This window comes from Poecilia mexicana, unplaced genomic scaffold (genome assembly GCF_051168715.1).
Source record: "Poecilia mexicana isolate PSO_F unplaced genomic scaffold, ASM5116871v1 scaffold_17, whole genome shotgun sequence".
In the NCBI taxonomy this organism is placed as follows: Eukaryota; Metazoa; Chordata; class Actinopteri; order Cyprinodontiformes; family Poeciliidae; genus Poecilia; species Poecilia mexicana.
Window position 1 is genome coordinate 7,724,718 of NW_028263386.1, and position 144,179 is coordinate 7,868,896.

Consider the following 144,179-nt stretch of genomic DNA (forward strand, 5'->3'; position numbering starts at 1 on the left):
AATATTGTGGAAAAACTTACAGGCTTTTCAAGCAAACTTGTAACATTTGAAACTGTTTTCTCTATAAAATTTCTGAAATTAATCCCAAAATTTCAGACTTTATTTATTTATTTATTTCTTCAAATTTTCGACTTTTTGAACTTACAAATTTCCAAGTTTGGAAACTTTTTAGTTTTTTTTGGTGATTTTTTTCCCTTTCTAGTAAACAACAACCACATAAAACGATGTTAAAAATGTCTAATCTTGTGACCAAAACTAGTTTTTATAGTTTCTAAATGATAACAAAATCATTAATACTGTAATCCAATATCCCTGCTTACCGACAAGAAGTTCAGACATTTCACTTGGCAGAACATCATATCCTGGAACAATCTTGACGTCATTTCCTGTCATTTGAATAAACTAATTGAAAAACTTTGTGCTCAAATAACAGAAAACATTAATCTCTGGTTCCGTTTTATGAAAGAATGATATTATCTTCATATTATGATTGTTTAAATGTAATAATCTTGGAAGGAAACGTTAAATGTTCAATTAGACGTCTGTATTTTTATTGGCTCAAACATGGCGGATCTCGTGATGTTAGACAGCGACATGTTCGGGAGGAAGCAATGACTTGGACGACTCAGGACTGATTACTGTGTAAGTAAACTCTTTAATAGATGAGAATGTCAAGTTTGCAGCGTTTTATGAGTTTATAAAATCTCCGGTTTCAAGCAGTATGCGAATGACGTCTTTCAGGTGAAACCAGATGACTTCGTTGTGTTAAAAAATTCATTTATTTCAGCAATTGTTCTCAAAAAGTTAATTTCAAGGTTGGTAGGTTTATTGCACAATGTGAAATATTTCGATAACTATAGTTTCCTGCTGATAAAAACACAAAATGTTTTTATCAGCAATGTGAAAGAGCGCTGACTGTTTTATTTAATAACTAAAGGACTTTAAAAAAAAAAGCTTTTCAACAAAAGCCATATTTAAAAAAAACTTGAACAAAAAAAATAATCTTGCCAATTTAAGACTTGATGTAAAGTTGTCTTTAATCAAGTTAAATACATTAGTTTATTCTTTGATATTTGAGTAAAAAAATAGACGAATTTGAGTTGTTACTGATTTGGCACAGAGGCTTCCTGGTTTGAATTGAAAGTTTAGTGGAAGGAAACACTGGTAGAAAAAGCAGCTTGTTGAATCTGAACCAAACCTCTAAGCTGAAACAGAGAGAGCCTCCTGGTTCATCCTGGTTGTTGTTAGAACATCTTGAGCGTTAAATCTAGTGGTGGTAGCTTTGCTAATGTATTTAGCTCAAGCTAACGCTAAAGCGCTAACTTCAATTAAAATAATATCTGCCCTTGAAAGACTACAATCCTTCAGCACCAATTTAATTTAAACGTTATAAATTTATCTGACGTATTTTGTTTACATTTTGTTGCATTATGTTTTTCTTGTTTAAACTAAAGTTGCTGAGAAAAAAAAGGAGAGGAAACGGAACTGTTGCATAAGTAGTTTTCACTCCTTTCAAAATAAGAGAAAATATTAAACTACTTGAAAAATTCCTAACAGTAAAAAAAAACTAAAAGTTAACATAAATTCCAAACTTTATTCAACTTAAAGTTTATAAAACAGCCATGTAAATCAGAAAATTTAGCTGGAAAAATAAATTTCGTGGAAGTTTAAAGAGTTAGCAAAAATTATCTCTGGTGTTAGCAGTTTAGTGGAAGCGTGACCACCACTGGTTAGTTTTCCAGCTCCTTTACTGGTTAAGTAAAAGTTTAAATTGAAATATATATTTTGAAAAAGCCTGGTTATATGTAACTCTAACCCCACCTTTCTGAGAAATGGTTCAAAAATAAGTTTTACTTTTTGAATAAAATTGCTAAACCAATTAACATTATATATCCTTATCTAACAACCTGTGAAAATGCTGCGACTCACTTTTATGTTTTATTTTTTTACAGTCAACAGAGAATCTATTGAGGTTTTTCTCCTGAACACATGAAAATGTTTGCACTCATCAGCCTCTGCTTTTTGCTGTAGAAACCCACAATGTGACGGGTGCTGGATTAAAAACGATTCAGAAAACAAACATAATCTCAGTTCTGTAGGAATAAAGAGACTTTTTATCTAGTTGTGAATCCACAGTGGATTCACTCTAAAGTGCAGTTCCTGCGGAGCAGCGTCAAGTCTTTGGTAGCTGGAGAGGAGTTCAGTTCTCACCCTCTTGATCCAAACAAAACATTTATTATGCTTCCTTGAACAGGTTAAGAAAAGTCTGTGGCCTATTCAAAACATGTTAATTACATTTTTCTTCCCAAAATCATTCTATTATGAGCTGCTTTTGGGCCTCTTCCCACTTTAAATCCAAATAAGCTGCTGCTGGCCACGCCCCCAACTCAACGTTTACAGTCACATGTCAAAGTGGCTATAAACTTATGCGCAGTTATACTACATTAGATCTTTGAAAAGCATTAGTAGAGCCTCCTGCACAACCAAAAAAAATGCAGCAAGCGGTTTCTGGACGGTAAGTCAACAACAAAACACTTGTCTTGTGCAGCAGCCATTGCCCAGTGGTAAAACCAGCTGATCAGATGGGCTGGAATTGCACTGGGGTTGCTAGGTGACAGGCGGAACTCCATTGGGGTTGCTAGGTAACAAACGGAACTCCACTGGGGTTGCTGGGTAACGTGTCTGTGATTTGTGACGTTACATTCCGGAGGTTTTTGAAACGGCTCATTTTCCAGACACCAAAAAGCATAAACTTATTGTCAAAAAACATCTGGTTGAGTTTTTTTTTTTAGCCGCTTTGGGTTGTTTTTAGAAGCAGTTTAGACCCAAATGGAAATACAAAAACCTGCAAAAATGTGAATTTTGCATAACACGTCCCTACAAAGTACATGAGTTTTTGCTGTTAAGTCCCACTGTTTGTATAGAAAGAAAAAGCCTTTACTGCCGACTAACAAAGTCGCAGCAGAGCAGTGACCAGCAGCACGGCGACGCATCCGCTGCGGCCGGCGTGCCGCCCCGAGCCGCCATTGTGGCGGTGCTGAGTCTGCTCGGTGTCATCGTCTCCCCGGCTGCGGTCGGACCGCTGGCTGCTGGACGAGCACTGGACCAAGGGCATCTGGTAGGAGCTGGCTCTCTTCTCGGGGCGGTCCGGGCTGGTGCCGTCGCTGGGGCGCTGGCCGTTGTAGAGCAGGTAGCGGCCGTGGCCGTCCTGCTCCATGCGGAAAAGCTCGTACTCCGTATGGGGTAGCCGGATGCCGAGCGCCACGCAGCCGTTGGTGACGGTGACGTCCTGCTCCACCCCGACCTGCCACGAGCCCTGAACGCCGCACTCGTCGCCGTTGAAGACGTTGAGGAGGGAGGTGGTGGCCAGATCCATGGGCGTCACTCTCATGTGGTTCACTAGAGGACGGAGACACAGGAGGAATCAGCTCTCTGCAGAGTTTATCAAGGCTAAAACTGAAGTATTTGGAAAAATGCAACCTTTATTTGTCTGTGATTATTGTTGCCTGAATGTTGTACCAGGTAACAATACTGAAAAAACTAAATCTAATCTAGTTTCTAGTGCAAATAGTTTAGTAAACTACATTAAGACAAAACTCACTTTGAATTAACTTTTCTGCAATATATATAAATAGACCTGAGACGATTAATCAGATTAATTATGATTAATCATTTGCTGAAATAATCTAATAATAAAGCTGCCAGTTTTTACAAACTCTAAAGCAGCCTTTTTCTGTAAGAACAAACTAGTCTGACAAAAACAAAAATAACACAACTAACTTTTTAACAATATAAATAATTAGCCCTGGAACAATTAATCGTGATTAATCAGTAATTGAAACAACTGTTAGCTAATTTAGTAATTGGATAATCGTTAACAGGAGTAGAGAGACAATGGCCATTTGGTGAATAAACCACATTCTTAGGGCAGTAATTTTAATTATGTGATTTTTTTCTGACAATTAATTGGATGCAAAAATTGGCACATTCTGTAGATTTTTTAACCACTTAAACATCTGCACGTCATTAGAAATAAATTTGAAGTTTTGAAGCAATTATTTCCTATCCAATTATTAATCAGTTAATCCAAAAACAATCAACATATTAACCCTACACTGTGCTGATGTTAGCAGAAATGGTTTTCATGTTGATGCTGGAAGTATTTTTTAGCTGTAGCTTCATCTACAGCTAATATTTATCCATAGTGGTTTATGTTGACTTCCCAAACTCAAAAACTAATTTCCAGACATCATACTCTCTACGAATCCCAACAGTTTGGATCTTCTAAACGTAAAGATGCATCACATAGGAGCATCTTTACTCCAGCTGTGTCTTGTGTAAGATTTTGGTTGGGAAATACGACGCCAACCAGTCGAACGCTTTCCTTCTCTTAATTACAAACTAAAGTAAGAAGAAAAGTTTGAAAACCTTTGAAGACAAAGTCGGTGCCTCCCATGACGCGGGTGGAGGCTTGGCCTCGGCTATAGCGGCCCTGGGCGTAGATGGTGAAGGTGGGGTGTTTGCAGGTGGGGTCGGAGTAGTGGTAGTAGTGGCCCTCCCAGGTGTGGTTGCTGTCGTGGAAGACGAAGTGGCGGGTGAGGAAGAGGACCTCGGGCCGCACTTCGCAGCGCTGGCTGACCCACTGGCCGTAGAGGCCCACGGTGAGGTCGGCCCGCGGCGGCAGGATGGGCGGGTGGAACTCGTCCGAGCGGTAGATGATCCGACAGACGATGCAGCCGTGGTCGTGGTTCTGGAAACAAAGCCATGATGGGCTCAGTTAGTCCAGATGGAAGATAGTTATTTTGATCCAACAAGGAGGCGAGTTATGTTAGTGACAGATGAAAAATGCTTTATGTATTCCAAACTTTTACTTTTTAAACTTTAATATTAAACAAATACATACATAGACTATTAAAAAATGTTGTTCTGGTAGAAAGTTGGTGCGGTTCTCTTTCACACTGTGTCAAACAAACCAAACTAATTAAAAAAGCTGTTCCCCTCCTCACCTGTGGGGGGCGCTGCACCAATAACTCCTGAAGGAAACAACATAAAAACCCCTGAAGAAGACATTGAGCATAACTTCTTTCTTTGCAAAATGTAAACAAAAATAGAGTAACGTCAGATTTTAGTGGTTATTTTAATAAAAGACAACGAGCCATTTCCAGCGCTAGTGTTAGACTTACACTTTTGTTTTGGTTGTATTTACCCAGAATGCCTTGTGCTTTAGTCTGCTTCCTGCTTAAGGATCGGTTTCTAACCAAACTGAGACGTTGGAGAGTTTGTGATCCGATTACACATTCACACCTCTTCAAACAAACCAGACTTTCAAGGAAACATAAAGAAATTAGGATTAAAATATTAAATATTGTTGTTATTATTATCATCATTAGCTATCTCTGGAACATATATTGATTTACTTGCATGCAAAACACCAACATTTATTTGTTTTACCCTATTTGAATTTAACTGAAAAACAAATTTTTACATCCCAACCTTGAACAGTGTGAGAAGTTGGCTGAGTTTTTCCTTTTGTTCTCTTCTTACTTTTCTCATATTAGTTCATCAAAGACAGCACATATGTCAGCTTTATTTTTGTATTTATGGTGTTTTTATAAATCAGTCAATTTCCTAAAACACCTCTGGCTGAAATAACTCCAGGGATTCGCTTCTTCTAGCCTCCTTGCGGTCTCTGGCTTCGGTCCGGGAAAAATTTGACACACTCTTCGCTTTCGACTCTGACAAGTTTGAGAGGTTTCTAATATGTCCAGCCTGTTTCTCATCAGGATGAGATCAAGATCCAGGCAAGGAACAGAAACGTGTTTTAAAAGTGTTTCCTGTTGTGAAAGTCCAGATGTAAAGGTGCAATTCGTTCCTGATCTCATCTGCGCTTTAATCTGGACCTTGAGACAAATAAGAGCATTTACTCAACAGACCTCTGAGATCTAAAAACAAATGATAAAACCTTCAAATCAAATCTAAAGCTAACCACCAGCCAGCGCCGCTCTCTCCACTCCAGTAAGTAACACCTTCAGGATAATAGTTATGTGGTTTATATATTAATTTATTGATCAAATCAAAGCAGGTTTTACTGTTTGCCAAATTACAATCAGTCCTCCAGTTTTTTAGCAATTCTGCGATTGTGGAAATTCACACATAAACAGCATTTTTTTTTTATTAATCTAAACATTTCTGAGTTTTTTCAACAAATTGTCAACTTTTCAAACTCAGAAATTTATTTATTTATTTTTTTTAGCAAATCTCTGAGATTAATATCAACATTTCCGATTTTTTTCAAGCAAATGTTCACCTATTCAAACTGAAATTTACTTCTTTTCTTTTAGTCATTTTTTTTAATTCTCAAAATTAAAACATTTTTAACTTTTCAATCTCAGGAATTTACTTGTATTTTTCTAGTAAATTTCTAAGACCAATAAAAAAATTTCGGAGTTTTTTTATAGCAAGTTTTGGACAAGTATAGTTTGTTTTCGACTTTCAAACAAAATGTGCTGTTTTTTTCTAGAAATTTTCTATGACTGTGCTCAAAATTTATGAGATTTTTCCACCAAGTTTTTGACTTTTGGAGACCAGAAATTTGCCTATTTTTTTCTAGCAAGTTTTCAACTTTTCAATCTCGGGAATTTGCTTGACTTCTCTAGAAAATTTCTAAGATTATTCTCAAAATTTCTGAGGATTTTCAAGCAATATTTTTTTACTTTTAGAGTTCTGAAATGTTATTGTTTTTCTAGAAATTTTACATGACTATTCTGAAATTTTAAGATTTTTCTAGTGCAAGTTTCTGACTTTTCAAGCTCAGAAATTTGTTTTTTTCTAGTAATTTTTTTTTTATCTCAAAATTTCCTACCTTTGTCTAGAAATTGTTTGACTTTTGGAGTATAAAAATTTCTTTGTTTTTTTGTGGGGGTTTTTTTATTCTGAGATTATTCTCAAAATTTGGGAAATTTTTCTAGCACGTTTTTGATTTTTGGAGTTCATAAATGTACTTGTTTAGTTTACTTGTTTATTTGTGAGATTAATCTAAAAATTTCAGAGATTTTTCTAGCAAACCTTTGACTTTTGGAGTTCAGAAATTTACTTATTTTTTATATAAAATTCCTGAGTTCTTGAGCGGAAATGTATTCGTTTTCTCTAATATTGCCCTACTGGCATCATAGGACGTGACAACAGAAAAGTGGGGAGCATAACAGAAAAAAACTTCAACATGATGGTAAAAAACTTGCATCTTGGGATAAATAAATCCATCATCAGCGTGCCAGAGTTGAAAGAAGAAAACTCGGATAAAGATTCAGCTTGGCCTCAGTGATCGCATCCTGTCCAGATGTCTGGATAAAACAGCGAAGCCTCAACACCACGAGCGAAACCGAAGGTCGTCGTGATGCAACATCATCAACATGAACATACTGTTCAGATAAAATCACGTCTGCTGCACAGACCGGACAGCTGCAGCTTTCCAACTGCAGAACAACTGGAAGCTTTCAAGCGCTACTCAAGAAAATCTCTTCCAAAGACCGAACTCCCATGAGGCTGGTTTGACTCCATCATTGCAGGGTGGGTAAGGTTTAATACCCAACCTCCTAAACTCAGTCACTGTTTTCCCAGACAACCTGTCTGCGATGGGGCTTCAGGAAGAACAAATGAAAAGAAGGAAAATAGAGGAGAGAAATCTGCAGATGAGATATTCCCAGTGCAGCTCCATAAACGCCTCGGAGTGAGAGGTTAATGAGATGACTGGGATTAAAACCTTCTGGATATTTGTATTTTTTTAAAATATCTGTACCACCATCATAGATGTACATGTGAGCAAGAGTTGATACAGAACTACAGGAAATCAAAGAACAAAACAAACGTTTGTTCTAGTTGCATTGTAGTCCTGTCGGCAGATGATAAAGAATAAAACTGGACTGTTTGTGGTTGCATTTCCCTGAAGACTTGGTGGAAATATTTTTTTTATTACTAAATAAAATAATTCAGTGAAGTGTTAAATCCAGCTGGGAGGAACTTGGACAAGTTTTCCAGATTGCAAATAAAAATGTTACAGGCACAGTGACACGGTTTCAAATGAGCCGGTTTGTTTTCTTTAGCTTTTGTGAGGATTCTTCTTCGTTGGTTCCAAGTTTATTCTTCCACTGAGAACATCTGGACGAAACCCGAGCAGAAGGCATGATGGGAAAAAGACAGACCAATAACACCATGCAAAATGTAAAAACGAATGATGCTTTTTGTTAGCACAACGTTGAAAGAGGAAATTATTTCCTTATAAAATTCTGGTTTGTAAAGTTCTGGTTTGAGGTTTGTCGTGATAAACGTCTGGTCATGATAAGATTTTGATTTGTCATTTTCACAATAAATACAAATTAATGATGCTTGAAAATATACACAGCTGTTCATATTGTTGTGATTGTTATTTCTACTCTCCCCACTTTTGTTCAATAAAGGTGAATCAATAAATACCAATAATTAAAAATATATATGATTAAAAGCAATTAAATGCATTTTAGTGAAACAAATCACACTTCTTTATGTGACTGGTGTCCTAAAGAAACAACATTACAAATGGGAATATTTTTCTAAAGCAGTATTTTAAAGAAAGTTACCTAAAAAAGAAGTATTGTCACGTTTATTGCTATCACAATAGTCCATATCGCCCACCCCTAGCTCTTATGTTTTTACTCGTGTTTATAATTTGAGATTAACTTCTTTTTCCCCCAATTTAGCGATCATTTCAGTGTATTTACTCCAGTATTTCTCATACTGGTGGTCTTAGGGCGCCATCTAGTGGTCTGCGATGTACTGCATGTAAACGACCGTTTATTTGCCGTGACGTCAGATCAAAGTGCGACGCTACAGCTAGCTAGCTTACCAAACGATTCCGTTTAAATGTAATAATGGATAAGTGGCTTAAAAAGAAAAGCTGGAGATACCGGTGTAAAGTTTTTAAACATTATTAAAGATACATAACATGCCACAGGAATGCAGATATTGGTCTTAATATATGCGGCCTTTCTTTGTGTTATTCCCGGGGCAATTTCTAGTTAGGTGGTCCGTTAGTGAAACGATCACACTTCTTTATGTCACAGGTGTCCTAAGGAAACATATTACAAATGGGAATGTTTTTCTAGAGCAGTACTTTTTAAAAATTTACCTAAGAAAATCAGTAAACACCTGTTTACAGCTAACGGCCAAATTTAATTTAAAATGGTTTAAATCTCTTAGGAAAGAGAAGTGAACCCGATTATTCGGCGTTTATTTGTGCCTCTTTCTTGGACAGAGTCATTAACTGAATTATTGTTGCCAATATAACTCTGGACTTTGTTTTCATTTCCAACAGAAAGTACCTCCAGCGCTACTGCGTTCAGCTGTGTTGCTGCCAAGACCAACTAATTAAGGGCGATATCGTCTTGTTTATGTTTGCCTGAGTCTGTTTTCCACATGGAACAGTAGGTGGCGCTATTGCCAACAATAACTGTGTTTCTACTGGTCAAACTTTTCTGCTTTGTTGCATCTTTATTGAAAAGTAAAGCTACTAATTGGGATTTTTCTTTCCCATATAAAATACTTGAATGTTTGTGGTTTTTCCCATCATGTAAACTAAAAAAACATAAGTTTAAAAAAAAAAAATCAAATACATCCATCAAGAAGAAAACGCATAATGACTAACATTAGGAATGTAGGTGGTTAAAGTAGTTAACGTAATATCGTGTATGCAGCATAAGACAAAACATTCTGAGTACAATTAGTGGTTTGACCAAAACATTAAAACAACGTTTTTTCATTTATTTGCTTAATTACTTTTTTTTAAACTTCCAAGTTTTTTGAAAACTGTGACCTTGAGGTGATGAAACTGAGGCGGTATTAACTATATTGTTTGTATTTAATTGTGTCTGTAAGATCTTAATTTAACAAGAATATAATTTTAAAATTTCCACTTATGGAAACAATTTAAAAATTTCCAGTTTACACCCCAAAATGCAAGAAAATAAAAACACTAAAACTGATTTTAAAGTTAATTAATCATAATCGATTCTGTCACAATAAATCTGCTCAATAATTCTGCATTCTGACGATTAATGTTTTTTGAACTGCAATTTTGTCAGCAGAGATTTTGTAAAACATTTAAGTTATGGTTTTGGTTGAGTGTGGTTTTAATTTCTGTTTTATTTATCGTTTTTAGTCGCCTTGTTAATTTATTTTTTGGGATATTTAACATATCTTAGTACATAAAATTAAAGTTTATTACTTGAAAATGTTCTCAAAACAACATTATTGATTATTGCAATAATTTCTGCAACTTATCATCCAGTAAAATTTGTTATAATGACAGGCCTACTTATTGTTGTTACCTTTTGTTTAAAAACCTTTTCAAAAAAATCTTAAATAAAAATGTATACATTTTTGAACAGTTTCTCCTTAATTATTTTGTTCTTTCATCAAATAGCAGTTTTTACACTCCTGTTGACGATTAATCAATTAATCGATTCCTAAATTAGTTGACGATTATTTTACCATTATTAATCATGATTAATCATTTCAGCCCCAACTGTAAACCCTCTTGTTTTCTCTGTTGCAGTTTATCATAAATTAAATTAAGGAAATATCTATGAATTATACTGTTTTAATAATATTTTATAAAATGTACTTTACATGCTACAAAATGACAATAAAAGCAATAACCAACATAATAATAATAAAAACTTATTTAAACATCATAAGATTTAATTTATTAAACAAGCTTTATAAGATATAAACTAAAAACAGCAAACAAGCTTAATGAATAGAATAAAAACTACAATAAAAAATAATTTTTTTATTAAGTAATGCAGAAATAAAGGGAATGTCTAACCAGGGCAACTACGTACTTTCTGAGGTGCATGCAAACATGTTATCGGCGTCCCCCCTAGCCCCCGGATGACATAAACTTGTTCAACTCATATTTAACTAAAGTATCAATTATAATAAATATACATATATGTGAATAAATTGCTGCCTACAGACCAATTAAAAACAAACAAAAATCAGGCCAATATTTCATCATTTAACATGTAAGTGAGCCAAGGAGCCACTTCTGTTGGCCTGTGTCTAGAGCCGCCTAGGGGCTGCAGGTCTGGGGCATTTTGTTAGCAAGTTTTCTATCATTCCTATAGCTTCACAGGAAGCCTGATCCAAACTGGCAACCCACATTAATAAAATGGTGAAATAATATTGACCACAAAACACTGAATTTATAAAAGATATCAACATTTTTCCTACACAATCCTAACAAACGTTTTTAATGTTGAAAAAATAAACGGTTTATTTTCACAATATTTATTTATTTACTATTAATCTATTTGTATGATTTGTTCTTTAAATTGCCATTTATTATTTTTCGGTCTCAGGAAATGATTGAGGGATGAAGAGACTGATGTCTGATTCTGTAGGTTCTGGTGGGTCTGCGCTGTTCTCCTGACCCGTTCTGTCTGACGTCAAACAAGTCAAACCAGAGTGAACCCACACCTGCAGTGCACTGCATACCCACTTTTTGCGCCACTGTTTCTAACCCTAATTCCGCAGGTCCTTAGAAACATTATTTTTTAAAATATAAATGATTTCCAGTGAAATTTCTGAATGTAAGTGACAAAATAAAGGCAGCGGCTGCGACCCAGAATAGATGGTTACAGAGCAGTCGTTGGTCTCCCTCGGTGACGTAGCGCTGCAGCCGGGCGAGAGAAAATGAAACAAATTTCTCTCTTGCATCACCGCCGAGTTCCACCCAGTAACCACAAATTAACATGCTGGCACCAGTAAGGATTCTGGGCTGGGACCAGTTATGGGTACAGCAGCTTAAAATTAATGGATTGGATAGTCACTAAAACCCCCTGAGTAAAAAATGAAAAATGTTTAAAGAGGTGGGTGAGCCGAGCAGCAGAGCCTTTTTAATCACAGAGAAACAAGACAATTAGAAACAAATTTACTGTTTGTTAACATGATTAAGCAGTACTTTCTTTATACAAATAAAGATTAATAGGATTTTAAGAAAACATGGATTAGTTCATGCATTTTGAGTTTAAAAAAATAACTGGATAACATATTCCAGATAGGTTTGTTGACAAATTAAAATGTTAGCTTAACGTCATGAGATAAATCTAACTCCATTCATCACTCTTTTTTTAAGAGCCAGTATTATGCGTTTTCATAGTGTTATTTTACAGTTAAGTCACTGGGCCTGTCACAATAACAATGTTTCAATTTTCGAAGAAGTTACTGCAATAAACAATAATATTGTTGTTTGAGTCCATTTTCAATAAACATAATGGTAATGGAATAATAACGCAAGAGCACATCCTCAAAGATGAATAAACTTTAACTCTGGAACTAGAAGACATTTTATATATTCAAAATGAATAGATCAACAGAAACAACAAATAAAAGTAATCATAAAGTCTCTGTAAACAAAATTGTCCTTCAAAAAAAAAGGGCTAGTTGAGACCAAAACACTAAAGACTTTCATCATCCAGTTTTTGGTAGAAAGAGAAAAGAGAAAATTTTTAAAACGATTAATTAATTTATGACAGGTCTACAAGTTATGTTACTTTCAGTCATTAAAAAATGTTATATATATCAAATATGACTTAAGAGAAATTTTACTTCCTTGAAATTGGGCCTCTGTCTCTTTAAGAAGCTCCTGCTCTTTCTGACTCCGCCTTCAGGAAATCATTACAACATGGCTCCTCTATTAACCCTCTAACAACGTTTTTTGTTGTTTTTTTAAATCAACGTTTCATGAAGAAGTAGCTCGTATAATGAGCTCAGCAGATGTTCCACCAGGTGTTTGCTAACTGCTGCTGGATAATCTGAAGGAGCTGAAGGACGGAGTGGTTCTGTAAGGCAGAAGTTTCATGGGAGGAGCTGCACCTTGGAGGCGGAGCTTGGTCCACCCAGGCGTTTTCCACAGCTGAATGGTTGCCATGGAGATTAAAGGATTTCTCAACACTCCAGGTGTGTTTTTGATGAGTGGATAACATTATAAAGCTCAAAAAAGTCAATTTTACATATTACTGCTCCTTTCACTTCAAGGCTAATTAACTTCCTCTGGGTGTTCATGACTGAACCGAGTCTAAACCAGGTTCAGGTTTGGAAACACTCGAGCCTGAAAAGCGCCTGAAACCAGACCCAGTTTTCTGGAGTATTTAACGCGACTCCAGATTCTACGAATGCGGCATGTTTTAATTGGTCCCAGAGAAATTCCCCAGCTTCACACTGCGCCTCTTCAGGTCAAAGGAGTGTCAGTATGGCTGTGGTCTTTTCGGCTCAACAGGGGAGACCGTGTGATCCTTCTACGCTCTGTTTACGGTCTGATCTGCAACACCGAAGCCCATTATCCCGGTGGAAAGGGGTATTTATTTAGATAGCCGACTCCAGCAGGATTTCATTGTAATCTTAGCGGACTGTGACAGTGAAAACATCATTCAGGAGTTTGTAGCCAGCAGGGAAACTCCTGTTCAGCAACGTAAACAGAGAAATTACATCCTGTCAGCACAGCAGAGGTCTTGGATTTGAGATGAAATCAACAGTTTCTGCTTAGCTTATATTAACATACACTCTGACGAGAAGGCAGAGGTGGGGAGGAACTAGTTACATTTATTTAGTTACATTTACTGGATGTAAATGGTGAAATTTGAAATAACTTCCCTAATTTTGCAGAAAAGTTTTTACGGTCACTAATGCGGTACTTCAAAAATGTGCTTAAAAAGTGGTGATGATACAGCTGTTCTTTTTCTTTAGCTGCGTTTCACACACAAGTTGCTACTCTGCTGAACGAGACGGAAAACAGGCACAAGAGGAGGAGGACAGCAGAGACAGACACAACAGTCACCACGCACTCACCTCTGAGGAGAGTGACTGCAATTCCTTTGCAGGAGGAAAAGTTGGTGGTGAAAAGTGAGAGTCTGCTGACGTTTAATGACACCAGGGAGAGCCTTCCTCATTTTATTTGAACTACATATTAAAGGTATTCAACAAATAAGTTCTTGAACACTTTAATTTTAATCCTTAAAGATACAGTATGTAACTAATATAAAATGTTTTTTACTTATTTGTTAAAGTTGTCATGACAGTTTAGTATGGCATTAAATTTGTGATAAGATTTAACTCATCTGCCGTATGCCATTGCTAACTAGAAACAACCAATAAGAGTGGGTGTTAGCGCTGTCAATCATGCTTGTGTAGATGCACCTCACATCCTCCCCATTCCCTCTGCTAGGCTACAGCTTCTTCCAGTCTGTCTTGAATGTTCAAGCCTGTTGGCTTGATTATTCATGCTAACTTTTAGCGAAGACTAAATTCAAGTTAGTATGAACTAACTTGAATTAGTGTGAACTAACTTCACACTAAGTTAGCATTTAAGCTAACTTGAATGCTCACTTCAATGCTAGTTTATGGATAAACAGTGTCATTATTTATCTACAAATAAACAATATTTTTGGTTATCTACCAATGAAAACAATAACCGTCCATGATTTTAATCTTTTAGTGAAGACTACATTCAAGTTAGCTTCGTAGCTTCAATATTAGTTTGCTTCAAAACTGGTTTGTATTGAAGCTAACTAGGTTCAATGCTAACTAGTTTTCAACCCAGCTTGCTTCAGTGCAAACCAACATGGGTTGAAAGCTAGTTATCATTCACCTAGCTAACTAGCCTGAATGCTAGTTAGCTTGAACTAACATTCAAGACAGTTACTTCAGTTATGAATAAATAGCGTCATTGTTTATCTACTAATGACGTAGCAAAAACATTTTCCTGGAACAGTAAGTTGTTTCTGTGCCATTAGATTTACCCCAACACCACCTTCCAGGCCCAGATGATTGTCGTACCTGAGCATGATTGACAGCGCTAAGAGATGACAGAGGTCAATCTTTCCACAGATTACTCATATTATTCTGTCATGGCATAATGACAGTTTTAACAAATACCTTTATAAAGGTTACATGCCCCAGTTTTAAATATGGAAATGCAGGTAAATTCGTCCTCAATTAACAGGATATAATCAAATTTTTAAAAAATATCCAAATAAAGACCCAAAACAACACAGGTCACCCTTTTTTTGTTATTTTTTTTTAAAAGAACCAACCTTGGCGTTCTGCAGGGGGATCTGGTAGCTGGACGGTTTGTAGTAGAGCCTCTGCGACGGCTCGGTGTGGATGTCCCCCAGAAACAGCTCCTCCACCAGGTGGTCCAGGTTGTGGTGCAGGTACTGCTTCTCCACTCGCAGCAGCTGCAGTTCGTGCATGGTGAAGTTCAGCTCTTTGGAGCAGTCAAAGCCTCCCTCTTCGTTCCACAGCTCGTACATCACGCCGGACTGCCAGGGGCCCCTCGTCGCCCCCCTGCAGCTGCGGCCGAGCCGCTCGCTCAGCTCTTTGGCCTTAGCGGTGGTGTGAGGCACAGTCTGGACCAGGTGGAGTTGGTAATCTGCCTCTGTGCCGCCCCGGACTATCCAGGAGGCCTGGCGCAGGCGCAGGCGGCCGCTGATGACCAGCGTGTAGGTGGGTTTGGTGCAGTGGTTGTCTTCGTAGTAGAACTGGTGGGCCTGGAAGGTGTTGTTGGGGTAAAACCTGTAGGATCGGGTCAGAAACCCCGGGCCAGGTCTCACCTCACAGCTGCAACAAACACACAGAAGGTCACATGAAACTCATGAAAGTTCATGTTCAAAGTTACATTACATTCCACATTTTTACCCAGGGCATGATTTAAAACTAGGCATGAAAGGATTAATCTGTTTAATTGTGATTAATTGATTATTGAAATAATGATCAACTTAGTAAATCGATTAATTGTTAACTGGAGTATACATACATTTTACCCAAAACTCCTCAAGTTGGAGAGTTTTAGCTTTGTCTGGTTGAAGCTAAAACTAGCTTCAGTTTGGAAGCTAGCTAACCCTTCCAAAAATTAGCATTTGGAGCTAGCTAAATGCTAGTTTGGAAGATAGCTGTAATTCAGCATTTCACTGGCTAAAATGAAGCATTTTAGGCATTTATATAGCCTAAAATGCTACATTGCTGCATTTTAGGCAACAAAATGTTTATTTTCTTATTTTAAAAGGAAATGAATTACTTGTCTATTTGAATCTTTTAACATATTTCTTATACAAAGGCTCAAGTGGTTAAATAAAAAATTGTAGAATGTGCCATTTTTTAAAAATCTACTGAATCGATTGTCAGAATAATTGATAGATTAATAAATTGCTAAAATAATCAGTACTTGCAGGCCCAGTTCAGACCTTTGTGTAAAATAGCTAGCAGGAAAAGCAGCTGACCTGGTGGACACCCAGTGGCCCTCCACGTTGGGAGGCATCTGCACGGTGATTCGGGCTCCGTTGTGGAGATGCTTCAGCATGTGGTTGCACAGCGAGTCTCTGGACGAAGGACTGAAGGTTTTCTTCAGAGAGCGATGACTGGAGTGAGGCAGAGAGGAGCCTTCAGCCCAAACTGAGGGAAAAACAACACAATTACATTTACAGGATAATCCTGGGGTAGAGCTGAACGAAATGGCTTAGAAATAAAATATCTGGGTATCAATCATCCCTTCTGTGAGTTACACAACTAAGCGTCAGGGAAACGCTACAAGAATTTTTGTTTAATTATGAGAAGTCATGTTGGCAGGAAAAAAATGCAATGTTATCAGAAAAAAATATCTTAAAATTTGCTTTCATGAGAAAAAACCTTCAAAATAACACAGTTGTTTGCATAATTGTCCTGCTACTAATAATAATTATTGTTGATGTGCTAAAAGATTAACTATTTCTGTTAAGTATGAAGTATTAGCTGTAAAACTTAAACCAAAGTATAACTTCATAACATGATCCGTGTTATTTAAATTTTTTGTGTAGTTCTCATAAACTTACTACTTTATTATGGAAATAAAATAAAAAATCATGTTTTACATCCAAATAGATAGTAAAACATGATTGTCAAACAAGATGGCTGCCGTTGGCATGCTGACATTACGATGAACTATGGAAGCACCAGGAGTAAATTGGTGAAAAAGCTCCCTGATTTTCCAAAAATTAAATCTTCAAACACAGAAAACTCAATTAATCAATAAAATTGACTTATCGTCCAGTGCTCAAAGCAACTCTGGGGTTTTATAATCTACTAAATTAACTGTGCAGGACTCATAAAAGGTAAATTAGAGCGAGATCAAAAAATGAAAGTGGTTTAAAGCTTTACTCGTGGTTTTAATTGACTGAGCTGCTTTGAACTTCTTTTGAATTCTTAATTTAATCATCTTAAACCAAGCAGACACATCAGTGACGCCTCTTCTAAATGGAAAATATGTCTGATCATGATGAATAAACAGTTTAAAGGTGGGACGCTTCATTTCTGAGTTCTGCTGGCCCGCTTTCCGTCCAACCAAACAGAAAACAATAACCTCAGCGCTGGAATGAGCCTGTCAGGATAAAATGTCGGAAATGAAAGCATTTCAAAGCCCACAGACAAAGACCGGCCCTGAGGCGCACATTCCTCTGAGGTTTTATTCCATGTAATACCCCATATCATAAAAATCTACCTTGAAATATGAAGACTTGGCTCTAAACTCTTTCTATCAGTCCTAACTCACTTGGAAGTATCATCCAATGCCCTGGAATGCCACCGCAGGCAGCTCTGTGTTTTTAATTTGAGACGAATGAGACAAGAACGTGAAAAAAACCATTTCATTAAAAGAAACCAAAAGCCCAGAGAAAGCCAAAGCTGCCTCCAGCTGTTTGACACCAAATTGGCCTGAAAAATGTAAAAAACAAAACACAATATGGTTTTAAGAAGCTGCACTCTGTGTTGTTCACGCCTGCAAACCATTTCAGAAAACACAAATAATGACAATGTTAATCTAAACTAAGTGTTTTCACACCTCATAATCCGGTAAATTTGGTTCAATTGGGGACCAAAGTTGTAACATTTGTGACATTTTCAGCCACTGTGGTTCTCTTTCACACTGCAGTGAGTCAAACAAACCAAACCCTTTGAAAAGCCTGTTCCCCTCCTCGCCTCTGGAGGCGCTGCACCAAGAACCATTGAGGGAAATGACAGGAAAACCTCTGAAGAAGACACAACTTTCTTCCTTTCCTTTTTCACAAAATGTAAACAAACATGAACTCGTGTGAGATTTCTTTTTTGTCTTTGGTCAAAGAGCCATTTCTTCCTGTAGCGCTAGATTTGTGAGTTGTATTTACTCATAATGCCCTGAACTAGTCCACTTCCACAAAGACTGTTAATCTCCAGTTATGATAACATTTAATTTCCTTTAGGGACAAAGAAAGTAACTGAATTGTGTTCATCATGGTAATAAAGCTGACTGAAATCTGATAAACTGAACTGTAAGTGACTGAGAGAAAATATAAAATATTAAAGTGGGCAAATTAAAACACAGTATGGAAGTCAAACTGGGAGCTTCTGGTACCAGAGCCAATCAGATGCAAACATGGTATCGTCAAAATGTTTCACGATTATTGACTGTATATTGATTTTATGACTTCTTCTTCTTCTTCTTCTTCTGTTTTTATGATGTAAAGCACTTTGAACTGCCTTGTTGCTCAAAATGCTATAAAAATAAACGTGACTGACATCAGCAATGCAACAGAAATCAGAAAATATCGATAATCGATTACAATTATTTTAGTAGTTTTCATTAAAACAGTTATTTAAGTTGATTATTCTGTTGATTGCTCTGATGATTAATCTGTTTTTTAAAAAATGGCACGTTCCGCAGATTTTCCATTTAGCCACTTTTTTTTTTTTTTACATAAAATATGCATCAATACATTAGTAATTTAGTGTTTTATCATTTGTAGGAAATGCTAAACTCTACTAATAACATCAACAAAAGCTTAGCTCTTTCTGCCTGATTTATTAATACAGTGTATGGATGATTATTGACTATTTTTGAGATTATCTGATTAACAATTGAATTGAAAAGGTTCTTAATAGCATTTTTTTTCTGATGAAGCTGAAGCTATGTTGGTTGAGGAGTTTTAGGTGGAGCATAATTTAAGACAAAGGTTGTTTTTATGCAAAATTCATACATTTTCTGTACAGTTTTTTATTTAATTACCGCTCTGAGTATGTTGTTATTCTACCAAATTGATTTTTTTAGGCTGCATACTCTAATGATTAATCAATTACTAAATTAGTTGACAATTATTATAGTAATCGATTCATCACATTAAATCATTTCAGCCATAAAGGTAAAGGTAATTTTATTTATATAGGACATTTTCAGCAATCAGGCAATACAAAGTGCTTTACAGGAATTAAAAGGAAATACAAACAAAAGAACAAACCAAAGGAAAGAGCAAAAGAAGAAAAAGCTAATAATGTTGATCCAAAGTAAATAATCTACATACTCCAATTCAGGGTTGGTAGATAAGTATAAGTAAGTACCTTCAAGAAAATTCCCTATTTTTTACTTCCCTGTCATCTGAAGCATCTAATCTTATTTCCTGGCAAACAAGTGAGGTATTTTGCCTAATTTATCTCCTTGAGCTGCGATCTAAACTTAGCAGCACCGTCCAAACCTACTAAAAATCTCAGCATCATAATGAGATGTGAACTAGTTTTAAATCAGAGTAACAAATCTTTTTACGTTAAAGCCAAATGTGAACCAGCTCCCAAATGGGAACCAGACCGACTGGGAGATGAATGAGGAAATGATTATAAGGAGCCGATATGTTCCCCGTTTGAAGTCTCATGCGTCTTCCTCAGGTGACGGCTGCACCGGAGAACGGAGCGCCATCTTTTTTAACCTCTCCCTTCATTAAGGCAATAATCATAACAACTGAGACGTTTCTCTGCTGCTGCTTTCCCAAGCTGCTGCACTGTACCTCGAATCAAAGTGACCACAAAACTCCCAGAGCCCTAAACCACAGTGAACATTTCCAGTTGGCCTGATCCCACTGGTGAGGTAAGAGCACTGGGAGCTCTGACAGCAGCCGAGTCAAAAAAAAAAATCCAAAGAGCTGGAGTGGGAGCCACACAAAGGACTTTTGTTTGTTTTATCTGAGAGCAGAGAGAAAGTAAGACCAACTTCAAAATATTTAATTTATTGGCGATATTTAGACTCTACTGGAGTTCAACTGACTTTCTTTAAAGGGGACCTGATGTGTAAAATCCACATTTTTCATGTTTTTGTATTTTCCATTTGGGTCTCAACTGCTTCTAAAAACAGCTCTAGCACTTAAAAAAAAATCCGCACAGCCGTTTCTTGGCAATAAGTTCATGTTTTCTGGTGTCTGGAAAATGAGCCGTTCCCAATTATTGAGTCACAATGTTACCTAGCAACTCCAGCCCGTTACCTAGCAACCCAAGCTGAGCTCCAGTACACTTGGTCAACTGGTCTGTTTTGTTGTTGATTTCCCATTCAGAAACCACTTGCTGCATTCTTGTTGGTTGTGCAGGAGGCTCCACTTTTGCTTTTCAAAGCTGTACTGTTGTATAATTGTGTGAACATTGATTTGTGGGCGTGGCTAACAGCAGCTTATTCGGATTTAAAGTGACAGGAGGCCCTAAAACATCTCATTCTGAAAGGAGGCCTTAAAACTGACCAGACTAAAATATCATCAATATCATTTTAAAAATATTAGTAAATGTTGCCAGAGGTCAACAAAGGTCAACCAGCAAGTCCACGTTTACAAAATCAAACAAAATACAGAGCAAATCAACTGTGCAACATTTGTGCAGCAAAAAAAGTTTTGTGTCGTTATAATTTCTAACATCTAAATAAAAAAAAAAAAAAAAAAAAAAAGGTTCCCGGGGTCACCAGAAGCCTACATGCCATTTTCTTTAAATAAAAAATTTACTCTAAATTTTTATGAAGTCAGTTTTTTTTTTTTTTTTTTTTTTTTACCATATTTTACTTGATTTGAGTGTTTTTTTGTTTTCAGACATTTTTTGCTTCCTGGTGTTTTTTAATCAACATTTTTATAGCAATAATTATCTGAAAAGTGCCACAATATAATCTGTGAATTTAGCTGCAAATGTCAATTAAAATTTGAATATGTATTTGCACTTACTACAGAACAAAACATGCAGATGTTTGTCTGGTTTTTATTATTTTGATGCAAATCATAAGCATGAATGAGTTTACCTTTTACGCCAAAGCAGCTGGAATATTAAAATTTCTGTTCTGGATTAAAATGAACACATACACACAAAAACGTGACTTTAACAACAGAAGTAAGACATAAAAGCTAGAAATCTAATTTTACAACATTAATGTCAATACGAGGCTCATGCTGGGATAAAACCCTCCTCTCCCATCTTTAACATGTGTTTGCACTGAAACAGATGCTTCTCTGGCTGCTGGGTGTTTGGTCTCAGAAAACCACTTCAGCTGAAACTTCTCTGCTTTTATGAAATCTGACAGGTTAAGCCCCATTTAGACTCAAATTCAGTTAGTGCGGACTAAAATAACATTGTCTAAAAAGATTAATTTGGGCTCAAATGACTGATTTCAGCCTCTCGGCGTTCCTATCAAATATGCAGCATCAGATTTCTTTTTTTAAATTTTTTTACCAAATCAAGGTACTTTAAAACAACTAAAGTAATAAAAGGTCAAATGTTTGGTGTTTTCATTATACAACATAAAGGATAGATTACAGCAATATTTTTTATATTTCTTCGTTGGATAGTTTTGCTTTTTGAAGATTTCATTCTTGGAAAATTGTGGAATTTTGCGTCACTAATGTGTTTCCATCATTCAGAGTGATGTCATCGCACCCAGGGCGGCCATCTTGTTTTCACAAACATGTTTTACGGCGATTTATTTATTTATTTGGAATTTGAATTTAAATCAAGAATAGGACAAAATATAAGCATCAGACAAAGGTTTTTTTTTTTAAACAAAAATAAAGTCAAAATGTGACAAGAATAAAGTTATGTGACAATAAAGTCCAAATATTATTAGAATTAATGAAATTTTATGAAAACTCCTTAAAAAAATAACAAAAAATTATTATCTGTGCCTTTTTCCATTAAACAACTTTTTTCTTGTAATTTTAATACATTCTCTTGGTAAAATTGCATCTTTATTCTGCTATTATGGCTGTCTTCCTGAAATTCAACAAAAAATAATATTCCCTGGCCCTAATACTACATTGAACGACTCACAGAAAGAAAGAAAAGATTGAAAGAAAAGCCACTTTTCAAAAATATTTTCTGTCATTTCGTTTTTGGAAAAAACAACAAGAAAATGGATTAAAATTGGGAATTGGATCGATTATTCTTAAGTCATATTATCCAGCCCTATTTAAAGGTTCATGAAAATATGATTTCACAGTCTGTTAATCTTCCATTTCTGTTTTTATAAACACTCTGCATGTGAGCTCTGAGGTTTTTCTCCTCCAATAAATTTCCAGCACACTGTAATCCACACTGACAGAGCATTTTTGTTGCCACAATAAAAATGCTCTAACCTGCAATAACACACCACTTAATTGAGACTTTAAGACACTTAAACACACTTAAGAATAAGTGGAACGCCAAGGCGTCCTTTTTATCTCCAGCAGTTCTTTAAGTTTGCTGCCAAAACGCTGCTTTGTACTGTCATCTGCAGCAGATGGAGCGGGTCAACGGCGGGCCCATAATCCAGCGCCGCTCAGACACGGGTTTTTACCAGGAACGGATGTTTAAAGTGGCTCTTAACCCGCAGAGCTTTCATCTGCAGAACAGCTCGAGGGAGGCCTGGTGATGCCCTCTGACCTTCCAACATAACTCACTGAGGAGGCGTTATTATTCAAACCTGCTGATAAACAGGTGCAACAATCGCTGGTTTACTGCTGTAGCTCAATTCAAAGGTTAAATCACACACAAACTGACATATTCCAGCCAATTTTTTGTGGTTAATTAAGTTTTTTAGAAGATTTTAATCTTACATATTACTAATAAAAGAGATTTTGAGTACAAATATGTCAGCTTGGTGGAAAAAAATGCCTATGTAACTGCACTAAATGCTGAGTCAGGGGGCTCGTTTTACATGAATTACTGCGCTCCACTCAGTGAAACAAACATATTTGGTAACCATGGAGACCGCGGAGCCGTTGGTAGCCGTGGAAACGCCAGACTCTTGGCTAGAAGCTGATTAAAAGCGTTTGAGTTGAGCAGTTGAGCAGGAAGCATTTGGGGCTGCGGGACAGATGCCAGTGACCATGAACCTTCATCAAAAAGGCATTGTAGGGAGTTCCAGAAGTGCAAAAAAAAAAAAAAAAAGTATGGATTTGAGGGGCTTTCTTTTTTCCCCACAAAAAAGTGAGAAGATTTGTTTTACTTTTTACACCGAATTTCCAAAAACTACACTTGAATTGGAGTCAAATAATAATCTTACTGTTCAATTATGATTTGAGTTTTTTTTAAAGCAATTTTAGACATGTAAATATAAGTTTAGTAAGTAAAAACACAGGAAATCCCCACTTTGTAGATGGTGTCAATGGCAAAACGCCATTTGGTTTTTGTTTTTTTTTTTAAACTGAAACTTCTGTAAATTTGCTTTATTTTACCTCCATTTTATCAATCTTTGCACAGGTAATGTGGATCTATGGTTTACAAATGTCCGTAGCCTTATTAGTGATATTTCTAAAAGGTTTATATACTGTATAATGCAGAAAACTTTTCGAGTGGCAAAAGTATCCAAATTATTTTATGTTCTATCCTTATTTTCTCTGAAACTATAGCAGCTGCTGTAATTTTGATACCAAGATTATTGGAATAGAGAGTTTTGAATTGTACACTGTTATTTTAAACACATACTTCAGAAAATCTTATGGGGCTTTGTATTGTTGGATTTGGAGTCTCGTCTTGCTCTTGACACACACACACACACACACACACACACACACACATATATATATATATATATATATATATATATATATATATATATAGAGAGAGAGAGAGAGAGAGAGAGAGAGATACATGATCTATAATACAAAATAAAACAACTACATTGAATCACTGAGATTAGGATTATTTGCCCAAATAATATATGAAACAGGTGCTTGACAGCCAAGGGACGTTAAACAAAGTGGAGATGAAGTAGGACTAGTTCATTTTCAGCTTCATTTATTATGTAAACATGAATTAACCAGCATTTCAGGGCATCAAAATTTAAGTCCCAATGAAGTTTGAACAATAATGGCTAACAATTTGTCACTGTTTCTGTAAGATAGTTTCTGTTTGTGCACATTTTGCCAACACATTTTTTCCTTCCACTAAATTTCCCCATTAACATACTTGGATACAGCTCTCTAAACAGTCTTTAGCAATTACTTTTGGTGGCTTAGCCTGCTTGTGGAGGTCTACTGGAGAACCAGCCCAGCAATCTTCATTATTACTGTGTTAGCCACAGTAACATTTTGTTTTAAAAGATTTTTTTATGAGTCTCATGTAGCATTTCAGTATAAATTAACTTTTTTAATAACATCTCTGAATGCAATTAATTATTACAACACACAAGCTTCACTTTTTGAATGATTTCTAAGTTTCTGCACATATTAACCTCCGGGGATTACAGGTGGATAAAGGAGGAAATTCAAGCCTCTTTGTTGCAGAAAGTCAAGATAAATCAAAAATAAAAGTGAATAAAAATAAAGTTTCTTACCTAAAAATGCAACAAGAAACACTGCAGGAGTAAGCTCCATTTCTGCAGCCTGAAAGCAGATTCTGACTAAACAGGTTTGCTCTGTTTCCTCTTTAGTTATTCCCGCAGAAATCCCTGTTTAATCCAGAGTTTGGAGCAAATTCTCCTGCGAAATCCGAGCATCATGGCAGAAAGTAAACCTCCGGGTGGGCAAGAAATAAAAACCATCCAAGGTTCGCAGGAAAATAAGCGCACATAGAAACCAAAGGCGAATCCAAACGCTTTTCAGCGCTGCAGCGTTTTAAATGAGGTAGCTCGGTGGATGTTCGCGTCCTTCATGCGTCCTGCGGCCCGGAGGAGTGTTTAAAAACTTAGTCCAGACACCGGAGTCATCGCCCCGCCCGAGGAGAGACTCGAGGGGCGTGGAGGTTGTACTTTAGTGCCCCATTTGAGGTCCAGACTGTGACGGGGAAATGGTATATATGTTTCTGTGGCGGCACAGAAAAAAAAAGCACAATATTTGCTGTTTAAGTGCAGCGCTATCGACTTGTGACCATTCTATGGAAGTTCAAATGTGCCTGAATTCGATAAGTTAAATTCGAACTGAAATACACAATCAAATTTGAATTGACACATGCATCTTAATTAATTAGTTGCTTGGCTTAATATATTGTGGCATTTGAAAAAAACTAATTATTCCTATAAAAATGCTGATAGAAAAGCACACAGAAGCAAAAGATGTATAAAACAAACAAACAAACATTTAAAACAAGTAAAAAAAAAAAATTGGCTTAATAAAAATTCAGAGGACATTTTTATTGAATTAAAACATTATTTGTCTATGGTTGGCAAAAAATACTGCATAGATGTCTTTAGTTGAAAATTCTTGCTGTATTTATCTTTACTTAGACCCATGAGTGATTTGAGTAAAAGTTGCTGGATGTTTGTGGTTGTATATAATATAAAATTAAACTGAAAGACAAAAAGCTTAGAAAAGAGGAATACTAGGCCATACTAAGAAAAAAATAGAAAGTAAAATTACGAGAATAAAGTTGTAATATGAAAAGGAAGTCATAGTTTTTCATGAATAAAATCATATTACAAAAATAAACTCAAAATAGCAGAATAAAATAGTAATAACGAGAATGAAGTCATAATATTTCAAGAATCAAGTTGTAATATTATGACTTTATTCTCATATACCTAATACAACTTTATTCTTGTATTATTTTGACTTTATTGTCATAATTTTATTACTTTTCTCTCATATTTTTATAGGATATTTTTTTTTACGTTAGTTTGCATTTTCCATTTGATTTTTTTGTGCATGACTCTCACGTTTAAAAAACAGGCAAATTTGCACCACTCTTGAATTACATTTAGCGGCCGCAAAAAAACACTTCAAGGGCCACAAGTGGCCCAAGGGCCACACTTTGGGCATCCCTGATTTAAGGCACAACTGTGTAAAGAAGTGGATTTTATCTTCTGTTTCTGATCCAAACACATTTTGTGCAATACGGCGCTGGGATATTGTTTGCAGTGTGAGGTCTAAGTGCATGTTTTCACTGAAGTCCGGGAGACGGAGGCCCCACCAATTCAAAAACAGTATTTCATGTGCTTAACTTCTAATCCTCCTCCTCCTTAATCAGAAGAGCAAAGCTCCTCTGAGGGACTTCTAATTAATTTCCATTGTTTGGAGTCTTAAACCCCTCATTGCCGCCTTCCTTGGTCCTTGCTACGCTCCACGGTGTTTGCTCTTTTGCTCTAATCCTGGATCCTCGCTCTGGGAGACTGATTCCAAGCCTACAAAGTCCTTCTTTTCTCCTTCACCGGAAAAGCTGTTGAGCAAGATCCGGACAAACGCTGGATTTAGAAGGAAGCCCACGAGGGGTATTAATAAGAAGCTCTGCATTGAGGAGAGGCTGGAGGCTTGTTCTGCTGTGCTGACCCCTCTGTTGTCGTCTGTGGCTAATCAAAGCATCGCTGCACCCTCTTTGTGCTGCAGCAGGAATGAGATCTATATGAGGTGGAAATGAGGCGGCTTTGATAGTCAAAGTCGCTCAAAGGGACGGTAAGCCACCCGAAAACCTGCTGCATTCGGGTCAAACAGTGTCACAGAAACTCAGTTGTGCTGATTATGAGTTTGCCTCTGATTGATGGATTTCTCTCCAACATGTTTTTCGCATTAATCCGTCTTCATTAGTGTCGCCAAACATGCCAGCGCAGACGAATGTGTGCGGGGACATTTCAAAGCTGCTGTCTCTCTGTTTCTTATTAAGCCGGCGTTCTGAAGAACTGGATGACTTTGCTGTTTTCTGTTTTCTTCGAGTCTCGCTGGAGACCCTCGCATCATGTCTGCAGGGTGCCGTAAAAGGCGGAATGAGGAGGGAGTGGCGCACGTCGAGTATAAAAGTCCCACTGAGTTATGATATGTTAAAGGGGGACCTACTATGCAAAATTCAATTTTTGCGTGTTTTTGTACTTACATTTGGGTCTCAGCTGCTTCTACAAACAGACCAAGCGCTTAAAGAAAACACACCTAGACATTGTTTGGCAGCAAGTTAATGTTTTCTGGTGTCTGGCAAATGAGCCGTTTCAAAAACCCCCAGATTGTTAAGTCACAGTCGGCGGGTTCTTGTCCGTTACCTAGCCACCCAAGCTGAGCTCCAGCACTTTTGGTCCGCTGATTTTTACTGCTGCATGTGCTGTACAATGGCTGCTGGAAAAGATGAGTTGTTTTGTTGTTGACTTACCATTCTTGTTGATTGTGCAGGAGGCCCCACTTTTGCTTTTCAAAGATTTACGGTTGTATAATAGCGCATCTGTTTGTAGTCATTTTCACGTGTGAGTGTAAACATTGAGTTGGGGGGCGTGGCCTGCAGCAGCTTATTTAGGTTTAAAGCCCTAAAACAGCTCATCCTGAAACAATAAAGGAATATTTTTCACCTCTTCTTGTACATATTAAGAAAACACCTTGAAAGAGAAAAATTTTAGTCATTGGTACAAACTTAGAATAATACCCCAAATATTGTGCAACTGTAGTGAAGATGGTTCTCTTTTGAGACTGAATTTAAACGCACACACCACACTTTTTAGTGGAGCGAAAGACAAAATAACTAAATGAAACATTAAAGTGTCTTTTTGGCATATATCAAGTTTTAAATATTAAGCCAAGATAAGATGTAATCACTGAAACAGTCATGGAGTTCGGACAATGGCGTTGCAATCTTCATCCAGATGTTTTTAGCCATTTGATAGACTTTGTAGTTATTTAGTGCAGAATCACAAAAATGTACATAATACAAAACTCCCGTTTTATGTCTTTTGTGGATACAAAAGCCTGATATTGGATGCTATGTTTTCATTTATTGGAAGAGGACTATTTTCTGTAAAGTATCAATATTGTCGTCGGAGCGCATTTCGTTGCTAAACATGGCAACAAACATTTGCGTAACGTATGACGTACCTTGGCTCAGCTGTAGCTTTGCCCAGTTCATTGGCGGTGTTTCCGTAGTGTTAAATCTTAATTTTGCTAACAGTTCACTGAGTGAAGCTCATGTCAAGCGCGGTCTTCCCTGGCATTCGGTTAAAACCAAAATTAATCCAACTGTCCAAATGTTTGCTTTCAAAGAAGACAGGCTGGTTGAACTTCTTCTTTATTAGATTTTAACTCGCATCCATTAATGCTACACTACTGCCATTTCTTGGATTTTGATGCTCAGTATCTTTAGTCAAACTCTACTGTTGAGACCAGTATTTTTCAAAAACACTAAATATATTTGCTTTTGGCTAGTGGAATCGCCTTTTATTTTAAAAGCTTCCTCTTTGTTTTGGTGCTTTTCGCGCATGCGCACGTTCCAGTAACGGCTGCGTGGTGACGTCAGAACACCCTGTAGTTACAAAATGGAGCCCGACAGCTTTGTTTTATTTTTCAAAATCGATTTCGGGGACATTTTAAATCAACTCAGAACCGTAGAAACAAAAACCCCGATTCTTATGTGAATCGATTTTTTTTTTTTGGCACTCTGCTATTGAAGGGGATCTAAAATCAGTATACGGGACGAATAAATCTACTTGGATCCATCAGATTAGTAGAAAACAAGCAAGGGGAACCAAACCAGAGCCACCTAAGAGTGTCAGAAATGGATCTGCAGGAGCAGAGGTTGCAGTGAAAGAGCGAAACACTGAGCAACATGAAGTGGATAAACCTTCAGGGTCACATGTAAGTCAGAAAATATACAGACACAGGATGATATCTCGGCCCCCTTCTGTTTCCATCTGGAGACATCATCCAGCAGCACAGTATGATACAGTTAAGTTTCTATGGTTTCATTGTGTTTTAACATTGTTTCATGCACACACTGCATATCAAGCAGTCATGGTTGAGTACAAAAAGCATCAAAAGAAATATTCAAAAACCCCAAATAACTGTTGATGAAGACAACTTTAAGAGATCTGCTGTAACATCTGACTCTTTAGAAGCAAAATACATGGAGATTATGTTGCTAATATCTGCTTTTCATGAGTTTCTGCTTCCTGAAGGAGTCCTTCAAACTGTGTTATTCAACAAGCCGTTTTAGATAATTTGCCTTAAACGCATCAGAAAACCTGTGATTCTTCTTTTTAAAAAATTACAATAAAATCACTGAATCAAACATGAGAACGTTCTCCAGAACTCGGCTGGCTCCAAGTTCAGTTTCAACACAGCCAACATCTGCTGTCTCCAAGACATATTATACAGTTAAATCAATCCAGGCTGGGAGCCGAGAAACAGAGAGAGAAGACAGAGGAGGGAGGTCTGGATCAGAAAATGTGCAATAAGAGATCCTATTGTGTGGAGCTCCTGTGAAAGAAGAAAAAGCTCCCTGGGTCAAGGATAAACTGTCCCTTAGGATGAAGGTGTCGGTGTTCCTTGAAATGGAAATAAAAAACAGCCAATCCATGAAAATGACCAAATCTACTTTTGTCCGGAAGAACATCTATTCTTCATTTTTTAACGTTTTGTCACAATAAAACCACAAACTTCAGCACATCTTATAGTGATTTTTATCAGACAAACTAACACAATGTATTGCAGGAAAGTTTGGCATACATTTGTATTCACCTCCCTTTACTCTAATACTACAGCTAATGAATTAACTGCATAATAAATGAAAATAAGCTTGGTAATATTAATTCATATTATTTGAAGAGCTATTTTGTTTACAGATTCCATAATCATGTTTTTATTTCTGTTTTATTTATTGTTTTTGTGTTTTATTTTAGATCTTTAACATATTTCTCATTTCCAGTACAAAGTATTGTGTACAAAACTAAGGTTTATTGATCTTTGATAGCGTCAACTTGCACTATTATGCCATTATGTTACTTGGAAATTATCTCTAAATGTTATCATTTATCACTTTTATCATTTATTTCAGTGGCAATTTATATCCAGTGAAATTTGTTATTGTGACTTGAATAGTCATCTAATTAGCATCTAATTTTGTCTCAGTGAAAATCCAACTGTTGTGCAAAGACCTCAGAGGACAAACAGCACCATGCAGATCAGGAAACAAACAGGTCAGGGATCAAGTTGCGAAGTTATTTAAAAAATCCAGTATTTTGAAAATATCAAAGAAGGCTGTTCGATCCATGTGAGAATGCAGAGCTTGGTACAACTGCAGACATACCAAGAAATGATAAGAGCCACATGTGGCTCCAGGGCAAGATAGACAAAACTGGTAGAGTCCAAAAGACTCGTCTGCATTGCTCTAATTCAGCAGGAATAAACACAAATGCCTGCCACTTTTCAGATTTTACTTTTTTAAGAAAATCATACAATCTTTTTTACACTTTGGAATCCACAGAACTCTTTTCTTTTCCAGCAGCCATTGTACAGCGCATACAGCTGTAAGACCAGCCAATCAAACGTCCTGGAACTCCATTTGGGTTGCTAGGAGACGGGTGTAGCTCTGCTGAGGTTGCTAGATAACGACATGTATGCATTGATTGTGACTTAATGGTCAAGAGGTTTTTGAAACGGCTCTTTTTCCAGACACCAAGAAAACATTATCTTATTACTGAAAAACAGAGTTGGCTGTTTTAGAAGCAGTAGAGAACCAAATGGAAGTATAAAAACATGCAAAAAGTGAATTTTACATAACAGGGCCCCTTTTGGAACAATGTTGTTTTGGTATAACATACAAAATCTTATTAAAATACACTGAAATTTATGATTATAATCTGAAAAATCTGATAAAAGTAGAGCAGCATACATATATAGTATATAATAGTATACTATTGCTAATTAGTGTGTATAATGCAGCAACATAAGCAGTTTGGATATGAATGATTATTTCCTGAAGCTCTGACTGACAGAAAACGGAGCGAGATGTGATGCAGCGCTGACAAGAAAACACCCGGCTTTGCAACAGGAACCTAACAACAAACCCGAATCGCTCACAGAGCCCATTAGCTGTCATGTTTCCTCTGATGGATCATTTACCTTGGGCGGTTTTCAGGACTGCTGAGGCCGTTTTCCAGTTGTGGATGAGAACCGGCTGCTCCCTGTGGCTCAAATCAGAAGAACAAAGTGAAAGCAAAGGAGAACTGATGGCTCCAACTAAAAATAAGATCAAATACTGTAAATGCAATAAAAAGCATGATACAGCACCATAGTTTTTTCATTCAAAAATGACCCAAAAGCGAGCGAAGCCGTCACAGTCCCACGGTGGAGTGAGGATTTTTGTGGTTCCTGTGGGCTCCGGGCCGCTCGAGGGCCTCTGACCTCATCTGACGGGCCCCTGTCTGTGATGCCAGCTGCGTGGTGAACATACAGGCTGACTCTGCAGCTCTCACAGGAAACAGCCTGTGATTTATACTATGTGTCCAACCAAAAATACACGCAATGCATTATTTTGGAGCAAACAGTCAGAACATGTAAGTGGAGAACATGTAAAAAAAAAAAAAAAATCTATCTCTGCACTGCAAAAACATAAAATATTGACCTAGTATTTTTTTGTTTTACTTCTGGTTCAAATATCTTAATTCACTTGAAATAAGATAAAACTAACTTATATGTATATTCTAAGCAAAATATCTGAGCTTTTTTTAAAGTCAATAATTCCTTATTATTGACGAAAAAGTAGTAGTTCCACTGGCATATTATTTCACTTATAACAAGATATTGTTCCCATCATACAAGTAAAATAATCTGCTAGTGGAACTTGTACTTTTCCAACCATGCCAATTAATTATTAACTTAAAACAAGTTCCTATATCTTGCTGAAAAGTTACTTCTAAGTTAATTTTGTCTTGTCTCAAATATACCAAGATATTTGCAATAGAAACTAGACAAAGATACTTGATAAGAGTTTGTGTTTTTGAAGTGCTGGAACCACAGGTTAATGTTGCAAAAGAAAAGGGGATCATTGCCTAGGCAAAAAGAGAATTTGTTCAATGGATGGAGGAATCTTTCTCCAGAAACTGGTCCCTTCACACAGGCAAAATGGAGATTTGTTCAAACTAAATAGATCAGGAAGATGGATTTCTCTTTACCATCAAGATGCCTGTAAGTGTCGTTTGTGAGCATAAAGTTTCTCAGGTATCTGCTGATGTCTGGATCTTGACACTGAAATAAAACAGCGACAGCCCGTTTTAAAATGAGCCTGCAGTGCATTTGTCGAGACTAAATGACTGCTGCTGGGACTTGGTTTTTCTCACAGCCTGAATACAAATAAAAATGAAAATATGTCAGCTTTAATGAGCTCACTGGCGAGACTCAATGAAAAAGAAGAAAAAACATATAAAACACTTTGCAAAACCTAGATGTGGTTAAGAAATGTTATAAAGTGTGAACTGTTTCCAGTGGCTCATGACTGAGGACACAGACACTTTGGCCTTTATTTAAATTTAAAAAGAATATGTTTAGAAACAACCATTACACTATCAGCCATGTTTCCTGCCTTTCAATGCCATAGGAAGATAAACAGCTTTAAGTACATTTTTATTCTGGCAACACATTTCCATATGTTTCACAAATAGTGTCTACAATGTGTCTGGATGTTTTACTCTTTTTATTGCTTTTACAAATCAAACATATAATCAACAAAATTAGTCTTTTCTGACCAAAATTTACAAGAAAAAACCCTTAATTATTTTGATAATGTAAAATTGATGTTAAAGTGAAAACTGATTTCTACAAAATAATAATAAAAATATATTTTTAAAGGTTTTGTTGGCTCTAGTGGCCTTTACTTTGAAAGTAGTTCAACAGGAAAGAGGGTAATGAGAGAGGGGGAAGACATGGAGCAAATGTCACCAGGCCGGAAATCGAACCTGCGACCACCGCCACAAGGATCAAGGCCTCAATACGTGGGTTGTGCTTTGCCCCTGTGCCACCACAGCACCCCAACAATAAAAAAATATATATATTTTACAGGAAATAATTTCCTCAAGTGCTGCTTAACTGTTGAAGCAATGATCTGATAAAAATTAAACTTTATCTCATGCTAAGCTGTGCAGACACTCGGTCTACAACAATGAAGATTCCTTCAACTCGGCATGCTGAGTGAAGAAGCTGCCAGGACAGGAGAATCGGATCTGGTTCCTGAAAAATTCAGCTATTTAATAGTTAAAGCACTGAATTTTCAGCTCCAGATGATTCAAAAGTAAAGAGAAAGGAAAAAAAAGTGATGATAGGACAAAACGAAAACCACAAGTTGTATTTTCATTGACCATAAAATTGTGCAAAATTGAAATTACGAAAATGAATTTACATGATGGAAACATACCAATTAAAGAAAAGAGGCATAAGAATGTTTTTAATGACTTACAAGCTCATTTATGTGTGATTTTAATTGGATTTCTTATTTAATGGAAACACCACAATTGCGAAATTGTGGTTTTTCTACATTAGGGGAATATAGTGTAAATGCAGCTAATGCCAGAACTGCAAATTCTTCCTTAAAGACTTCAAGTACTTTAAAAATAATTTAATATTAGACTAAATTTCAACTTATCTGAAAAATATATATCTATGATTTATAGAAAGACACTGAGAATTCATTTCTAAGAGCAGCTGGATACAGATTCTTTATATCACGCACTTAACAAGAGTTAGAGGATTATGAATAAGTCAAATACAATTTATGATCTTATTTTTGTTCAAAGGATTTTCTCCTGGGTGGTACAAGCAGCTGCATGGCTGATAAATGCTTTACGTCCCTCAGGATATTCTGCTAACTAAAGGAAGAAAAGAGGCACTTGGGATGTTTCTGACAAGAAAGAGAGGCGCGATTATGATGGTGGGAGGTAAGAAGGCGTCCATCACTCAAACTCTCAGTCTGTAACATTGGTTTTAGTGGATTTATTAAGTGACTTGAGCTTCTTTTAATCACACGCCCTGATCATTTTATTTATGTCAGGGCTTCACAGAGATCAAATTTGATCTAAACAATATGACTGAATCTCTGTTTTGACAGTGAAGGCTCTTGCAAATGTTTTTGATTTATGTGCAAACATTTGGGAAAATGAGATGGTTCCTATTTTACTGCAAATCATCACTGTTTCTCATCTTGCAGTGGCTTGTAAAAATGTCTTGCTGAGGTCTAATCATGAGGAAATGAAGAAGCTTTTGTGGAACATCAAGTCCAAACTTTTAAAATATGTCAGCTTCAACACACTCCCGTTCTGAATACTGTGTGTTTATTAAGGTCAGTGGTGTGGGATTCACAGTGTTCGACTATATATGGAGAAGGTTTGTGAGTTTTTGTTATAACGTCACCTTCTCATTTAAATTTTTCATATTGAACGATTGGCCTCAGAGTAGTACAGTAGTTAGCACTGGTACCTTGCAAAAAATGGTTCTTAGTTCAGATCCTTGCCTGTTTCTTTCTGCATTGAGTTTGGGTTAATTGGCTACTCTAAACTGCTCTTAGGCATGAGTTTGTGTGCTTAGTTATTTGTCCTGTGCGCCTCTTGACCTGTGATAAGCTGGTGACCTGTTTAGGCTGCAGCCTTCCTCATGCCAAATAACAGTCTAAGATGCAAAAAAGATGGATATTAAAAGATCAACTAATTGTCTGGGAACTGAATTTTAAGTCTGTCTGAGAAACTAATTACTCAGAAACTTAACTGAGAAGGTAAGTCATCAGTCTAACTTACTTCCAGTTTCAAGCATTCAGCATCCAGAGGGGAGTGAAGTGTCCAGATAGCATTGTGCTTAATTAAGTAATTTTATCAATGGCGCATATCTGACATTTTTTTCAGGTGCTATAGTAACTTTTTCAAGGAAGCGACTAGCAACAAATATTTTCATACCCGAACATGAGGATGTGACGAAGTTGTAGCGAGCTGCATTGCTGAAACCAAAAGAAAATTTCAACAACTTAGGCAACAATCCACCTAAATAGGAGATGAGTTTAGGCAAAATATTCTATAACTAAACAAGTTTACATAAAAATGTCAAAAGTCACACAGAAACATAAAGACAGAGCCCTAATTAAACAGATTGTAAGCAAAAAACAACAAAAAAAAAAACAAGTGGATTTGGAGGTTAGTTTCACTTTAATAAAGAAGAAAATTAACAGACAACAAAGCCCTATACAGAGGACAGAAAGTAAAGCAGATCAATAATTAAAAACTTGACCCATGTTTAACTTCTTCAGCACATTTCACAATGTGGGACCCAGAAGTTTTTGCCTTCCTACCGACAACGTCCACAAATATGGCACTGGATTGTTAAAGGGGAAAATCCAAAATTAGGAGTCTGTATTTTTTTGGTGCCAAAATGTTCTCTCAGCTTTCAGAGAGATTTTAATGCGTTTCATGTGGTTCTGGTACAAACAGGTCATTGTTTATATCTAAGATGTCAGTACGCCTCTGCACTAATGTCAGCAAGACGAACTCCTCTGTGTTTACGGAGACTCGACGGTAAAACAGGTTCTGATCCTGCAGCTCTAAAACAAAAAAAAATCCTGATCTGTCTTCATTTTTAATAAACACAATCAGTCAGTGTTTCTTCTCTGTTTATTCTACGCTGGGTTTGATTGTTGTCCAATCAAAACATTGCAATACTCACCATTCTGCGTCTACTGCCCAGTCTTTCTGCTACTCGGCTTTGGACTGGTTTTCTGTATAAACAGTTATCTGATGTGTAAAGATAAACACTTCATATCATGTACACCTCTGTAGGGGAATGCAAATGAAAACAAGAGGAGACATGCAAAAAGAGTGGCTATTTGGGCCTGTAGCATCTAGATGGAAGTGCATCTAATTTGTCTCCGCTCACCAGTCGCTCAGGGGAAATTCTTAATGTACGGTTTCATGTTTTTGTGGCCGTGGCTGGAGATGGAGCAGCGTGGGCTTTCTGCCAATCTGCTGTGTCACATGACGGTCCTAAATCATAACTGCCGTGAGGTTTCATGCTACGGTGCGGTGTAGGCCTTTTTGGGAGAAGGATGGATTTGATTTGGCTTGTGTTCGGCGCTGCTGCTGATGCTGGTGTGGTTGTTGGTGGCCCGGCGGTCAGACGGAACGGTTCTCAAGCGATGAACATAGAGAAACAGCTGCGTCATCACATGTTCAGAAAACTTCACAGTCCCTTAGAGGAAACACCAACATCTCCTACTGCAAAGTTTGTATTTTTGAAATTCATTTTAGTAACAGAAAGAGTGTAGCATCATCAGCTGTCAATGATAATTCAAAACACTTCTTTGAAGAATGTGTTGAACACACCGTAAAAGCTATGAAGAAAAATAAAACAGAAGCATCAAGCTACAGTTTTCCCTCACACATAAACAAAGAAAGGTTCCATTTAGATTAACTTTAGGACATACTAAACAAATTTATCAAAATACCAGTTTCACGTTGTAAAAACTAAAGTTGCAACAGCAACCAGTTTTGGGTTTTGAGGTGCATTTTTACAATAAAACAATCTTAAAGGGGCTCTATTATGCAAAATTTACATTCACTACTGCTTATAAACACCCCCCTGACGTCTTTTGGTACAAATCAGCAGATGCTACACCTCACCTAGCAACGCCAGTGAAGAACAGTCTGTTACCTAGCAACCTGAGTAGAGCTCCAGCATGTTTGGTCAGCTGGTTTTACTGCTGGATGCGCTGTACAATGTCTACAAGACATTTTCAGCAACAAGGAACTTTGAATTGCCTTGTTGCTGAAAATGTGCTATATAAATAAAATTACCTTACCTTACCTTAGAAAAGAAAAGTGATTTGTTGTTAACCATCCAGAAATCACTTGATGCATTCTTGTTGGTTGTGCAGGAGGCTCCACTTCTGCTTTTCAAGGATGCACAGTTCTATAATTGTGCATTTATTTGCAGGCATTTTAATGTGCCAGTGTAAATGTTGAGTTGGAGGTGTGGCCAGCAGCAGCTTATTTGGATTTAAAACAGCTCATTCTGAAAGGAGCTCAAAATAGGCAGCTTAAAATATCATCTAAGAATGATTTTGTGCAAAAAAATGTAATGAAAATGTTTTGTATTGCACATAGACTCATCCTTACCTGTTTAATCTTTAACTTTAATAACAGGACAGAGAGAATGCTTAATTATTTCTACCATTACATCATCCAATTCACCCAAGTTTGTTTTTTTTGGGCTAAATAAAAGCCCTTTTATGGACTTTAACCTGGACTTTAACCTGTGATCTGCTGTCCTTTCACTGCTCGGTTCATCACAACTGTGCATGTCTAGAAATGTAAAAATAATCTTCAAGTTGGCTTCCTAAGTAGCTTTGTTTTACCACAACAAAGTTTCTTCGTCTTCATGTTTCTGGCCTCAAATGTTGATCTTTCCAGCTCTGGTTTTAAAATAAAGCGCCCATCTATGCCGATGATGTTATTTTTTGTGCCAAAAACAAGCAGTTACACAAAGAGCATTTCCAGCTCATGTCTCCATTAGTCTCCTCTGACTTTTGGTGACGATAATGCTACTAAGTCCTGCTTTAGTGTGGCTTAATTTACAGTAAGTCAGCCCCCACCAACACAGCCCATCTTCTCTTTCTTCCTCTTTTTTTTATTTATATATTTGCCAATCTACCACAAGCCAGTCCAAAGAGCATCTGGTTCCTTTTGGGCTTGTGGTCACAACACTGAGAATGCCACATCAAAGCTTTTTTTTTTTTAATACAGCCAACAGAGAGAAGAAGAGAGCAAAGAGGGAGGAAGAAGAAGAGAGAAAATCTGGGACAAATTCTGTTTCACACACGAGAACCACACATCTGTCCGTCCACATGGAAAACTGCAGCACACATCAATAGAAATGCTTTAAGAATCCATCAATCTTCATGCTCCGACCGCCTCCCTCATACAGATAGTCTGGCTCCCACGCTCATCTCTTTCTACGCTTTAGGGGATGTTCCAAGAAGTCTAAAACCTCTGGAAGTTTATTGTCAGTTTCTATTATATTAGTGAAACATCATTTTTATGAGATTATGTCAATAGAACGGTGTTTGCCAGATTTAACCACAGTCTTCTTTGAGTATGTGTGCTTAGAAATCCCTGCACAAACATGTCTGCTCATGAAAAACATCAGCCCTGATCAAAACAACCCTTCCTGACTTCAGGGTTGGACCCTCAAAACTGTCTTTAGATCAAATGTAGAGAGTTGCTACCTTTGGAAACACAACCTTGGAGCAACATCCTCTGTCAATCAGTGGTACCTAAACACAAACATGTGTTCATGCCAACTCCTGCAGCTTTCAGACAGCTGAGATCTAAAGGAACAGATTGCACTTTGTTCAGACAGGTTTGAACAACTAATGCAAAGGTAATAAGATGCTATCAAATTACACTTTGATCTGTAGTTGGAGCATCAAACGTCGTAAGAGGCATCACTAAGATGGTCCAGGAGTGTTGTTGGTTCATATGTCCTCATACTGACATAAATCATTTAAGAAGAGGTAATGGCTGATTATAAACCCCAGAAAGGTTAAGGAAACCAACCTAACATATATTTGTGTGAACTTAGTAGCTTTAAAGTGTAGAGAGTTAAAAATCACTGGTTTCCATTACAAATGTGAACAAATCTTTGTACACATTCTGCTAATGTTTAAAAAAAAAACACACAATTTTGCAATCGTGGTGTTTCAACTAAATAGAACATTAAATTAAAATCACACATCAATCCAACTTTTCATTAAATGGTAAATGTACTTGTATAGGACTTTATCTAATCCAGAGGACCCCAAAACTCTTCACACTCTTCCGTTATGCACACATTCACCTATTGGTGGTGGCAGCTACTGGACAGTGGCCACAGCTGCCCTGGGGCACACTGAGGCTGCCATGCAATGGCAAAGTGGTTGAAGAGAGTCAGGACCAAGGACACAACGACAGAGGCAGACGGGACTTTGGATGTTTTTGTACTTCCATTTGGGTCGCAACTGCTTAAAAACACCACCCTAGCAAACAACAGTCTGTTACCTAGCAACCCAAGCTGAGCTCCAGCACGTTTGGTCAGCTGGTTTTATTGGTGTATGTGCTGTACAATGGCTGCTGGGAAAAACAAGTGATTTGTTGTTGACTATCCCACAACCCACTGACTGGGATGGATAAATTCCTGCCAACATCCCTTTTCATTGTTATTTTCCATTATTACGTCAACCCAATGTGATATGTTCTTTGTTTTCATTATGTAAAGCACTTTGAATTGGTTTGTTGCTGAGATGTACTATACAAATAAACTTCTATAAGCCGCTTCCATTTCAGAGGTGTAAGGGTCAGTTCACTTTTTTTTCCATTATTATTTTGGCATCTGAAATGTTTTTATGATCTAATTCTCGTGAATGTTTGAAATGTATGCAACCATCTGAACAGCTTCAGCCAATCCGCAAATGAGTTTCATAAAATAAGAGCTTAGTTGTTTTTGCAGATGCATATTTAATTTCTATCCTATTTTTGGCTTTGAAATGAATGGAAACAGTTGCAAGAGTAAAAATACAGTTTTATAACAAAGGACCAACAAGGTCAGACCAAAACCCTCCTTGTCCTTTTTTGCTATGTAGATGTTTTCAGTACAAATACATGTAAAGTATTATGTTTAATTGGTCTACTAAACTTGAAAAGACGGGTCTTGACATAAAATATAAAGTACACAGTCAGAACGTCAATGACTGCCTTTATGGATATTCTTTTAGCTCTTTAACAACATGTCTGAATAAAGAGCAGCTCTTTGTCTCCCCAGAACAATTCAATATTTCCAGCCTCAGACAAAGAGTTTCTTTTTAAACACCCAAATTCCTGGTTTTAAAAGTTTTTAAAGAAGAGATTTCTTTTCCAGGCTTCGAGTCAGATGAAAGCTGTCGACAGAAAAAACATCAAAACTATGCCAGTGGTTTGTTTCATGTGGACGAACTGAGGCAGTTTAAGGATCTTTTTTTGGTTTTCCTCTTAAAGATCAAAGCGTTCGGGATGATCTGTTTTACTGGGGGCCCTTCTGTCTCCACAACAACAAGATCACAGACAGGAAGCCTTTTCTTCCTTCACGGGGCCCTTGTCATCAACAATGAAGCCACTCAGCAGTGTCTGACTCTCCCATAAGTCACAGCACATGTGTATACGTGATTGTTTGCATTGAAGGGAAATTTGACACTACAGAGAACTAAACATTTTAATTTGCATGCCATGTATTTATGCTATGTACAGGGTTATGAATGTAGCATGAAAGTCTATGTACCCACAGGTGTTTGTGTGATGTGAGGAAGTGTTGAGCCGTCAGTGACCCACCAGACATATTTAAACACGGTTTTCCTGCTTTTCTGAAGCCTTCGTTATAATCCCAGCAATTCATTAGGAGCTGTCACATGCCTCAAAGAAGAGAAAAGGGATAATTATGCTATAAAAGTCCAGGAATGTTAAAAAAAACAACGGTTCTACTTATCTATGAACAGAAAGCAACAACAACAAAAAAAAACTATTTTGCTTTGTAGGCTCGGCAGAGAGAGATACCATAAAAATAATAAATCTGTTTTTATCAGTTCATCTAAGTCTAGCAAACTTTTCCATTGGTGTAGGATGTAAAAAAATACTTTAATATAGCAATATAGAATAAATAATTACATACAGAAGGACTATTTGTCCTCTTATTGCCACCTACTGGCTGGAATCAGCATATCTGCATCTTGTTAGGAGAGATGAATGTTCTTCCCTTCAGTTGGACTAAATGAAATAATAATAATAAAAATAAATATTCAGTTTAGCCCTGTTAATATATCTTTCACTATTTTTCCCCATTAATAATGGGACTTCCATCACAGTGGATTAATTTAGGCACTTTTTGGGGGGAGGAAAAAATAGAAACAAGATGGAAGAAAATAAAGTACCACTGTCAGACCAGTAGGTGGAGATAATTTCATTAGGACACCTGAAATTAAAAACGCAAATTTTTATTTCACTAAATTTAAATTAACTAAAGTCCTCTTATGTCACTGGCTACCCATAATCCACTGTGGGACATTATGGTGGTTGTGAAAGCCAAACAAAGGTTTCCAATACACAGGTCAGAAGTAACATAGTACGGTGAGTGAATGGTAAGAGTTCATTAACTCATGGTCAAATGTTACCATGGAAACAGACCCATGCCATCACAGATCCTCCACCATGCCGAACAGTGAGGAATAGGGGTGTTTCCACACACCGAACCGAAGTAAATGCAGAACATTATCCTGCATTTATTCTTCAGCAGTGGAGCAGAAAAGTTGCACAAAGTCGGGTCAGATTATTTTTTTTAAACCATTTACACAACCTCTACGTGGGGGGAGCCCGCTTTAACCACTGCGCCATGCATTGCGTCTATTCTGGTAGCCTTTGCCCTTAATGGTGCCTTCACACCAAGCACATTTCATGCATCAGGCACGTCTGTTTTACAATCAAAGTCTACGTGGAGGCTTGTTGAGGACCCATCGCGATGCGTTTGGAGCGTTTTACATGTCAAATGTGTCCAACAAACAGGCTGGCAACGGAAAACAACAGCTAGAGCTATTTTGACATGTCTGATACCCTCAACACGCCTCCACATAGACTTTGAATATAAACCAAAACGCGTTTGGTGTGAATATACCACAAGATAAGAACAACTACAGTTAAGAAACGCCTTTCTGTCTTACTTCAACGACACATTCACTTGTCTTGAAGAATGGCCTTTGTTTATATCTGGAGACAAACCAGCACTCAATCTCCCAGTTGCAGAAACACCTCAGCTACTGAACTCAAGACCTTCTAACCCAGGGGTGGGCAATCCTGGTCCTCGAGGGCCGGTGTCCTGCAATGAGGGCTTTTGAATCCAATAGCTGAATCACCTCCTAAGTGCAGTCAGGTTCTGCAGAGTCCTGCTAATGACCTCATTATGTGACTCAGGTGTGTTGAAGTAGAGGTGCATCTGAAAGTTGCAGGAGACCAGCCCTCGAGGCCTGGAGTTGCCCACCCCTGTTCTGACCCCAACCACCTTGCAGCCAGATTCAGCAGTGTGAGTTAAGAGTATTTTGTACCTTCTAAATGGGTTCTGAATCATCTCGGATGTTTGTTCTCCTAATACAACCACAGGAATGTGAGTTTACACGATGGAAGCGTGCAATTTTTATAAAAAGAAAAGACAAAAAAAATTAATTTAAGAAATCCCTCATGGTTGAACTCTAGACCATCACAGTATGTTCCTGGAACTAGATCAGCGTCACGACAAAGCAGGTTCAACAATATTTCAATACGAAACTTTATGAGAAGTCGTTTTAATCATCTTCTTCAAAGTTTCCAAAACTCTAACTTCGTTTTCTTGGAGCTTGAGCGCAATATGTAAACCATCACCCAGCCTCTCCTTAAACCCAGTTCTTGATGAGAACATTGTGTCTGTGTGTGCGTGTCACAGGCTTTTTGTCATCATCAGATTGTTTCAAGATGAGGGCGAACAATAAGATTTGGATGCCCACAGGCATTTACAGTCCACAGAGGAATGTGGAATCTGTGTCTTATTAAAAATCTGTTATAATCTTGTGAGTGAAAGATGGAATGAGGCTGTGAAAGCCGAGTGGATCAGCTGCAGCATATTAGGACATAAAGCCCGACAGATCTCGCTCTTCTTGTTTAAAGAAGTCGATGCCGTGACGTCTCGGTCACCAGATTTATTTCTCCATCTTGTTTGCATAACATCAAGAGCTGAGGGAAGTGGAAAGATAATCCACTTTTCTATGAGTTGCTGTGGGGTATATGGTGCTTTATATTATAGTGAATGTAGATGATTTGAGTTCTTGTGCTTATTGAGGACATAAACACGACCCCTGATGTGATCTGTATGTGTAAGTAATAATAATGGACTCTTTGATGGTTTTACTCTGTTTTCGAACAAGTTGGATTAGCTTTACCCATGTTTAGACAAACAGTAAATTTATTTGAAGCTTTAAAATTGTGTAAAATGGTCAAATATGCTTTGTAGATGATCAATAGGCATTAAACTGCAGTCAAAGATAGCAAAATATTACAATGAGCAAAATGTACCTGAAATAATAAACTGTTTATCTGATGCATGTGAACTTAATGTTTTTAAACTACTAATTTTCTGCTACAAGTTCAAGATATACATTTTGAAATTTTCTTCCCTCAAAAGTTATGACTTGCTGAAGGCATATTGACAGAAAGAGGAGAAGCTTCTTAAAGAGACAGATACCACTTTCAAAACATTAAATTACTAAGTCCAATTTCTTTTAAGTCTTGTTTTACAGCATTTTTGTAACAACTGAACACAACTGAAGGTAAGACAGTTACTTGATTTTGCTATAAACTGGAACTATGTGCCTGAAAAATACATGACAAATCCCCTTTAAAAGTTCCAGCAAGCTCTGTTTAGTATTACTGAACAAAGCTTGCTTAATACGCCCCTTAAAGCCTTAAGGGGCGTATTAAGCAATCCCAACAGCGCATTTATTAATCAATAAATTAATACATTTATTGATTTATTGATCAGAGCACAGTGCTCTGATTGTGTTTGCATTTCCACTTTTTTATGACCCATGACAGCAACTCGGTGAACGGTAAAAGATGTTCCCTCAAACCAATCGTATGGTCTCGCCAGAAAATTGAGCTTACTGTCCGTTTAGTGAACATATTGCCAATTTGCACCATTATACAGTGCATACTCGTAAAACCAGCTGGGTTGCTAGGAAACAGCCTGGCCTTCCCTGAGGTTGCTAGATAACGGCCTGGGCTTCCCTGAGGTTGCTAGGTAATGGCCTGGGCTTCCCTGAGGTTGCTAGGTAACGGCCTGGGCTTCCCTGAGGTTGCTAGGTAACGGCCTGGGCTTCCCTGAGGTTGCTAGATAACGGCCTGGGCTTCCCTGAGGTTGCTAGGTAACGGCCTGGGCTTCCCTGAGGTTGCTAGGTAATGGCCTGGGCTTCCCTGAGGTTGCTAGGTAATGGCCTGGGCTTCCCTGAGGTTGCTAGGTAACGGCCTGGGCTTCCCTGAGGTTGCTAGGTAATGGCCTGGGCTTCCCTGAGGTTGCTAGGTAACGGCCTGGGCTTCCCTGAGGTTGCTAGGTAACGGCCTGGGCTTCCCTGAGGTTGCTAGGTAACGGCCTGGGCTTCCCTGAGGTTGCTAGGTGAGGGCCAGTGACTGCGGTTGAAACAATTTATTTTCCAAAACATTAACTTATTGTCAAAAAATATGCCTGAGTGTTTTTTTTAAGTGCTTGAAATGTTTTTAGGAATATTAGAGACCCAAATGGAAACATAAAAATGTTTCATTTAGCCTTTAACCTTTTATTCTTGTCTTTCTCCTCTTCTTCTTCTACACTATGAATCTACATCATATTCTTCTCCTTTTAGGCCAATTGATTACACTGATTACATTTTGCCAACCTGTACAGGATGTTGATGAGACACTAGGTAGGAAATGTAGGTTTAACAAAAAAAGTAACTTAAATATTTGGGAAGCAACAAGGGCAACACAACAAGACGCAAAGAAAAACCCTTAAAGTATGACTGGGTGGACTGCTTGAAGAGTTGAAACAGGTGGACTGATTAAGAATATAAAGTAGAAGTAAAATGGAACAAGTAGAAAATTAGAAACTGTGGCTACTTAGAGAATATTGCATAAAAAACAATAATGAAAATGAAACCCAGACATGGAAAAAAAGTAGCTTTAAGCTGGTGTGATACGTTGTTTTCAATGAATCCCCACAGATTTGTAGGGTAATTAGCTCACAATCTCTGAGTCTGCCAGAGTAGAAACTGCTTTCCTGCTCTAATCACCCCCAGGGAGTTATGCTCCAGCCTTTTGCAGATTAGATTAGATAAATGCTCCCTTTCAAAAATGGTTTGCAAACATTTAGAATAGATGTGTCAAACTCAAGGCCCAGGGGCCAAATCTGGCCCGCTGTAGCTTATTATGTGGCCCTCTAGACTCCAAATTACATAAACAACTTCCTCCAGTTTTTCACAAATCCGCAAAATTCACACAAAATCAACAGATCCCCACGTTTTTTTCTGATTTGACTGCAAATTTTTCTCAAAATTGATCAAAAACTTTGGGTTTTAGTCAGTGTTGCCTCAGCTTTAGTTGATGTCAAGTTGTAGTCCGTTATCAATATGGCAAGTAAAAAAAGTAACTTTTAACATCATAAATGAGCACCAATAATGTAAAAATTCCTTTTAAAAATTAGTAATCTGTAATTTTGAATGCAAAAAACCACTGAAACAATCACAAAATCATGGAGAGACTGATCACTGTGGAGAGATGTTCAATGTTATTTATTTTAAGAAATACTTTTGAAATATTAATAAATAGCTGTTTGTTTCAGCATTTTATAAATACAATGGGTTTTATCAATACATTCTGGCACAACTGGGCCTTTAAAAACATTAAGATTTTTGATATGACCCAAAATGAAAATGAGTTTGACACCCCTGATGTAAAACCTCAAGGTACAGAATTTATTGGATGTTTTAAAAAAAATAAAAACACATTTTAAAATAAAATCAAAGCATAAGTGAATTAAAGAGGTCTGTGTTTTTCACAATCTGAGCATGCCCAGATGTGATTTTGTCATTGCCACCCTCTAAATGAGGAGGGACCAGATGTCACTTTACAAAAACAAACGTTTTGGAGGCTTTTAACTTTATTAATGACCAGACAAAAGTGGTGTGTGACATTTTGAGCCATTAGAAACATGCAGAGGATTTGTCACGAATCCTCTGGATCTCGTCTGTTCCTCTTCTTTTCCACGCTCGCTTCTAGTTGTTTCAAACACTTCATTACTGATGAGATGTGAGGCAATGAATTTTCAAACACATCAGTGACATTTCTTGGCCGGGTTGGTTCGTCTCGGCTCACCAGCATGTTGGAAACAGATGGGAGGAGAAATGCAGGACAATATCTAAACCATCACCAACGCTTCTCTTGTGGCTCGCCTTGAAAAATAAAATAAAATAAAAAACCTACAAAAAAGGAGAAATTCTGCTGCAAATATATGTCTCTTTTTTAAGTGAAATTTTTCCAGATTTTCCCCCTTTAATTGTTTGATTTCAATTTTGTCAGTCTATTGACATAATTTCTAAATATTAAATCAGGTGTTATCATTTACATTTTTTTATTAAAATAATTTTATGAACAGCTACTTTTTGCTGTTAAGTAAAAATATTTTGAAATAGCGCTGCTTTTACTGGAGAAAAGTTTTTCCTGGATTAATATTTAATTTGAAGGCTATAAAAGGCTTCTGGACAAAAAGAAAGTATGATTTTTAACGACATAAGATTTGAGGGGCATGTGGGATGGGTCAAGGGTCTACTGTAGGGAGGGCAGTTGCCCCCTTTGCCCACCCCTGTAGATCCGCCTCTGAAAGTTAGAAACTTTCTAGTCTGTACAAATATGTACTCATCATATTCTGAATTTCTTGTTTTCCGTTTTTGTAACAATAAATATCCCCCGTTTTTTTTTTTACTGGGAAAGTTTCATAAAAACATGTTTTTGTTTGGATTTACCTCATGAAGGTTATTTAGAGCAGAGTTCTTCAAAGTAGGGGCCACCAGGGGGCGCTAAAGCTGCCTGAAGATGGGAAAAAAAAGCAAAAATAAAAAAATGAATCTAATACTTTTTTTAACCAAAATTTTAATATTTTTTTAATCATAAAATTTAATCTGTTTTCAATCATTGTAGAGTAAAATGACTTATTGAACTGTTATTTGTCATGCTCATATTTCTGATTCATCTAGCTGTTTTGCTCCTAGAAAAGCATGGACAACTAAAATCAGAAAATATGAGGCAGGATTTATGCTAAACCAATGTAATAATTACTGAATAGAGACTAAAGGTTGGTGCTTCTTCACATATTTTGTAGCCTTGGCTGTGGGTTTGCTTAAGGAATCCTTGCCCAAAAGCTAATGCCCCTTTTCCATATCTTTTCCAACATATGGGAAAATTTGGGAACCTCTGATTTAGTGAAGTACAAATTGACAATTGACTGAAAACGTCTGGAAACTGGTTGTCCAGAGGATGACAGGGTGACAAAAAAACAACAAAAAAGCAAAAGCTAATAGTTTCTCTATTGATTGTTATTTTTTGGGGTTTACTGATACTTTTTAGGCACAACAAGTGTGTTTGCAGGTGCTGTGATTTTGTTTTTGAGAACCAAATCAGATACGGAGCAACAGAGCAATTTGTATGAGCTACACAGACAAACTTTCAGCATTCTTCCTTTCAGAGTTAGACCACCCAATAGCACCCACACCCTCCTACTTCTTCCCCAGCAGCTCGCCTCCCCCCTTCTGTCTCTGGTTACAGTCACCGGGCTCCAAAAGAAAATGTCACAGAAAAGGAACTTGGACTTCAAAGAGCGACCAATCTGAAGTGGTCCAAGTTAATCGTGTGCATCTGTTTCTCAAAGCTCAGAGACTTCTGACCTGCAGGAGGGCTTAGGCAACAAGCTCCAAACACAAACCGGGAGACTCCTGAAATTATTACCACTTGGTGGCCAAGAGAAAGGAGCTCACTGGTGGAAGCTGTTGATCAAGCCACATGGGCGGAGGAACTCATGTGAAGGGTCTGAGATTTCAGTTTAAGAGGCTGTTTTAAATTTGTTGTCTTGACCTCAATGTTGGGCTGAGGTTACCTCCAATGGGTAACCCAAATCAGTTCAAGCTAAATGAAACACTTGGCAATGTTTTTGTACTTTCACTTGGGTCTCAATTGCTTCTAAAAACAGCCCAAGCGCTTTAAAAAGAAACACCCAGAAGTTTTTTCGGCAATAAGTTAATGTTTTTGGTGTCCGTTTCAAAAAGCTCCAGGTAGTTAAGTCACATTCCAAAGGCACTGTGCTGTTACCTAGCAACTCCAGCAAAGCCCAGCCTGTTACCTAGCAACACAAATAGCGGAACTCAAACACGATTGGTCAGTGGTCTGACTGAGCTGGAAAAGCAACTTAAATAACAACTCCAGTTATAAAATCTTGTCCTGAGGAGCTGCCAAAGTCCAAAAGAAGAATATTGATAACATAAGCACAGTTTAAGCAAATCATACAAAATTTGTCAAAAATGGTTTTTGCAAAAAAAGAAAGAAAATGCAAATGTTACTGATAGTGTCACACATGCTCTTACCTTTCAGGTTCGATTTTCAAGAGACACGAAATAGGAAGATAAATTAGAAAGTTAGTTGCAATCTGAATTAACATGAGTTACAACAACTTTTAATTTCCCTTTAGGATCAATAAAGTAGTTTGAGTTTGAAAATTACTCAAATTTCCAAAAGACAGAGTGGTCACAATTGAGCTGAGTTGCAGTGATTGATCAGGAAAGGAAATACAAAAAGCATTAAGGTGACTGATCAGATTTGAGGAAGAGTTGCAAAGACTGGTGGAAATTGCAATTCCACGCAAAATTTGTGAATAATGAGTGAATTTAAAGTAATAATTGTGATAGCAAAGTTGCAACTTTCAGGAGGGATTGATTAAACATGGCAGTGGCAGTATTATCCTGTGGGGGACGCTGTCTGTTATCAGAGACAATCTCCGTCAAATCTGACTGAGCTTGGGCTATTTTGCAAAGATGAACAGGCAAAAATTTCAGTTTCCAGATATGAAAAGTTGTTTTTAGCAACTTTCCCTAAAAAGTAGGTTAAGATGTGCTCTGATTTAAAAATGGCGTCAGATGGAGGTCACACAGATTTGGTGTTTAAACATCAACCTGCTGCCATGAGGATGAATGTTTCTGCATGTTTCTGATTTGGATCTCCTCCACCCAAGGAGTTGAACAAAGACAAGATTGTTACAAAGAGGTTCCACCGTTTTGTACTCGTAGTGATTTATACGTTTGTACAGCTAACCTAAAGGTAAACACATTAATGCTAATGATGAAGAGAGACCTCGTTAGCTTGACTTTTATCTGACTGCAGCCGAGAAACAGATTTTGGGACCTGAGCTTAGTAATTAAAACACACCTCTAAATCTATACACACACTCACTTAGCACATGTTTTTCCCTGCAGTGTACACAAGCCTATGCTAGTTTGGAGAAGCCTGGATGATGAAAAGCTTCCTGGGGCCTGATAACGCTCTCTGTCCACCAATCACAGATACCTTGGCCAGAGACACAAATACTAACCCGCAGTAAATGTGTGCAAAGGTGTTGGGCAACAAAACCAACATCTGAGGAGCTTTAAATGCAAACAGAGAGATGAGGAGTTGGAGGAAAAGGACGCGTCTGCCATGACTCCTGACAGCTTTATGGTCCAGGTGGTCGAGGTCTGTGAAAGGACAGACCGGGCAGAACTATGGTACTGTGCAAAACTCCTAAGTCAGCTCATATTTCTTGTCTTAACAGTTATTTTTCCTTTTCAGTCCCAGTGCTGCCCTCCTTAGGTTGAACGTGGCTACTGCAGTTGAATTCTCCTATTGCTTAAAACAGCACAACTTTTCGACAAACGGCACCAGTGACGTGCGGTCAGGGGAAGCAGGTGAGGCTCATCATGGAAAAATAATATAATCATTTATAAAGATATTTTCACCCTGTGGTTTGTACTATAAAGTACCTATTCTTTCATTTAAGTTAACCAAATCTGATTATTTTTTTCTTCAAAATCGCTGAATTTTCGCATTTTCCCATTCAAATGCTTGGAAGCGAAGCAGGTGAGGCAGCAGCGAGCTGAGCCTCACCTGGGATTGCGCAACCTCTGGCTAACTGCACCGGCTACCATTCTATGAGAGCATACTCCTTCTGTCTGTACGTCACCAATAAAATGGTTAAAAACATTTAATGTATGAACTGATTTTCCATAATTTAGCTTATGTATTGAATGTACTGTGTTTTTATTGTCACCAACTGTGTGTGTATCGTGTTTTGTGTGCTGAGGAGCGATCATAAACAGCAGAGAACAGATTCGAGGTGAGGCAGGCAGTTCTTTTGCCTCATCGCTGGGGGCGCTCATGAACCACACATTGTGACTCCACAACAGTAGAGTGAGAGACAGTAACAGCGAGCTAGCCATACAGTAGCTGCGCTGATACAGAGAGCGAGAAAGACGTGGTTTTGAGTTGTACTTTAGCGGTTTCTCCCTTTGCTGTTAAGCACAGGACGAAATTAATAATATCTACATGTCTAAGTTTGATTGCGATAACGGAATTATTCTGCGGCGGCGTCGCGGTTAAGCATCACATGTTAAAGAATAGTCTTTTTGCCCTCCAGCATTGTACGCATGCGCGAAATTTCCTTACGTAAACAATATGCAGGGGTCTAGATTTGCAAATCCGATTATAATTAAATCGGTGCCTCACCAGCTATGAACCTCACCGCACGTCACTGAGAGAAGTGACACTTCATAGTAAAATTACCCCAAAATTGTACACAAGAGTAGCACTACTTCAAAAATATTTTTACTCAAGTAAAAAGTAGCCGATCAAGAAATTACTTGAGAGTAAAAAAGTTTTTGGTATAAAGGCTACTGGTAATTTAATATTTAAAAATTACATCATCATACGGATCAAAATATAAAGTTATATGTCTTTTTTAAAAAGACAAAACCTAAAATATTTCATATAATTACAAAATAAAATCAGGCAAAAAGAAACGTTTTTCCAACTTAAATTTTCAAAATAAAACGTATGAAATTTTCTTATTTTGTCTCAAAAATAAGCTAAACATTTATCAGTTTTTTGTAGCAAATTTTCAACTTTCGGAGCTCAGAAATGTATTATTTTTTTCTAGAAAATTTCTAAATTAATCTCAAAATTTCTGAGTTATATTTAGCATTTCTTTTTACTTTTAAAGCTCATAAATGTACTTGTTTTTCAATGAATTTTCTGAATTTAATCTGAAATTTTCTTTTTTGGCAAAAATTTACTCTTCCTTTTTCTCCCTATGCGCCATCATACTGTTATGCTTTTGCAGGGGAAGCTACACTTTCACTTTTAACTTTGCAGCATTCCCATAGCATGTTGCTGCCACCACCATGCTTCACAGGGGGCTGGGCTCCAAACTGGGTTACAGCCAGTTTTGGTTCCCACACCAAAATTTGTTTATCAACCAGTATGAATACTCTTGGGAGGTACTGTATGAATCGTTAAAAGAATAAAGATAAACATGACAAAAGATATATAAACAATTTTAAATGTTCACTTTTATCAGAGTGAGACCTGCACAGTGAAAACAGGAGCTGCAGGTAAAATATATTTTTATCTGTGCTACTAAAGAGGAGAAAAGGAGGTTTAAGATGAAAAGATAAAATCCTGAAAGAGTAAAACGAGGATGAAGCAAAGTGACAATGTGAGAGATAAAAGATCCTATAAAGACAGATAAGAAAAGACAGAAGACAGGAAGGGATTAGATGGACAAGAAAAAAGAGTTGGAAGAGGAATGCAGTGAGGTGGAAGGAGTGAAGAGAAATCTGTAAAAGAGATGGAGGAGGAGGAAAAATGAAAGAGAAAGAAAGGAAAGTCAAGGGAGAAGATAAAGAACATGAAATAATAGATAGTAAGCTGCATGGAAAAAAGGAGCAGGAATAATCTGAAAATAAGAAAAGTGAAAAGGAGCAAAAGGAATGCAAATTAACAGAACAAATAATATAAGGAATAGTTAGAAAAGGAATAGGACTCAAGGAAAGGATGAGAATAAAAAGGAAGGGAAATAGGAAGGAAAAATGAATAGGATGAAAAAAACTGAAATTAAATCTTTATTTACTTCAAACATGTAGAATGCCAGAGAAAAAAATAAACAAAAGAACAAACAAACATATAATAATAATAACAATAATAATAATAACAATAATAATAATATTATTATTATTATTATTATTAAGTACAACTTTCATGGATGGGAAAAGAACAACAAGAAGACTAAAGCTGAAAACAGAAAAAAGAAGAAAAGATGAAAGATAAAAGAAAGGGAAAGAAAAGAAAAGAGATGGAAATGAGAATAATTCAAAAGGAAGTTGCGCAAAAGGAAAACGATAAACAGTCTGACTAGAGATAACATAAGCAATATTTTAACTTATTTCCATTCAGACATTCTGCTTTAATTGTGTTTGGCTGCAGAATAAAACTCCCTGCAGGGCTGAGCAAAGCACCAGGGTTCTGGAAACAAAAAGAAACAGTGCAGGTGGAAGATAAGATTCAGCGCAGGCAGCGAGGCCCGGACTCCCCGCTGAGGAGTGACGCGATGCTAATCTAGCAACCGGAACATCTGGTCCGGGCCTGAACAATGGCTCCTGCAGGCAGATCGAGATGACTCGATAACCCGAGTCCAGCCACGTGACTCGGCGGGTCAGCGCAATGGCGGCCAACAAAGACGGAGCCTGTCTGCGGGCGAACGCGGGTCGCAGCTAATAAAGCTGGAGGAAAGAGGTCAGAAAGGAGCTCATGTGTTCAGGGTGATGAGTGAAAACACCGGCACATTCCTGAGAGACACTCCCTCTGAAGACGAGCCGCGGATCCAGAGTTAGATAGCTTACAACGGCCTCTGCTGTGGAGGCGGGCAGAGAAACCAACAATTATAGCACAGCAGCACTTTATTTGAAGGATTGTGAATAAGGTTGACATGACCATGTCATAAACATGACATAACACCTGTCATGAACATGAAGGAGTCTTCCTAAATATTTATGACTGTTGTCATAAAGTGTAGATAATGACACTTTTAATGAAAAGTTGCACTAAAAGTTTCATTAAAAGTCCATTAAAAGTGTAATTATTTATTGAATGACACTTTGTGTTCATATCAGATGTTATATGACACTGCCATGTCAGTGTTATGCCTTCAAATAAAGTGTTACCAGTCGCTCTGTTCTTAAACTTTTACTCAAGTAAAAAGTAAAAAGTGGCCATCCAAAAAATTACTCAGTTAAGTAATTTGGTAAAAAGTCTACTCAAGTACTGAGTAACTGATCAAATTATAAATCATTTAATATTTAAAAATTACATAATCAGATGGACCAAAATATAAAGTTAAGTGGAAATGTTGGTATATTAAAGACCAAGAGGACAATAATTCATATAAGTAACAAAAAATATTAAGATTTCTTTTTCAAAATCAGTTTCTTTCAATAAAAATGTGCTGAAACTTTAAAACACTGCAGCTGTGTCTGGTGAGTTTTTGGTTAAAACAAGTTTGTTCTTCTTAAAATGAAGTCAGAATCCAGAAACTTTACTCAATAATAGAACTTCATGATAAAAATTACTCAAATAAAAGTAACAAGTGGGTCTGTTTAGTGATTTTTTTTTTAAAAACAAGCTTGTTCTTCATTCAGTGAAATACTCACAGTTGGTAGTGTATCCAGAAACTTTGCTCTAGTTAAAGTAAAAAGTACAGGGTAGTAAAAGTACTCCAAGTACTTTTTTTTTTTTTACAAAACATTACTGAAGTAAATGTAACTAGGGACTACCCACCTCTGCTAGTTACATTTACTTCAGTAGCATTTTGGGAATGAAGTTACTCACAATGGGTTCTTACTTTTAGGAATATTTTTTGTAGTTTTTTTTTTTTTTTACTTAATTTTATTATGAAGTATTTCTACTCTTACTTTAATCAAATTTCAGGATTTTCTACATGTTGAATGAAAAACAATCATTAAAGGACCACTTAATTTTATTTTCTGGTCCATCTGATTATTAAATTACTTTTTTACTCTTACTTGAGTAATTTCTTGGACGGGTACTTTTGCTTTTACTTGAGTAAAATATGTTGAAGTAGTGGTACTCTTGAGTAAATTTTTTAACTACTTGAATTAATTATTTTAATTTTGACCTTTAAAATACCAAATGTTCTACTTGACATAATTTTTAAATATGAAATAAATGAGTTCCCTTTTACCAAATACTTTTTCTCTTAATTGAGTAATTTCTTGGACAGTTACATTTTCTTTTATTTGAGTAAAAATATGATGAAGTAGTGCTACTCTTACTTGATTACAATCTTTTTTGTACTCTACCCACCTCTGCTCTGCTCCACAAATCATTTAACAGGTCAGCAGTGCGCCAGTAGAGGACAGTAAGTGGAGATGCACATTCGGAAGATGATTTATCGCTTTTTAAAATCATAAAAGCAGAAGACAGATTATGAAGTCTCTTAAAAAAGGAGAAGAATTTCCAGATGGTGCTCAGGCGGAGAGAACGACATTATGCCTCATGAATGTCAGCATCCCTGATTAAAAGCCATCATGCTGGCTTGAGGAAAAATAATCATATAAATATATATGATTTTTTTCCCTATAAATAAAAAAAAAACATGAGCCTTCTCCTTTCACATTCATCCATCATATCATCTTGTTTGTATACAGTCGTTTTATTCTCTCAGAGTGAGACAGAGATGAGATGAGCGTAATTAAAGTTTTTTTTCTTTCTAATTAGATGCTGTTCTTTTCTGGGAAGCCTGTGGCGGCGCTGGGTGGAGCCTGATTGGAGACAGGAGGCTTGTGGTCTGGCTGATGGAACCCGGCCGGCCCGGCGTAATGGAAACCGGGTGTTCACTCTGCACATAAACACACACACTCACACTGCAGCTGAAGAGAGGCTTCATACGCACATAAACCCGTGCAGACGTGACTCTTAGGTCACCAATCCACTCAATACTAATATGTACCACATAACACTCTCATGCTGTGCTGTGCAAAAGTCTCGAGTCATTAGGCCTGTCGCAATAAGCTATAAATGAATTAATGGTGTTACAAACTAGTGAGATAATTTCCATTTGCATGATTGTTTTTTTTTTTTTTTTTTAGTCGTTCTCTTTATACCAAAAACTGGATGACAAAAGTCTTCAGCATGGTGCATCAGTCTCAACTAGCCCCTTTTTTGAATGGCGTAGTCAAAGTCAAGACCTAAATCCAACAACATTGAGACAGTCATACATTCTGACTGATCTTGAGCCATTTTGACAAAAAGTGACATGAAAAAGAATGTGGGTTTTATATGTGCAATGTGAAAACTTGATCAATGAATGGACTGAATACAAAAGTACACCACACTTTTCAGAAATTTACTGCCATTTTTTTAAGACTATGCACTTTTTCATTCATATATGAATTGAGAACCACAAAACAACCACAGAAAAATCCTTCTAAAATACACTGCAGTTTGTGGTTACATGGCCAGAACTGTCACAACTCGTTTTACTGAAATTTTAAAAAAGAGACGATGAAAATCCTGTCAACGGAGTTTCAAATCTTAGATCGCCTGTTTTTTTAAAATTATATATCATATCTACTGCATGATATTGTCAAATTGTTCACATTTACATACTTCTACTGCCTATTTTTGTCATTTCTGTTTGTCTTGTCAAACAGATGTGTGTCTCATGATGTGTGTTGCTGCCTTTCTTAGCCAGGTCATCCTTGTGAAAGAGGTTTTGATCTCAATGGGTTTTTGATCTGGTTTAATAATAAAAATGGTCCCGAAATGTGTAAAAGTACAAGGGGTATTAATACTTATGCAAAGCATTGTATGCTGCCAATGCTAGAATCTAAAATTTAAGAGAAAATTTTAACATAGTCAGTCTGCATGGAGGCCAAGAGACAGGAAAATACAGGAGCGATTTAAAACTTTTTCACAGTTGTTTATACATGAATTTATGTAAACAGAGCAAAACTTTCTCAAACACAGCTCAATAAATACTGATAATGTGTTCATGTACATGCACAAGCATGCACGCACGCTCATGCATACATAAAACAAATAAAGACTGACACAGGGCAACCTGCATTAATGCACGCTCTGTCTCTGCCTGTCATTCACACAAAGATATCAGCATTTGCACAGATGCATGCAAACATAGACAAACACTCTGTGGAGCACACACACACTCACGCGCACACACGCACGCATGCAAACACACACACTTCTCCACCTTTCATGCACATTGCACATACACACCCGTCCAGTCTGCCTCCCTGGGTGCAAACATTGTGTTTTAAGTTTCTTTGAATAGACACACATTCAGTCACAACACAATGGCACACGCACACACGCATGCATGCACGCACACACACTCACACACACACACACACACACGCACACACGCACAGCCGCAGCCTGACAGTGATGCAAACCCATATCCTGCCAGTTATGGGTTTTAATGCACTCACTCTCTCTCTCACATTCTCACACACAGATTACGTCTTTCTATATTCTCAAGAACTTTGCGATATTTTTCATCCATTTCTATAGTTGAACCCAGAGCCGAATCTACCAGGAACCAGGAAGATAGAGCTCATCACTCCAGCTCTAAAATCCTTCGCTGGCTCCCATAGCTGAGAGAATAGACTTTAAAATGCTGTTGCTAGTTTATAAATCACTGAACAGTTTAGCACCACAATACATTAAAGATCTGCTGTTGTCATAGCAACCTTCCAGAACCTCTGGTCTTCTGGTTTTGGTTCTGCTCTGCATCCCCAGAACCAGAACCAAACATGGAGAAGCAGCATTCAGCTTGAATGCACCACAAATCTGGAACAAAGTTGCAGAAAACTGCAAAACAGCCGAAACACCGAGTTCCTTTAAATCAAGGCTAATAACTCACTTTTGAAAGATCATAAATGAAACTTTAATGAACATTAAAGTTCATTAAAAGACGGCATTTGACAAAATATAATGTTTCAATTGTTGACTTTGTGTTCTATGATTGTGTATTAATCAATCAAGACTAACTTGATTGATTAGTTGATTGTCAGTTACAGATTTTTTCTGCAACTGATGTCTTTTGACAAGACATCTTCCCTGTTTTACGTGAAACAAGTCTGCCATTGGACCTAATACTTTTTTTTTTAAATCTACATTTAATAGTTATTGGCTCAAAACAAGCTTAATTATCTTGCTGAAAAGTTACTTTTAATGTATTGTCTTATTTCAAATAAAATGTCCTAGATATTTGCACTAGACAAAAATACTTGGGAAGTTTTATTGATCTGAGGATGTTGCATCAACTTCCATTCATTTTAGGAACTGCATTTATGCCTAACTCTAACACTATTACCAACATATTCCTAACTCTAGCCGTAACCACAACTTAACTTGCACCACACCTCTGAGCTCAGTGCAACTGAAAAAAGGAGTCAGAGGAAAATACCCACACTTTGTTGGTTTTTTTGGTTCTCTATATGTAGCATGTACAAACTCACGCACAGAAACAAGAACAAGGTCAGGAAATGCAGAAAACAGATCTCAGGCATCCACTGACAGCGAGGTCAGGCTTGCCTTTTCCATTAGACACTGATGTCATTTTTCCACAAAGCTGCTTCAAATCCCATGTGTTCAAGCTCTGCTCCTGTTGGCATGCAGCAGGATGTTCTCCCACTGGGCTGTGAGGACGAACAACCAAGACGAAGGCGATTTTATTCCCGAATCTACAGCGCCCTGACTTTCCACCGGCATCCCTCCAAGCGCATGTAAAATGCATGGAAAACACTGAGGTGTGACAGCGCATACATTTCACTCAGTCTGTGTTTTTCACTCTGAACTCAGCTTCCTTTAATAAATACTGCAGGTTTTTCATCAAACCAGTGTCATTTCTGGTTCCCATAGCGATGGACGGTGGACACCAGCAGGTCAAAGATGGACAGGAACGGGTCAATCACTAGGAACAGGGCACCATCTAGTGTTGCATACAGAGTATGAGACGAGCGCTGAGATTTCTACTGATTTTTTTCCTCCAGGCTTTATTATTCTCAAAATAAAAACGGTTTTGCTGAAGGTGCAGAATGTGACCTGAGATTGCAGAGTGTCTGAGCCTTTACAACAAACCAAAAGCTGAGTCAAAATGCATGTTAATGTATTCAATATGTCTACATAAACAAGTTGTTTACTTTCCAGTCATGCTCAGTCAAGTAAATGCATCACAGACTGACTCCACTCAAGTTGTAAATAGGCCTGTCACAAGAAGCAATAAATCAAATAATCACATGATAAATTAAAACAAGCTCAATAATTTCCATTTGTATGATTTATTGTTTCTCTCTCATCAAAAACTAGAAGTTAAAACTCTTCAGTTTGGTACTTTGGTCTCAACTAGCCCTTCTTTTGAAGGACAATTTTGTTTACAGAGTCTTCATAATGAATTTTCTTTGTTGTTTTGTTTATTTATTATGTCTTTAAAAAGACTTACAGTTAGAATTTAAAGTTTTTGGTCTTTGAGAATAAAATGTTTTGTTATTATTAAGCCATTAGCATTATTATTTGAAAATGGTCTCAAAACAACAATATTGTTTATCACAATAACTTCTGAGACAATTTATCATCCAACAAAATTTGTTATTGTGACAGGCCTAGTGATCACTAAGGATTTTTAAGAAAAAATTGTGAATAAATACTATAGAATTTTGGTAGAAAATAAGAGGGAATTGAATGAAATGTGCTTACAAAAGGGAATATACACAGTCTTATATGTCTCAGAAATGTTCAAAACAAACATTAGCTAATTATTAGCTAATGATAATAATTAGCTAATTATTATTAGCTAATATTTGTTTTGAACAATGTTGTTTTGTATTTACTGTTTGCACTGCATTTATTGACAACATTTGCATAGTTAAGTCATTTTAAGATTCTTTGTTTAGTAGTTAAGTCATATTGAGTCACTAGCATGTTGATACTACCAGTAGTGCAAGGGTTATCACTAGCATGTTGACTAACACAAGATTACTCCATTCAGTATGGTAACATTAGTATATAACGTAAAATTACCCCAAATCCTAAGGGTACCTTAAATCTGTGGTGCCCAAAGTCGGTCCTGAAGGGCCAGTGTTTAGTTCTCTCCCTGGTGGTAGTAACAACCTTCTCAGCATGTCAATGTTCTTCTTAGGGCTTCTAATGAGACATCATTTGATCCAGGTGCGTTAAACCAGGGACGGACTAAAACATGCAGGATGCCGGCCCTCAAGGACCGACTATGGGCACCTATAGCATGTGGGGTGTCACCAGTATGTTGATTTACATAGACTTACTTCATTCAGTATGATAAACATCTAATAAATAAAAAAGTTTGCTAAAATGCTGATTTTAGGTTCAAAGCTAATGTTAGCATGAGGGCTATCACTAGCATGTAGAGTGAATAGCATGTTGACACTAGCAGTAGGATGTGGGTCATGAGCAACATGTTGACCAATAAAAATTACTCCATTCAATGTGCTAACGTAAGCAAAAATTATCTAAAATGCTAAGGTTATCTTAAATGCTGTCAGTAGCACATGTGCTATCACCACTATGTTGATTTACATTGACTTAATCCATTCAGTGTGATAAACATAACTAAAAAAATAAAAAAAATTTATGTAAAATGCTTATTTTGCGTGGAAGGCTAACGTTGGCACGAGGGCTATCGCTAGCATGTAGAGCTGCAGATGACGTAGCACCGACGGTTTAGAATTTCTACCAAGCCAATCAGCGAACAAAAGGACAAGACGTGACGATGACGTCGATTTCCTGCGCTGTTTTAGAATTGTAGTCTGCCTGTAGTTTAGCAACGGCAGCGGAGGATGTGAACGAAGCCGTCCGCGCTTCGAAATAATGAATTAACATTGACAGCCATTTCATTGAGCTCGGCACTTCTCTCTTCGCAGTGGAGAATGGCGGTTTACAGCGCAGACAATTTCCGAAAAGCTTCGTACCGTCGAACTGGCGCATTACATACGTCACGGTAAAACTTTAGCCCAGCCGTACGTTAAAGAAACATTTGTAAAAGTTTTATTGCTTCCACAAAAAGACAACAACATTAAAACACAGCAAATGGTGTTTATTGTCAAAGTGTAGGAGTAGGACAATGTTATATGTGCATGATTTCAATATTGTGAACTCTAGTTGTGCAACAAACTAAGCTACAGTATATACAGACACCGATCATTATCTGTGGATAGCCCCGGATGACAGTCATACTGTATAACAGTAAATCTAGTTGGCCGGTTCTGCTTGGACAGGACAGTCTCTGAGGACGATCCGTCAGGAGTCCAAGACTTTGGTTTCGTCTGCGTCTTACTTTTACAGTGTAATATCAATCAATACAACTAAACATCCATTTAAAAACATCCACATGAATATACTCAATGCAACAAATGTTATGCAGAAAATTATTTTCTCCCCCCATTCCCTCTTTCTTTCCTTCTTGGACTCTGTTATTATCTCCATAAAATTCATAAAAGGTTAAACGAACATTTAAATGTTTTTTATTAAAAAGAAAAGAAAAAAATAACGTTATGAGAACCCCTCAGGTCTAGATAGCGACGATGCTTTGTGAAAAATATATGTATAGTATAGTGAACTAAACATTTACATGACTTTACAGGTGGGAAGGACATAACTCTGTAGAATTATAATAATAATCATAATAATAATAATAATAATACAGCCTCACAGTCTTTATGAACATGCTCTGCTCTCCTGTTCTGCACTCCCATCACTGTCCTCGTGCTTGTGTCGGTGTGTGTAAGTGGGATTAAAGTGTGCATGTTAGCAGGTCAGTCCACTGGCATCTCAATTAATTACAATATAATCAAAAAGGTAACTTAAGTCAGCAATTCAATAAAAAAGTGAAACTAACATTTTTCAAACCATTTGATTGGCTACTACCTGAAATTCTCATAAGTTACGTAAGATTTTTAACACAGAAATGTTATGAAAGTTTAGTGGAAGGAAAAAGTGTGATAGTAGACAATGTAAAAACGCAGGAAACGGGCAGCACCTGATGCATGTTACATATTTGACTGTTTCTGAATCAGGCCCAAAATTCCTCTTTTCAGATAAAAGTAAAATTTGTGTCTTATTTGAAAATCGAGGTCATAGAAGAGAGGTTAAAGGAGGTCCAGTGTAAAGTTTCCACAGTCAGTGATGATTTGAGGTGCAATGTGCATCTACTTATGTTGGCCCTCTGTGTTTCATCAAGTGCATTGTCAGAGTAGATGTCTGCCTGGAAAAGTGTAGAGCAATGAAAGCTTCCGTTTGCTAACAAACCTTATGGAAATGCTGATTTTATTTTTCTGCCCTCACTTCCAAAGACACCAAAAGCTTATTCAATCACCAAAATGATTCTAAGAATCTATGGAGTACTGTTAACATTTTCCACTAAAGCTTATCCTTACACTTAACTTTCCATCAATATGCTTGGACATGGCACATTCTGCTTTTTTTGTGGTTTTGTGGGTGTGACTGACTGATAGATAACTCTAAAGTTAGCAGCTACATAAAATAACTATCAGTTAAAAATCTTATAAAAATAGTTTTGTGTTCATGTTAATCCTTAAAATTAAAGTAAATATTACTGTGTGTGTACTGTAGGGCTGAAGCGATTAATCGGGTTAATCGTGATTAATCGATTCATCAAATAATCGTCAACTAATTTAGTAATCGATTAATCAGGAACTGGAATATGCGGACAAAGAGAAAAGGTAATTTGCTGACAGTCATAGGATTAATTAAGCTAAACTGTAGAAAAATATAACATTTGTATTTTAAGCAAATTGTAATAATTTAAAAATGTAATTAAATTATTCGCATTTTTTTAATACTGCATAAAAAAAGGCTTAAGTGCAAAATCTGATTTTTTCATCCAATTGTAACAATTTTTAATTATTAATGGTCAAAAGAATAACTTAATAACTAAAATAATCATTTAGCCACAGTGTAATACTTTAATTTTTTTAATACATTAGATGCAGTTCTGTAGTTTTTACTATTTGTGGTGTGGAACTTTTTTCTGTTAAATCCTACTAAAACACAGTTTTGTGTAATTAAAACATGTTTTGACTAAAATCCTCTAAATCAAGGGTGTCAAAAATAATTTCGGGTCAAATTGAAATCATGAATAAAAGTATTAATAAAACTACTTACTGACAAACTTAAAATATTACATCTTTCTCTGCTTTTGAGTTGTGCTTTTTAAGATTAATTAAAATTTAACACATATTTTCTCAAATATTAAGTGATTCCTTTTGACTGATAAAGTAATATCTATCTTAAAATTCTAATTATGTGGCCCTCTAAACAAATCTGGAGTTCAGAGGGCCACAAAAATAGCTTTGTTGGGCCGGATTTGGCCCACGGGCCTTGAGTTTGGCACCTGTGCTCTAAAATAACAGAAATTAAAATTTGAAAATATTCTGTCTGTAATGAATTGGTTTTTTTTAAACATGAGATTATGATGGAGTATAAAGGCCATATTGAGAAAGATTAAAAAATAAAATAATGAGAATAAAGTCGAAATAATACGAGAATAAAGTAATAATATTTTTAGAATAATGTAAATATTATGAGAATAAATTCATAATATTATTGACTTTATTCTCATAATTTTCTTTATTTTCTTAGCATGGCCCTCATCCTCCGTCGTATGTTTTGGATTAAATGACTGAAATAAAATTACCTTATTGATTATATTCCTATTTATTGAGACGCCCCTGTATGTCAGTGTGTGTGTGTGTGTGTGTGTGTGTGTGTGTGTGTGTCGGATCGTTCAGCAGTCCCCAGAGTTGTGCGAGTGTGGCCCGGTCTCCAGTTTCCAGTCTCTCTGGTCGGCGGCCTCCGCCGGGCCGTGCTGGGAGGCGGCGGGCGACAGCGACATCTGTCTGCGTGGGTTGGCGCTGTGCATCGTGTTCCAGTGGCGCTTCAGGTCCGACGCCTTGATGAACGCCTTGTCGCACGAGCCGCAGTTGAAGGGCCGCTCGCCCCGGTGCTGCCGCTCGTGGTCCTTCAGGTGGGACTTGTGCTTGAAGGCCTTTTCGCACATCTGGCAGGCGAAGGGCCGCTCGTTGCTGTGCACGCGCTCGTGCCGCTTCAGGTCGGGCCCCCGGATGAAGGCCTTGCCGCAGACGACGCAGCGGTGGGGCTTGAAGCCCGAGTGGATCTTCAGGTGTTCCTTCAGGTGCGCGGCGGTGGTGAAGGCTTTGGGGCAGTGCTCGCAGCCGTACGGGCGGTTGGCGGTCAGCAGCCGCTCCTTCTTGGCGTTGTGGTCGAGCGGCTTGGCGCTGGCGCTCTGGCAGGAGTTGTGGTCGCGGTGGCCGTACAGGAGGTACTCCAGCTTCATGTCGGCGGCGGAGGTCGACGACCCCCAGCCGTGGGCGTGCGGGTCCTTCCCCAGCCCTGTGTTGTAGCTGTGCGGCTGCGAGACGTGGGAGCCGCCGGGGCCGATGGCGTCCATCCCCTGGTCGTAGAAGCTGTTTTTCCTCACCTCCTCCATGGCGAGCTCCTTCAAGATGGCGTCCTGCGCCCGCATGCCGTGGTCGTCTGGCGCCTGGTTCTCGCGGGTCTTCATGTTGGTCAGCTCCCGCTTCTGGGTGCAAAGGTTGTCCAGGAAGTTGATGCCGAGGATCTGTCCGGACGACATCATCATGTTGATGTCCTTCTTCCGCACCGCCAGCCGCGCTGTGTACATGTAGTTGAGCACTTCCTCGAAGATGTCGGAGCGGATGAAGTCGAGCTCCACGATGGAGTTGTCCTCGTCACTCTGCTTCTTGAAGAGCTTCTTGAAGTAGTTGCTGCAGGCGGCGAGGACGCAGCGGTGCGCCCGGAACTCGATGTTCTCCACCACCACCACCACGTCGCAGTGCTCGCCCTCCATGCGCTGCTGGTTCAGCATCTTCAGGAAGGTGGCTTTGTGGTCGTAGTCGATGTATCTCAGCAAATCAGACATGGTGCAGGTCAAGCTGGAGCAACCTGCAGGCGACAGAGACGCAGGTTAGAAATGCCTTAAAGGGGCGGTATTAAACCTGCCACCATAACAAATGTAGCTGGATGATAAACAGTCCCAGTAATTATTACGATAAACAATAATATTGTCTTTAGAGGATTTTCAATGGTACAACAGTGCAAGAACACATTCTCAAAGATCAATAAACTTTAAATTATAATTAAAAGAAAGAATCAAGGCAATAGTCCAGGTATGTTTTGATGAGGAAATAACATTATAACATGATGTAAACGCAAAAAAGTTGATTTTGCAAAATACTGCTTCTTTAGTGACAGGATATTATTGTCTGATAATGATAATCTTAGTAATCAGTTATACTGATAATTAACTGATTAACTGGGTGAAAATATTGGCACATTCTGCAGATTTTTTTATTTAACCACTTAAGCCTATTTTTAAAAATACATTAAAGATCCAAATATACAAACTTTTTTAAACAGTTCCCTAAAATGTAATAACATTTGTCATGTCACGCTAACAGCTCAATTTCTGAGCAGCAGGCACAATACTCCACAGTAATATGAAGTGAATGAAATGCACTGCTAATCCACCTCCTTTGCTTTTGTCACTCCTCTTTAAATCTGTTTCACCGTATCGACAGAAAGCCAGGTAGAGAGATGTTGTGATGTTGTAATAAATATTCCATTTTTGTTTATAACTATCACAATGTTCTGACCACCATATGTTAGCTTTAGCATCTCAGTTGTTAAAATATAAATCCAATACATAATAAACGGTGAGAAAACGTCCCATCCAACAGAAAAAACATATTATTAGTATGCAAGGAGTGAATGTATAGTTCATGAAACACATTAACTTACAAAACTGCATCAAAGTATTCATTTGAGATGAAAGATTAAGTAGTAAAATACACAAAGAAGCTTAAACAATATGCAACAAGTTCCTTGATGGAGGCTCTAAGCTCAAATCCAGCAGGAAACAAAGTAATTAAAAAACTCTCCAATCTTTATCTTTTAATTGATCAAAAAATAATTTGCAGTTGCTGTTTTATTTGTTTATAAACATCACATGGGTAAAGTTCTTAGTTTTTACAACTTTAAATTGAAATTTAGTTGAGACATTAGACTTTAGAAAATCGGAAATTAAATCTGAGTCAGGAAATGTCAGTTCGGTGCATCTTTAACACAAAACAGAGAAATCACTGACAATAAATATGTTTAACTCAGCTGATGTGATCCCGAGTTTTCCTTTACCTACGTCATTTCCTGTATTCTACTTAGATTGATGTTTTTATGCTGTTTGGTGAAGAAACCCGGTTAAAATCTGCAGAAAATTATACTTTTAATATAATATATGAACATTGCAAACCTTTTTATGGGTATTTAGGTGTGGAAATGGTGGTACAATGTGATTAGAAACTAAGGATGTGCTTTAATTTCCACACCAGACCAGAGCTGCATGCAACAGCAGAGGGGTGGAGCTCTACTCGCATGCCTCTAATTGTAAAACAAAAACTGAGAAGCAGCATTTGATGCAACATGCAATTAAAAGTGCTTTTATTTACAAATAAGACGCGAAGAAGAAAAAGAAGTGGCTAAATCAATCATGCAAAAAGCCTCTGAACAGGAGCAATTACGACAGGCAGGCCCAACTGCGAGCTGAGCCTTGGTTAAGCTAATCAAAATAAAAATAAAAACACAAACAGAAACAGAAACAAACACACGAACTGTTCTGCGGGGCACCAGCGCATTTCCGCGCCAATGTTTGCGTGACAAGCAACGCTGCGTGCAGGAAAGGATCAACCTTAGCGAGAATATTTCACATTTCACTGCGCCCAGCCATCTTGGCCAGCCAGCCAACCAGCCTCGGTTAGTGTTTCTGCAGCCCGACAGGCAGCGCTCCGACAGCGGCGACACCGCGGGGCACGTACCGCTACAAACCGGGCGGCGGTGCGGCCGATCCGCGGCGCTCCGACACGACAGAGAGAGGAGAATAAAAAGCGCCAATACCCAAAGTCTGAACGATCCCTGTGTTGTCACGCAAGGCAGTCGACGACGATCCAGATCCAGAGTTGTCGTTTTTCCTCTTCCTCCTCTTGTTGTGACTGTGCGGCTCCGCAGGAAACGGGGCATCGTTCTACTGCCACCAAACGCCCCGGAGAGGGTACTGCACCCACAAGATCGTCTATATGTGGACAGATGAGTCACTCTGATTTGGAAAAAATATAGCGCTTCAAAACTGTTCATACCGCTTGAATTTCTTTCATATTTACCAAGTTACAGGCATGGGATATTTTATTATTTATGCGATAATCCAACAAAAATAAACACAGTTGTGCAGTGGAAGCAGTAGTGGTTCAAAAGAATGAAACAAAACAATTCAAGTTTATTTCATCATTGACCGCATGTTAAACAATATTACATGTTAAAAACAAAGCGACTGTTGTTTTCAAGTCACAGGCTAATTAACAAACCCAGTCCTTGTTTGGAGCTTTTTCAAAAACTGAAACACAATTATTTTGTCTGTATTTTAGGTTTTTGTGGTTTTCCTTTATTATACTAAATGAAATTTCATGTTTTATGTTTCCAAGCCAAAAAGTGATACAAATAAACTTCTCTTGCCTGAAAACTAAAAAATGTGGTACGCATCTACCAGCTATAAAACTTCTAGAAAATACCTAAAGCTGTCAGATGGGATGGAAAGCGTCCATAAACATCTATTTACGAGTCTTGCCATGAATTCTTAATCAGATTTATCTTTGTACTTTGATTAGGACATTTAAACAGATGAATATGGTCCACTCTAAACCATTCATGATTGTTGTCCTTCTGGAAGGTGATTGTCCCTGTTCTTGCTCCACAGTATGATGACGCCACCACTGTGCTTCAACATGGAGTTGGTGGGTTCAGGCTGCGACATATTTATAATGTCGACCTACTGCGAATTAGTGAGCTGTTTTATTAGCTCATTTCCATGTAAATGACAGACTAAAAATAAATTAGCGCTTTATAAAAGCGCTAATTTTTATAATATATCTTTTATTCCTGAATTTAAGAGATCAAGACATTTAAGATATATTAAATACTTTCATTGCTGGGTTGGATATAGACGATGGATACATGGGTGATTGTTTTCATTGATATTGTGTTAAAAGAAAGTTTTAAAACAAACAAACAAAAAAGAAAAAAAATACGTTTTTGGCTTAGTTTAACAACTAAAATTCACAAAAACAAACCATCAACACATTCACCTTAAGGGGGATATGAAAAAAAAAAAAAACAGGAAGTATAAATGATGACTCCATAACGAACTGTCTCATATAATCTACTGTTTGATAACCAAACCCATATGAGACATTTTAGATGTCAATGCAACAGGTGCTTCTTAAAATAGATAAATGAACAAATAAATTATAAAAAGTGTATTTTAAACGTACTTTGAAACTTTCCAATTTCTCCAGGTGTAACGCCTCTCACCATTTCACTACTCTTTGACTCGCACAAGACAGCTCAGTAAAGTGTTGACGTCATTACGTAGTTACAATAATAAAAGCGCTGCAATTCTGTTGCCATATACTGGTTCAACTAAAACTGTAATTTATGTTTAAGGTTTTATAACTTCATCAGTTACTTGAGCGTAAACTAATAATTCGAGTTCAACGTTATTCTGAAATATTGAAGTCATTTTATGTGATATTTGATCTGCTACATCTTAAAGGGGCAGCATTACGTATTTCCAAGATACTGTCAAATTTGACTCCGCCTTCAGGAAGTCATCGCCACATGGCTCCTCTATTAACCCTTTAACAATGTTGTAGCGGCTAAAATCCTGTATTTTAGGCTACTGGTGGTTGTTCTTGAAACGCGTTGGGTTTACGTGCGCTCAATTAAAATTCATGATGCCGATCTTCCGTTTGACATAAAAGAAAGTCATTTATTTGTCAGAACAATGTCCATTGTCTTACTGTTTCCATTTAGATCCACATAAATTCGACATCCATCCAAACCAAGCAGAGTAGAAAACTGTTTGCCTCTGCCTATTAACAACACCTGAACAGAATGATGGTTGACCTTAAATAACCCCCCCCCCCACCATCAGACACTCAGAACTCAAAATTAAATACGCCCCCTGGTGGCGATAAACACCAGAAAGGATAAATGGCTCCTACAAATGTTTTTACCAGCTTTTCACTGAGAAGTAGTTGTAATAATGAGCTCAGCAGAAGTGCAGTTCTACCAGGTGTTTGCTAATTATTGCTGGCTAGTCTGAAGGAGCTGCTCTGTGAGGCGGAAGCTTGGAAACTGCAACTCTAAGGAGGCAGGTCTAGGTCGAGGTGTTTTGCATGTGAATGGTTGCCGTGGACACTAAAGGACTTTAAAACATGCATGGAAAAATTTCAAAGCATCACTTTGATGCTTTTATAACTGTATAAAACGATGTGAAGCTCAAAAAAAGTAGATTTTACATAATACCGCCCCTTTAAGGCTTTATAATGGTTTCAGTTACTTGAGCATAAACTAATACATTTCATTGTTCTATGTAGGAATGCACAATATATCGGCAGTATCGACCGATATTAGCCATTTTTTAACTTATAGGTATCGGTCCAATAAATAAAACAGATATGAACAACAAATATTTGTATATATCTGTTTCTGGTTGGGTTTTGTCAGTGTCAAAACTGTTGTGAAACATATATAACATTGGTAAATATTGGTAATTAGCCATAATACACATTATGTGTCTGTTCTGTTGTTGACTGTATCGTGTTAAGTTTGTAGCTTTCTCCTTTTCTTATGTAACGCACCTTGAACCGCCTTGCTGCTGAAATGTGCTACACAAATAAACTTGACAGATTAACTGATGGGAGATAGGGTCATTTTATTTCTTTACCACATTTTCAACAACAAGGCAATTCAAAGTGTTTTACATAAATTAGAAGGAAATACAACAAAACGACGAACCAAAGAGCAAAAGAAGAGAAACAAAAAGAAAAAGGTATAACCCCATGTTGAAGAATAAGTAGTTTGTGATTTATAAACAAGTAGGGGTTTCTCTGGATTTTTGTTCTGATAATGTTGATCTAAGGTAATGAGTAGTTTCTCTAGATAAATCAATATCCCAAATTTCCCCAGTTCCATGTTATTCTGCAAGATTCAAGTCATTTTTTGGACTGAAATCAGAGCGACTGAAAGCAATCAGAAACACCAGCTGCTGTACTGTGGTCACTTTATTATTTTGGGAGTAAACTGCAAATTAACAACAAATGCGTCAGTCTCCGTTTTCCTCCCCTACGCTGTGGAAAACGCGGCTGCAGGTGAAATGGAGGAGCAGATGGAGGCTGTGGATGTCAGGGGAGGACAACCGATTTCTCTTTCTGGACTTTGCGTCTCTTTTGGGCGGAGCTCGGCCGTCTGAGCCCTTTGCCCCGCGGCCGTGCCGTCGCCACGCCAACCGGCCGACGCGGAGCTTGTGCTGCGGCCAATCGACCCCGCCCTGGGAAAACAAAACAAAACAAAAAACATTCCCAGCCTGCACAGGCACGTCAAAAAGTCACTTTGTTTTTCGTTTTCCTCGCTGAAAGTGGAGCTCGAGTGGGAGGAAAAACCAAAAAGAGAAATAAAAGACAATAAAGTGAAACGAATTCAAATAACACAAATCAACCTTAGAAAGATCATCGTAAGCCGGCTTTGCTGGAGAGGCTCTGATATGTACAGTGGCACCAGGTGGAAAATCATTGTGTGGGAGTGAAGCGATGCTTTGTTTTCTTCTACATTGAGGTTAAATAGTGTTTGCTCTCTAACATGTACAGCCTACAGCAATTACAAGTTCCTGGAGTGATGGCTTTATCTCATAAATAAAATGCTGCTACAGTAATTATCCTCAGCAATCATAAAAATGCATCAAAGTCGTAATAAGGCAGTGGAAGCAGAAGGTTTACTTCGGATTCAGGACCATTAAAAGAAAAACTAAAACAAATCAGACGAGGCCGTTTGGTTGGTGATGCAGCTTGGCGTCCTTCTCATGCAGAGTGTGTTTGTTGGTTTTGCAGGTGATGTTTGCGAGTGGAGCGGCGAGCTGCAGCGTCCGTAGAGGAGGAGCCTTCAGACGGTCCGGACGGTGAGATGTGATCGCTGGAAGAAGAGCTCGGTTATTCCTGGAAGAGCAGAGCGAGAAGCGGAAGTGAGAAGCTGCTGCGTGTTTTATTACCTCCGAGGCTTTTTAGGCCTCAGCTATGCAAAAACACAAGAAATCACCAAATATTTCTTGTCCAGATTCTACGGCTAATGTCTAAGAAACCTGAAATGGGACAAAACTAAGTTTTTAGTAAGAAATATGAGCTTGTTTTAAGTATACGATTCCTTAGAAGTTCTTTTCCAGTGCTAGATTATTTCACTTATAACATGGGAAAATAATCTTAAACTTGAGCTAGTATTTTTTTATTATTAAGAAATTGACCTAAAACAAGGTCATATGTCTCCCTGAAAAGTTACTTGTAAGTTAGTTTTGTCTTGTTTCATGTGTACTCAGATATTTGCACTAGAAACTAGACCAAGAATACTTGGTATGTTTTTGCAGAGTGAGAGCGGGTCAGATGAAGGGTTGCCACAGTTTCACCCACATCAACAGAAGTAGAGACGAAAACAAACAAAGATGCATGAAGGCTGATGGGAACGCCACAATAAACTTTATTTTATTTTAGCTGCTCTGCAGTGCAGCAGAAGCTGATTTTACGTCTTTCAAGAGAACAAGAATGAATGAGAATCAATGTAGAAACTAAAACCATAAAATAGGAGAAAATATCTACTTTTCTTTTGTTTAGATAGAGGAATTACTGACTAAACAATAAAATGTTTTCAATTCAGTATTATATTTATTACTTTTATTAGTACATTTTAGTGATGGTATTCTACGTTCTACAGCAGAGAGAAAGTAAAGTAAAATTTTACCCCATTTCAATAACTTTAATAGATCATATATAAGCCAACTTTTATTTTAATTACCCAGATCAATGAGTCACTGAACCATTAGAAAAAAATAAATATTAATTTATAGAAACAATCCAAATAAATCGTGTTGAAGTAAACAACCTTCCTGCTCAAATTAAATCCTGAAACACAATATAGAAAGAAAGTTACTAACAAAACAAAGTTTTCTGGTATTTAAATAATTTAGGTAATTCTAACTGACCTGAAACAAGTAAAGTTTAGCCTCAATTAACTTCAGACAGGAAGAAAAAAATGTGCAACATTTTCCACATTCAGGTTTTTAATCAAACATTGATTATAAAACTGTGCAGCTTTAATGTCAAGCTCTTTCAAGGACTTTATTCAAAAATCAAGAACTTTCCAAAACTTGAAAACTTGAAAACACCTAATTTAAATCCAAGTATTTTCAGGACTTCAGTCACCAGTACAGACCGTGAAAATCAACCGAAGGGCCACAAACGGCCCCTGGGCCTCATTTTGGACACCCCTGCTATAAATGTTTACAACCCAAAAATAAACTAAATAAAAAAAACAATTTCACATTTTGCTACTATTTCCAAATACTGTTTGTTTGACGAGAATGTCCCCAAAAGAACAGAGAAAACATTCAGTTCAGTGTTGCTAATGCTATTGAAACACTCATTAAACAAACTACACACACACACGCGCACACACACACCCGGACATGAAGGCTGCAGAAACAAAGCCAAGCGTTCCCATCTGGTGAGTCATGCAAAGCGTCCTCATGCATGCCTGAGCCTCGGGATCCGATCAGCCGCTAACGAAACGAGCTTCAGAGCGGCGCTGCGCGGGACGGAGCAGGAAAACGCTCAGAGAAGACGGAGTGAAAAGACAAGTTTCTTCAGGTGCAGTCACGCCTGCTGCAGCCCTCAAGCTGCTGGCGGCGTGCGAGTTCAAACACGTTTGGGAAGTTTGCAGACACACAGGAACGAGGAGCGATGACCTATTTTCTACAGTCAAAAACACAGCTTGCTTTTCATTTTTCCAGCTGGAGGTTAAACTCAGTATCTTCACACTTCAACTTCCAAAAAGTTCTTTAAATAAATCAGATTTATTTTGCTAAATAGCCCAAATAGTAATGTTTATTTGGCCGTTTATGTCTCCAATTGTTCATTAAAAGACTTTTCCTGAATCAACTTTTCAGAGTTCAGTTCTTTATGTCAGTTTCTAATTATAAAGGCTGGAGTGAACTCTGAACTGTTTACAGTTATACAGTGGGAAGAACTGAAAGACTTAAAGATGGAAAAAAAATGCAAGAAAATAAGATTAGAGAGGAAGGATAGAAATTAGTAAAAGAAAAACAGAAAAGAAAAAGAACAGAGAGTAAATATTGTAGAACATCAGGAAGCAACAAAAGGTAGAGAAGAAAGGACATAATGAAAAAATAAAGCTGGAACATAAAGAGGAGAAAAAGGGAAGGGAGGATAAGAGAAAGAAAGAACAGAAGAAAGGCAGGCTGTACATAAAAAAATGATACAAAACCAGAAGAAACGACAGTAGAAAAAGAAATGAATGAAATAATGAAAGAATAAGGCAAGAAGAAACGGAATAGAGATGCTTAAAATCAGCTTTATTCTGATTAACAGGAGTTTATGGTTTAAAAGCAAAAAAACATAAAAATATTTACCTAGAACAGGGAAGTAAGTCGACAAAACCAAATGCTGCGATCTTCAGCAATAAAATAATCTGATTCTTTATATTTTATTCAAACTTCATGTTTCCTCGCTCAGAGTCGAGGATAAAGAGTCAGCCATAGATGATTATTTCACAGCGTTTACATTATGAAAATGAAAATCACCTCTAATAACTAACATACTTAATAAAATTACAGGAACATTAACGACTCCGCTTCTCTTCCACTAAAAGTCTGTTAGTGATTTGCAATCCTGAGGATTTCTGATCGTTTTGTTTCTCTGAAGAGAAATGGTGAAAAATATTCTGACGCTACTGGATCCTATGACTTAAACTGGTGCTTAGCACAACTTCATCAATGTTCCCTCTCGTATTAATTCATTTTATTAATACACTCACTGTAAAAACACTGATGTAAAGTTTAGGAGGAAAATGTAAATGTTGGCGTTTAGATTGGTGAATCTCTACCGTGATGTTCTGATCTGGTGCCGTTTCCTGCAGGAGGAAACGAACCACTCAGGGTTGTGGATGAGGCGTCTCCAGTCAGATTTTCTTCAGGCTTTCCGAGTGGCGGACCACGCCTCGTCCGTGTAAACGGGCGTTAGGTTTCAGAGCGTGACGGTGTGTTTGCAGTTCTCTGAGGATCAGCAGCCGGTTGAGCCGGTATTTAATCTCCACTTGTACAGACAACAACAGGAACACAAATGGTTTAATCTCTTCTGTGAGATGGACGAATGATTATTTTTAATTGCCCAAATTATCTTGTTTTAAGCGTCGTAAATAAATACATCCACATGAGATTCACCTATTATGCCCTCTTGGGCTGTACAAAACATGTTCATTAAATGTTTTGGACAAAATAATTCTTAGAAAATTAGATTTGTCTAATCAGATCAGGATGAGCTGTTTTAGGGCCTCCTGTCACTTTAAACCCAAACAAGCTTCTGCTGGCCACGCCCCCCAACTCAATGTTTACACTCACGCATAAAAATGGCTGCAAAAAGATGCAATCATGCATCTTTGAAAAACAGAAGTAGAGCCTCCTGCACAACCAACAAGAATAGAGCAAGTGGTTTCTGGATGGTAAGTCAACAATAAAACACTTGTCCTTTCCAGCAGCCATTATACAGAGGTAAAACCAGCTGACCAAAGGTGATGGAGCTCAGTTTGGGTTGCTAGGTAACGGGCTGGGTTCAGGTTGGTTGCTAGGTAACGGGCTGAGTTCCACTGATTTGTGATTTTACATTTGGGAGGTTTTTTGAAACTGCTCATTTTCCAGACACCAAAAACATAAACACAATACTTTATGTTTTTCTTTGTTCTGTAATATAAATATTGTTTTATTTTTTTTCTCCTTTCATTAATGTAATGTCCCACACCATGTATTTTCTACTGTCATGTTAAATACATTTCTATATATATAAAAAAACAGAACCAGCTGTATGTTTATTTTTTTAAGTGCTTGGGCTGTTTTTAGAAGCAGCAGAAACCCAAATGGAAGTACAAAAAAACATGCAAAATATGAATTTTGCATGAAAGATCCCCTTTAAAGCCTTGTTAATGCAAGCAGAGGCTGTGTGATCCAGCTTGAGTGAGAACAAACACCAGCAGCCCAACAAGGCGATGCAACAAGCTGCGAGCGCGACAGAAGCAGGCCGATCCAAACCACATGAAAACCCGGCAGGCTGGGGAGCGGGACCGGGACTGGGTCGGTCTTACCTGGGTCAGTCCTCCCCCTCCTCTGGCGTGATCTCTGTCTCTTTATGCACCACTACTTTGGTCACTGACATGTCAGGGTGCTGCTCTTTGGCTTCCTTTATGGCCTGAGCCAGAGCCTGAGTACGGGAGGGTGCAGTGGCAGCAGGGGAGCACCAGGGGGAGACAGAGAACGGGGAAGAGCGGTTGCATTGTCAGTCACCTTACAGTCAGATCTGCCATTAATCCAGAACGCAGTCACACGTTCACATCACATCACAGCTTGAAAAGCTAAACTTGATATCAAAGCTGAATCACAAAGAAGTTAATTAATTAAAAAATTACATAAAAAAAAGCATTGATTTCTATTCATTCTGATGATTATGGATTACACTGATTAATTAGTTAATCAGTTAATTAATTAGCAAGTGAATTTTACACAAAATCAATTAAAATGATTTTTAACAAATAAATCTTGTTATGGCAGCAGAAGCAAGAAGAAGCCCAGGTGGATTTATAAACATGTGTGATGCTTCCAACTGCGTTTCTTTTAGGCTGAATAAGTTCCTTCACATTTTTTAAGAAAGAAACACAAGGAAGGAAGAACGGAAGAATAGGGAGGACATAAGGGAGGAAGGAAGGATATGAAAAAGATAAGGATGAACATAAGGGAAGGACACAAGAAAGGAGATGAAAAATTGACCCAGATGGATGGAGAACAGTAAAAAATGGAACAGCGAAGAACAAGGATAGAAGGACAGAAGGAAAGGAAGACAAGGAAGGGAAAAACGGAACAAAGATAAAAGGAAGAAGAGAGGAAGAGTGCAAAAAACAGACATAAGGACACAAAGATAAGACAGAAGGAAGGAAAGGCAAGGAGAGAAAGTGTGTAAGGGCACAAAGAAAGGAAAGAATGACGGCGAGAGGAAGGAAGGATAAACGAAGGAAAACAGGGAGTAAGAAAGAAAGAAAAAAGAAATGAAGGAGAGAAACAGAAAGAAAGAAAGAAAGGCAGGATAAAAACTATAAGAAAAAACAGAGGAGACAAGGAAGGAGGCAACCTTTGACATTTGGAAAGGGAATAAAATCTGGGAAAATATATTTTTCCATAATAATAATAATTATTTTTTTGTTTTCTTGTAGCTATTTAGACCTGGAAAGTACTGAAATCAAACCTCAGACTGAGTAGAAACCCTGTTTTTCTCCTCCAAGTTAAAACAGAAAGTTAGAATTTCAAATTACACAAAAAAACTTTTTGTTCATATTTCAGAGACACTTTAAAGTGGTTTGATTTTACCGAATCATCAAAATATTAGTGTGATTACCGACAGGTTAACTACTGACTATATAAGTGTCACACTATGATTCCTAACAAGCTGACTTCCTTATAAAGAGGATTTAACCTTCCAACAGGAAAACACATTTCTAATCTGAATTCATCCTGCATGTCTTGCAGCCGTGAGCCATAATCATGGAAAAAAACAAAAAACTAAAATAAACACCTGAAACAAATCTCTGAGTGTACACAACAAAAAAGTTTCACTCTTTGAATTTAATTTCTGACATTTATTAACTTTCCAGAGGTAATACGGCAGAAAAGAGACAGACCTCGTCGTGGTCAATGTCTGCATCTCCGGTGATGACGATCCGCTTCTCAATTCGAGTCTCTGAGATTCCTCCTTTCACCGTCTGACCAATAGGAAACAAGGAAAACTGCATCAAAACATCTTTAATAAACACAGAAGGTAAGTTTCAGCTCAAGAACATCCATAAAAAGAGACCAGAGTTCCCAAGAGAAATCTCAACTGGTTGCAGAAGCTTTAAACAAATATTCTGGAGAAATAGTTTGATTTTGGGTTTGGCAGGCGGAGGTAAAGAGATGCCCTCTGACCTTTGTGATGTGCGTGGTTGTGGTGGTGCTGGTGGTTTCTGAGGTGATGGTCTGAGCGCTCAGCAGCACCCCGGGGTCCGCGTCTCCATTCGTGTCAACCTGTTAGACAAAACAATAAAAACTCAGACTGATTTAACAAAAAAATTCCCCAATTATAGTAACTGTTTAAAGTATAAAATATAAGATCATTAAGTCACTGAACTGTTAGGAATAATAAATATTCATTACACTGAGATAATCCAAACAAATCACGTTAAGGTAAATCACCTTCCTGCTCAAATTAGATGCTTATAACACAAAATACAAAGAAAGTTACAAAAAAATAAAAAAAATTTCTTGCTACGTTTTCATTGCATTTAGAAAATAGAAAAAATTTTGGACCTTCTAATTTACCCAAAACAAAAAAAGTTTAGTCTGATTTAACTGCAGATGGGGAGATAAAAAAGTGAACTAAAAGAATTGAAACCAACTTAAAAACAACAACAACAACAACAACAACAAAAATATATATATATACAATTCACCATTATGTGATATCATTAATTATTGTTATTAACAGTCTTGTGATAATATTTATGTTATGAAATATCCCCTAAATACCTGACTGGTCCGAGAACAAAGCACAAATTAAAAAAACAAAAAACAATTTAAATAATGCTGTTTGACATACATTAAATTATTTCAATTACACAGATCAATAAGTAATTTATTTGGATTTGTTTGTTAGGGTAACTGACCTTTCAGCACTAATTAATTAATTGCTTAAACACAAAATACAAAGAAAGTTACATACATAAAAATCCCTAAAAAATTATCTCAATTTCTGGAATTTAAGAAATAAAATAATTTAATGATTCTAATTGGCCTAAAACAAGAAAAGTTTACGTTGATTTAACTTCAGACTGTGGGAAACAACATGAGTGCGTCTTTTTATCAGGTGTATGAAAATATCTGGTTTAAATAATGTTTTCCTAATTTAAGCTTTTAATCAAACATTAGATTAAACTTTGTAACAAAATTGTGCAGTTTGAACATCAAGCACTGTCCAAACCCGTTAACGCCTCACATTAGAAACTAAACAAAGCTAAAGAAATTACAGACCGAATTCAGTGTTCAGGTTCTCCTGATAAACCAGCTTAGCATCGACTGAATGTCACATAAAAGGCTGCAGAGGCGGCCGCTCCTCCTCATCAGCCTGACCGGCACACGGCGCTCCAGTTGGGCCAGAGCGATCAGGCGGACATGATGTCACCACGAGCCCAGTGGAAACATCCTGCAGCTTTAAGATCGCTGCTATTGATCGTAAAGAGCCCAGCTGTGGAAAGTATGGCGCTCTGACTGGAAACGGCCAGACGGACCATAAACGACTGAATCTATCTAACAGACTCGATCATCCCAGAAGCTTAAAGGACTCATCCACAGAACCATGACTGAACGCTGCAGCGAAAACAGGCCCTTTTTTCTGGTCAATCAGTCGAACATTTTCTCTCCAGGACAGATCAGCAGCGTTTAGATTTACCTCGGCGGACTCGTAGGTGATGGTTTTTGTCTCTGTGTGGACCACAGGCACGTCTTTGGCAGCAACCTCCACTCCATCAGGAGCCTGAAGCATAAAAAAGAAACGTAGAACGTAAAAATATATGAGTTTGGCATCTAAAAACCATCTGGGATCCAGCGTTCCTGCACATCTTAGTGTCCAAACTGAACAGTTTTCCAGACTCAAATTCCCACAGTTCTCCAGCCATTTCGGTAAAATTTTTAAAGTATAAACACTAATATTCACAAATTATGAGACATTTTTATTGAGGTCAGGCTGTAAGTACAAAACCTGCAAAATCCAGAGAAGAGAAAGAAGGAAAGAAGAAACGAGTAAATACTGAAGGAAACAATAAAAGGAAGTAAAGAAGTAAAGGAAACAATGAAGGAAAAAACTACAGAACATAAGTAATACAAGTAATTAAACAAAAGGAACAAAGGAAACAAATAATGAAGAACTGAAGGAAGGAAGAAAACAACTAATGTAAGGAAAGAAACAAGTAATGAAGGGAATAACTAGAGGAAGGAAGGACACCACTCGAGAAAAGGAAACGAGTAAGTCAGCAGGAAAAGAATGAAGTCAGGAAAGTAGCAAGTCAGGAGAAAAGTAAAAATTACTTCCCTCTTTCCAAATAAGAAAAGACAGAAGAAAACAAAACAAGCAGCAAAGTAATGAAGGAAACAAAGCAGGAAGGAAGTAAAAAAAAAGGGAAAGAGAAATTTAAAAAAGGAAGTAAAAAGAAGAAAAGAAAGGAAGTAAAGGAGAGACAGTTGGATGATAGATGCAACATTTAAAAAATATCTGACACTTTTTATTTTGCCCTTTCTGTGAGAAAAAAAAACTAAAAACCGGTGGGTTGAAGCCAACCCACCCCTGGGGTCAACAGAGAGGTCATCACAGCTTCGACTTCCTGTTTCGAGGATCACAGGGAGTCAGAGGGAGCAGCAAGCCGGCGACTTTACAGTAAATTAAATAAATAAATGATGGCTTTTTCTCAACTTACTCAGGAAAATATTTAACTCCAGATCCTTCTAGCATCACACATCCTAATGGAAATAAACAAGTGTTCACTCCATCATCTCCATTCGTTTTAAAGCAGCCTCCCCTCTAACGCACATGACATCAAATTAGGATAAATAAGCTCCACATGTAAGCCGAAGACGACTGAAATCTCCAAACAAGCAGGCAGTCATGCATTTCTCCCTAATCCAGTGAAGACGAGGCTGCAGATCACAAGGTTTCCATTAACTTCCTGCACCACAGTCACATTACAGGCCCTCTGATCTGAGCAGATGCACAACAGACAGAAGCCACGAGTCGATTAGTGGTAACTGGGTCAGACTGGGTCAACTGGAGAGGATGACAGTCGGAAAGTTGCTTCACTCACTGGATCCTCTTCCTAGTGGAGTAACACAAAACGCCTGGCAGGATTTACGGAATATTCTTTGATTTTGCATCCTGTGTGGTTCAGTAATTAAATATACCAGTTACCCCCAAAACTCTTTTTACCACAAAGTTGTGTTTCCGTTATGTAACCCTGAACTTTTAATCTCCGGTTTGTTTGCTATTATCTGCATTTTAATTGATGTTTGCAGAAGGGAAACACAGAGCATCTCCTCTAAAACTTAGGCAAAGTCACTCTAAACTTTGTGCAAATGTGCAACTGTAATGACATTTAGATAAATAATACAAACTCTTAACTTTGTAAGAGTTAAGAGTTTAACTCTCTGTAGTAGAAGAGAGACTAGATGTCCGACTGGGGTTTTTCTTCCAGTGATTACATTACGAAACATATTTAAAATGAGGAATAAATTCAGTCAGACGCAGACAGCAGGGGGTTAATTTTTGTCCCTCTGTTGTAAACAACAACAGACAAAGTATTGAAAATATAACTGATACAGGATGAAATGTTCAACCATCTTCCCTCAAAGCACCTCCTTAAAACTTCAGGGCAACAACAACAAAAGCAAAACTTTTGTGAAAGTTTGACATCCTAAACCTCAGAAACAACTATTAATTTAAAAATAAGAGCTTCATAAATCACAAAAAACCTTAAGATAAATTAATTAAATCAAACTAGACTCAAGTCGGGGTTTTTTGGCTTGGAATGTGCAGCGATTCCTTTTCCGTGATGGTTCGTCCCCTTTAACAACTTTTCACAGTTTACAATAATCTGTAAGTTTCACCCGACAACAGAAATCAATGTTTTGGCATTTATACACTTTCCCAAAATGAATACGGCAATTTGGACTTTCATTTTAATCCCTGAAACAAGCTACTGGCAGGGAAAATTCAACGTCTGGTGATAAATTTGTCTCTGCTTTGCTGATCACATCTGAATTCCTGAGACGTTTTAGAAGGTGCTTCTCCTAAAACCTTTTAAAAATACTCAAAAAGTCAAAAATCCGTGCTCTTCCAGCTCACAGTATTCAAACTCAAACAGAAGCATCGGTGATGGAAATATTTCCAGGCTTGGATTGTTCAAATCTAACAATTGCACAGTCCAATTTGAAGTCTTTTAATTGGGTTTTGCAGTGTAACCGCTGTGAAATAACCCCATCTGCAGAACACTGCAGGCTAATCCAGACCAGAACACTTCCTCCTCTGCTTGTAGCGGAGTAAACATGGCGTGTTGGAGCAGCTGAAATTCCTTTAAAACTCGTTACCATTCAGATGTTTGAGGAGTTATAAAGTGAAATAGGTGTAGACTAAGAATAAATCTTAGTTTCTTGGTAAAAACAACAGCTTTTAATATTTTATGACTGGTTTCTCTTCCTCTACTTCTTAAACTACTGAAGCTGCATGCATGGTTGAGTTTGAAAGTTATATTTGCAAGCATCCAGGAATCTTCATGCAGAGGCAGGAGGAGTGGCGCAGTTTGGTGGAAACATAAAAACAAACATTTCTGATCAATAGTTTCTGACTGTTTTAACACCACAAACTTAGCTGAAGGCTGCAGCGCGCCAAACTGACCTTTGGTTTTGGGGACTCGGCTTCGTTTTCAGTAACGACTACCGCCTTCTCCTGGTCAGCTGATGCCTGCGAATGACAGACGCACCATTGTTTACGCTTTGCATCACAACTTCAAACATCACAGTCTTGATTCTTATCACTCCTGATAAGAAGAGAAGAAAATGTTGAATTAGTTCATGTTCAAGGACACAATGAAGATGCAGGCCTTGCAAAAGTCGAGATGCTTATGAAGCAGAGAGGTGAAAGAAATCCTGAACGTTTGATTTTTAAAAGTGTGATCGTATTCCCACAGCAGGATGCTGCCACCACCGTGTGCTACACATAACTTCTCGTAGTTTTGCAAGGCACTGTCATGATCCAGAGAGTCGGCGTTCACCTTGTGAGAGGGAGAAACCCATCCAGGTGCAGACTGGTGAAACAGCGACGAGTGAACACAAAAGACAGAGAGGAAAGGTAAAGAAAGGACAATAAAACATCACAGTGAACAGCAACAGGTCAGAACAGGAGGAAAAATAAAGATATGAAGGCAGCTGATTGTATGGAAAACCAATATGAAGCACAAATTCAGAATCCACTGGGAACATTTCACTGATTTTTCAGGTAGATCCATACAACAGATTAATGACCTGTCCTTCAGGGCGGAGGAGAGGATTTTGGAGGATGTGGTGGGAAAAACTACAACTGGAGCTATGAAGTAGAGGTGCACCAATTTATCGGCCAGCTGAAACATGTTTTGGGAGATCAGCCGACACTTACATGTGAAGCTGATCTTATCTATCGCAGAAATTATCTACTGTCCGATCCTGATCCCAGTGAGAGGAGAAGATGACACGAATGCAAACATGCACATCATGTCTGCAGTTAATATTAGTATCGGCCAAAATTCGAATCAGCAGGTTGGGATTTTTAAAGGTAAATTGGCCAGAAAACTGCAATCGGTGCACCGCTACTATGAAGGCACCCTTTAAGGGAAATGGGAAGAAGGAATGATTTAGCTGAAAAAAAAAGAAAACTGGACTAAAGTCGGTCAGAGCTCCTGGCAGGTTCCTCATCGATGGGAGAGAGCTGCTCAAGCATGGAAAGCTGCTCAATAAAATGCAAAACAAACCTTAAAAAAAGACTCTGGGTTAAAAAACGAGCAACAGAAAGCGGCGGTTAGCCTCCTGAGGATTATTAGCCATGCTGGGTTGTTCTGTTAAACCGATGCGGCGATGGGGGGGTTGTGGGTGGGCGGGGCATGGAGGGCGGTTTGCTTTGGGTTTTCATACAGTACCACAGCTAAGGACGCAGAAACCGTAACGTGAGTCGGACTCGACTTCGGCTGGATTCCTTCGGCTTTCTGCTGCGGCTCATCCAAAGTCTTCAGCTCCTCCACTTCCTTTGTAAACACGCCGACGAACTCTGAACTTTCCACCTTCTCCTCGGAAATCCACGACGCCATTGCTTTCTTCGGCGAGTCGACACCTTTAGTCTGACTCACGTCGCCATTTTTAATCTCAGCTTTTCGCAAAGCTTGGCGTTTCTGCTCCTCGAAGCCGTCAGTTTCCGCCAGTCCTTCTTTTTCGCTTGTTTCTTCGTCCTCTTTGTTCTCCGCCTGCTTAAAGATGATGAGCGTGCCCTTCTTGTCGGTGATGGCCTGCGACACTTCCTGTCTCACCGCTCCAGGGCTGACCTTGGTCGCTGACTTGTCCGATGCCTCTTCCTCTTCCTCCTGGGAGTCCGGGGTTTTGCCCCCCGCCTCCTCCCTCAGGGTCCCGTCCACAAAGACGTCGTCGTCCATGGTGGTGGACAGGCTAATGCCGTGGGGCCCCGAGGATGTGGCCCCGTCTGTCACAACGCTATCCGCCACGTATTTCACCAGAAATCCCGCCGCAGCCTGGGGAGAAACTCCACTCGTTGGAAAAAAGGAACGGCTCAGGTTAAAAGGACAGAAGGCGTCACGCAACGAGAACCAGGCGACGCACAAACACAGGCTGAGCTCCACAAGCATCCGGATACAATTTACCTTTCAATCATAAAAATATAATTAACTTCATCTGATCAGAACGGTTGGGACTTCGGGTTTACTTTCACATCTGATTAATTCACTGGTTAAAATCATATTCGGCAGGATCTGCATACTTGTGGAGCTGGAAAGACACAGCAACACGTAGAAACGTCCAAAACGCCCAGAAACAGGAAGTAGCTCACCACAGTGTCTTTAGGTCCCACCTCCTGCTTCGTCTGCTCATCTTTCGCCTGAAAGGAAACAGAAAAAGTTTGACAACATTCAAATCAAATGGGAAACATTCAGGGTTTAAACCTCCACCAGAGGCGCTGCTATTAGATCTGCACTTAAAGAAAAAAGATTATCCAGCTTTCAAAAACTGAGATAATTTGTTACATGTAATCTAATTAAGTTTACCCAAGTAAATACATTGGGTTAATTAACTTGTCATGTTAGACAAAGGTAAATAAATTAAGATTGGCAAACTTAATTCGATTTTATGTAACAAATTAAGTCATTTTTAAAGTTGGAGCTTGATTCTCTTCTTTCAGTCAGTTTTAGTCAAAATGTGAAACTTATTGCTGATATTAGATTAGAGACTTTATTAGTTGACAAATTCATATGCCAACCATTTGCTGATGAGAAAATGTGACCAACCAGTAATCTAACTGAAAACACAAAGTGCAAAGTGAATTATATCGTTAAGGAACACTGTAAAACACAAAAAACACCGCGCAATGTTATTACATTAAGAAACCTTAAAATATACAAAACCTGTGATGTGAGAATTTTTATTCAGCATTGGAAAAATATCTCGTGAAAAAAATATTTTTTTAATCTTGTAATTCCAGAAACTTCATTAGAAATTCTTGACTTTTGTTTTCCTGATAAGAGAATAGATAGAGAGATAAGAGAGGACAGACGTCTAAATCTGTCAGTCTGTTCAAAATGAGAAAAAAAAAGAGAACATCCTGATGCGTTTTTATCTTCATTAATACTGCAGTGACAGCTATTTGCCCAAACTTGCCCACATCTACAATCTGGGCAATAACAGAAAAGTTTAAAACAACAAACTGCGACGAAAACTGTTGAAAGTTGAACAGCGTTTCTCTCACTTTCAACACAGTTACCAACTGGATGGTTTTTAAATAAAGCAAATAAGATGTGTCTAAATAAATATGCGCAAGAACTTAAAAGCACTTCATTGTAAAAGAAAGTCTAAATGCGTCTAAAATGTTGTAAATCTGTAAATACCAGCAACTCCACAGAGAAATCTGTGAAAAACCATCATTTAACCCCAAACCGTCAGTTTCTCCTCTGCCGTTTGCGGCCCTAAGGGAGTCCAAGTCGAGATTTCTGGGGCAAATCATCAGTTTCTACAGAAAGCCTCTGAGAGGCGGAAAACATACCACCCAAACAAAGCAATGAAAGAAATTCGGAGCTCTGTTGTCAAACGGTCAACAGAAGCAGAATCAATAATGCCGCGCTCCGCCCATAACGGCCGCACGTCCCATTGTTCAGAAACTAAACCCGATAGACCAGCTGACGATTAGAGTCCAGATCAGTCCTAAAGTCAGACAGACAGACGGACAGACGGCTGGTCGAACCGGCAGCTACACCCCTACAAAGAGACGCCAGAATCCAAAAACACTCACATGTGATGAGAAAGAAGCGAGTCTGAACTTTGTGGTAAAGATTTAGCTTTGGGGCTGGGCGATGAGTCGAGTTTTTGGCTTTTGAGGATTTAATTTGTGGAAAATCTGGATTTTTTTTTTTTCCACCAACCGTCATCGGGTTCCCGTCGTTCAAAGTGACGAGGCGGCCATCTTGTTCTACAACTTTATTTGGACTTTGAATTCAGGTTGATTTTATGAATATTAGGGCCAGGACAAGGCTTTTTATTATTATTATATATAGAATAAAGTCAGAATTTTATGAGAACTGCAGTACAAAAAATAGAAAATTTAAATAAGGATGTATCAGCTTTACAGAAAATACTTAATAGAAACACTTTAGCTCTTAAAATATTAGCATTAAATTATTATCATTAGCAGGACTTGATGCAAATAACTGCATTTCAAAGAAAGATCCACACAAACTGAGCTACAGTGTTAATAAAAAGGGCTAGTTTTAAGTGGAATAACCTCCCAATGGAACAAGACATTTACTCATAAGTTAAAACGTTTCGCTCCACTGACAAAAACTAGTATTTCTTTCATAGATATTAGGGAATTATTTAGTTAAAACAAGCTGTTGAAAAGTTATTTGTGAGTTAGTTTGTCTTATTTCAAGTGTATTAAAGATGTTTTCACTAGATTTTGTGTTTTTACAGAGTATAAAAACTCGGAAATCAGACAGATTCTGATGCCAGATAGATGCCAGATACGGTCTCCCATAAATCTGAGACCGCCACCCTAAAATATACTCTGCGATGATTCCTGCTGCCTTATTTCACTAAAGACGTCGTTCGCCGACGCTGCGCCCCACACAGACATGCCGTCGCCACGGCTGCAGCTTACGTCCTGCAGCTCCAGCGGCTCGATCATCGGGGCTTCGTCCGATCTGGGCGAGCGCAGAGGCGACGACGACAGCCTCTTCTCCCACTCCGTCAGACCCGGAGCGCCGCAGCCGCCATTGCTACCGGTCTCCAGGAAGGAGCGCTTCAGCTCGCTGATGTTGGTCTGGTGCTTGACCACCTCGGGCGGAGGCTCGGAGTCCTGCGGCCGACGAACCGCGGCACAGGGAGGCAGGGAGGGAGGGAACGAGTCAAGCTTTATATACGCAACAGCAGCTCGTATCTCCAAACGAGGTACGAAGCAGAAAAATCTGAAAGCTGCTTTTCTCTGGGTTCCTACACACGTTCATGTCAAAACACTACGATCTTTAAGACCGTCTGCAAGTGCAAACACAAAAGCTCCATATGAGTTTTTGGCAGAAATTTCTACAGTGAGACAGAGTGGATGAACCGGGGGACAGATAGATGGACAGACAGAAAGACAGCCGCATTAGCAAGCAGATGGATGGATGGAGGGATGATGAAGCGATGGATGGATGAGTAAACACACGAATGGATGAATGACAGACGGATGAAGAGCTTTTGAAGAATGTGAAAATATAAATTTATTCTCCCTCATCTTATTAAAAGTTAAATTCTGGGTTTTTCCCAGACTGTGTAGGAACCCTGATTTCTGCAGACTTGCACCACAAATACACACACACACACACACATACACCCACACACACACACATTGTTACTATGAGGGAAGTGATTTTAAAGGCTCTGCAGAGCCTTTAAACACAAAAATATAAACTTAAATGCTTGGAAGCATTTAAGACCAACTCAGAGAAAAAAAGGTTTCATGCTTTGTGTTTAACCACAACACTCCCACATCTCAAAACAAACCTATTCCAGTTTAATTTTGTTTGTTTTTAAAGAGTCTGAAAGATCACAGCAGCAGCTACTTCAAACCGCAGTCAAGAAAACCGTACGCCACGCTCTGATTTGTCCGCTCATCAGAAGCATTTTTAATTCCTTAAAAGCACCTGCATGCATATTTCAGATGTGCTCCGTTTCTTACCAACCTCTAGCATCAGATTACTGTGCCTGATAAAAACATTTTCCCCTTTTGCTCGTCTTATGAAACTATACTGCAAAAGACAGAGAAAGGGCAAAGGAGATGTTAGGCGCTGCAGTTCAACTCTTGTTTGGAGAAAATGGGAGCTTTGGCTTCTGCTGCATGGGAGTAACTAAAAGGGGGTAAAACAATCATGCCAAAAATAAACAACTTAAAGAGGATAAAATCCGACTCTTGGGTGTGGCTGAATGATAACCCAGACGAAATGGACAATTAGTTAGTTGGCTGTTTGAGGAAAACCAAAGCAGAAAAGAAGGGAAACCAATGAGTGAAAGCTGATTTTGGTTCCAGTCACCCAGCGGGGTCCCACAGCGACCCCGGTGTACCTGAGTCCGCATCTCGGAGTCTTCATCGGCTTCCGACTGACAGCAAGCAAAACGGAGAGAAGAGAGAAGGTGAGAGGAGGCAGAAAGCCGAGAGGCGAGGTTAAATCAGAAAATAGACAGAATATAAAGAATTAAAGGGAACAAAGAATCATTTTTTCAGATCTGAAACACAACAAACACACAACGTCTGGCTGTTAAGGTCTTAACGCTCCGCCTTGAGCCACGTTTCACTTTTAAAACGGACATGAAACCGAGCTGCATAAAGTCAGGTACAGGTAAACCCAGAAGTTTACATACACTGAATAAAAAGACACTTCCTAACTGTCTGAAGTTAATCAGACCAATATACCAAAATTATTTTATCACTATCATAAAAGTGCACCAGTTCCTCCTCTCATAATTGTGACAATTAGCAAATAGAAATAATTTCGCAGATTCTAACCAGTAGCCACAAGTGGACACGTGTTTGTCCCAAACCTGAATGTCTTTGGTCCGTTTACCTTTATTTGGCGGCTTGGCGCTTTTTCTGTAAGCTAAACATGAATAAGCAATGAAGCTAGCCAAAAATGCAGTTTTAGATGCCGCATGAACTTTTTATCCTGTGCACGGCTAGGGTAGCGCTTTTACAAGTTTTGTATTTTTTTTTTCTGTTTAGGAATTGAAGTAGTGACGGGACACCCCATCACTTCTCCACTGACTGACCGTGACACCTGCCGCGCTCTTCCCCAGCGTCACACCAGGCTGGGAGATTTAAACTGTTACAGCTAGTCAAAATGTTCAGCTCCTCCTCCTCCAAGTCTCAGACACATCGCCTGAACCTGGAAATCTCCATCCTCATCCTCCCGTGGATCACATGGGTAAGTTTTGCATTTCTGTCTTTATTATTTAGTGTATTTTCTCAAAACTGGGCATCATATGGGTCAGATCTGCTGTTTCTGTGCCATGCGCATCGTGATCCTGCATCATATTTGTGCGGTTAGGTTTGTGAGGTTTATGCGTGTTGGGGATGCGGCTGCGTTCGTGTGGATCAGGTCCGATAATATCCAGCAGGCGCCTCTGACTAACTGACCTAAAACGTTTTGGTCCGATTTGACTTCAGACTGTTAGAAAAAAGGAGCATATGCCGATTTATTTACTTACTTCTGATTTCTATAACTTAAAATGTTAAAAGAAAATAAATGTGGTAGTTTAATTTGTCGTATGCATCTTTGCTTTTTCTTTTAAACCAAAATCAAAGCATTTTTTTAGATAGTATTTTTTTTACTTGTGCCATTTTATTACAGAATGAGGCTGTAACTTGTAATTTGGCTGGATTTAGTGTAAACTAAACAAAGCAGGAGAATTAAAGTAAATTACTTTCAACATGCTTAAACAATCTTTCCCTCAAATTTCCATTAGCTAAAGGGGACACTGTGAAAACTTTTATTATCTTTAAATAACATCTCACAGTGAGTGGAAAAACAGTGTTACGACTAAAGCATGCTACAACTTGAACCCCTATTGAGCCACGTAACAATTTGTTGCATTAAAATAAACAAAAATCCAAACAAAGCAACAGAAATCATCATGGCTGCTATAAATGGTTTTCTGCGAAATGCATTTCAGATTTTAGTTGGTAAAAACTGATGATTTAGTAGAAAAGTTTAATTTTATTGTAAAACTAATTATAGTTTATGGTATAATGTGCTTTAAAAGGAATTGCATAATAAAGGAAAGGCCCACAGATCAGTGAAATGAAACTAAAAGAACTTATAAAAAAGGAAGATACTCAAAAATAAGGAAGTGCAAAAACAGTAATATCAAAAACAAAAACAAGAACCAAGATGTGCAGACCAACCATTTGAGTGACCTTCTTTTGCTATTTTTTTTTAACTCTCTTTTTGACGTACAAACCTCTGTGGCGGTCATCTCTCCATCACAGGCAAAGTCCGTACGTTCGCTGTCGGTCTGCGATTGCAGACCAAAGCAAAACATTCCGAGAAGCAAACGAGAGAAAGAAGAAGGACCCAACTTGTAAAAAAAAACTACATTTATAATCAACACAGATTTGTTGCTACCACACATGAGAGGCTGTCAGATGATGCCACTGATGTCAGACAAGGAGCACAGCTAAAGTCTGAAACTGACCAAAAAACAACAACAAAAAAAGAGAAACAAAGCAAGCAGAACAGACTCAGAGGAAGCTGATCGGAAAGTGGACTGTCGCTCAATTTGTGCTGAAGAGGCTGCAACATTGAACTACAGATTAGAAGTTTACATGCACTCATCTCTAAATTTATAAAGAAGCAATTTGAACTGTTGTTTTTACAGGGTGGACTGGTGACCCAGCAAACAATTTCAATGGTTAAAGAATTAAATGAAACTTTCAGGACGACAGAGTTGGGCTGCTGTTGAATATAGCAGCTGAAGTTTTACGTGAAAGGAAAAAAATGTGTCTGTGATTTCTGTTTCAACACCCCCATTATGAAAAGAACGGATAAACACTTTTGTTCTTAGCTTCCATAAAAAAATCTATTGAATCTTGATAAGAAAGCTAAATATCCACAATCAGTCATTTGTAGATGGAGCCTGGAATAAACAACGCTGCTGCCTGCATGTCGGGCAGAATGACGTGTAAAAGTGGCTGTTTTGATGTGGCAGTTTGAAATGCATTCAGAATAAAAACACATTCATGGGGAGTGAGACTCCTCTGGCACACAAACTGAATGCATTTTAAAGCTTTAAAAAGTGAAGGAGTTGTGCCCTAATGAAAGTCCCTGATTGAACTAGTTTGTCTAAACCAAGAACCTGGCTTTTAAATACGGCTGACTTGCCGATTTTATTTTGTCTGAAAATCTCGTGACGCCCCATCAGTGGGGTGACCATTTTTAACCACTCGTGTGCAGACGTGACCCTGTGGGCCGATCTACCCAATTTTGGGTTTAAAAACTGTTATAATTATTTGTTGCATCACCTTTCCACTCTGGGGAAAAAAAAAAAACAAGACCAAGTTATGTTAGGTTTCACTGCTCGTGATGACTGCCTGCAAACTTCTTATCAGCACTGCGTACACCTGTGGGTAATTTGCAGTAAGTCACGGTATCAGAAGGAAGCTCGTCATCAGATTTGATGAGCAGATTTCGTGGCTGTGCAGTCGCCCGACTTTCAGGCCCTCCCCCTCCTCTCCATGCATGTCAACATGGCGGTGATGTGGAGGCAGCTGGCGATCCTCGTCTCTCTGCATCACTTCATTAAGTGTTTCAAAGCGAGCTGCTGGATGTGAAATAACACATCCTAACAGTCATGATCAACAGAAACATGGTGCAAGTGGTGGATTTTAAAAGTATGCAGCTTCGGTTGAGTTGGAAAGAGATGCAGGGAGACCGAACGGAGAAATGATGTTAAGTGACAGTTAAATATGGTGTCTTACAAAACTATCCATGTAGACCAATACAAAGTTTGCAAAATTGTGAAGCGGAAGGTATAATTTTCAAAATGTTTTACGATAATATCTGAAAAGTGTGGCGTGCATTTTTACTTGCCAAACAGCTGGAGCTCAGGCAGACTGCACAGAGAGCATCTGTGAACATTGGTTAGATTTAGGTCTGAATTTTGACTCTTTCATTCAAACACATGAACAGACTCCGATCTACGTTCTAGATATCTGAAGAATCGATAATTAAAGTAACCATCAACTAATATAGTTGATAAATGGAGTATATAAGCAAGAAAATAAAAATTTTCTGACAGAATAACATGCTCAGATCAGTAATTAAACTAAACTGTAATATATATATGTACATTTTGCTTTTAAGATAAAAAAAAAATCTTCTTTTTTTGTAAATATGTTCTACCCAGGACTCGTTAAGTGGCATTTTTAGTTTCACCTGGTTCAAATTCTGTACAATAATAAAAATCTTTTATTAAGCAACTTCTGTTATTCTATTATTGATCAGATAATCAAAACAATAATCAGTGCTACACTGCCATTCCTGCTCCTTCAAGCAGAAAGAACTGAGCTTTCGTTGATGTTAAAAGCATTTTTACCTACAAATGACCAAGCATTCACTAAAAAAATTTAATTTTACTACATTTTAGGAAATAAATGTTTATTTTCTTATTTAAAAAAGGAATTTAATTTTTGAACAACTTTGCATTGGTCACAGAAATTCCCAATAAAATACTTTATAATTTCCAGCTGCAACATGAAGAAGCAGAAATGTGAAAACATTCAGGGTGTTTGAATGTTTTTACATTATGTTTTCTGAGCTCTCGCTGAACAGGACCAGTCAGAAATTGGGAGACGATGCGTTAAGTTGAGATGGGTTAGGCACAAAGAAACCAAGTTATAGGAAGACTCGTCTCTAAATAACGAAAGGCCGCTTCTAAAAATCCAACTCTCCTCAGCAGAAAACCGTCTCTTCAGTAGCTGCGTTTCCATCACAAATGTGCGCAAAGTTTTTTATATTCTGATGTCGAAAAAACACAATTTTGCAATCGCGGTGTTTCTATTAAAATGACACGGAAATAAGATACTGCACACAATAAGTTATTAAAATTATTTATGCATGAGATGCATAAATAATTCAGTCGCTCATGACCCATCAGAGGAGACATCGGCGTCTTATTCAGGCACTGGAGCCACAAACCCCGCCTACTTGGGAGCGTCGTTTTGGGGAAACTGTAGAAGAGTTATGACTTCAAAACATTCGAATGACACAACGTTTTATGGACTGTGCGACACTGTGGCAGCTCTAGTGGAGCAGGCTGCACAATGTGCAACGCCAGTGCCTGCAAATAAACTGCTGTGTACAAATTGGCGTGATGCGAATAAAAATGGTTCTGTGGAGGTTTGCGAAAACCATACATTTCCACATGGCTGAAAAATCACCTCATCCTAGCACAAAAGCGTTTTATCAAAAAGGTGGTGTTTGCATTAAGCTAATTTATTTTAGTAATTCCAATTTGAGCAATTTTATGGTCAATGGAAACACAGCTACTAACTAGCTAATGGATGGTGTCACTGACTGAGTCACATGGGCGACTCTGACGCAAGAATCAAAGCTGCCATTTTTAAAAATTTGCAACAGTGACTCATCCTCATCCTAACGCCAAACCTTTTTATCGAAAACTCTGAATTTCTTTTAAATTAGCATTAAATTATTTTCAGAACTCCAATTTGCACATTGTTAAGGTCTGATGGAAACACAGCTCATGATCGTGACAAACTAAATTTGACGCCACTGCAGGTAAAACAATCCCGTGTTTGTGTCTAACCCTCTCGTCACGGTGAGGCAGCCAATCAGAAATGAGATGGCGAGACTTGCAGGTTCATCTCTGTCGGCGTGAGTGATGTGTGATGGTTTCAACAGGATGAGACGGCAGAGATGAGGCTCTGAAAGTAGGAGACTGACAGACACTGGGACACAAACGATGTCCAGGTCGGATCTGAACGATTACAGGGCAGAATCAGGCGTGAAAAGGTCACTCTGGGGTCAGCTGGAACACACACCTCCTCTTCCTCTGAACTGTCATGGTCATGGTAGCCCTGGGCTATGGAGGCGGTCAGGGAGGCTGCCTTGGGCTCCAGGTAGCAGAGGCAGAGCGCCAGCGGGAAGGACAGGGTGAGGGCGTAGGGGACTGAGAAGGAAGTGGTGAGCAGGAAGAAGAAGATGAAGAGGAAGCAGGGGATGAGGGACGGCGACTTGATGGGGAGGAAGTTCTGCGCACACTCTGGGACGAAGCGCATCTCGGACAGATCGGGGAAGGTGATGTAGCCGTCCTCGTCCAGGACGGAGGACAGATCGGGCAGGTGCAGGGAGAAGGAGAAAAGCGTGCCGCTGGCACCGCGCCGCCCGCCCTGCTCCAGGCGCTGCTTGCGGGCGGACAGCAGCAGCGCCTGCTCCTCCAGCAGAGCGGCCTTGCGGTCGGCGCGGGCCTGCCGCCGCCGGCAGCCGCCGCCGCTCTTGGCCGGGCTGACCGACGACGCCCGCTTGCGGCCGCTCTCCCTGCGCCGCCGCCGCACTTTGGTCGAGGAGATGGGGGACGATGGGAGGGAGAGTTCGGAGCGCAGCGGGTCGCTGGCGTACGCAGGGGGGGGGAGCTGGATAATGTATGTGAGAAGCGAAGGGGGGAAGGAGGCGGTGAGGGGGACACGCATGAGCACACACGAGTAAAATGTGAGGGTCAAAGGAAGGACAAGAAAAGAAAGGCGAATTAGTAAAGCGGACAAAGGATGAGAAGCCTGACTATTGCAGAGGGTTAAGCTGAAAGCAACTGGGAGTTTTACATCAGCCATCAATAAAGAAACAAATAAACAGGAAGCAAGAAACAACAGGAAGTCTGAGTATACGCCTCGGTGAGAGCCGTTGGACAAATCTTTACCTTCGTGTCGTGTCTGAGTGGCGTCGTGGAGGCGGTCTCCGCGGCAACTTCCTGCGCATCCTCCTGCTCCGCATTCTCCTCCTCCGCCTTCTTCTCTGTCGTTACCGTGGTGATGATGTCCTCCTTGGCGATGACTTTGGGCACCCCGTCTGCAGCGCTGCCCTTCACGGGAGTCTCATGGTTCTCCGTGATGGGAGCTGAGGAGAAAGACGGAAGAGACGGCCTTTAATCTGGGATTATCTGGGACTGCGACAGTTTTAAAGAAACAAAGACTCTGGTTTACTTTTAGCAACAAAAAAAAGAAAAGAAGAAAAAGAAATAAGTTGTGTACACAAACAGATATTAGTGATCTAAAATATCCATTCTAATTTCTTATTATTTTCGTCTGGATTGAAGAAAAGTGAAAAAATACTTCGTCTAAACAGGATCTAGGTCAGTCTTCATTTAAAAACATTTGCTGCCTTTTAATACTGCTTTAAAAGCAGATTTGGGTGAAACAAGTCAGCAGTTGTAGTTTTGTCCTAATTTGTGTAATTTTTGTGGCCAGGGGCAGGAGAGCCACACAAAATTAGTCCAGTGGCCCCAATTGGCCCCCGAGCCTCACTTTGAACACCTTTGCTCAAGAGGAAGTTGAGGAAGGCTTCTTCCTTCAGACCTCAGCTGCACTGACGCAGTAACAAACTGAAACCGAGCCTGAATGCAGAGTTTGCAGGCAGGACAATCTGACCTCCGTCTAAGCTGCGGGACATGTTGTAGCGTTTGCTGGAGGAGCGCTCAAACAGCGGCGCCGGCCTGGCGATCTGCGCGCTGGCCCTCCGTGTCTGAGCCTGGGTTCTGCCGCTGTAGCGAAACTTGGAGCCGAGGCTGAGGAACTTCTTCGGCGGCGCCTCAGGAGACACGAGCCTGTGACAAGTTACAAACAAGCGCATTAGTCAAACCAGAAATAAAACACCGATTTGAGCCACGGCAGTAAAAGTGCTCATTTAAATGCGTCTCCAAGGAGCCCCCAGGCCGACTTCGCTACACCAAATGACTCGAGAGAACGCATTTTAGCTTGAAGCAGCAACTTTACATCATGAACTACGAGGTTCAGCAGAGTCTCTGCTTCACAGGAAGGAAAACCAGTACAGTGACACAAGCAGGAACGTGCAAAGCAGGCTTGGCTCCCTCAAATTTAAATACCGCACAGAGAGAATTAATGTCATTTTACTTCATTCATATTTAAAACCCAACTTGCCTAGAAATTTATTATTTTTCAAAGTTCAGCGTATTTTATTGGGATTTTATGTAACATACCACCACAATATGTACATAAAAATCTGTGACACACCTTTGCATTAAATCTGCTGTACTGCAAGTAAATGCTTTCAAAAGGCCAGATTTATTCTCAGCATAAATGGAGCTGCTCTGTGTACAAATCATGTATGTTTGTTCTTCATTTAGGGGTATCAAATTATCAGGGTTTTCTTAAACAAGATAGCAAAGAAATACAGAAGTCTAGTCTTGAAGTGGCAAATGCATGAACTAGTTCTTCAGGATGACTGGTGATGAAAAGAGGAAATCTTAGAAATGTATTTATTATGGGACTAAAATGACATATTCTGGTCAAAAATAACAAAAAGGTTTTTTACTTTATTATTAAAGGCCAATTTAATGCAGATCAAGTTTAATGTCATCCAGGTTTTGATGTTTTCTACACCTGCATGTAATCTACCTAAAACTTTGGATTCATCAGGATTTATATGTAGATATATCTGAGTGTCATCAGCATAACAGTGAAAACATAAAGTAATTAAACTGATCCAAGCACAGAGCCCTGTGGTACTCCACAAATAACCCTGGAGTGGGAAGAAGATTTATCGTTCACATGAACAAACTGGAATTTTTGTGTTGATCTATTTCATAAAATCTCAATAGAAAAGCAGGAGTTTTCTGTGGCAATGCGACAGCGTTCAAGTGGCAAAGACATTTTACCAAGACGCTACAGTTGAGGCAGGTTTGGCAAATAGTTTTTAACCAGAAGTAAACTGTTACCTGAAGAAGGTGTGGTGCTCCACGCAGACCTTCCATAGCCTTTTGGCAGCGCGATGGTTTGGGAGCTTGAAACCAATCGTACTTTCAAACTGCTCAAACTGCAACAGACACAACAAAAAATACAAACTTCTTGTTTTTATTTTCATTAAAACCCTGAAGAATATCCCCTAATCATATTACATGAACTGATTAATCGTGATTAATTGATCATTGAATTCATCGTTAACAAATTTAGTAATCAATCGTTGGTGTACAGACTGCAAACAATGCCATTTGCTAAAAGAACATTTTCAGAGCTGTAATTATGCAAAGACTGAACAAAATATATTCACATTTTGCATTTAAGATAAAAAAATTCTAGTTTTTCTGAAAACATGCTTGGCCCACCACTCAAATTACACAGTTTTTGTTTCACCCCTTTTTGTACAAAAGTGCTTAAATTGTTAAATGAAAAACCTGCAGAATGTCACAATTTTTTTTACCTGATTAACTGACTAATCGTCAGAATATTTCATTATTAAAATGATTGGTAGATGCAGCACTATGCTAGTTTAACTTTCTCGTTAACCATCTCAACAAAGCCCTACCTTCAAATTCAATGTCCCAATTCAACATTTAATGATTAAAGAGGCAAACCGTGATAAACTATGAAACATTAGCATTTCTACAATGTGATTTCTAGAGTGTTTGACAGAGTAGTTTCCGTTTCATCCAAATTTTCACATTTTAAGAACCTCTGGGTTTAAATTTCCTGAGGAATCATGTATGACTTTAGCAGTCTGCTGCGGTTTTTACCTCGCCGGGTCGGATTTTGATGTAAAAGTTGTTCCTCTTGTAGGAGATCTTGAGGATTTTGGGCCACGCGAACCTGTTGATCCGCAGCCTGTCTCTGTAGATGAGGAGGCCGCTCGCACAAACTCCCAGCATGATCTCTACACCCTCAGAGTCCTGCGACAACGACACGGTGAGAAAAGACATGAGCACATGTCTGTTTCAGGAGGCTGGAGGAAAACCCACCCAACTGCATCACTCCCCTCTGTAACCCACAGCAAATAAACTTTCATAAACTCTTCGGTATGTACGGGAAGTGTTCAGGCGTCACAGCAGGACAAAGTGGAAATGTAAAAGAAAAAGGTTTGTGGTGATGACAGGGGGTTGAGCAGGCAGGCATGGAGCGGAGTCAGGCGTGAGGTTCTCTAATCTCCTCTATGTACGCGGCGGCGACACTGAATGGCGGCTAGAGGGGCGCCGACCGGCAACAGTGAAGGATTTTAGGAAAAAAATAAAGATGATGCTCTTCACTGTACAAGCATGAAATGGCTGGCTGAATCCAACGAGGGATCCAAGTGGGAGCAACCAATCTCGAGTGATAAGTGGGTTGTGTTGTGAGGAGCCATGCACAAGTGGAAAACACACTCACTCAGGTAGTGTAAGCACATGGAAAGCGGCCTCTTACCTCTCCCTCAGCTGGAGCCAAGCTCTCATAGAGATTCCCTACCAACTTTGCATTTCGTGAGAGAGGAGAGAAGACAAAAGAGGAAGCTCTTCTGATATGTACATATTTTCTTGTGTATCAAAACTGTAACTAACGGAGGCGGCGCTGATCCTCGACATCTATTCAGTTCGATCAAAGCCACTTCCTCATCTCTGTCATCTCGTCCGCATCGCTCACTCACAGGCCCATTCTGACTTTCAAAGCTCTTTTTGATAATCTGTTTTATGCTCTCTCTCTTTCCTGCCTGTTGTTCTGATGCTGCTTTTGATGCCGGTGGAAGAGAAACAGTAAAAGAATAAAAAACATAAATAAATAAATAAATAAAAACTAAACTTAGAAAAAAAAAAAAAGTCAAGCTGGGCTCCAGATCTGCTCAGGCAAACCCACAGAGACAGCAGTGAGGCGACCGGTGCAGAAGCAACATTAGACGATGTCAGACCAAGGGGTTACCGTGGCAGCCATGATGTTTGTCAAGCGGGTGTGCTGTGAGGCATCACAAGTAACGCTATGGGTGAAAAATGTGTGTGAAGAAACAGATGAAACATTTTTGGGACGTCTCGTATTTAGGAACGGTTTGTATCGGATTTCCTGACGAACCTCAACTCTTTACATCTCACTAAGCAGGACAAATTGAAATAAGTTCGATCATTTCCATTCTGATGATTAATAATTTTTTATTAATCATAAAAAATTTTGTTTACAGAGACATCAAAATGCATTTTATTTCTGGTTTCATGAGTTGCAGGCGGTTTTTATTACTGATTTATTTATCGTTTTTGCTTATATTTTAGTTAAGATATATAAAATATCTTCTGGCTTTAGTATTAAGTGTTCCTAACAAAATTAAAGTTCATTGATCATTGTTAGGGCAAACTTGCATTATTAAGCCATTGTTATTACTTTAAAATAGTCTCAAAACAACAATATTATCATTTATTGCAATACGTTTTCTGGACGCTTCATCACCCAGTAAAATTTGTTATTTTGAAAGTTATTGTCTCCTGATATCAGCTGTTGGCTTACTGGGATTTTAAGTCACTCAAACGAACAATAAAATAAAATACAATAAAAAAAACTCCCTAGTTATATGCGTACATCTTGTGTAACTGGAATATAGTCTATGTACATTTTTTTAAGTAAGCAGAAGTTTTCCACACTAACTTTAGTGTTTTTTTTTTTTTGTCGTTTACAAATGTTGCTAAAGAGACTGTATTGGCTGCTGCAGTTTTCCCAGACAGCTTTGGATTCAGGGAAAAGCTACACAAAGAGCAGCTGAATCACTAGTCATTACATTTTATGACGTTCAAAGAAAGTGTCTCAGTTTATGAAGGGGGAGAGAAACTTTTTCTAGACGTTTTCATCAGGAGATGATTAAGATTTTAAGCCCAATTCTAAAATCATACCAAAACAAGCAAAATAAAGAAAAGAAAAACATGCTTGTATTTTCTTTCTACTGCACCAAAAAGCTGTGCATAAATACATTGTCAGCAGGAGCACGTCTAGAGTTTCTCTGTAGCTGCATCGAGTCAGATGAATGTAGAGAAGGATGGACAGATAAGACTGCAATGAATCAAATTTAGAGAAAAACTCAATAATCCCCCACAAACAAACCAACAGAGACAATAAATACTTCAATAATGTATATAAAAAGATAAAAATGTAATTTTCCAGCCTGCCATCATAGCATCTTCACTTATAGCGCCAGAACAAGAGCAACACCAAAAGTGGGAGCGGTGCCGATATGTGACCGATTCTCTAAAAACGGCTGGAAAAAAACAGGCAAATGGTTGTGACCCATGAGGAAGAACATGCTAATAAAACATGTTATGTTGATGACCATGTGATCAGCAGGTGGTGAGAGAGCGAGTCATGTAATGACCAGAGAAGGGGCAAAGAAGGGGCAGCTGGAATCAATATTAACAGAATCAATATTTGGATCAATATTTGATTTATCACGCTATTTATTCATATTCAAGAAAAATAAGTTCCTTTCAATTTAGCTGCTTGATCTCTGGAGTCCTGACAGGTAAACTAATATAGTTTGTACTTTTTTTTTTAAAGTCTCAAATTTTAGAAATAAATTACCTAAATGAAATGCTAGTTCTGGATAAGCAACCTGCCATTAGAAACAAACAACAAAAAGTACAAATTTCTCATGAAAATTAAGATCGTAGCTGCTGATTCTTTTCCTACACAAACAAAACCCAGAAAAGTATTTATCTGGATGACAATAACTTTTTATAACAGTTACTTTTTATGTGTTTTAAAATTAAAATACCAGAGCAGGTGCTGTTTGAGTTCATTATTAATTCACCAGTGGGCCGTTGCATTGGTTTTCGTGTTGAGTGATAAAGTAACAGAAGGAATAATAAATCAGGAGTTACCACTCTGTCGGCTCGTTACCTTAGCGTGATGGAGGTCGACCCCGTACATCGACAGCTTTTTGGCATTTTCCAGGAAGTGGATTTCGGCTTCAGCTGGTGTCATCCCCCTGCAGCAAAAACATAAGACAAATACTAGCTACCGAAATATCTTCGTGAATCAAAACGGAAAAACAATCAGTGCATCTACATTTAAAATCCGATCAGAGACTCTATTTTATGCTGCATTTGTGCAGCAAATTAGTTTTTTTGTCTTATGGAAAGCTTCACCTCTTAAAACTGACAAACATTTGAATTACATCACTGTTACTAATCTATTTACAACTTTTTTTTTATAAATAAATTGTTTTAAGACGATGCACATGTAAGATGATTATTATTATTATTATTCAACTCCTTTCTAAGCTCTTTCTAAGAGAGAATTACACACAACTCATTATAATCCAGTGAAAATCGAGAGAGCAAGAAAAAAAACACAAAGATCATTGCTAAATACTCTATCCTTTCTAAAATGTATTTTGTATTATCTAATGTGTAAAGGCTTCATGCTGTTAAAAACTAAATCACAAATAAATCTCAGGAAACTGGATTATAAATCCTGTCCTCTGTGGGTCATTTCCAAAGAAATACATTAAGTTTAAGTTACTCCTTTCAATGTATTAAGTGTATTTTTTTTGTACTTAGACCAGTGATGTCCAAAGTGTGGCCCGGGGACCGTTTGTGGCCATCTGGATAATTTTATTTAGTCTCTCGTCCATAATTCAAGAATGGAGCGAATTTGGGATTAATTTGAGAGTTTTACAGACAAATAAAATCTTCTTAAGCACTTAATAACTTAGATTCAGGACAAAGTATTTTCCTGTGTTAATATTCCCGTTTTCATTGATTACGCTTTGCTAAAACCAGCAAACGCTACATGTTTGCTGCAAAAAAAGGAAAAAAAAGCTTTGGAATATGTCTTTATGTCATTTAAAACAGCAACTGTGCAAGAGGATAAATTGGATGAACAATGATTTACAGATTCCAAATTAAACTATTTTGCTGTATGATAATAGCAGATGCATAGATAATATGCAGTATATTACTGAAGAGATGAAAACAACAAATGTCTTAAGAAATAAGTCTTTAATTTAAAAAACAAAACATGGCCATCGAGTGCTCTCCACTTGGCAATATTGGCCCAAATGGCGAAAAGTTTGATTACTGACTTAATCAATAAATGCTTTCATTAATAAAGCATAACAAAACCACGGCTAAAGAGTCAGACACCAACTTGTAGGTCTTGTGGAGCTCCATGACCTTCTCCTCCAGCTCTTTGGTCTGGTTGGGCGCGAAGCGGATTTCGCTGATGTAGTCGCTGCCCAGCTCGTCCAGGTCGTAGTCTCCGAGTTCAGACTGCACCGTGTAGGAGCCCAGCAGCGTGTGGGTGGCAAAGGAACAAGGCAGGCGACCCGAAACAACGTCATCCCTCAGCTGCAAGCACAGGTAGTACCTGGGAGGAATTAAAGACAAGCAGGTTTCAATCCACAGCGGTATTCTCATGTCGTACTCGGTTTAGCTCAAGCTCCAGAACAGTATTAATTACTTTTAATTAACTGCACCATGGACTGTGGTAGTCACTTAAATTCTCTTCCTAACAGCAGAATAATTAGTCCTAGAAATCAGTAGTAATTAGAAAACATGATACATGACCTTTGTAAATCAGCAGCTGACTCACCTTGTTAAGTCCTCTCTCAGTTGCGACGGGTCCGGCGGGTAAAACTTGACGTTAAAAGAAAAGTTCCAGGGTCCGTCTGCGACGCAGAAAGAGTGAGAGATAAACCACAGTTAGGATTTAGCAGGTTAGTGGTACAACAGGTTAGTCACTGGGATTTGGACGTACTCCGGATCTGCTTCTTAAGCTCTTTGGAAGGGTCCAACCAGTTCTGCAAAACCACATAAGAAAAAAGTCACAACCAGTTTCTACACAAATTACATAGAGACGTACTTCTTAAAAGTAGGAGATCTTAACCAGTGTGTCTCACTGACTTACTTTCAAAATCTAATCTAGGAAGAGTTACTGTACTTCGGCTTGAATTAATATGTTACAGCTTGTGAACAACTTTATAGTTTCATACGGGTGGAAGGAGGGAATCACAAGTTAATTGTTTTCAGATTACCTTCTGACTCTCTACGTCTCTGTATGTGATGCCAAAGTAGTCCTTCTCCAGCAGGTTCAGGTGTTCACACACCTTATCAAAGAGCACTTGGCCTTTGGCTCGTTTCTGTGAGAAGAAAACCAAAACCTTGTTTTAAACTTGTATCAATTCATATATATCCTTGAAATAAAAAATACAGTTTCATCCAGATTTTGAGGGCAATGCAACTTATTTAAAGGTGACCTATTATGGTTCTTTGAACGGGTTAGGACAGGCCTATAAGCGATACAAAACATGTTCACTACATTTTGGCACAAAATCATCCTTGATGAGATTTTAGTTTGCTCAGTTCTTCCTAGTCTGAGATGTTTTAGGGCATCCTGTCACTTTAAATCCAAATAAGCTGCTCAGTGAGGCTCAACAATCAGGAAGTTTTTGAAACTGCTCATTTTCCAGACACCAAAAATCAGTAACTTTTAGCCAAAAAATGCTGAGTGTTTTTTAAAGTGGTTGGGTTGTTTTTAGAAGAAGCTGAGACATAAATAAAAGCATGAAAACGAGCAAAAGGTGATTCTGTATAACGCTTCCCCTTTGATGTGTTTGATTGCCGTTTACTTTTCTTTTTAAACACTGACGAGACGAGTGACGTCTCATTTATGTGATCAAAACATCTACACTTAAATTTTGAGAACATTTTTTGTCTTTACACATGCAGAAGCACCCACACCTCCAAATTGCACATACAGCTCTGTAAAACAAATAATAGCCCACTTCACTGAACCCTATTGAAAACCTCCTGGTTTTTCCACCAAATATTGATTGCTGAACTCTTCCTGATTGTCGTTTCTAAATCAATACAAACTTGTTTTCTGTGCATTATTTGAAAGCACATTGTTTTTTGACCATTTCTCATTTTCTGCAAATAAATACTACATTTTTGCTTTGAATATCGGAGGCATGTTGTCAGCAGTTCATAGAATAAAAGAACAAAGTTAATTTTACTCAAACATATAATTATGTATTATAATTATACATATTGAAGCTGGCTTTACAGACACGCAAACAAAAAAACGCTGTGATGTACAAAACCTCTCGGATCAGTCAAGCAGCTATGGAAAAGATAAGGACCCAGTAACCAGAGTAAGCAAGAGGTGAACTGTCTGGATGTCTGCGCCAGGGGAAAACAAAAGAATCTGGAAGGTAAACTGACCTCAAATCAGATGAGGAACATTGATCTTGATCAACTGTGTCTAAACATAGAACGTAAACAGGAACAGACTCACAGTGATCTTGTAGGAGAAGTGAGACTGCACAGTCAGACACTTATTTGGAAAACAAAATACCATTTTCATAACCCATATCATCTGAAGGCCACTTTCTGCACAAGTCGTTGCACAAACAGAAAGTCAGCAAATATAGTTTTAGATTTCTCAGCTGCACCACATCATAAATTTAAGACGCTTGACTAATATTGGTTAAAAATAGAGAGAATTGTGAGGATACTTTCATCCTGTACAGCCACATACTATCCAGTAAGCACAGAAAGAAAAGTCTGAAGGTAAGAAGACCTTCACAAATTTAATATCATCATCTGGGAGATGCCGGGGATTTCATTTTCCCTCTATCACAACCTAACAGAGTGAGAAGTGCAGCTGTGGGAGCTTCAGCAGCTCCGTGTCGCAGCGAATGATAGGAAACGATTAGCCTGGGCTGCTTCCCACAGGGGCCAGCTGAGCTGAGCTGGAAAACTACAAGGTCAGGGGGATAAAAGTGTCAAGACTTGACGTCCCGGACCAGTCTCAGATGGGGGATGGAGGCTGGGAGGAGGAAGCCTCTCTGGTAATTAGTTTTCCGACCTCAGCTGGACTGGTCCTGTCTCATCTCTGCTGGGTTTAAACTGAACTGGGACGATGATTCAATGAAGATGACTACACACAATAACATCTTCACAATTAAAAAAAAAACAAGAAAAAGAGAGAAAAAAAAACACAATAAAAAATGTAATGCATGTTAGTATTCTAGCCTCACGTCTTCTCCTGTCAGGCCCACATCATTTAAAAAATAATATATCGTAAACGCAGTATTGGTTTCAGAAAAGTTTTCATCCACATGAATCCATTCAAATCCGCCCCTGTTGTTTTAAACATGCCAGTCCCGTAGGGGGCAGTGTAGCACAAAGCTAAAACCTATGTCAGCCAATCAGATTGCTTCAAAACAAACAACTTCCAGCTAGGACTTGAACATGGCACCAGGAGGTTCGTTTGTGTGGACAGACATACGGGTGGGACTGCTTTTAAATGGTGTATTAAAATATAACATTATTAAAACACAAAACAATGTCAATCAGGAATCATGTTAAAGCAACTCTGTGGATCAGGGGCGACAAACTCATCAAGATCATGAATGCTCTTAAAGGGCCAGTGGTGCCAAAATGTATTAATAAAACCTGTTCACAAAATATCAATAAATTCTTAAAATTAAATTATATTATTGAACATCTTTTCAGTTCCTCCAGGATTTCGTGATTCTTTGCAATAAAAATCAAAGTGTTTGTGGTACTAATCGGGAAATATTTGCAAAAAATGCAACTTTTTATTACTTGCTGCATAGATCATGGACAATAATCTGACATCAGTTAAAGCTGAGGCAGCTGTTTAGTACAAGTAATAAATTTTAATTCTCAAGAAACTGTTGGGACTGACTGATATAATTTGGCAGTAAACAGATAAAAACTACATTGATTTGATTGATAACATAATATTTATCAGATTTAGTGTTTAGTCTAGAATCTAGAGGGCCACATAGAACAATATGGTGGGCCGGATATGGTCCACGGGCCTCGAGTTTGACACATGTGATGTAGATAGATTGGCACAGATTGTAATGTGCGGAACCCCAAATCTCCATTTTCCCCATGTACACACAAAATATTGAGTTTTATCAAATCTCCACTTTCGTTGGTTTAGTTTTTAGAGACAAAAAACAGAGTTTTCGTATGGATGAAAGGCAAAATGGATAAAAATGTATTCTACCTTTAAACTGAAAATTAAACCACAGGAAATTCCTACAACAAATTAAAATGCAGCATCCGTCTCAAAGGTGCAAAGATAAATAAGCAATCCTTCCAACTATTTTACTGTGGTGGGACATCACAACAAAGTTTCTCAGCGCCGCAACAGGAACAGTCGGCTAACCTCGGCATCCGACCCCCTGCTGAGGAGGAATCTGCTAAATAAAAAGGTTTGCAGAGGAAGGTCTGAGCTCCTGTTCAGCCTGGACACATCCGAGAAGGTTTTCTGTCTCCAAACGTGGAGAAAAGCTCAAAGGGAAGCAGCGTTAGTGAAATGCCACACAAAGGTCTTATTTATTCCAGATACTGTGAGGATTCAAGAGAAAGATTAACTTTACAGGCAGAAAGAGGTTATGATGTTGTGAAGCTCAAATTCACACATTTAAAAGGATAAAGCTTTTTTTTGTTTCAGGCTTAAGTTGAATCAATACAACTTTGAGGTCAGTTTGTCTCATTTAAAGCTTCTTATTTAAGACAAAAAGACAGACGTTTATCATTTCTGTCTTCTTCACAGCCGCTCTGATGTGCTGATGTGCCCCATGAGGAGCTTTTTCCCCCCAGACAAGACAAATGTAAATGTGCAAATCTATAAAATCAGATACTATAAATCAGCGTCCTTCATGCATTTGGCTGCAAAACCTGTCCTGCTAAATGTCATGAAATTTCATATTTGGGTAGAACAAAGTCGTAGCGTTATCCCGTCAGACCGTCAATCCCCGAAACCACACTCAAGAAATTTTTTTTTAAAAAAATAAAAATTTATAAAAGCACAAGAGGGGTCAGTTCAAGCCCGCTGGACTGCGCACAGCGTAAAAAACTTGTGAGAAATTATCCCATTTCTTAAAACCGCTGGAAGGTTAATGAAAACAAAACCTCTCTTTTATCTTTTACAACGGCCGTAAACCACATTGCTGAAAACATTTCACCTCTGCCGCCTGCAAAGACTGACCTCGACGTTGACGGAGTAGTCGGAGCCGTCCAGAAGAGCGATCTTGCACTGCATCATCTTCACCTTCTTCACGCCCCTCAGGGGAGACCTGGACAGACGACTTGTGGACGACCTGTGGGATTCCTGGTCCTCCTCCTGCTGCTCCTGGTAGAACAAGTGCAAAACTTTTATAAATCCATAAGTATTACTACTGTTTTTTCTTTCCCATTAGTAGTATTCCTGGTCCAATGCTTCTATGTGCTATTGATGTCAGAAACAGAAAATTAATTCTCATCTTTTCTATAAAATGTATTCCAAGCACAATGCTTGTGTGCTTAGGAGTGTCTGTTTCCTAGAAAATAGCCACTGAAGCATAATTTGCTCCCAATACTTTCCAAGTTTTTCCGTCTCTCTTTCATGTCGCAGTAACAGCAGATGGTCTGCCGGCGGTATCTAACTCTAAAAAGCGAATCATTCCTTTAAATTGTTGCCACATATCTAATCTAGTACTAAATTACAATTTCCTCTCACATCTTAAAACTGTGAGGAGTTGTTGCACTCCGATTAAAACGCTTCGAAAGACCAGATAAAAACTCTTCTGTTGCCATTTTATTGTGTGAATGTCCTCGCCTGGATTGTCACTTCAAGTTATCTTTGAGGAAAGAATAAAACGAAAACAATTTGTGTCACATTCCTGAAGCTATAAATAATAACTGGGACCATGCCGGAAATTTAATGAGGTCCCACAGAGAGGAGCTTGAGGTGTACCACCGTTTTTTAAAAAGAGAAAATCCACTTTTCCACTTGCCCGAACACAAGGCCCTTTCTAACTGAATTTATCCTGAAAAACAAGCTTTAGAGAGGATTATTCATTTCTTATCTCACATCTCAGCTTATATCAATCAGCTTGCTCTGAGTTTTCACTGAAACTCAAGTGGACAGACTGTCCAGGCAGAGCCCAAACACAGCAGGATATTACTTGGACACAACAACAATGTGAAAGTTTCACATAAATAGTTAGACTTGTCACAATAACAAATTTTGCTTGACAACAAATTATCCAAGAAGCTCCTGCAATAAACAATAATTTAGTTGTTTTGAGACCATTTTCAAGTAATATATTCAAAATGTCATAATAATTTAGTCCACCATTTCAAAAGCCAACAAACTTTGATTTTGTAAAGAACCCTTGATACAGGAAATGGACTTTATTTTAAATATCCAAAATAACCAAAACTGAAACCATAAATAAAATGGATTATGAAGTGTCTGTAAACAAAACTGCCCTTAAAAATGATCAGAATTGAAATGATGAAACACATTTTAATTTTTTTATCTTGCGATGAATTAATTGGTAGTTTATTGCAGAAGGCTTATAAATATCTAAGACTGTTTTACAGATGCTGTTGAGTAATGTCTGATGAGCAGAGGTGCTGCAGACGAATGAAATCGCAGCAGATAGCTGTTGCTGGAGCCACTTCCTGGGGCATACGCGCCCTCGGCCGGAGCGCGTTTCACAGGGATGACAGACGGCGTCGCGCCGCGGCGCTGGGACTTTCCTCCGGCTCGGTTCTGACAGTTTACACCACAGTGCATCATCCATCAGTGGCTGCTTAGTGCAGCCCTGAACATTTCAGAGCGCAGATTAAAAAGGAGGATGAGGAGGAGGTCGTTACCAGGAAGAGGAAATAAAACTGGTTCAGTTTTGTCTGCTGTGAATATTAATGGAGAAAAAAAACGTGTTAAACCGACTCAGACACATGGCATTTTCTAATCAGGCATGTCGAAGGGCAACAAATCAGAGCATGATTGAAGGACAAATACTAGTCAGACTAGAACATTTACATCAGTGGTGTCCAAACGTTTTGTACAAATGATCAAAACCCCAAAGTTAAAATTACTCAGGGGCCAAATTTTATTTTTCCCCCCAATAAAAAAAAATATTATTGAGAGTTATTTCTCTTTTACCTGCACAATAACAAATAAACTGTAATATTTTTCATTTACTCTAAGATTTACAGCCATTTAACTTTTTAGGCTTATTAATTTCCATTTTCGAAGTACATAAAATGTTTTTAGTTTAACCCCAGCAATGAAAACACAATTTTTCTTCTGCAAACTTTGCTGTATTTAGCCACAGTTTGTGGCACGACTCATTACGAGATAAAAAAAGAAAAAAAGGAGGATATAACCATCATCATCATCACGTCATACTCAATTGTTTTTTGTTTTTTTTAACACCTAAACGATGCAATTTTCAAAATAGTGATGTGTAAAAGCTTAATGCGTTGCAGTATTTGACAGTTTACAATGGTAATATCTAATGTGTCCAGAGACTTAGCTCCTAAAAGAATATGTTTAAGCTCCTTTTGTCAACTTTTTAAAGTAGATTTCGAGATCCTGCAGGGAATCCACAGAATAACACTTTTTAAATATTATACTGTCAAGAGTCAGTGATTAGAAATTATTTTTCCTAACAAAAGATAATTTTCTGAAACTAAAATAAAGCCTGGCCAGTGGATTTTTGTAGAAGAGGGGGATTTTAATGTGAAGAAGATGAAAAGTCATGAATCGTCCTTAAAAATAAAGGGAAGCTTACATGGTTTTACTTATTCAGACGTACTTAGTAATTTTAAGAACAATTATTCGGTCTAAAACCAAGTTGAGCTTTGACTGCCAAAGTGCAACTTCAGTGGCTCCGTTTAGTCACTGATCCCACAGTCAGTGTCAACCTTTTGGAATCCAGTTCACAAATAAGAAATATCCAAATGTTGCAAGTTGTAGCCAAATCACACGTTTATTTCTTGGAGAAATAAATGAATGGCGCAGCAGCTAAAAGAAGAGTTGGCTCCATCGGATTCGCGGGTCGTAACAATAGAGGAGGACACTGAAATCATGCCGTCACCGCAATTTCCATTTTCCTCACAAAGAGCCGATTCATTCTGGAGCAATCATGTTGTGAAATGTTTCCTTTCTTTAAATGGACTAACATGGTTTATCTAGAACATGAAAGCTGTTTATTGATATATTCACAGGTTAAACCTTCGCTTTGTGTGTTTTCATGTCGGAGTGCGTTCCAAGGACGAGCAGAACATGAGGAGGCTGACCTTTTCTTTCCTGGCTGGGGTGCTGTGTCCAACTGCAGCTGGGAGCTGCTCCGGCTGGTTCTGGGGCGAGGCAGGGTCCGCCGCTGCTTTACTTTTCCCCTTCTCTGCCTCCTTCTTCGCCTGCGGCTGTTTGGCCTCAGAGTCTGCGCCCGATTCAGTTGTCATGGTAAATCACACTGCAGTGGAGGGGAAAAGCAGAGTACAGGAGAAAACCCTGAGTCAGTCGACAGTTTATGAAATGATAAAGTGCCTCTTTACAGGCCTTTCCGCAGATGATCTTCCCTCTGATGCAAATGCAGGGATGCCTAAATATTGGCTGACAGCAGAGAAAAAGACCAAACAGACATTTTTAAAGTGTGTTTTTGATGATGCCTGCCATTTGGTTTGCACAAAGGTTTTCTTGCTTAAATAGGGCCAAAACACAGAAGCTATAGGCTTTAAATTCAATTAGGAATCTTGAATCTATATTGGTAATAATGCTAGTACTAGCATGTTGCTACCGATAGCAAACTTTACCCATCCCATTTAACTTAAGTTTAGGCATTAGCCTTCTATTACCGCTAATAACCTAGTAACACTATCTGCTATGTTAAACACAGCTCATGATACAGTCATGTCCTTTTTATGTCAACTATCATTAGCTAACATGCTACAAATTAAGTTATACGATAGTATTTGTTGATTTAATAAAATTAGCCAAAATGTAAATCATGCTATCCTAGCTAACTGCTATGGTATCCTAGCAAGCAGATACTGTTAGCTATAGCGTCCTATCTAGCAGTAGTTAGCATGCTAACAGAAATTTATAGAATGCCATTAGCTGCATTAGGATGTTAGCTAGCACTTTCTAAGCTAACACAAGACAAATGTCTCCTGTCAGACTTTTAAAAGCTAGAAACCAGTATGTTACCCCATCTATTAATCCTCTAGCAGTTTATATAGCATCTAAAATGTTACAAAACTGAACTAAAATGGTTGGCTCTAAATGGATGCATTTACCTAAATACTAGAGAGATTGATTATACCAGTTTAACCATTTCTTCTCCATGTAAAACTCTCTGTATGTTTGGAAAACGATGACAATTTGAGCATATTATGGATGCCAAACCTTATTTGATTTGGATTAAGCACAAAACAGTGCATGAAAGCAGATATTTTGAAGCTTTTTGTGAATACGTGCAGATCACTGAGATCAGAGATCATTAAGGGAACATTCACCAATTTAGATTTGTGACCAGTAATTAAGTACTTCTCCTCTAATTCACTCATGAGTACAAATGAATTACTTCAGAGCAAATTAAATAAAATGAAAATATGGACTTGTCTTTCAATCATTTATGAAGAGAGAGATAAAGAGAAAAAGAGGACAGAAGGACATATGAACGGACAGATAAATAAATGGATGGATGAATGGACGGATAACTTTTTGAGAATTAAATAGTGAATAAAAATCAGGAAATACAAATATTTTTAAATAGCTTCTTCTCTTTTTTCTTAGGAAAACCCCAAAAATAAAATTCCAGCCTTTTCCAGAACATTGTCTATTTTTGGGTCGTTTTAAAGCCAGACATGTTCCACACAAAAAGCATTTGCAGTATTTTTAGAACTTATTACAAAATTAGTTTACAATAGACTTAGTCTTTGTGTATCATCACTATTTCCAGTGTGAGAAGATTAAAGAACATGCTACATACACTGGATACCTTGCTGTGCAGAATGTTTACCTAGAGGAATCTGAAGTATCGTCTTTCATCGTTTTTCTTTTCTGAAACGCCAACAGGTACAGATGTGGCGAGAAGACCTTCACTCCTGGTTTTTGAGAAGCCGGGACAGATCTCGGTGAGCTGGTGGGGCGAGGGAGGGGTTCGTTTCTGTACCCCGGTGTGTTGCTTCACACTCCACATCTATGCTGAGGTTGGTAGTACACATGCCAGTCATTCTGCTGCTGGCCCGTTTCTCCCGCAGCTCTATTTATAGGGACGTGTTTTTACCCTCGGGGTGGGAGGACCTCTGACTTCCAGCCGTCAACAACACTTTGGAACGAGGTGATCCCCGAAAACGTCAACGTGCACGACAAAACCCAGAAGGGTTGGATTATTTTTAAATGATGCAGGAGTAGCAACTACATCTGACCAATTTTGACCATCTGCAATCCATGATCTGATTATGCCACACCTTAATTTGGTTCATCTTACTCGCTTCATGTTCTGTAATGGGGGATTATTTTTGAAGACATATTCCCTAACGAGCTGCTTCCTTTAATCCCACAGGAATTAATTAAAACAAGGCTTGTTTGGACTCAAGAAGCCAAAGAACTCGACTACAGTAAAGCGATTAAACGTTGACTGAAGGCAGCAATAAATCTCGAGTCTCGAGGGAAGCCAGAAGTATGAGTTTTAATGTCCAAGGGTCAGTGAACGCAACATGCTGACCTGACTCTTTTCAACTTTCGATGCTATAAAACCCCTATAAAGATTACCGGATCCAGACAGCAGGCCTGACTCAAATCAATGCGAAGGAATCACTGAGCCAAAAGATCCACATTCCAACCCTGACTTTCAAAAAAATAAAAAAATAAAAATTTAAGACAGCACTGAGGTGAACTCGGGCAAAATTAGCAACCATAGCCTCTGCTTTGCCGTGTCACGTAGAAACCAGCTGACAGAGGACGGCCGCACAGTCGACCTTTGCATCCATTAACGCCCGCAAGAAACAGGAACTATGGAGGGAAGAAGGGAGGGGTGAGAGGAACATCTTAGCACCATAGAAATTGAGGAAGAATACGTTCAGTCACTGGTGACAGGCGCTCTTCACAGGGCCACACAACAGCATGAACACTAGTCCTGTGTGTTGCTCCTCGCCATGGGACCGCCGCATACATTGTGTCCTGAAAAGCTGCATTCACAACGCATTTAATGCCTTCGATTACAGACGATTGTTTAATATCAAGTACAGACAAAGGTAAACATAGTAAATGCTTGCTTGAGAAATCATTTAACATGCAAGTTTACTGAACATTTTGCTCTTAAGCTTCTCAAGAACACAGGAAAAGTTCACATCTAATGTGAAATTAGATGTAATTTCTAATTATAGCTCTTATAACTCGGAGCTATAACTGTGGAAAGGAAACTACTTGTAAAAGAAGAACAACTATTTCAACAGCTTGTGAATTAAAGCGGTCCTGTTTGGTTCGCTTTAACTGAACTCTGGTCCGTTTGTCTGGACAGTTTGGTTTGTTTGGGGAGGCGTGATTGTCTAATTGAACTCTGATGTGGACCAAAAACACAAACTCTCGTCCACATAAAAACCTCAGTCTCATTATGTGAACGCCAAGTGGACTAAGTCTACAGAAACAGCGCAAGGTATTCTGGGTAAATACACCAAATTGTTCAGGCTATTAAAACATTATCTGCATCAGCCCCTTTGGTGTTACAAGAACGTAAACAGAGAAGAGACAGATGTGGCCTTCAAAATAAAAGCGGTAAACACTTTAAGGAGATGCAATTAAAGATTTTTCTGCTGACCGCTTGTTGTGTCCCAGAGGTTTACATAGGACCAAACTGGATTAAACGAATCCGGTGCATTATTCACTCATTTGGAAGCAATAATATTGTAGTTGATTTTTTTCCCCCACACACTGCTGCCGCAGCTTAAATCCAACGTTAACAACTTGCATGGAGACTTTTGGCATTAATTAACTGACTTCTCCTGAGTCGGTGTAGCCTAATTGTAAGTTGATTAGGACCAGAGGAAGGCGGGTAGCGGATAATACTCCTCCGATGAGAATTATCCACGTTAACAGGAGGAGTAAATTCACAGTGACTGGCGCCGCTGACACGCCGCTAGCTGGACGTCTCTTTCGTGTCCTTCCTAACGCTGTGGCGGTGGCTGATCGGAATGAAGCTTCATTACATAATTGGTCACTGACACTAAATGTGCCGTCCATGCATGTAAACCTCCATTTTAAGCTCCACTTGCGATTGTTCTGCACACTGCTGGAAAGCGGCCCGTTGCGTGCGCGTCGACCCGCATGCGTTCATGTGAGGAACGCGGGCGCTGCCATCTGTGCTGGCCGCCATTCGGCAACGAAGTCACAGCTGGGCCAGTCGCTGCCAATCCAGCCCCCTCCGGTCGGTCCCGCCGGGGGAGGAATACTTGTCGTTTTTTGACACGCTGGGACACGTCCTGCGCAGGCCTGAAGTCCATGTTGAGACACCGTCTGCATGGCTGCAGGATGGACAGCTGTCACACCAAACGGCTGCTGTAACAGGAAACCGCGAGGCTGCGCTGGACGCTCAGATATGACAACTGTTCAGCAGCCAAAGGGCTACGAAACTCTTCCTTAAATAAGTGCAACACTTATTGGAAACAAGGCTAATTTGCAATATTTGTTAGCATTACTGACAAATATAAATACAGCTCTGTAAAAATTGAAGAGCCCACTGAACCTCATTGAAAACCTCCTGGTTCTTCCACCAAATATTGATTTCTGAACTCTTCCTGAGTTAAAACATTAATATTGTTGTTTCTAAATGAATATGAAGTTGTTTTCTTTGCATTACTTGAGGTCTGAAAGCACTGCATCTTTTTGTTATTTTGACCATTTCTCATGTTCTGCAAATAAAAACAAAATTTTTGCTTTGAATTTCAGAGACATGTTGTCAGTAGTTCATAGGATAAAAGAACAAAGTTCATTTTACTCAAACATGTACCTATAAAAAGTAAAAACTGATTGTTTTAAATGGTCCAAATGGATCCAAATGACAAAATCTTAATAAATTAAAAACTGATTTAAATCGTCCCAAAAGTTACTGCGACAAACAATAATGTTGTTGTTTTAAGAACATTTTCACGTAAAATATTGGTAATGGCATAATAATGCAAGTGCGCCCTCTCAAAGATTAACAAATGTTAATTTCTAATTAATGTTTAACACTGCAACTGGAAGTCATTTGAAATATTAAAATTAATAAACAAAACACCTGGATAAAATGGATACTAAGTCTCTGTAAACAAAATTATCCTTCAAGAATAAAAAAATCCAGGCTGGTTGAGATCAATCCACCAAACTGAAGACTTTTATCATCCAGGTAGAAAGTGAGAGAGCGTTATTATTATTATTATTATTATTATTATTATTATTATTATTATTATTATTTTGTGACAATACTTCTGTGCATGGAAGTCTGATTGCAATCCCATCATTCAGTAGTAAGAACGACCATGAAAAAAAAGAGAAAAATATGTAGCATTAAGACCTTACAGTGTAACCTTAAATAACCTCCAGGCATCACCATGGCTCAGTCCTGCCTCTTTACACTCAGATTTAAACAACTCAGGCCTGTTTTCAGGAAGTTAATGGAACCAGCAGAGATAATTCATTATAGAGCTGTTGTAAACGAATATTTTAGTAATCGAGTAATCTATCGATTATTCTTACGATTAATCGAGTAATCGGATAAAAAAATTATAAAATGAAATATTGGTAAATCTGGCATAATACCGGTGTTACTATCAGATATCAATATCAGTCCAATTTTTCATATTTGAGCATCCCTAACAGTTGCTTTTTTGTAGTTTAGAAAACTAGCCTGTAACAATAATAGCTCACTTTCTAAGTTAACCAGAAGAAAAGTTATAGAAAAATCTGAAATTATATTGAATTTAATAACAAAGAGGCAGGCTCACAAATATGCTTATAAAAAATGTCTACAATCCAGCTTTTAGTTTATGTATTCATCTTCAGTGAGTTTAATAGATTAATTAAACTCACCTTGCCACCTAACCTGTCACGCTTTGGGTTTGAAAATACGGGAAATGCCGCCTGGAGTGGGAGGAGAGGGCGAATGAACGAACGTAAGATGGGGTTGAGGGGAGGAAATAGACCAGCGGACTGACGAACCGTTAGACCGGGGGACGAACACGGGGGGAAGCAATACGGGATATTTACGACACCTTCACTGGTCACACTCAGAAACTCATCTACCAGCCATGTACGATGCGCTCCGCCACCCGTTTCTTCAGACCGGGATATGAAATTTATTGTGCGGTTCGTCGGTAAAGCTACATTTACACGGTAAGTATCAGCTACTCAGCCGCCCGCCCTGTTCAGTCTATCCGCTCACCTCAGCGCTCTTCCCGCCGTTCGCTTTCAACCAGCAGCCCCGGAGGAGAAATGCTGCCGTACTCCAGGCATTCCCCCAGTCATTTTAAGGATGCTTATTGGTTCCCCAAAAACGATAAAAAGTCGGGCATTATCATCAATCAATAAAATCCCCACGGGCCAATCTTGAAGATTGGACTTTATGCCGCTGAGACTTAGCTTTTGTCAACAACTCAGAGGCGGAAGTGAGAGCTCCGCGCAACGCAAATGAAGTCCCGGTCGGAACACGGTGCACTAACTAATAAAACATAAATTAACGAAGCTTCGAGGCAGGTAAATTTTCCTCGAGGAATTTTAGTAATCGAGGTACTCGAATCATTCGAGGAATCGTTTCAGCCCTAATTCATTACTCAATCACGGCTAACCAAAGGGAAAAGTGACTCAGCAGAAAAACCTGCAGGGATTTCTCCACACAGTCAGAAAAAAGTTCACTGGGAATTTATGGAAGTCATCCCTGCAGTAACCTGGTTTCAAACAAGGAACCAGCAAAAAGAAAACAGAGTCTAGGTGAATGAATGAAGGGATGAGCGGCTGGTCAGAAGGATAAACAGGTGGATTAAACTTTAGAAAATGGGATAAGGACAGAATCTGAATATACTAATGTTTTCCTACATACTTTTGCAGAGGTTGAAAACAATAAAGAAACATTTTCTGTTTTAAATCAGTTAGGACTACAGAGATTACTTCTTTTCACTAAATGCCAGAATAACAAATTTTTATTCATTTATTGGCCACACAATACAAATGGTGTGGATGCCAGTAAAGCAGTTAAAAAAGACATTTTATTCCCAAACCTGATGCTGAATTTAGTGACTTAAATGCTGAAACTCTGTTTCTGTGGTGGAGTACGAACACCGTGAAGAGAGAAAAGATGAGACGATAATCCTGGTTAATCACAGTCGAGAAATCATCGCAATATTTTCCAACAATATCCCAGTTGCATATTTTCCTACTATTGTGCAGCTATTATTTCAGAATTTATTCAGTTTACAAAACTTTTATTGTCATAATCTGAATTTCTTTCACATTTCTTCCCAGACTGAGTTAAGAAAAATGTCACCAAAGCAAAAGCCATTTAATTTTTAGGCTTTAGAAAGATTTTGTCTAAAAATTGTAAGAATGTTGCATTTCTTGCAATATTAGCAGAATACTGGCAACTAGAATGTATAAATCCAACCATGTAGTTAGTAGCTGCAGAATGAGTCAGATGGATGGTGGTTTATAAATCAGTCAAACCTTCATTAGGCTGCTGCTCAGTTCAGTTTCTGCTGTCGGGCTGTAAAAACCAGTCTGAAACTGGGACTGAAAAACAAACCATTAACAGTGAACCCTCAAAACTGGATGCCGCTGCTCTGCAGAGGAAAATCAACCATCTAACCAGACTGAAGAGAGCAAGTCTGATGAGATTTCAGATCCATCCAGACGCATGAAGGCCGTGCAGCGAGTTGCACAGACAGAATGTCTTGTTTGCTTTCCCACAGTTCACGGCCTTTTAATACATTACACGGACAAAGCTGCACATTTGCAAGCAGCTCATAAAACACTGCAGCTGCTTTTCTCCACAGCTGCAGGAATACAATGGAAGGAGAGCAAAGTATTCTCACTTAAAAAAATAAAAAATAAATAAAGAGCAACACTGGTGATGATGTTTGTGCTACAAGTTTCAAGCAAGAATCTGAAAAGTAGCTAAACTTGGCAACAGGTTCAATCCGGTCAGCCAGACAAAGCTGCTGCTGTGTGAACACCAAAAACTAACAGTCTCCTCAATTAATTAAGTTGAAAAAAGAGCTTATGTGGGTATTTATTCCCCAGATTTTTGCTCTAACTGAATCCAGACATGTTAATTTGAGGCTGCGCCCAAACAGACTTGGAGTGGCACTTCTAAGAGCACATTTTCAGGGAAGGCAGTCTGGTCACATGAAGGTGACTCAAAGCAGAGCGCTGTTTTTGCTGAGGAGGTCATAAATCCTGTCAGCTCACATTGCTGCGTTTACATTCTTAGCATTGCTGATTTTTGCACCGAGGCGTTCAGGGGTTCAGCAGGGAGCCAATTCAAGCCGACTGCGTGTCGGAGGGAATGTGGAGGATAGCAGTCGACTCCATTCGGTCCAGCTGTTCGAATGTTCAGACAACGAAAAAATTGATGTCTGTTTCTATGCAAGATTAGAGCTACGGATTTAAACATTGATGAGAAGCCAGTAACTTCTTACAGAGGAGTTGAGAGACGCCAGAAGGCTTTACACATTTCATAAGATTAACTATGAGTAATCCACAAATCAGCTGTGACCTCACCGCTAACACCGTCAGCTGTTATTAAGAATAAAAAGCATTTCAGCGAAAGTTTAGCTCATAAGGGAAACAGAAAATAACAAGAAATCTGCTACGAAAAAAAATTAACAGAATAAAGTCATAAAATTATGAAAATAAAGTAATTAAATTACAAGACTGAAGAATAGTCATAGTATTATTAGTCTAAAGTCATATTACGACTTTATTCACATATTATTTCAACTTTATCCTCGTACAACTCCATCCATCCATCCATCCATCCATCCATCCATCCATCCATTTTCTTTACACCCTTGTCCCTTGGTGGGGTCGGGAGGTGCTGGTGCCTCTCCAGCTAACGTTCCGGGCGAGAGGCGGGGGTCACCCTGGACAGGTCGCCAGTCTGTCGCAGGGCAACACAGAGACACACAACCATGCATACACACACTCACTCACACCTAGGCCAATTAACCTGACAGTCATGTTTTTGGACTGTGGGAGGAAACCCACGCATGCACAGGGAGAACATGCAAACTGAACATGCAGAAAGACCGGGGCCGGGAATCGCTGCAAGGCAACAGCTCTACCAACTGTGCCACTGTGCAGTCCCATACAACTCTATTCTCATAAAATGATTTTGTTCTCGTTTATCCTTGTAATTTAATTTTTTCATTTTGTTTTTAGCATAGGGTTAGGGGTTAGCCCTAATAATCCTTTGTATTATCCAGTTGTGGGGCTGTGAAAAGTATTCGCATCAGCTTTCTACCGTTTTTTTTTTTTTTGTTTGTTTGTTTGTTTAGCATTAAAAAGTACAAAATGCAGCTTTTACATAAAGATTTGCTAAGGAGAAAAGCTCTGCAAACCAACCCAGCTCCATATGAGGAAATATAAACCACATTCTCTTAAAATGATTACCAGATCTGAAAAAGCAAAATCTAAAAAAAAAAGAACAGATGTGAACCAATTCACTGACGTCATCAGTCTGGAACGATGACTGATGACCGATTAGCAATTTCTAAAGCTTTGAGCGAACCAACACAGCGCGGCTGGCCAACCAAAGTTACCCCAAGAGTTCATCTACAACTCATCCAGGAGGTCACCTGCACCTGAAGCACCTCAGGCCTCATTTGGTTTAGTTTTGAGTTTCAAGTTTTAAAAGTATTTTAAGATTTTCATGTGGACAGACAGAAAGGTCAACAAAAGCAAGTTCAACTTAAATGACTCAAAACACCCAGAACAGAAGAACAAAACGAGCAAAAGAAAAGAGTGGATTTATATTTGATTACCTTTAGAGGTCAATATCAAGATTTAACTAAAATATGGAAAACAATGTGAGCTGAAGCTCTTTTTGTTTTCAGGGCAGAGTATCAAATGTCTCTGATTTTCATGGTCATGTTGGTCACTTTAAAATCTAAATTGACCCACATGACCTTTAGGCTGAATATGAGGAGTTAATTACCTAATCTATTCTGACCACTAAAAAGGACATTTCTCAGTGGTCATTTGCTGAATATCTAAAAATGCAAGGGATTGGTCAAAGCTTCTCATAAATTTAAATACAAATTGAGGAGCACATATTTCAGCTGTGTGCGTTCTCTTTGAACAAAATGTTTACCTTCACCAAATTTTACCAACATACCTAATTAATCCATTGCTAGTAATCAATGTATTAACTAGGTATGTTAGCTATTATTACTGTAAAAATATCAATACAAAAGGGAGTAAATGTATATTGCATGTCACATATTTGTGTTTTAATAGTGAAAAAGACGGATTAGGGTGTTTCTTTATAGGAACCAGAACCTCTGGACTGTTACAATGCATCTTCTTAAATCTCCATCTTTCTAACAGATGCTGCAGATCTTCTATAAATCTGTTGTAGTGATTACACACTTGTCCTATCATCTTTTTTACAACAGAATGTCTTCCTTCAGCCAGAGGCTTCTCTAGAGCCGCTGAGACACAAACCACTACAGGAGATCTTTCCTGCCCACAGCCAACTGCATCTACAACAACCTTAGATAATATGGATTACAACAACATTTAACTTCCCTTTGAGATTAATGAAGTTATTTTTGAACCGAGTTGCCTGTCTGCACGGCGCAACCTGACTGAATTAACCATTAAACCTCTCCAAACAAGCCCCACAATATTTCCTCTCCCCTTAGACTGCTACTGCAACAGCATGTTACCGTGCATTTTAATTAAACTGTGCAGGCAGAGGCCGAGCCTTCAGGGATGGAGGGATGCTAAAAGAGGATCCAGACCGTGTCATCCTGCCGCCGTGGCCACGCCTACCGCACTGCAGATCAAAAACAGCCCAGTACGTCGCTCCAACCGGCCCTAATACACCACTTTCATCGCCCCAACTGTGCCTAAATCCAACATCCTCTCATTGCGACTCAGCTGCCTTCCGTATTTACACATAAATCCGCCGTTAAAGGTCCGGGAAAAGCGGCGTTTTGCCCCCCACTGTCTGTCTCGAAACTTGAACACGTTAGCTTACTTCACCGAGCCAGCCTCGGACTTTCTTCAACAAAATATTAGGCGCTGTGAGCAGCCAAAAAGCACCGTGTCACCCCTCTGTTTGGCACACACAGCCAAACGGTGGCGTATGGACATCAACAGCCCGGGTTTTCTGAGCAGAAGAGCCGCGACAGCTCGACTTTTTTTCCGCCTGAATACAGTGAAAACCCTCCATATCATATCATGTGTCATCATCGTCCGCGGCGGCGGCCGTGACCAGAAACAGGACATATTTTAAAAGGACACAACGAACAGGGAACGTCTCTTAAAAGCAAAAACAGGGAGTTTGGAAAGAAAAAACAGGTAATATAATAAGAGAGAGGTTGGTTACCAGACGGAGCGTCCTGTTCAGCTGTTTCTGGGAGCTGCATTCATTCAGAGTGGGCTTCTGTTTCCTGACAGCGCCGCTAACTGTGCTGCAGTTCCCCTCCTCAGCAGCCTATCACACTCCCCTGTGTGGCTCAGAGTAGGATTGTGGGATATCAGGACAGCCAGGGCATTATGTTTGGCAGCACCACCAACAATTTGCCCACACTCTCTCCTATTTGGCAGCAGAGTTTCCATTAAATGGTGCCACATGTATAGGGAAAGTGTTTTTGAGGGTTGAGCCGGCTGAGAAACTTCACAAATGCCCCCTTCCAGCATCAAACAGCTTTTGGGGGAGGTAGTGAAATGACATGGGGAGGGGACTAATTAGAAGCAATTACAATGCATAAATATCAAGATTAGAATTTGCAAAAAGAGCCAATCTACACTGTTAGGGCGAATTCACACCAGTCCTATTTAATCTGCTTTATTTATTTGCCTAGAAAGTCCAGTTCGCTTGGGGAAGAGTGAATGCGCGATTGAACAAAGCAAACTATGGTCGCCTAAAATCCTCAGTCTCCGTTTGGTTGAAGTGAACTCTGGTGCAGTTCAGATGCATATGTGAATACCAAGTGGACCAGAGACCACTCCAAAAGCAGGAAGTAGATTATCACGCAGAGCATTCTGGGTAAATACAACCTAAGCAAACTCTTAGGTTGCTTAGGTTGTAATAATCCATTTCAGCGCTAGCAGAAGAAATGGATTGTGGTCGAGAAACCCTACCACTGCTAAAATCTGACGCTACTCCTTTTTTTTATTTTGAAAAGGAGGAAGTTGAGCTCATGTCTTCTTCTGAGCTTTTCATGTTGTTTCGTTGAATAGTTCTCAGTGCAGCTCCATCAGAGGTGAGGAGGGGAACAGGTATTTGAAAGAGTTTGGTTCATTTGACACTGCAGTGTGAACTGCACCGGCTGAAGGTGTAATAAATGTTGCCATTTTGGTCCCCAATTGAACCGAGTCTACCAGACTGTCAGGTGTGAAAACACTCTTAGCAACCAGAGTCCATCCTCCAAGATGACAATGCTCGCCCTGACAGTACAGGGTCTGGTAGACGCCTCTTTCAAAAAACATTTCAATCAGAAGATGTCTCTGACACTTCTATCCTTCTTTATATCAGAAATGCACTTCATAGATTCTTCTGTTAAATATCAAGTTTGCCACACTACTACTGTGACATGAGCAGTTTAAAATAAGTCTGCAGAGAATGCTATGTCCCTAGAGCGAATGTGCACAAAGGTATAACAGCAGCTTACGGCACATGTTTGTTAAATTAATGTACTGCTAAACTGCCAACATGCCTTGTTTCTTCACACTGCAATTGTCCAATCCAATAAAAAAAGCACCAAACAAGACGCAATAACAGAATGAGCTGCTTGGTTTTGGCAGATAAGAACTGGCAAGTTTTTCATGGGTGCAACCCACATACTCGGCTCTGCTGCTCAACCCACAAAACACAAATGTGGCCCCATTTAAGGGGAAATAAAAATTTTCCCAATGGTAAAGAATTTATTGCCAAGGAGTATTGGTGCAATAAAGAATAATCAAAACAAACATACATTTAACCAATTTTTTTTGCCAACTATGGAGACACAGAGCAGCCTAATTTATGGCATGGGGCCTGCTCCTTCTGTGGACAAAGACAGCTCCAGTCATGTCTATTTAGGAAAATGTGATTGGGTTAGACTGATTTATGTGTGGAATGTAACAGGTAATTTCTAAAGTCAGTTATTTCACTGGAGTTGGGCCTTATGAAGTAGCAGAAAAGAAATACACAAGCCTGAACCTTCTTCTAATTTTTTTCACATTATAACCACAGACGTTGTTTCCATGTCCCGTCTGTTGTGCTACTTGCTCTTCATGCTGCTGTTTGTTCTCGAATATTCTCTTACCAAACCTCAGACCATCACAGAACAGCTGGATTTTTACTGAGATTAAATTACACACAGGTGAACTCCATTTACTAATTAGGTGGCTACTGAAGGGAACAGTGGTGGGAAGTAACAAAGTACAAGTACTTCGTTACTGTACTTAAGTACAACTTTCGTGTATCTGTACTTTACTTAAGTAGATTTAATAATGGATACCTTCTACTTTTACTCCACTACATTTTACAGTAAGTATCTGTACTTTCTACTTCACTACATTTCTACAAAACCGTCGCGATACTCCTTACATCCAAGCCGCGTTGCTCTTTTTTTGTCTGTTAAAATGTGAAGTTCAGGGTCTTAAGGTGGCGCCGTAAAATCCAAGCAATAACGTGACTTAGTGTCTGTTGTCACCCATCGCCTCCACCTTAACTCGCACGCGGAGCTCCAGACATGTGCAGTGGTTTCCTCTGAGCGGGAGAACATGTCTGTCTGATCATAAGACATGGCGACATGTAAAACCAGCAGCGCTTCGCTTTCACAGACGGTGGGGACTTAGTCCACCTTTTAGAGTAACTTGGAAGGAAAGCTTAAAGAAAGGTCAGATCTGTGGACGTGATGCTAGCAAAGCTAGCTGTACTGAGACACATGTTGCATCTGCGATGAAAAAAGTTGTCACTCCTGCGCTGAATTATTGTGTGGAGGTGTTGACTGAGATGTTCATATATGGGACAACGCTGTGACCAAAGTCTGCATTGATATGACATTCAGGAACGATCCGATTCTTCTGGACGGATCTTTACTGATTAAATTTATTTCAGCTATAAGTATTTAATATCTAGGTGTTTTATGGGAATGTGGATCTTTCAGATCAATTTGAGAAGCAATTTTGATAAGTAAAACTTAATTTTTTTGTGTCACGTAGCGCGGGGTGCTGGTCTTGACTTGGTCTCAGGTTCGGTGGTCTTGACTACAACTCTGCTACGTGGCTCCTCGGTTGCATGTCCTCCCTGCCCACCTTCTTTCCAACCCCTTTCTGTTGGATTTCTTTAAAAATAAAAGCCACTAGTGGCAAAAAAAAAAAAAAAAAAAAAAGTGAAGTTCATGCTATGTTAGGACAGGAGACAAGATGTTTCCATCCCTGAATTTATGATGCATCAAATCACATATCTAAGTCTAAACTATGTTACAGAGTAAACACAATAAAAACATGCTTTATCTGTGGCATTGTTAATTAAAATGGCACATTTCTAATGTTTTAAAATTAAATACGATCGGTTCACTTAATGATATTGTATTAATTATTCAGCAAGTACTTTTACTTTTAATACTTAAGAATTTTTAAAAGCCAATACTTTTTTACTTTTACTTAAGTACAAATGTTAATGTGGTAGTTTTACTTGAGTACATTTTTGTCTGTGTATTTGTACTTTTACACATTTTTTGAGTACTTTCTCCACCACTGGAAGGGAACTGATTGCACTGGGTTTTATTTAGGAGTATAAAGATCAAGGGGGCTAAACACAAATGCTCCCTATACTGTTCAGATATTTATTTACATGAATCAAAAAATCTTGAGCATTGATTTGTTTTCTTGTGGCATTTTTAAAAAAATGTTTTTTTACAAAAATCTAAAAACTGAGAATCTACCAATGCAGCTTAAATACAATATAATACTCTATGTTAAATCCAACTTTACAGGGTTTATTTATTTTCAAATACAAAAATGTCCTTTTAAAGTTTGACATAAAATATGTATCAATGGGATTTTTCTCAATTTTTATCAGTGTGATTAACTTTTTTAACCTGCCTGCACATAGATATCCAATATATATATTTATATACAGGTGCTGGTCATAAAATTAGAATATTGTGATAAAGTTCATTATTTTCCATAATGTCATGATAAAAATTAAATTGTCATATATTTTAGATTCATTGCACACCAACTGAAATATTTCAGGTCTTTTATTGATTTAATTTTGATGATTTTGGCAAACAGCTCATGAAAACCCAAAATCCCTGTCTCAAAAAATTAGAATATTATGAAAAGGTTCTCTGAACGAGCAATAAAAATAATCATCTGAATCAACAAAGTAACTCTAAACACCTGAAAAAGATTCCTGAGGCCTTTAAAAACTCCCAGCCTGGTTCGTTACTCAAAACCGCAATCATGGGTCAGATTGTTGACCTGACTGCTGTCCAGAAGGCCATCATTGACACCCTCAAGCAAGAGGGTGAGAAACGGAAAGAAATTTCTGAACGAATCGGCTGTTTGCAGAGTGTTATATCAAGGCACCTCAGTGGGAAGTCAGTAGGAAGGAAAAAGTGTGGCAGAAAACGCTACACAACGAGAAGAGGTGACCGGACCCTGAGGAAGATTGTGGAGAAGGGCCGATTCCAGACCTTGGGGGAAGCAGTGGACTGAGTCTGGAGTAGAAACATCCAGAGCCACTGTGCACAGGCGTGTGCAGGAAACGGGCTACAGGTGCCGCATTCCCCAGGTCAAAGGTCAAGCCACTTTTGAACCAGAAACAGCGGCAGAAGCGCCTGACCTGGGCTACAGAGAAGCAGCACTTTGGACCACTGTTGTTCAGTGGTCCAAAGTATTTTTTTCGGATGAAAGCAAACTTTGCATGTCATTCGGAAATCAAAGTGCCAGACTCTGGAGGAAGACTGGGGAGAAGGAAATGCCAAAATGCCAGAAGTCCAGTGTCAAGTACCCACAGTCAGTGATGGTCTGGGTGCCATGTCAGCTGCTGGTGTTGGTCCACTGGGTTTTATCAAGGGCAGGATCAATGCAGCAGTTATCAGAAGATTTTGGAGCACTTCATGCTTCCATCTGCTGAAAAGTTTTATGGAGATGAAAATTTAATTTGGTCTGGAATCGGCCCTTCTCCACAATCTTCCTCAGGGTCCGGTCACCTCTTCTCGTTGTGTAGCGTTTTCTGCCACACTTTTTCCTTCCTACTGACTTCCCACTGAGGTGCCTTGATATAACACTCTGCAAACAGCCGATTCGTTCAGAAATTTCTTTCCGTTTCTCACCCTCTTGCTTGAGGATGTCAGTGATGGCCTTCTGGACAGCAGTCAGGTCAGCAGTCTGACCCATGATTGCGGTTTTGAGTAACGAACCAGGCTGGGAGTTTTTAAAGGCCTCAGGAATCTTTTTCAGGTGTTTAGAGTTACTTTGTTGATTCAGATGATTATTTTTATTGCTCGTTCAGAGAACCTTTTCATAATATTCTAATTTTTTGAGACAGGGATTTTGGGTTTTCATGAGCTGTTTGCCAAAATCATCAAAATTAAAACAATAAAAGACCTGAAATATTTCAGTTGGTGTGCAATGAATCTAAAATATATGACAATTTAATTTTTATCATGACATTATGGAAAATAATGAACTTTATCACAATATTCTAATTTTATGACCAGCACCTGTATATTAAAACTTAAAGGGTACTTTAACCCTTTAAAGTACCAGCTTAACAACTAAAGTAATGGTAGATAACAGTACATAAACTGTAATCGCAGAGCATTCAAATGCACGTTAGTGGCACTAGAATGCTAAAGGGACACAAATTTTCAAAATTGAAAAGAGACAAAAACATAAAAATTCACCCTCCAAGTATACAGGTTGATCAAATGTTTGCACCAACATAGTTAAAGTTATGCAAACATGAAATAAAACAACAATTGTTAAGGGACCGAGGGTAGTTAGTCGTATTTATCTCACAACATGAGGTGGTTCGCGCATAAGCATGTCTGTAGGAGGAAATAAACATCTGCTGCTCTCTGTTTCGTGTGACCATGTTTGTGTGGATGTAAAATCAAAGAAGCGAGTTTTAATTAGAGTGTGGGCTGCTTCTTCTGAGGATTTTCGGGTCTCGTCTCCCGCCACGCGGCGGGAGCCCGCTCACTTTTCTGACTTCTCCTTCATCTAATTGCTTTCATGCGCTGCAGATTATGCAGACACACCAGCAGCTGTGATCAGCACAGCTTAAGATATTTCACAGATGCAAATTCCTTGAACAGTGACAGGGACCCGGGTTTGCTTTGCCGAAAGGTTTAGTGTAATAACAAACGCAGCGAAGCCACGATTCTGCAGCCGCTTATTATGTGTAGCAGGGCTGGAGCAGCCAGCTCAACCACAACAACGAAGTTTCAGATCGTACACAGAGGGAAAAAACATAGAAGTTATAGGTGTACTAAGAGCAAGTTTAGCTGCTTAACCAGCTATGAAGACAGGATTTCATGCTGTAGCTTCAACAATAAGTGCAATATTCTTTTGTTCAGACAGGAGATACCTGTGGGAGGCTGTCGAAATGATGCCAGACTGTGTAATAACTGACTGAGCTTTCATCCTATAATACAATGTGATACACCTATTAGCCACTTTAAGGCTGGGAGTATATAAGTGCTTTGGAAAGTATTCATACATGATGACTCAACACAATTACCACAAAATGTATTATACCAAACTTTTATGCTATAAACCAACACAAAATAGTGGAAATAAAGAGATACAAGACATTCAAAATTTCTTTTACTAATAAAAATTAGATTATTTTGATGTGTTTGTTTTCTGTCCCCTTTGTCATGATGCCCCAAAATAAAATCCAGCATGCAAATTGACTTGCAAACCCACACTGCGCTTTAAACTAGACGAAACTAGGAAGCTTTACGCAAACAAGCAGGAGATGGGTTCAAAAAGGGGTGCCGGTACTTGTGTAGGACGCAGTCTGCAAGCTTTCAGGTAACGTACGCCATCAACCTAATTTAATCAACTAGATTAAATTCGCTTGCCTCACCTTCAATCTCAGTTTCATCTTTCTACATTTGATTTACTCACAAGATACTTTGAGCCTCTGAGCAACAAAACCCACTTCACTGGCCTTTCCCTTTAAATTTCATGACATTTGCAACATCTGAAGGAAGCAGAGTCAGAAATCTTCTTATAAAAAGAAGAAAAAAATAATTTTCTTTCATCTAAGAAAAAAATGGATCTACCTGCTTTTAACTTTGTGAGCCAGAAACACTGGAAAAAAAAAAAAGCTTTGGGGAAGATAATGTTGGTTCAAAATGTTGAAGCAGAACACTACTCACCGTCACATGAGCTTAAAATAAAAAGGCAACATAAAAACAGATGTTGGTTGCTGCATTAGAAATGAAACATTACACCAAGTTCAGCCAAAACCAGGGTGACATAAGATGCTTGTAACTCAACGATGTGTCTATTTGCTAACATACGAGTCTCTGTGAACCGTGATTCAGCCATAACTAACAGCAGCAAATTTATCATGGCTAACAAATTAATTTAATTTATTAAATGTTAATTATATCCGGCCTTGCTTGCTCTCTACCTCAGAAGTAAAAGCTGTCAACTGGACATCTCAAATTTTCTCATTTAATCACAAGTTCAGATTACATATCAGTTTGTAGCGTTCCACTAATTAAATGCCTTCATTTTTTCCCTGTAATTAATTAATGTCTTAACCGTAAAAAACATATTTAAATGTCAATATGCTTTAGCTCCAGAATCATCTCACAATATAAATTATATTTAAAAATCTTGATTTGATTTGACTGAAACTGTTTGTATGAACATCTATGAGTATTACCATCACAGATTTAGTTGAAAAGGATTTTCTTCTCATTTGAAGCAAGAAGAAGGAAATCAAAGAGACTGCTAGTGCCAATCTAAAACTAAAACAAATGTCAGGGTTTATAATTGCAATTTTTATGTTTTATTTTCTTCTTTGGTTAAAAAAAAATAATTGCACGCCTTTCAGGCAGCTTTTTTTTTGCTAATGCGACTTTCACTCCCAAATATCTTGCTAAAGTAAATTAGGTGATAAATCATCTAATGAAACTTTAATTAGGCTGACAACAGGACAAATCGCTGATAGCCAAAGAGAAATGTTTGCCAGGTGCTGGGCTACATTGGTACTCTGAGATTGTGTCTTCTTCCTGTTGGGCGTCTCTCTCTGTGAGATAAGTGTGCGTAGACGTTTATGACGCGTCCCGGCCTGCAGGACAGAGCTTGGTCAGCAGAATGATTAATTCCACACGAGACAGACAGCATGTGATCTCTGGACTCTCCTTAGCTTATGCGGTTGCTTATGTCTTCACTTTTTTCTGCTGCGCACAAAAGGCAGAAGTCATCTGTGCCACGCAACGCTTACCCCAAGGGTTTTGAAACCTCGTATTTTCCAAGAAAATATACATAGTGCCCTGGTTAAAGATTTATTAAACAAGCATGTTCAGCAGATAAATCAATTCTAATTTGTTAGATATACGAGGTATTTGGCTGAGAAAGACATTTTTACTCTTTAGTTTCTGTAAACTTGTGGAAATGGGCAACGATGGGTAACCTTATGAACCTCATTAAGGTAATCTAATTTCCACAGCAGCGGACATGAGCCTTCAGCTGGCACCTGGTCAAAACATAATTATATGGAAGCGTGTTTCTGACAGTGTCAAACAAATAACCCGTATGATCTAATTTTGAGGAACAGAAATATGCAGGCCAGCATTTCCTGCTCGTCCCTGGAGACTTTGTGAGCGTTAATCCAACTGTATATTCAATTAAATCCCAACACAAAATAATACTAGACGGCTCTCGCACACAGAGCTGCAGCCTTAAAGAAAAAGGTCAATGCACTTATAGTTGTTAGTTCCGTTCTCAAGCTATGAATTCAACACTAATAGTTAGGACTGATTTGATTTGCTGCTAAATCCCACTCTGAAGTCTTCTGGCCTCACTTCCCAGTAAAAGACCATTTATCCCCCACCGTCCAGCTTCCAAAAGGCTGCGGGTCAGCCCACATGCAGGAGAAATTAGAGCCTTATTTCAGTGCCTCTAACTGGACCAAAGCTCCCAAATCAACCCCCAACCTCGACAACGCTGTCATCCAATCATACCTCACATTAGACGAGTCTTTCCAGCATTTCTTCCCTTTTACCCAAAGCGAAGGTCACATTCAGAGCTGCAGATGAACTCAGATTAGTTATAGACACTCCCTTCTCACGTTCAGCAGATAGGAGGCATATCTTATCAGGAGCAATCAGAAATCTGCTGTGCATTTGTAACCTTTGGAAAGTTAAAAGGTCATTATTTTCTAATTTACAATAAAATGGATCAATACAAGCATTTACGGTAGAAACGATTAATCGAACTGATCATGATTGATCATGATTAATCAGATTAATCGACTATTGAAATAATCAACTAATTTAACAATCAATGAATTGTTAAATTCATTGATTGAATGAATTTCAATTCATTCAATCAATGAATTTATCAGGGTCTGATGTATACAGACCCTGATAAAAAAGAAAAACCATTTAATTGCTTTCCAGGTGATAAAATGTTTATTTTCTTATTCATAAAAAGTAATTTAATTATTTGCTTATTTGCACATCTAAAGCTTTTTTAATATTGTGCAGTAAAAGCTAAAGTGGTTAAACAAAAAAATCTCCAGTGCCAATTTTTAAAATCCAATTAATCGTCGGAATAATCGATATAATAATTGATTACAAAAATAGTCATTAGTTGCAGCCCAACAAGCCCAACAAGCATTCTTTATTAGCAAAGTTTGTATAAATTATGATATGAATCAAGTATCTCCATCTAAACATGAAAATAAAACATGTGTGGTAATCTGAGATTATGAGCTACTATCATCCAGTTTTGTTGAAAAGACAAATAAATAAATGCTACTGTGTTCAGTCTAACCAATGTAAAAATGTGATTTAAACACAAAATATAAAAAGTTCTATGAAGATGTTTACTGGTGTTTATGTGAATGGGGTTGAGTCTCAAATAAGAGTAGCACTACTTCAACAAGTAAAGGGAAAAAGTAGCAAAAATTACTCAAGTAAGAGTAAAAAAAGTATTTGGTAAAAACATCTACTTAAATACTGATCAAATATTGTCATCAAACCAACAGGAAGTGAGTGAAAATCTGAATTATTCAACAATTGCTGCACAACATCCCATCAGAGGACGGAAATTAAACTCCGCCTCTCGTCTGTAATCGCCAAGATGCTCTCACTCACCGGCGCTTTACAGCTGCAGCTTTATTGGGATGAATCGGCTCAGCGCCGCGTTCAAGTGATCCAACAACGGCGCGAGATAAGAATCCTTCCAACAAGCTTATCAGTTCACTCAGCGAGATTGAGTCATAGACGCTATCTGCTCAGGCCGACCGAGACAACAGGAACCGGAGACAATGACCAGAACCGGGCGGCTTCATTTAGCTTTCAGCGAGCAGAAAAAATATTAAATTTATTTAAACATCGGAGGAAGCCAGGAGACGAGAAAGGAGAGAAATAAATACAGGAGGGATACCAGGGAGGAATGGAAAAAATAAATACAGGAAGGGAAGACAAAGAAAGAAATAAAAAGGTTAGGGGAAAGAAAGGAAGGGAGGAAGGAAAGAAGGTAGGAAAGAAATGAAGGAAAGAAGGAAGGGCAAAAATGAAGGATGGAAGAAAAGGAGGAAGGAAGAAGGCAGGAAGAAAAGAAGAAATTTAGAAAGGAAATTATGGAAGAAAGAGGGAAATGATGGAGGGAAAGAAGCAAAGAAGGAAAAGAAGGAAAGAAAGGAAGGAAAAAGATAGGAAGAAGGAATGAGAAAAAAGGAAAGTAGGGAAGGAAGTACAGAAAGAACGAAGAAAGAAATGAAGGAAGGAAACAAGAAAGAAACGAGGGAGGAAAGGAAGGCACTGAAGGAAGGGAAAAAGGAGAGAAGGAAAGAAATTAATGACAGAAAAAAGGAAGGAGGAAAAGAATGAATGAAATGAAGGAAGGAAGAATAGAAGAAAGGACAGAAAGAGAGTTGGAATATAAAGATGAAAAAAGAAGTAAATGAAAAGAAAGGATGAAGGATGGAAGAAAGGACCTGAGGAAGAGAAGAAAGGATACAAGGGAAGTAAAAAGGAAACATGAAGGATATAAAAAGAAGAAATACAGAAAGAGGGAAATAAGGACAGACTGACAAGAAAAAGGAAAGACAAGAAACAAAATGAAGAGGGATGGAGGGAAGAATACGACAAGAAAGGAGAGAGGGAGAAAGAGGAAAGGAAGGATATACTATTTATACAATATATCTCAAATCTCAGACTTTTCCAGTCTCTTGATTTTAAATGAATGAAACTGAATTAAAGGTCAGAGGAGACATGTAGCCACTTCTTTCCTTATTTATCCAAAAATAAATGAAAAGATGCCACATTTAAAGCATTAAAGACGAGACTTTTGACATTCAAGATCCCAGAAAGGAGACTGGTCCATTGATCAGGAACTAACCTGAAGGTGCAGCAATTACATCAATTTCCAAGATGGATATTAAGAAACAAGTGAACGAATCTTTCTCGCAATGAAATTAAAAATTCTTCTTTTCCTTTTTAGAAGTGCACGAAGTGCAAATCATCTTACCCAAAGTAAAACATCCAATCGAAATGCATGTTTAGCAAAACATTCAAGGAGTTAAAAAGACGATCTCCAGCAGACCTACATCACATCAAACTGCAATGTTTTTTATTACCTGGCTGGTCCTATAGATGTATGCTTCATTCCACTTTCAGTCTGAATTTGGGAATTCCCGGCTGCTCAACCATAATTACAGCCTTCCTGTGTTGCATTGGCCCAGCTTGGAAAAACCAGGACCAGAAACACGGTCACCCGCAACATCTTTCACGTTAAAAAAGCAAGAATAACATAATTCACTGCCAAGGAATAACCTTACAAAATGGCATATTTTCTGTTTTAATTTGGAGAGCAGCATTACTAGAAGTTTAACTCTCACTATATGCAGAAAAGACAACATTTTGTACCTTTTTGTTTTCAGAGAGCACCAATCTACAATGAAGTATTACGGCTATATTAAGAAAACCAATCAAAAAATAAAAATACAAGAATAAATTTGTTCAAGGATAAAGTCAATACTACAAGAATAAATTCAAAATATCAGGAGAATAAAGTCAGAATATTATGTCTGTTCTTCTAATACTACGACTTCATCTTGTACGACTTTATTCTCGTAGTTTTATTATTTCTATATTATTAGCGTGGCCCTAATACTCCATCGTAAACGTCTTTAAAAAGGGTCAATTCCTGCTAGAACAATGAGGGATGAGTCTGGCTTTGCTTTCTAAAAATTAAAGTGAAACTTTGGGGTTTCATAGTCCAAAAATAGTTTAAGCATCTTTGTCTTAACTTTGCTACATCTGCTTGTTTATATCAGGGCAGAGATAATTCTAAAACCTCATTTTATGACGTTAGCTCTTATTAAATTCACCAAGACAGTCAGAAAAGCTACATTGCTTCGTAGAAATGTAGAGGAAAACTAACACGGTGGTGTCTAATACATTGCAATAGACACATGATCAATGTCAATAGATAATAGATTATTCAGTAATTTCACTAAACTCTGATCCAGAACCGCACAGTATTCTGGGGGATGTAGGCAGAGGAAAGACTTTAGCTGCTCAGCCTCACAGCCAGCTAAGCAACGCAGATGGCATCAACCAACTTACTCTTTCTTTGGTTACCTAGCAACTCACTCACTCACTCTTTGGTTACCTAGCAACAACCTGCTGAGTAACTGACACAGCAGCAGCAGTTTAAGGTTTTGTCACAAAGCTGCTTAAAAATAAAAACCAACGGCATGGAGTGAAGTACAACAGCTCAAGAGGAAATTGTGAATAACAGAGGAAAGGTCACGTCACTACTTTGGCAGAATTTCAGGTATTTAAAACAAAAACCTAATCAATAATCATCGATATAGACTGATGTACTACAAAAACAGAAAATTTTACCAAGTGTTTTTGGTTTAGTTCCTACTGAAAACGTCTGAGTCATCTTGAAATAAGACAAAAACTAACATACAGGAAACTTTTCAGCAAGATATAGGAGCTTGTTTTAAGTCAGTAATTCCTTAATATTATTTTGAAAGTACTATTTCAAATGTCAGATGATTTCACCCATAACAAGACGTTTTTACCATATTATACAATAGTATGCTTTAATAACATACAATATTTAACCAGAGGACCAATAGAATGGTTTAGATCTAGGCATTTATGGGTTTGAATGGCCCAGTCAAAGTCTAGACCTAAATCTGTGCCAAGCCTTGATGCAAACTGTAAAAAATTAAAAAATGACATCCTTTCCACCATCTAGCCCAGCAAACATTCCTCTCCCTCACAGGGAATCTCCATAAGAAACATTTTGCACATTAACTCTGCACAGTAATTCACAATCTATAGTTACCAGGTCAAGGTTGTACAAAACATCTAGAAACTAATCAAGTGAGACATGAACTGAGGACGAGACATTCTCCTGATTAGCTGGATGGAACAAACATGTGTCTTGTTTATGGTACAGCCAAGAAGTCGAACAGTTATCTCCAGCTATGAATTTTTTAACTGATATCATTGCAGCGAGCACAGGCAAGCAGAAGAGATTACGTTTATTATTTATGTGAATCCTCAGGACAAATGTCTGTCCTGCTCACATGTGGACTCATTGGTACATTTATTGAACTTTGGAAGCTGGCAGAGTAAAGTCTTTGCATAAGTCTATCTGTAACCTAGCATCCAAGGAGCTGACTTTACAAATGCTAACCGTTAGCAGCTACCAGTGGTCTGTGCAAAGAGGCAAGACTACACATGCTGCCACCAACCCAGGGAACATTTCAAGTCTCACGGACTTTGGCCCAGTTTTATCTCCTCGATTCTCCACATTCTCTATCATGATTCAACCTCGTTGACCTGGTGAAACTGTTTTTGACTGAGAAACAAACAATCGGCCTGAAACTTCAGACTCTTTGAAAGAGGATAGTAAAGATACTTTCCAGAGTACAGTGCTAGAAGACAAATTTGCCCGCTCTTCTTCTGGTTTTGTCACACCAATGTTTCAGTTTTTTTTATTTTAAACAGAAATGACAAAGAAATTAAATTAAATATATATTAAAATGACGATTTTATTAGTTTTGGGAAGAAAAAAACTATCAACTGACCTTCTTGTTAGGCTTAACTGGTAAAGAGTTTTCTACAAAACAGTGAAGTAATTTTCACCCACTCTTCTTCGAGAATTGTTTAATACCATCCCGAAGGGGCATTTTTTGAACATAAACAGACTATTTAAAGTCACTTGGGTCCCAAAGCCATTAAAATTGCTTCCTAAACTTTTCCAGTGTGACTGGGGCATGAAATTGGCCTTTAAGTCTACTTCCTGTTGCCACACAGGTCCTATATTTAAAGGGTGGTTACTTTCTCACATAGGGACAGTTGTTTTTGTTTAATAACTGAGATTATTTTTTGAAAACTGCGTTTTGTAATCATTCAAATTTGTTTGTAAGAATAACAGAAAAGAAATGGTCACACTGCGATCGAGCACACCCAAAGCGAGTTAGACTGATTTTCTAAAAACGTCTGGCCTTCAAAATGAAGAACCTTCCCTTCTCTGATCCATTTACATTTCTATTCTTAGTCAACTTCAAAAAGGAAACCCAAGCTGTGACAACTTCCCATTTCCGAACTGGCTGCATGTGCCCAGCAAAGATTTTTATTTAAATCAGGTGACAGTGTGTGAGTGTATCAATGAAGCCAAGGTTAAGTGCTTTCTCAGCAGTTATAAAAAGAAGAGAGTTAAGAAACCTTAGAGAAGAAAGCAGCTGATAAAGGTGAATGGACGTGACAATCAGCACTTTTAAGGAGCCTGCAACGTGTCATGGACTTTAATAGTCCAGGGATTTGCTTGTTTTTTTATCACAGTCAGCATATTTCATACTTTTAATTAGCAATTAAACTATCTTCTTCAGATTCAGGTGTGCTGCTGCCAAAACAAATGTAGTTAAAAATATCTAGTCATTACATGTTAAATAAGAAGTGATCACTTTTTATAAATAAAAAGTGACGGTTACCTCACACATGCTCAGTGTTTACTGACAAGAGACGTTAACGTGTTTTTAACTGATGTCTGGATTGCGTGACGTTTTGCGTGAAACATTTGTGAATGAACACTTGCTCTCACCGTTTCACATTCCGTGCCACCAGGAAAACAGCAGTCCCGTCACGGTGCGTGGGGAAAGCCCGGCGGTTTGCAGCGGGAGGACAAACACGAATCCACATGTTAATAACTATGATCCACAATCCTGTCTTAACCGTTTATGCGAAGCTGAAACTCGGAACTCAACACTTTACCTGAGTCTTGAGAGGGACAAGAAGCGAAATCCCCCTGATCCTAAACAAGCAGCTGTCACACAGCGGCGTCACCGACCAGAGGGAACGGGGATCCCGGTGTGGGGCTCGACCGAGTCGAGGTGCAAAGGACCGGACACCTGTAAGCGCTCAGTTTTGGTAAACCTCCCACCAAGCAGGAGCGAGTTAACCCCGCCCCTCCCGCTTGAGACGCCGGACCTTGTAAACACCCACGTTAGCAACGGATTCTTACGTCATGTTCCGCGCAGTGCCCCCTGCTGGCGGCCGGCAGCAGTGTGCTGCCATGACCACTAGGGGTGGTCAGGATGGAGACACACTTTAAGTTTAGAAACTAAAATAAGCTTAAAGATAAACATTTGAAAGTTTCCTGTGAATATTTACCCCAATTTCTGTTCTGTTTACATCACCATAACAGTTATTTCATAGACATAGATTAGCAGAATTTATTGTTGCTCAACTGTACATTTAACTTGAGTGAAATTCAAACCTGATTACAGAAACTGTTTTTTAATTTGAAGGATATTTTGTCATTTAATACTAGCTCAATTTTTGCCAAACAATTGGAAAGGAGGCATAAAGCTGGTGCCTTGTAAATAAGAACTCATAGTTTAGCAGTTCTTTTGTATGTTTTCATGCAATATTTGCACAGAATATTTTCAAAAGAAGGAAATCAATTACTTTTATAAGTAATTTAATGTTTGATATCTTCAGACTATGTGTTTTATGTTTCTAGGTTGGATACCAACCTGTCAGTTTTACCATATTTATGGAAAGATAAAATAAAATAAATATTTTATAAATTTTTTCAGTTTTCATATAGAGCACTTTTTGCATGTGTATGAAGAAGTTCCATTATCACTCATTTGCTTTGTCTGTAAAAATCTGGAAACTTTGATGTTTATAGATTTCTTCTGATTAATGCTCCTTTGCCTGCGATTTAGATTTATTTGTTGGAAAATCTGGGGGAAAATCTATCATTTTTCTAACCTTCTCACAATTATGTATGGTTTTATGTTGGTGGTTATGTGATAAAATATTATCACCTTTTTAAACTAATGGCCTAGGTATTTTTTTAGTTGGCAAATGTGATTTTAGCACAAAAAAATCACCTTTTTTTTTCTTTTTCAAAAAAAACTGAAATAAGCAAAAATACACAAACAAAATAAAACAAAAACAAACAAAAAAACACTTTTAGCAAAGCATGACTAAGGCCAATTTTTTTCTTTTTTTTTTTAGAAAGGTGATGATATGAAAACGTTTAGATACTTTTGTTCAATTTCAGAATTAATACTCTTAATCTGAATGGTGGCGTAATTTGCTCAAATTGTGAGTGAAGAGTGATTATGGATATTTTATGAGTCATATCCATAATCACTCTTCACTTTTTTATATAAGTCAAAAAATATGCCCACTCATTTTATTTAATGCCACCATCTGGTTTTTGATCTAATAAAATATGGTTTAGCTCCCTGGGTTCAATTTTGCTTGTATTTCTGGATGCAGTTCAGAACACTACCTTCAAAACACAATGGCTCTCAGATGTCCTTCTTAGGTCATTCTTTGATTTCCCTCTCCAGCACTACCTTTGTTTATAACCCAATGATAGCAGCTATTTAGCAACGGTTTTAGCCAAGTCCTCAGCTTCCAATGAGATTTTCTCCCCTTCTGAGTGTTTTTATAGTATTGTGTAACCTCCAGAGTGGAGATCGACAGATCTGACTCAAAACAAAAAAACACAAATGATATAAAAGAAAACATATGAACCCTTTCTCAACTTGCAAAAAGATTCAATCCCTCAGGCATGCTCCTTTTATAGACATAAGCTGTTGCCAGCTAACTGTCTTACAGTAGCTGTAAAGTGTTCTTAGGTATTTTTTCTTGGTCTTCTAAAAAACGATAAGTTAGCATAGCAACCTCAGTTCAAGGAACTACAACACAAGTAGTAGCTGTACTTTACAAAACTAAAAAGGTTCAAAAATATACTTATTCTCAACAGCTAGCTTATGAGTTAGCATCACTAGCTGAGAGATCTGTCTCATACAAATGTGACAAGGTGAAAATCAATTTTCTTTGGCTTTTGTCCAAACTAGTAGCAACATCTTTAGGTGATTTAAATGGCTGAAATATGATGTATTCCATGCGATCCCACTTTCATAAAATCATGCTAAACCTTAAATGAATCACGGCAGACCACTCTAATTGTTGTATTCACTCTAATATCATACAAGGACCCAACAGAGGTGTTACAGTCAGATTTATTCAACCAAGTATGTTTCATGTAAACAAGTGTGCACAAAAGGAAGACCTTGTCATGAAGGTCTCAACGCTAAACCAAACGTCTACCTGAGATTTAGTTCAATTCACCAATTCACGTGTAATTCACAGAACAATGCAGAGAAACAAATCTAGACTATTTCAGTTTTCTGTGGCACATGTTGATGCTACAATACAACATGTTGGACAGCAGTTATCGGAGACAGATTTGGTAATCTTACAAGCTACGATGTCGGCCCTAAATGACTCTTCAAATAGAATTTTCTTCACTTTTTTTCATTCTTTCATATTATTTTACAAAGCTTTACTAGTCTTTAAAAATTCCTTTAAAACCTTTCAAAACTCCTTTAAAGTCTTTAATATTGCTCTTGCTACATTGAAAAAATAGAAAAGTTTCATTTGAACATTGAGAAGGGGATGTAGTTTTAAAGGGGACCTATTATGCAAAATTCACATTTTGCATGTTTTTATACTTCCATTTGGGTCTCAGTTAATTCTGAAAACAGCCCAAGCACTAAAAAAAAAACACACAGCTGTTTTTTGGCAATAAGTTAATGTTTTTTGTTGACTGGAAAATTAGTTGTTTCAAAAGGTTCCTGAATCAACTGACACTGCATGGTTACCTAGCAACCCAAGCAGGAACTCCTGGTCAGCTGGTTTTACATCTGCATGTGCTGGAAAAGACAAGTGTTTTGTTCTCGACTGACCATCCAGAAAAGATGTTTGTATAATGTTCAAAGTCGGTTGTAGAATTATGTATCTGTTTGCAGGCATTTTCACACGCAAGTGTAAAGTTGAACTTGGGAAGGGCTATTTTGGATTTAAAGTGATAAAAGGCCCTAAAACAGCTCATTCTGAAAGAAGATAAAAAATAGTGTGAACTGAGCAGACTAAAATCTTATTATCTAAGAAGGACTTTGTGCAAAAATGTAGCTTAGCCCATGGACCTATCCTACCAGTTCAAGGAAGCATAATAGGTCACCTTTAATAATAAAGAGTGTTGCCCTCTAGTGTTCATGGCTATGTTTCAATAGTCCTTAGCAGTTAAGTATTTGTTTTTCATTTCCATTTCCTCTGTAGCCATCACATATTCATTACTGACTGCAAAAGAAAGTACAAATCAAACAACAACACCATAGAGACATTAGGGAGGCTCGTTAGCTGAAAAAGAAACACCTAGGGTTCTGTCGCTGAAGTGCTGGGTGTCACTGAATCGTCCCCTCCCTGAGCTCCTTCCTCTCTCTCCGGTGTTGCATCTATTTCTGCTGCCCGATCCACCGAAGAAGATGTGTGTGTGTCGGAGGCGTCGAAGGACTCGCCCCCGAGGTCAGTCAGTTTGATGTAGCCCTTGCTGTTTGAGCGCTCCAGTCGAGGGCAGCTGAAACGCCTCACTCTGTCACTTTGACGTCCCCCAGTCACAGACAGGCTGCAGCGCCGGGCGAGCCTCGGCTGATCCGCCAAGGAGTTCAGCGACGTATTTGAGCCCGTTGCCGTGGAAACAGGCTGCGGAGGAAACAGTTGGGTCCAATGTGGATGAGGCCGAGACTGCGGCGCCCCCTGTTGATTACCTGTCTCTGTGCTCATGTCCTCCTGGCTCTGATGAAGAGGCGGGGGGTCAGTCGCCGCTGCATCCATCTCAACACAATGACTGTTGCTGCTGCCATGTCCTTCCTCCTTAATGTTCTCGGCTGCAGCCTCGATAATAACCTCTTCCTCTGAGCGCCCCTCTGCCTCCTCCACCTCACAGTTATTGAGTTTGATCACTGGCAGCGTGAAAGCATTCACAGAGGACGTGACGATAGAGGTGGTCTCCCACTGCCGAGGCTGCGGGGCCTGCTCGCTACTATTGGTGTAGTCTTTGTAGATGCTGTAGACGGTGTCCGTAAAGCTCTGCACATCTCTGGAAAAACTCCGTGGCCTGCTGGCCAGTGAGGAGCGTCTAAGCAGCTCGTTGGTGTCCAACTCCCCCTTCAACTGGAGTCCGGTGGAAGGCCAGGAGCTGCGTGTGAGTGCTCCACTCGCCGGGAATGACGCAGATGGACCCTCGGCACTTCTGGATTGAGTGTAGTTCACCAAACCGTTCAGAGGCGAGTACTCCTTCGAGCGTATGCTATGCAGATCAATTACCGTGGAGTAGATATCTCTCAGGTTAATGATTTTGGTTTTCTTGTCTCGGTTTTCATGGAGGACGGCATTGGCACAGATGAAGAGGAAAATACCGATTCCCATTACCAGCGGTCCGAAGACTTTCAGGTTGTCTGAGTAAAGGTAATTATCCAGGAAGTCACAGAGGATGCCACAGTGAGGAGCGGGATTGGGGTTGCTGCTGTTGGAATGGCTCTGGTTTGACACATTGGTCTGCCTTGAGGAATGTTTGACATGGGTCGAGTTAGATGGTGTGGTTCTGGAGTAACTCATCTTGCTGTTGTGGAAGGCACCGTTTCTGCGGCGCTCCTGGTACTCCTGCTGACTCTGACTGGGCCAGTAACCCAGAACGGCCATGGAGATCCCAACCATGAGGATTACAACGCCAACGGCAGCCACCAAACCAGCCGGCGAGCAGAGATTGAGCTTTCCTTTCACCACCACCACATCGTTCTTCTTCTTCTTCTTGGATTTCCGTTTCCGCTTATTTTCGGCTCGGTTTTTGGAGCGGAGGGAATCCTGCCGCCTGTTCATGCGCAGCAGCCCACCGGTGGCAATCATGGTGGCGACTGGACAGTAGGCTCGTCACTCAGTCTATGAGGACACAAAACAGAACAGTCAGCTAATATCTGAGAGAGTAAATCATTTTATAGACTCCAAAAATGTTAAATTTCAACATTTTTAGTTGTTTGCCTCTAAAAATTTAGAGACCTGTTTGTCATGACAGTAAAATACAAGATACATAATCCTCCATCTAATACCCCAGCTACTATTGTGACCCACATAAATGTACCACTCCCAGTCAGAAACAACCAATCAGAGCCATGAGGAAGTGCTGTCAGTCATCCTCATGTACTTGCTGCTTAACATATGGTTCCAAGAAAACTTTGCAACCATTGGTGGCTATGCCAACTAGCCTGAGCATTCATGACACGTTCTACAGTTGGGAAGACATAGTAGCTTAACAGAGAGCAAGGGAAGGGTGTGAGCATGATTGACAGCGCTAAGACCCTCCTCCTGGCTCTGATTGGTTGTTTTTGACCAAGATGTGTATTTTTGCTGTTTGTACTTGGAGCACTGGGAGAAGGCAGATGAGCTCCATCCATCCATCCATCCATCCATCCATCCATCCATCCATCCATCCATCCATCCATCCATCCATCCATCCATCCATCCATCCATCCATCCATCCATCCATCCATCCATCCATCCATCCATCCATCCATCCATCCATCCATCCACCCATCCATCCATCCATCCATCCATTGCTCCTTTATTCACATTTTTTACTTCCTATTAACATCACTTCCTGTCTGAAACTATGGAAATCTAAAAGATTGGCTGAGTCACAAAATCAAACCAAACAGAACATAAAGATGTTTCAAACTCAGACCATTATATTTTATTATAAATGAAGCTTACAAAAGGAAATAAACCTGAAAATCCAATTATGTAGTTTTGTTAATTAACATCCTAGGGGATGAGATAGAGAATCTATTAATGGCTACAACAGAGAAAGAGCAAACACGCTTCATTTTCCTGTATGCATGCGGTGAGATAGTGCGAGGGAATCGATGTCTAACAGAACCAGTCTGAGCCAGACAAACCCATAGACAGAGACAGAACCCTGTGACCCGACTCCAGCATGTCATCATTTGACATTTTCTTTTCATAAATACCACACTGGCTCTAAAATGCAATCACAAATAATCTGTCATATTTCATAAGAAAAACCACAATCAATGGAAATAGGTTATAGTAAAGAATCCTTAGAAAACCATGTACAGACTGATTCAATAAACTAGAAGATTACTGAAAAGTCCATTTATTTTAAGAACTTTATCACTAAGCGAAATGCATCATAAAGGTTAAACGACGCCTGATTTTCCACTTACAGCTTCTTCAGAAAGTACTTTTAATCTGACAAATGATTCATTGGTATACATATTCTAATTTATTAAAGATGGCTGCATGATCACATGAAAATAATTGTGAAATCTGAGCATTTTTATTGTTGTGTCTTGCAAAATTTGATCCCATTAAAACTTCAATGTTTCTAATTAGGATGATTATGATGTTGGGATGTTTTTCTTCAGAAGGGATAAAGAAGCTGATTGACTTGCTGATGGGATGAACTAAATGCAGGACAGACCTGGAATAAAACCAGATTTGAGACTTAGGAACAGGTTCACCTTTCAGCGGGATGTCAACCTTAAACATGAAGGCCTCGTTTAGATCACAACAATATTTTTCTTCTAATTAGACAAAGCTTAAGCTTTTTCAACAACAAATTAGTAAACTTTCAGTCTTAAGATTTGCAAGTCAGTGTCGACATGCCTTACCAGATCTGCAGATGTAACTACAACAAAAGATAGTTACACAAAGTAGTGATACAAGAGGAATATGTATAAACCTATAGCAAAATGAAATTAGTATCACGTATGATTTCCTTCCAATTCACAAATAACCCATAAATTTATGTTGGTCCATACTAAAGCCTAATGAAACACATTTCAGCTTGTGGTTGCAAAGAAACATAAAGTACAAACAGAATGAACAGTTTTGCAAATCACTGAAATCCATCAAAATTCTGCATCAAGAGGTAAACTAATGTCCAACAATTAGGTATTTGGGGCACAATTGTCCATTTACTAGTAGGAAATAGAAGCAGGTTGAGATAAAACGACAATGTGTGAGCATGTAATGAGGGAATTCGTTGCCAAAGGGGCAACGTGACCCAGAGCCCCATTCAAACCCTGAAAACACAATATTAATAAAACAGTGAAGGACTCTGTTTTACCAGCAGTTGTTTAGCAGTTATGTAACAGAGCAGCTGCTGCTTCTTTTTTTTTCTTTTTTACAAAAAAAGAATAAGAATAAAGAAAACACTACATGAAAATCAGCATCACCTTACTTTTGTATTTTGTAGACAGGAATCTTACTTTTCAACATCAAACAGTTCTTAAAGCTTTTTGTAGCAAATTCAGTTTTGATAGACGGACAGCATCTAGATTAAGATCCCAGCACTGCAGTGTCAGCATCCATTATGGTGAACATTGTCACATGTCGGCTTAGTACACATCACCCTGCTATTGAGTTATTCTGCAAAGTAAGAAACACGCAGCGCATGACACGTAAGGAACAACTATTTGACAGGAACCCCTTAAGTGAGTCAAATTTTATAGAAGTATTGAAAAGTTAAAAAGGAGCTGATCATGAAAACACGCAATTCTTCAGTAAGTATCACGCATTACACTAGATGGACTTTGTAGCTGATCTAAATAACCAGCAAACAAATAATCAACTTATTAATAATAAATTGGCCCAACTGACCATTTTTCTATTAGGTAAATAATGCAAAACAGTTGACTATTTTTCCTTTTATTGGTAAAAATAGACACTTAAATTCACTAGATTTTAGCATTTTAGCATCTCCAACCCTCTAAAAACTGACATTTTGGAGTCAAAAACTCCAAATCTTCAGGATAATTTTTAGACTGACTGTATAAAAAATGACGCTATTCTAAAACTGAGGTGTGTAAAGTACTCAGAAGATCAAGTGTGTTACATTTGGAAACTACAAAATATAGCTGTTGACTCAGTCCCACCTACAGAAAACTGCAGCGGAAAGACAGAAACATCAACTTAATCATCTATCCATGACCACCTCATCATCTGTAATCAATCTCAGGAGCAAAAAATAGAACATCATTGCTTACTCTATATAAAAAATACAACAAAAATGTGCGGCGGTTTGCTTCAGAAGAAAAAAATAGATGTAAAATTTACAAAAATAGCTTCTTTTCCCCCTACAAAGGACGATGTGCAGTTTTATCCTGCCCTGCATCAGAGATTGTGCAACAAGTAGAAAATATGCTGCTTCCTCACAATGACCCTCTGGAAATGTATAGGTGCAATTCGAGTCCAGTGTATGTCTAAAAATACAAAGATGTAGGAAAAAGCATGATGATAAACACCTAGGCTGACAGGAGGGAATAAGAAGTGCGGTATCAGGATGTGACAGTGTAATGTGTCCAGACAGGAAGCCAGCAGGCATGTTCTCTGCACCTCACTCCCAACTCTCCTCTCTCCCACCAAATCTCCCCTGCTGACCCTCTCCTTCCTGCTTTCAGATCCATCAACTGGCACAGCTGCACTCCGAGATGACAGCGCCCTTCACGATCGGTACATCACGAAGAAAAATAGAAACCATTACTCGCTTGTTTACGCACCAGCCCAGTTATGTAACGTATTCTTTTTACGGTTTTGTTTTTATATTTATGATAAATGACGAAGCTGGACAGAAAGCTCGCCGTGTTGCATTGATGGAGACGGGAATTTTATGGCAAACGTTGAGATCATTAAAGAATAATTAATCAAGTTTAGTCCAGTATTCCAATTTTGGCCATGCTGGTTGAAGTTTGATTTAAATAATTGTGCCAATATTTATTTTCTCAAAAAGCTTTTGTTCAAACTAATTTCTAAGGGGCAACAACTCAAAACTACAACTAAACTTTCATCAAGTATTAGAGTCAGAAAACATAAAATATAATAAAAGTTTGACACATAACTTATTGGTAACTAAATTTAAAACTTTCTTTTCTGACACAAAAACAACATTTGGAATATGGCTGAGATAATTAATTGAATTTATTGTGATGTATCTACAGAAATAATTGTCAACTAATTTAGTATACAGACTGAAAAAAGGTAATTTGCTGAATATTCTCAAAGAGGTAATTTAAACATAGTATTTGTCAAGTGAAAGATAAAAGAAGATGCAAATGGACCTAGAAGATAAAACGAAATTGATAGAAAAACTCAACTGTGGCCTATTTTCCACTCCTAGGTTTATTCACACGAGTATGGGTTAGTCCACTTTAACTGAACTCTACTTAGTCTAGAAAGTCTGGTTTGTCTAGGGAGGTGTGAATGATCAGTCGAACTCTGATGCAGACCAAAGATGTGGAATACAAAAATCTAGGTCTCAATTTGGTTGAAATGAACTCTGGTGCGGTTTGAATGCATATGTGAACCTTAAGTGGACCAGAGATCGCTCCAAAAGAAGCAAGTGGACTATACACAGGGAATTCTGGGTAAATGCAACCAAAACAAACACAAGAATCTATCGATAATGGGAGAAATGGCTTATGGTCTTTTGCCAAAGACAAAAGAGAAATCTACTACTTCTAAAATCTGACACAATTTCTTTTTAATTATTTTTATTTTTTGCTGCTCTGTTTTTGTTTACGTTTTGTGAAGAAGAAAACTGTCTTCTTCAGATGTTTTTTGTTGCCTTCTTCAACAGAAAGTGGTGCAGAGCCACTACAGGTGAACAGGTTTTTAAATTTGGTTCGTTTGACACAGTACAGTGTGAAAGTGAACAGCACCAGCTAAAAATGTAACAAATTTTGCAATTTTGGTTCCCAATCT

The 144,179-nt window shown here is 38.5% G+C and overlaps 4 protein-coding genes across 5 annotated transcripts in view; all 4 read right to left on the reverse strand.

Moving 5' to 3' along the window:
* Positions 1 to 2,833: 2,833 nt before the first annotated feature.
* LOC106904094 (protein APCDD1) lies at positions 2,834 to 26,328 on the reverse strand. Its single transcript, XM_088014587.1, has 5 exons — positions 24,641 to 26,328; positions 16,311 to 16,482; positions 15,126 to 15,651; positions 4,429 to 4,750; positions 2,834 to 3,399 (listed from the first exon to the last, which is right to left on the reverse strand). The coding sequence occupies exons 1-5, from the start codon at positions 24,678 to 24,680 to the stop codon at positions 2,948 to 2,950; spliced, it is 1,512 nt and encodes a 503-aa protein (XP_087870713.1). The 5' UTR covers positions 24,681 to 26,328; the 3' UTR covers positions 2,834 to 2,947.
* Positions 26,329 to 59,786: 33,458 nt separating this feature from the next.
* On the reverse strand, positions 59,787 to 65,875 carry LOC106904093 (zinc finger and BTB domain-containing protein 14-like). 2 transcript variants are annotated; one of them, XM_014968236.2, is made up of 2 exons: positions 65,641 to 65,875; positions 59,787 to 63,715 (listed from the first exon to the last, which is right to left on the reverse strand). In XM_014968236.2, the coding sequence occupies exons 1-2, from the start codon at positions 65,840 to 65,842 to the stop codon at positions 62,517 to 62,519; spliced, it is 1,401 nt and encodes a 466-aa protein (XP_014823722.1). In that variant the 5' UTR covers positions 65,843 to 65,875; the 3' UTR covers positions 59,787 to 62,516. The 2 variants fall into 2 exon arrangements, with proteins under 2 accessions (XP_014823722.1, XP_014823723.1); XM_014968237.2 differs by having other exon boundaries at positions 65,720 to 65,864.
* A 3,047-nt stretch (positions 65,876 to 68,922) lies between these two features.
* epb41l3b (erythrocyte membrane protein band 4.1-like 3b) lies at positions 68,923 to 109,996 on the reverse strand. The gene is made up of 26 exons (XM_088014732.1): positions 109,637 to 109,996; positions 107,913 to 108,088; positions 104,827 to 104,970; positions 100,829 to 100,933; positions 100,552 to 100,594; positions 100,387 to 100,462; positions 99,943 to 100,161; positions 98,692 to 98,779; positions 95,589 to 95,741; positions 94,794 to 94,891; positions 93,487 to 93,662; positions 92,760 to 92,956; positions 91,888 to 92,478; positions 88,290 to 88,343; positions 86,397 to 86,432; positions 86,018 to 86,083; positions 84,955 to 85,152; positions 82,639 to 82,686; positions 81,722 to 82,324; positions 80,825 to 80,857; positions 80,449 to 80,514; positions 77,458 to 77,541; positions 75,939 to 76,037; positions 75,656 to 75,736; positions 74,072 to 74,187; positions 68,923 to 69,867 (listed from the first exon to the last, which is right to left on the reverse strand). The coding sequence occupies exons 2-25, from the start codon at positions 108,075 to 108,077 to the stop codon at positions 74,077 to 74,079; spliced, it is 3,534 nt and encodes a 1,177-aa protein (XP_087870858.1). The 5' UTR covers positions 108,078 to 108,088; positions 109,637 to 109,996; the 3' UTR covers positions 68,923 to 69,867; positions 74,072 to 74,076.
* Positions 109,997 to 136,564: 26,568 nt separating this feature from the next.
* LOC106903839 (transmembrane protein 200A-like) overlaps positions 136,565 to 144,179 on the reverse strand; it is a 10,612-nt gene continuing 2,997 nt past the window's right edge. Inside the window, exon 2 of the mRNA XM_014967844.2 lies at positions 136,565 to 139,340. Within this exon, the coding sequence (XP_014823330.1) occupies positions 137,778 to 139,307 (1,530 nt within the window). The 5' untranslated portion in view covers positions 139,308 to 139,340 and the 3' untranslated portion in view covers positions 136,565 to 137,777. The remainder of the gene's footprint in view (positions 139,341 to 144,179) is intronic.

Bases quoted from the DNA above. Each gene is read 5' to 3' on its own strand.
- LOC106904094 (XM_088014587.1), bottom strand. From the start codon at position 24,680: ATGGAGCTTACTCCTGCAGTGTTTCTTGTTGCATTTTTAG. The intron at 4,751-15,125 runs GTTGGTTCTTTT...CTTTGTTTCCAG, and splicing joins TCCCCCTGCAGAACGCCAAG to AACCACGACCACGGCTGCAT. The intron at 3,400-4,428 runs GTTTTCAAACTT...TCCGTCCTCTAG, and splicing joins CACCGACTTTGTCTTCAAAG to TGAACCACATGAGAGTGACG.
- LOC106904093 (XM_014968236.2), bottom strand. From the start codon at position 65,842: ATGCCCCGTTTCCTGCGGAGCCGCACAGTCACAACAAGAGGAGGAAGA. The intron at 63,716-65,640 runs GTACGTGCCCCG...TGTCGCCTGCAG, and splicing joins CCGCCGCCCGGTTTGTAGCG to GTTGCTCCAGCTTGACCTGC.
- epb41l3b (XM_088014732.1), bottom strand. From the start codon at position 108,077: ATGACAACTGAATCGGGCGCAGACTCTGAGGCCAAACAGCCGCAGGCG. The intron at 100,162-100,386 runs GTGAGTCAGCTG...AATTCCTCCCAG, and splicing joins CTGAGAGAGGACTTAACAAG to GTACTACCTGTGCTTGCAGC. The intron at 88,344-91,887 runs GTGTGTGTTCCA...CTGCAATCGCAG, and splicing joins ACAGTTCAGAGGAAGAGGAG to ACCGACAGCGAACGTACGGA.